The sequence below is a fragment of the Ictidomys tridecemlineatus genome, chromosome 4, assembly GCF_052094955.1.
Source record: "Ictidomys tridecemlineatus isolate mIctTri1 chromosome 4, mIctTri1.hap1, whole genome shotgun sequence".
Classification (NCBI taxonomy): Eukaryota; Metazoa; Chordata; class Mammalia; order Rodentia; family Sciuridae; genus Ictidomys; species Ictidomys tridecemlineatus.
This window is the reverse complement of record NC_135480.1, coordinates 36,025,302-36,169,480: the sequence shown is the minus strand read 5'-3', so window position 1 is coordinate 36,169,480 and position 144,179 is coordinate 36,025,302. Positions and strand designations below refer to the sequence as shown.

The following is a 144,179-nucleotide window of genomic DNA, read 5'->3' as shown; positions in this document are numbered from 1 at the left end:
AGAATTTGGACTTTGGACTGAGACTTGTTTCCCTTGCAAAGTAGCACCTGATAAATACATTTTGGAGGAGAAAACCTACAAACAACCATCTGTAACTATTATAGATAGTTACTATCTACCCACTATCTGTAAAAACAGAAACCTCATAATACTAACAAAAATCCTTAGAAAAGCTAATGACTTAGATTTATTTATCACTAGTAGACTTTACTATTCCATTTTGAAAAAAGGATACTAATAAGGTTTAGAAATATTAAGGTAGAAATACAATCTTCTTCATATGATTAATCATTATTCAAACAAATTTAATAAGTAGTTCAATAACTACATTCTATCACTTTGATCCAAAATTTTTATTAAAGGTATTTGGGGATGGGATGGGGTCCCACATAATGTTAATTTCATCCTCCTAACTAGTGTGAGTGGGGGCCTATGGTTAGGAATCTGTAGTGGAAGAGATTCTTTACCTACTCTTCCTCTTATGAGGTTCTAACCTGAGACAGCCCAAGCCTTTCTTCTTATAAGCCTATTTACCATTTAATCAAGTTGCCAACTTTGGGGGCATGAGGCACCCTTTCTAAGCTAGAATCTGCTTTACCTTCTCTTTCTGGTTTATTCCCTATCCACTGCACATCTCCTGTGGGGCCTAGTAAACCAAATCGAATTACCAGCATGTTTTAGTCAGCTTTTTCGTGGCTGCGACTGAAAGACCCGACCAGAACAACTGTAGAGGAGAAAAGGTTTATTTAAGGGCTCACAGTTTCAGAGGTCTCAGTCCAAAAGTTGCTGGCTCCATTCCTTGGGGCTCAAGGTGAGGTAGATCATGGCAGAAGAGTGTGCCAAAAGGAAGCAGCTCACATGATGATTAGAAAGCAGAGACTACATTGCCTGATGCAAAATATATACCCCAAAGTTGCACCCTCAATTCCCCACCTCCTCCAGCCACACCCTACCTGCCTTCAATTACCACTCAGTTAATCCCTATCAGGGGATTAATTCATTGATTGGGTTAAGACTCTCACAAGCCCAATCATTTCTCCTCTGATCCTTCTTGAACTGTTTCACATGCGACCTTTTGGGAGCCATCTCACACCAAAACCATAGCACAGGAGTAAGGAATTTCAGTGCCAGATTATTTTGTTGATTCTGGCCTCAAGGAATTTGAAAATTCACTTTATTAATGGAATCAAGTTTGAAATTTATGATAGATGATTCATGCATTGAGAATATATTTAATTCATGCATTGAAAATATATAAAATTATTTTCAAACTTTAAGGTTTTAGAAGTCTCCACAAACCTAGTCTTTCATATTGTTGAAATAGAAATCTATGTTTTTTCATGTTTAAATCTTTGATCCATGTGGAATTAATTCAGATATATTAAGGGTGTGGTTGATGTCCTGATTTATTTTGTCTGGAGTCATTCAGTTAACACAATATTGTTGACTAGTTCACAGAATTTAAGTTTTAGAATGCAAACACTTAATATGTGTTAACACAAACATTAATAAGACATAGTCCTGCCTTGCAATATCTTATAGTCTAATTGATGAATTACCCTGGTTTTTACCACTTTGTCAGTGGGTACTGGATGTGTACCAGTACTAGATGGGTACTGGTACTTGTATTACCAGGGCTATTTGTGCTAGAAGTACCTCCATCTCTTTCTATCTCAAAATATTTACAGGAATACTGATACTGCAAGGAGTATAATAGAGAATTTGTTGACATTTTAAATTTTTATTGTTGTGTTACTATATATATGCATAGTAGATGTGTTTGAGAAAAGCTGTATTAAATTTAAATCATGTGTTTAGTTCCCTTGGTGAGTTTAAAGGGATTTTACTTTGAATTATTTTTGAAAATCATTTTGAAAATTAAATAGCAATTTCCTACTTTTCCTATGATGCAAACAGGCATTTTTATTACTAGATTTCTTAATGTAAGATATCCTTGCATAATTCAGATTTTTTTAATAGAGGAAAAATATAGAGACTAGAATTTCAAAAGCAAATCAATGTGTATTTTTAAAAATGCAATTGTTGGAATACAGACGTAAAGACATTTCTTAAGGATCATTTACATGAATCCAATTTGCTTGCCTGTACACGAGAGGCAACATTTTGGGTGATTTTTTTCCCAAAAGCTAATTTTTAAGCTTTGTAGAGTAGGTGCCAAATGGTATTTTAAAAACACACATTTAAAAAAAGAAGAACGTGCAGCTTTGCCTGGAGTACAGATGGAGCCTGTGTCAATTGAAGGCATTTTGCCTAAGGACACAGAGAAAATCACTTTTTCATAAAGACCATAAACTCCACTCTTATGTTTCTGTTCATCTTAATTTGTGGAAGATGGGAAGGAATCAGTAAATGGGCCAAGCCATTCTGTTGTTCAAACAATCTCCTTGCTCAAATTTTACCTCAATTATACTATAAAAAATATTTGATTCTCAGATTAGCAATATTTTTTAGTAATATAATATTTCTGAAGTAATATGATAATTTCTGGTTACTTATTGCTAGGTTTATTGACTTTTTTCTATTGTGCAGATACTAATTCTATTCTTTATCTATATCTAATATATGTCTTCTCACTTTGGCCCCCTGTAATATACATAAATAATGTTTAAAATGATGATAATAATGTTCATTATCTATGCTAAGGACTGTAGAGACATCTTTTCATTTAAACCAAAAAAAAAAAGGAAAGGAGGAACCAGGGACTATTTGAGAGGTTAGGGTCAGAACCAAAGTCTGAGGATATACTTTGGCTCTAAACCATTACTCCTTACCACCTACAGGTATTCTTTATAAAAATATTTTTGTGAAACTGCTAGGAAAAGTATAATACAAAAAAAGAAAAAGAAGAAAAAGAATGCAAATCTTCACTTATTGACATGGGAATATGTCTGTTACATATTATTATGTGTTAAACTCAAGCTGTAATATAGTTTATGCATCAGAGTCCCAACTCAAAAAATAGACCACTTTATGTCAAGTGCAGCTACTGGTGATTCTCAATGTTTTAAATTTCATTGTATAGGGAACACTTTGGTCATGTTTCTCTAGTGCAAGCAACAATTCTGGAACAAAAATGAACAGAAGCACATGGTTATAAGAGGGAGTTTTAGAGTCAGGCATGGTGGTGCATGCCTGTCCCCAGCAGCTCAGGAGGCTGAGGCAGGAGGATCATGAGCTAAAAATCCAGCCTCAGCAAAAGTGAGGTGCTAAGCAACTCAGTGAGACCCTGAGTTGAAATAAAATACCAAATAGGGCTGGGGATGTGGCTCAGTGGTCCAGTATCCCCCTAAAAGAGGGATCTTTGGTTTTAATACAATGACTTGCTGTACCCCATATAAATTAGAATCCCTTTTCCCCTTCATTTTCTTCCCTATACTTTTTATTCAAAAGCCAATTTTGGTATTATCAAATAGTTGAGATAAGATTAATCCTGCCTGGCAAGGAGTTCTCATGAGTTTTCTGTTTTTAAAGATTAATTCCTTTTTGTCGTCTTCCCTGTATCATCAAGGGACATTATGGTGGTGTGAAGCTACAGAGATCCCTTACAAACCGACCTACACAAATAGAAGAAGTTTACTGGTCACACCACTGGGCTGCAGAGATTGAGCCAGAGGTCCTACGAGGTCATCAGGGGTCTGGAAGAGTTTCTCTGTGATCATTTGACTCTGCTCTGGCCCCTGTGAAAGGCTGGTCCACATCCTGGTTCCTGATCCTTGCATAAAAATACTGCAGCTGTTCCAGCTCCACAGTCTCAGCTTACTGTCCTCAGTAAGGAGAAAGACCACCCACCACTTCTGAGCACTCCTGGAAAAACACCAAGGAACTTCTTTCCCAGAGAAGTCCCAGCAAATGGCTCCTGTTTCTTATTGGCCCAAATAGAATCATCTGTATATCCCCGAACTAATTACTAACTACTTAATTACCAAATACCATGACACTGAGGTGGGGGGTTTCCAAAGGAAAGTTTGGATGCTGGTAGTGGGAGAAGAAGAAAATAGAGGCCAGGAGGATCCCATCCCACTGGCTTTTAGAGTCTGACTCTTCAAATCCACAAACCCCCCAATACCATCTTCCCTCCCACATACACTGAACTATTTTTCTCACTGAAGTTTTTATGTTCACCTTAAGAATCTAGAATAATTTGCTTTGGGCCACAACAGCAAATCCAAACTCTCATATTTATTTAATTTTTTTTCCCTTCTCCAACCATTCACCACCACTTGATCAATCATCCTAAATGAAGTTCTCATTTCCCTGTTGAAAAATTGTCAGTTTTCCTACTGCAAAACAGGTTTAGTTCATTCACCTTATCCTGTCATTTAAAAATTTGAACAATCTGGCCTCATCTCTGATGTAGCTTTTCCTCTTGTCCTTTCCCTCACTATTTCTAGAAAACACCATATTTTTTCTTACCTCTACAACTTTGAAAACACTGTTTCCTTCCATCTGGAAATCCTTCTTTTCATAGATCTGGATAACTAAGTAACACTCTATATCGTGCACTTTTGCAGACTTTTGTGCTTTTTTCTGTGAATTTTAGCTGTTCATTGAAACATAAGCTAGCAATATTTACATAGATGCATGTTTCATTTATTTATTCACTGACCCTGCTGTATAGGGTTCTGATGAGTAGGTGCCACCTAAATCCCCAGTCTCGTGTCACACTCTTCTTTTTCTTGCTGTGCTCTGCCACACAGCAAATGCTACATGCTGTTTCCTGTTTTAGGGATTACATGCACATATCCTCCATGCAAAAAAAAAAAAAAAGAAAAAAGAAAACCTTCTCTCCACTTCTCTGGAATGAACTCTGCTCATCTTTTAGGTGTCTCAATGAAGATAATTTCTTTAGGGAAACTTTCCCTACCTCTCAAAAGTTTCATCCTCTAATTATATTCTTTTATAGGACCTTTTATTTTTCCTATAAAATATTTATTTTAGTCATAGTTATCCATTTGATTATCTCTTTAATGTCTATTTCTCCCAACAAACTCTGAGGACCTGAGACAAGACTGGTGCTAGTGGGTACTCCTTTCTGTTGTGAATAAATAATGGTGGATCCTCTTCACACACAGTGGTAACATTCCTCTTCACTAATCCTTACCTGTAACGGGCACTGCTTAATCTACCATTTGGTTTTATCTTTGGATAAAGTAATACACCCAAATAATGTCATTGAGATTTACAAGTCTTCCTAGAAATAAACTAACAACTCTATATAGAGTTTTGAAAGTAACTTCACTTCCAACCCTCTTGCCATCTTCTCCACCTGTCCTTGACCATCTCACCTAACAAGTGAGTTTTCCATGTCAGAGAATCCCATTTGCTACTTTGTATCTTATTCTGTGGCTCTCTTGTTCACTTCTTCTCACAGTTTGCATAAGAGAAAAAAATTAGTATTTCATGCAGGTCTTCATCATGTTTGAGATTTCCCAGTCAGTATTCCAAACATATACAGTTGTGCACCACAAAATGACATTTAATTTGATAATGGATTGCATATGGGACAGTGGTCTGATAAGATTTTACTGCCTAGTGACACTGTAGCCATTCTATTTTGTATAAACACATGCTCTGCTCTTCCCACAATGATGAAATCACCTTGTGAATCACTCTTCAGAATGTATTGCTACTTATATGTAAATATATTAACCGGGCCATTCCCTTACTTCAAATGAGATCTGATAAACTGCTATATTGTATCAAAGGTCAAAAATTCACTTAGCTCTTCTAATAGACTCCAAAATTCTTGATATTTTTTCCTGAATATTTTGAGACCTAATTATTCAATATCTTATGTTATTTAAACTAAAGATACAGTTTCAGAATAAATTTTAGCAAAATTAATTCCAGGTATATTCTTAGGGACCCTATGATATCTTTTTATGAGGGCTTTTGAGATAAATATTACTCTTCTGACTTGAAAAAATGGGAGGTGGGAATTACTCAATAAGCTCACTCTGAAATGATGACAATTTTTTAAATCTTGACTTCAATATGGGAGCACTAACCAGGTGTGGCTATGGAGCATTAGGAATGTTACTAGTGCAACTGAGAAATTGAATTTTAAATTTTATTGAATTTAAATTAATTTAAACTTACACGTGTGGTTAGTGTTGCTGTATTTCACAGCACAGCCTTATATGTACTCAAAATGATGGAAAAATGGGTTTCTGGCTTTGTAAACAAAGAATCATGAAGTGGCTGTTAATTCTGGTCTTCTCTCTCCTTGTTTCTCATTTAGGTGAGGAAATAATTCAAAAGCAATTACTTATTTCTAATAGGGTGCCCTGACTATGGGACTATCCATACCCTAAGAACTACCATCACCTCATCTGAAACACTGAAAGACAAATTTCTACAAAAATAATTTGTTCAACATGTTTAAACAGATATGCTTGTTTCTTCTCTCATACAACTCAGATGCAGGAATGTTTAAAAGGTTCCAAATCATACCAATAACATGAGTGCATATTGTGGCTGAGTGTTTGTGGAAATATTGCACGTCTACCCAACTCATCACCTGTTAAGTCACATCTTTGTTTAATTTTCAAGAATGAAATGATTCATAGTCATTTCATTCACGGGAATTGGTGCCAGTTTATTTCTGGGAGTTCAATCGCCAGCTTCTGGAATTGAGACACAAAATATCTTATTATAAGCAGGCTATATGCAGGAGCTTTCAATCTTGTTTCTCCTTGGAGAAGTAGCAGTAATTTCATATTTGGTTTCATAAATCAATTTCCGGGAGAATATTTGTTGGCATCATTTTTTATATTTCCCACAGGTTTGATATGAAAAAAAAGTAGCTTGGTCATGTTCAAAGAGTCAGATTAGCCCTGGTAGTGTCTTTCCTGACTCCTCTACGGGGTCTACCTGATCACAAGGGGTACTTGGAGGTAGGCTGGACAGTGGAGTTGAAGAGTGATCTCCATAAAGCCCTAGTTTCATCATGTCCGTTTTGAGGTGCTGATGTTTGCTGCAAAGGTCATTGTCAGCCTGTATTCATAGATCTCCACACCCAGTCCAGCCAAACATATAAGGTGAATCCCACTGCAGAGGTAACATTTTTTTAAGGATGGAAATTAATATTAATGGCAGATTTGAAGGTTAAGAGAGAAGGAGAATATTCATTTTAAAAATTGCAGCATGTAGTTTGAGCACTCTCAAAAACGAAAGAGGCTTCCTGCCTGGAGTTCACATTGCTGAGATTGTATGGTTAGGAGCACAGAGGCACTTTCCATTCATGCTGTGGCTGCTTTCCATACTCCAATTCTGCAGACTCACCATGCACTTATTAAGCATCAGCTATGTACAAGGAACTGGGCTCAGGGTCATGGGAAGATTCATTTTCAGCCTACTTCACATTTTAAATGATTTTGAAAATGAAATTTTATTTAAAAAATTTAGATACACAGAAAAATCGAGAGACTAATACAGTAATCTTCTATGTCTCCATCACCCAACTTTAAAAATCAGCAAGTACTTGCTGTACTTTCATACTTTATCCTTTCCTAATTATTGTTGCTAAATGTTTGAAGCCAATTCCAAACTTCATATCATTTCCTAACACATTCATCCATATCTCAAAAAAAAAAAAAATCAGCGTTTTGTTGCAAAACCATAGTGCCATAATCACACCAAGAAAACTAAGGATGTTTTCTTGGTATCCTCCAATAATCAGTCCACATAAAATTTTTCTGCTTATTAAAAAATTGCTTTAAAAATTGATTTGTTCAAATCATGAACAAAGGAGAGTCCAAACATTAACCCAAACCAAACCTATTTTCTATTGTATCAAAATATGTCTGTGTGTGTGTGTGTGTGTGCGCGCATGCACGCGTGTGTATGATATATTGAAGAAATTGAATCAGTTGTTCTCTAGTCCCTATACTGCCAAATTTTAAATGTTTTATTTATCTTGATCATTTACCTTGATCTTTTTTTTCTTCTATTTTCAATGATTTAGATCTAAAAGTTAACCAGATTCATATTCAACTTTTTTTGGCAAGCATGTGTCCTAAGTTGTGCTGTGCGCTACATGTTGTATCAAGTTAGGAGGCACACAATATTGATCATACCATTCTGTAAACACCTTCCCTCTCCCCCCAAAAGAGTTAAGGGTGACCTCAGGGAAACCATTTAACCCTAAAGAACCTCAGTTTTCTCATATAGATAATGTGGATAACAGTAGAACATACTTGCAGAGTTTGTTGTAAATGTTACATTATATAATCTTTATAAAGAACATAACACAGTGCCTGGTACCTTGAAACACTGAAAAGTCATTAACTATTATTACAACTAAGGCACATAAAGTGCTTGGTATAATACACTAATCTAGGAGACTCTTAATACTGTTATCTATTATTAATATCTTTCTAAATTATTTTAGCTGAATGACTAGGTATATTTCATTAGGGAAACATTATTTAAAGAATGAAATCCAAGAGATCCAGGCCAGAACACACTGAGGCCCTGAGAAATTTCTCTGGTAAATGTATTTTTAGGACTAGATTAGAAACTTCAAAGTGGCAGAGATTTATTAGTTCCTCTTTCCATAGTATGTAGCTCTGTGCATGGACCTCAATAATGGGTGAGTTGAATACACAAAACTCAACTTCAGATTGGCTGGTCCCTTATTGCAGTCTCCTATCCCCACATATGATATCCATGTAACAGTCCCTTATGGCCATCTTGGACACCTGCCCCTGCCATTTCCACTGCTCAGATGACTTAGGCCCTTTGCTTACATGGGTGTAAGTTGAATGAATCCTACTAGGGTTTTGTCTCCCCTGTCTCTTCTGGGGGAACCTTTCTGAGACCATTCCACCCTATGTTGCTCTTTTCCTCTTTTCAACACCTGTGTCTCTTACTGGTTGCCCACACAATTTGATGCTTACTTACACTTTACAAAATTTTAGGTTGTTTTGATTAGTTATAATTTCTTACACTTTATTTCCTCCAGTTGAATTGTAAACTTCTTGAGAACCGACTGAAATAGTGTTTTCTTCCTTTCCAACTTCTACTCACCTCTTCCCAACAAACACCTGGCACAGAAGTAGACACATATTAGAACTTTCTACAAATACTACTTGCTAATTTAACAGTTCTTTATAGCATGTTTTTCATTGTACTTTAAAACTCAAGGACATAGTCCTCAGTACACTGCCACAATAGGTTCACTGTGACTCTGTGCTCAAAAGCACTCTATGCATATCATGACCACTTATCACACTGCATTGAGATTGTCTGGTTATAGTCCCGTGTCCCCATTATATAGACAGAATGCTAGAAACAGAAATTATGGATCTTCAGCTCTACTAACCTAGGAAAAGGAGTGTTGGTTTGGCACATAACAGATATCAATCAAAGATCAATTTAAGAAATAGTGGATCCATCAGTTTGATGAAATTCATTTGTGCCCCCCAAAATAATTTTGACTGAATTTTTGGACTGGTGTAGTCAACAAATGAAGATGTTGGAACCATTTACATATGTAGGTCCAGTCCCCATGAAAATATAAAACATATTTTGAGGGAGCAGATGAAATTAGACCTGAAATTGAAACGGAAAATGACTAAAGAGAGCCATTGGCTACTAATGGCTTTATTGTTCTACTCAGGAACATTATACAGCTTTCAAGATTTTAAACCAACCTAAAGAAAAGTTCTAACAGTAGAATTCCAGGCAGGAGGTCAGTTATTTTGAGGCATCTTAGTGCTGCTTAATTCCCACTCAAGAGGCAGTTCTCCATCTCTTCTGGAATGCCATTCTTGCTTCCACTTCTCCATCCAACAGCAAAAACAAGGCAGCTTCAAGCCCTAGGAATACAGAAGACAAATCCCCTCTGCTGGTGTTTTAGACGAGTTTCTTCCACTGTTTGGGGTGGAGCTCAGCAACCAGGTTGAGACCATATTCCACATATCTTCCCCTGAATCCTGAGTCCAGGAGTCAAACAGAGTTGGCTTCAAGAGAAGAGTCAACTTTTCAGTATTTTGTTCTGATGTCTTCTGGTCCAATGGCCTGGCCAAAAGTAAGGAAAACGTGTTACCCAATTATCCCCCAAAGGGTGACTGTCTTCCTATTTTACTCTGGCCTGGCTTATTTAAAAAAAAAAAAAAAGAGGAGGAGGAGGAGGAGGAAGAGGAGGAGGAGGAGGAAGAGGAGGAGGAGGAGGAGGTGGAGGAGGAGAAAGAGAAGGAGAAGAAGAATTATTTTGACTGACTTTTGGTATTGGTTTAGTCATCAAATTAAGATTTTTGAACCATTTATATAGGCCCATACTTATGCAAATATAAAACATATTTTAAGGGAGCAGATAGACTAGCTGTCTTTAAGAGCTGGGAAATTGGTATGGGTGACTTAACATAATTTAGCTAAAAGTTAATTCTTCCCTGCCAGGAGCCACAGCTGATTTACTTAGGGAATTATTGCTATTCATTGTTCATTGAGTTTTATTTTTATGAATTTCCACTGATGTAGTATGATGTGTTACTAGGAAAAAAATATTATGATTTTAATTACATTTTGGCATCTTAAAAGAATATTGCACACTGTTTAACATCTGCAATCAACAGATGTTTAAACACAGATTCCTCAATGACTAAAATTTGACAAAATGTGTCATTGTTGGAACAGCTTAAAATTCTAAATATACTTCTAGGAACATGATACAGGCAGATGAATTACTACTTGTATGTGTTTTATATTAAATATTAAAACTTTATATATCCCATCTGTCTTGGAGATGACAGGTTTCAGGGAAAGAACAAGTACAGCCAAGAGACATTTCAATCCTACCACACCAGAGATATCCTGCAAGTGGGGTTGTGTCTACGGTCACTGTCAACTGCAGTGGGGACCCATTTTGAAGTGTTACTATTTATTATGGTTAACTCCAGAGGCTAGCAGAAGCACAGCTGTGAGGCAGACAAGCTGTCCCTTCTGCTTCTCCTTTGAGGACCCTGCTTGTCTCTTGACTCAGATCCCCAGCAGCCTTGATGAGAATCTGTGTTTAATACCTTAGGTTTATCTTCAAAGTAATTAATCTACCTTCAGTTAATTCAGGCAAAGATCCACTCACATCATTTTGTGTGTGTGTGTGTGTGTGTGTCTGTCTGTCTGTCTGTCTATCTGTCTGTCTATCTGTCTGTTTTAGCAGGCATAGGGATGAAGAGGGGACAGGATGGCTCCATTAGTGTTTCATCAATCATCTGTAACGGTTAGTGGCTTAAAGAAATCCAGAGCTAAACATAAATTTTATTTCAATCACAACTTTCAATAACTCACCCCCATTGACCCCTTATGTCAGTTGATAACTGAGGGCTTAATGGAGAATTGCTTTCTGTCATCTTGTCAGACAAATGCCAATGGAAATCCTATATCCATGTCAGTCGTTCAGGAGGCTGTAGCAGAAGAAATGAGAAGCCCACATTTTCTGTCCCTGGATGATGAAGTGTTCATAGTTACAGGAACCGTAAGGACTTTGGGATTCTGATTACTATCCAAGGCTTTCAATAGACACATTTCAGCCTGAGCTCACGGTATCATTCTGTTCCATGTCCTCCAATAGCTTAAAATTCTATTAGAAGAGAAGATTCAAATATATCAAATAATAAAATAATTTGACTAATAGGGATGATTAATTTGATGTGTCAACTTGGATAAGGTATGGTGCACAGATGTTTGGTCAAATACCAGTCTAAATGATGCTATGAAGGAATTTATAGGATGTAATTAATATTTAAATCAGCAGATTTTGAGTGGAGTCTACAGTATGGATGGGCTTCATTGAACCAGTTGAAGGCCTTGAGAATAAAGACTAGTGTTTCCCAAAGAAGAATGAATGGGGCCTCAAAACTATAGTAAAGAAATCCTGTATAGAAAGCCTAAATTTCAACCTGGCCTGCCCTGTGAATTTTAGATTCAAGACTATAACATCAATTATCTGAATTTGAAGCCTGCCAGCTTGCCCTACAGAGTTGGACTTGCTGGCTCCCACAACCGCATAGGGCAACTTCTTGAAACTTTTCTCTCTGTATGCACACATATAGAAATACACAGGTATTTCTGTTTTTCTAGAAAACCCTGACTAATACTGACATGTGTAAGTAACATCTGGGTTCAGAGCAGGAGACTATGGCCAGAAGCAGGGAGGGCAAGCTTCATGGACAGATAGTCTGAGTTAGGCTAGGGGAAGTGCAGTGCAATGGTCCATTAAGAAGTACAAAGACTAAGGAGATTGGGCTTGTGCCTTGGAGGAGTCAATGGAAAGTTGGGAGGTTACGTGTTGGAAAACAACAAGAAATAAAGTGGAAGGATCTTTGAAACCCCAAAACTGATAAATAGAAATGGCTTATGTATTATTCTTCCATGCAGGAGGTTTAGACAAATTTATTGTATATTTTGTAACAACAAAGCCTACTATTATGGGTGATTATAAAGCACTAATAAAAATTCTCCAGAAGAGAATTACTGTACTTTTCATAAAGGAGTCATCTATTCTGTAGCACTCTGACAGCAAAGTCCAGGTGGTCTTCAGCTATCCCTGTCCATGACCATGTCCTCTATCCTTCCTGTTCATCCCTAGAGGCATTTTCTCTTCCTGCCAAAGAAGAGGGATGCCTGCCAAAGAAATGGAGCAAGAATTTCATCAAGGAGACCCAGAGAATGGATGAGCATGAGAAGACTGACGACATTGAGGGGAATAGAAAGAAGCCTCTCTTCTGAGAGAACCGAGAGTGTCAGAAAGTCCAGGAGAACCAGAAGTTCAGGGTGCAGAAGGGCGAGTGAGCATTCTTGTTTCTGCAACCACCATAGATCACTGGCTCTTTCCAGAGGTGAGTCAGTGAATGAGCTGTGTCCATGATCCCCTGGTGAGAAATGGGACTTTTGTAGATGACCCTGTCTCCTGAGAGGGTGAGATAGATTAATGAACATTAAAGCCCATGTGATTAGAAAAATAAGAGAGGGAAAAACAAAGAAAAAAGAAAAATCAAAACTGTCCATTCACCACTTGAGAATTACATACGGTAAGAAGTGGCATTCCCCCCTTCTAAATCTCCAATTCTAGTGCTTACAGTGATTATGAATTTCTTTTTTTTCTTTTTTTGGTTCCAAGGGTGTATCCAAAGGGTGCTTAACCACTGAGCCACATCCCCAGCCCTTTTTGCTATTAACTTTGAGATAGGGTCTCACTAAGTTGCTTAGGGTCTCGCTAAATTGCTGAGGCTGCTCTTGAACTTGTGATCCTCCTGCCTCAGGCTCCCAAATGGCTGGAATTATGGGCCTGTGCCATGGCACCCAGCTGTGAAAATGAATCTTATTCCAGAAACTCAGAAGCATAAAAATACAGCATTTTATTTTTTATATAAAAATCAACTCAATTCTGGGCCTATAGCTTCTCTTATGAATTCCATCTTAGCCATTATGACCACCCCCAGGATGACCAAGGTCCCAGGATTTTATGTAACATCAAACCCAAGGGACTTCTCTTCACCCATTGCACTTAATCAACTATACTCACTATTTAGATGTCCATGGTCTCAGATGGCATGGCCTCTTGTGGTGCTGGTTCTGCAGCTGCTTCTCTGAAAGCAAGATGTAAGGGTTTGGAATCCCTAGGTGGGTCTGAGGTCTTCCTCCTCTTGAGAGTGCTCTGAGACTCAGACTTCTATCCCATTTCAAACACCTTCTCTTCTCTCTCCAGCATCTCGGGCAGCAGGTGTCATCCCCTTGATGGGTTTAGGTCTTTCAAAATTCAGCACCAGAATCGGAAGTGTCTTGCAGACAACTCTGGCTTCTGGCCCTAAGATAAACATCTTCCTTATGGCAAGAGGCCACAAAAAGCCTGACCATCTGCTTACAATGGTCAGAGGAAAGAAACGCAGGGAGGCCAAATGCAAGCTAATACCCTAAAAATTATGCTACCACATACAGTTCCAGTATCTTTCTAGAATTTTCTTGTACTTACAAACCAAAATATCTACATATAAGCTTTCCTTTTAAAAAAGGGGAGGGGCATCATAAGATATATACAATTTGCAAATTGCTTTTTTCACTTAACAAGGATATCTTTCTAGACTCTCCTTATTTTATGCAATAACATTGGGTATTACTCCATTGGTGGGTATTCTGGTGATTTCTGTTCTTTTGCTGTTACAGATAAGGCTATATTGTGCTCATAGAAGCATGTCTTTGTGTAATTTTCTACCATTACCTCCTAGAAATGAAATGAATAATTAGCAAGTGGCTGGTAGATATTAAACACTACGTTGAAAACTGATGCATGGTTCTCCATTTCTCAGACTGTGGGTCCTAGCCAGTTCTGGTGGGTTAGTTAGCACATGCTAATTTTCAAGAAAAACAGAGCCCTAAAATGAGTTTTTCAAGATCCTAATCTTCATGAGTTTAATAAAGGTGGAAGAAGTGGTGTAGAGACTATTACAAACATCTCCTTAGAGTGCTTCAGTAAGTAGGACTCTTACTATGAGCACTTAGGCATTAAGAACCTGGGCTTTATAACTAAGCATCAAAGGGACCTTTGTGAAGTAATTTTTCACTTTAGATCTCGGGTGGATAATTTGTAAAATGGGACAGACAAATGATCTCGTAGGAACTTTCTGAAGTGATAGTGCATATATACATATATTATATATTCTCTGAGTCCATAAATATACAATGTCTTGGTCTAGTAACTACCATCTGTCTATCGGTACATTGCAGACTTTGGGCTGCATTGACCCTGCCATCCCTCTTCAGTCTCCTATTCTACACTTTAGCAATACTAAATTTGTGTTAGCTTGTGTTCCCCTGGAAGCAGACCTTGGGATAAGGATTCAAGTTGAAGAGGTTTATATTTGGGAAGTGAAAGCAAGACCAGTAAGGAATAAGGAGTGTGATGCTACAAAGGGATGTGGTCTATCTGAGGTGTGTTATCAAGCCAGCTGTCAACAAGCTTAATCCCTAAGGGCAATGCCAAGAAACACATGCTCCAACCTGAAGAACAAGGGAGCTGGGATGTTTATACACCAACTCCCATCAGCACACCCTGATGTGCTAATGTGCTAATTGCCAGCACATCTAGCCCACCATACAAAGTCAGAGCTGCTCCCTTGGCTTAGAGAAATGCCTTCAGGTCAACAGTGCAAGAATAGCTCTCCAGAACACAGAGAGCACATATGGGCACAGTATGCCCTATATCTGCTGTATAACTACCATGATTTCCCTTCACACCCATGGTGGCTTATTCCTCTGTGCCTTTCTCACATTGTCCTTTCTTCCTCTTTCTGATTTATTTATGATTCTTAGACTTTCTAGACTTGTGTCCTACCTTTGTTACCTGATAGCTGACTGAGTTTGAACACATTACTTAAGCTCTCTGTGTCTTTATTTCCTGATTTGTACCAGAGACATAGTGATCATTCTTATCTCATAAAACAGCTGTTAGGATTAAATATCAATGGTGGAAAGCACTTATCACAGTGACCATCACTTGTTGAGAGCCACAGCCGAAGGGGCCCCAGCAAACTTCTAGCTGCCAGCAAACTTCCAGCTGCCACGACTTGCTCTTGTTCATTAATGTCTCTACATAATTTAATATATGTGTTTAAATCTTCATGTTTCCATGGTCTAATGACTTCTCTGCACCAACGATTCGCTTGCTCATAAGCCAGTTGTTTTATTAATGACATTGCTTGTTCTGTATTCCCAAAAACTCTGGTAGCTGTTTGAATAAGCCTATCTACAAATTCAGCGTAAGATTCATTAGCTCCTTGTATTACCTTAGATAATTGACCTTGTAAACCTCCATGTCCTTGTAAAGTCTTCCATGCCCTAACCGCATCTGCAGCAATTTGTGCATATACGCCAGGATCATATGCAATTTGTGGCTGCTGATCCTCAGAAGGTAAGCAATCACTTAATATGTCTTCAATAAATAAGTAAATGTCCATTATTATATTTATTATGAACAGCCTCTTCAAATGATAGTACCTTGAAAAAACATACCTGAGACACCAGGACAAGTTAAGAGGTTTGGCCTCTTAATATATTGCCAAAGGCCAATGTCTCGGCTTGGCACCAGAATCACGAGGCACTCACAGCTTTGTAGGTTCAAACAGCAATTCTTTATTCCAGCTCTCACACCGCCTCCACACAGGTCCAGGGGCAAACACGTTCTGCCATCTACCCGCACAATTCACCTACTCCACGAGGCTATCTCCAAATCCCATTTTAATCTCACGAGAACTCAATGGGAACAAGCAGCAGGAACACCCTAATCCCAGCAATAATCTTCAACTTCCAACTTCCCTAAAACCCATTATCTTAAACTGGCAACGCCTTAAACTCAAGGAGCCGGTTACTTCCTAAAACCTGATCAGCTCTAAACCCGGATCCGCCTTGGTCCTTGAGCAAGGTCACCTTATTAAAGCATGCATGCAATGTCCCATCGAATGTCCTCTAAGCAGCATGGGGTACGCTTGGCAAGGAAATTTCGATGCGTCATTCCTACTTGGTAATGGCCCTCAGCAATATATTAAGGTCATATTTTCCATGTACAAGTCTGTCTTCTATAAAAAGTGAATACTCCAGGAAGACATCACTATGCTTGCCCAGGTAGCATTCCTTGGCCTAGCCTGCCATTCTTAATGGGCAATAACAGAAACTTTAATTTCACACATTAAACCTCACCTTAAGTATAACGTAAATTTCACCAAATGGTAATAATAAATAACAAACATTCCTTAGTCTAATACACACTGACCTTTTTGAAGTATGCACCCCACTTTTTAAAGTTTCTGCGATCAGGTTGTGTCACTTATTTCAGTTACTTATTTCACATAGGTAAGAGTCCAGTACAGAGGTGCAGAACCAGCCAGGACCAGCCAGGACTCAGTGGTACTGGACAACAGCTGTGTGGTGAGCCAGTGAGTTGGCTGGGAAAGGATGCCCCAGTGTCCCAAGATCCAGGGCAGAGGGGAATCTGAGAGCAGAGGGTGTCAGATGCAGTGGTGGAGAAGGCATTGATGGTGACCCAAGGGCTTTTGGAGGATGTAGTCAGGTTTGAAATACTTACTGCCTGATTGAATTTTGGTGAAAGAGAAAAAAAAAACTGGTTAGAAAACTTTAGAACACTGTCTTGCTGATATCACTAATTGGGGGAGGGGAGAAGAGGCAATGTCAAAGTCAACTCCAGATTTGAATCAAGGCTCTTTGACTTACTAACTGGAAAAAGTTGGACTGCCAGACTCAGTGGCACACACCTATAATCCCAGCGGCTCCAGAAGCTGAGGCAGGAGGATCATGAGTTCAAAGCCAGCCTCAGCAATTTAGCGAGGCCCTAAGCAACTCTAAATAAAATACACAAAAAAAGGTGGGGGGGGAGTGCTGGAGAAGTGGCTTAGTGGTTAAGTGTCCCTGGGTTCAATCCCTGGTATCCAAAAAAAAAAAAAAAAAAAGAAGAAGACAACGACTTTGGACTGTTGGACAAGTAACCCCTCTGCACTAAAGTTTTCAAAGTTTTCATCATGCAGTACAAATAATATCCTTGGTTTGATATGAAGACTTATTGAGGCAATAAGATAAATATAGCAATGGCCTATTGCATACTTAATATGTACCAGGCACCATCCTAGGGCCTTTCACATATTTAGTCTTATTTCCTATAATTAGCCTACAAGATAAGGTTTATTGCTCTTATTTCACAGATGTAAACTGAGTCTCAGTGTGATTAAGTAAATTGTGCCATGTTTCATAGTTTCGGAAAAGACATTAAGACATGCATGGAATCCAGGGGATGTTTAACACATGCGAGTTCTCACCTTTCACTCTTCCTGCAATATTATCCATGGATGATTTTAAAATTGTCTGTTATTGAAGATAAAACCCTTGGAAGAGTGTTCGCTCTCTGCTGGGCTAGGATTCATTTAACTATCATCATGGTCTTTGAGAATTTGATAGCCTCTTAATCCACAGAGGCCATGACCTTGTTGTAATGTGTTGACTTCCTCTGCCGCCAGTGTTTCTCAAGGGACCTCCATCTGCATTTGTTTATGGCTGTCTCTCAGTGACATTTCCTCCTTTACCTGATCCTTGGAGATAATTTGCTTCTCATTTGAGCTTGAGCAGCCAGAGAGATAATGTCAAAATCAATCAATCCCCTGACATGCTTTGTAAATACAATCCTCAGCTTTGCATAAAGGATTTCTGTACCGTCCAGTTCTCACAGAAGTGGAGGGGTTACCAAGAAGAGGACCAGGAGGTTAGAACACTTGGCTAGAACATGAAATTTCAGGCACGGGGAGGCTTCAGTCTCATTGCATCTAAGCTCCAATGTGGGAAGATGGGAGTGGAGAGAGGTCATCCCATAGGACTTTTGGGAGCTGCAGGTGGGACATAGGAGCCCTTGATCCTGGATAACCAGGTGCCAGGTTACATAGCAGGTAGAGAAGCAGTCTGCATCTTGTCTTCCCTTTCCTTCATGGCTTTCCAAGTCGGGCAGCCAGTGAAGTGGTGGAAAGTTTGAACTAGTTTCTAACCTTCTGAGGTTAGTTTCTGAACTAGTTCTGAGGAGAAGTTTGGGCTAGTTATCTCCCCCGTCAAAGCACAGCCAGAAGATGCAAACCAGCAGCCACAGGTTGATTGCAACCTGCTGTGGATGTGCCTTATAATGTGGTTATTAAAAAATTGAATCAGGGCTGGGGCTGTAGCTCAGTAGTAGAGCGCTTGCCTCACATGCATGAGACACTGGGTTCAATCCTCAGCACCACATTAAAAATAAATAAAATACAGATATTGTGTCCATCTACAACTAAAAACAATATTTTAAAAAATTGAATCAGTTGCAATGTTTAAAATTAGAAACTTTACATGAAACTCCAGATTTCTGGCTTCTCTTGAAAAATTATGTATTATAGTCCTGGCCTGGCATTTCCATGAGGTAAGAATAGACTGGATTTGAGGAAGCATTATCAGATGGGGCAGGTGCTCTCCTGCATGCCCTGGTCCCCGACTTGACCTCACGTTCACTTAAGATACATGTCTAGTCCCCTGGGTATTTGAGTTTTGAAAGAAGAAATGCAAAGAGATTTAAAAGCTTATAACCTAATCTAGTTTACAACAGGAAAAGTAAATGACACTTTATATAATGATTGCCTTTTAATATTATTATTCCAGTTTTTGTAGACAGAGAAAGTAGAGACCAGAGAAGTTAATTAACATGCTTAAAGTCACATCATTGATAACCTGTAGGACCACAATTTGAGGTTGGGTCTCACGGGCTCCAACTTGTATGATCAGAAAATCCCACTCTGTCTTTCTACACAGTGGCCTCCTACAGGATCTGCTTGTTAGATGGAGGCTTCCCACATGTTCTTGCATCCTCAGGGGCACCTGAAGACCTGTCAGGCATCTCAGAGTTCGTATTGTATCAATTACATTTGTGACATTAGAAAAATCCAAGTGGAGTCTTGCTTTTCTCCTGTGCTGGCTGGGATTCTCTCTGCTCTCTGAGTCCCTAATGAGAAAGTATGCAATGATATTCAAATAGCATGGGAGAAACTTCTTTGTATATCACTGAGGTTACCATTTGCATTAAGGGAAAAGAGGCTGGATGACTCTCAGTACAGCAATTCAGCAGCCATCTGCACTTCACATCACTGGCCTGAATTTTCAGCTTCATTAAATTCTTTCAGGTCATCTGGTCCCAATCTTTGTGGTTGCCTGAGTGCATATTTATGTCCCATGAGTTATTACCATTTCTAACCTGTGCTTGACTGCTCCCACCTCCTCCTTACCCTTAATTGTTCTTGCAGTACTTCCCTTATTATTTTAAAAGTCTTTCCTCTCCGGATTATTTCTGAGAGCCCACAGGGGTTGCTGATTGTGTATCAGACAGACACTTTGTCCTTTGGATTTCTTATACATGGCATCTACCTTGTTCTACCAAATATCCCTGGTGGTTCACTTTTGCTGGGCACTACAGTCTCCCACTTGAACACCACCAAAAGGGCTCCATGCAGTGAAAGAGAGAGTGAATGCTTCTCTCTCATGTTCTGTGTTTCAGCATGGGTAGAACTGCTTGGAAGACTAATGTCTTGGAGAATCTTACCTTGGTTGGCTTTTCTCACATTGCTCTTTTGCATCTATACATAGCTTAATTGCACCATAGGATTTGAGGAGATGCGATAGGGAAATGGGCTGGGAGATATAATACTCCCCCAAAGTTTGTTCCTGTCCTTTGATGACAAAGGATTTATCACTGAACATCTTGATGCCATTTTCCATAGATTGATTTTTCCCCCCTCAGGTAGCTCTTTGCTCCCCTGTGCAAACCCTTGCAACATGTCTGTGCTGGGGCCTGACTAGATCTCAGTGACAGATGTGGCTCAGAGTCAAGTTGGAACCCCTGAAATCCAAGGTGGCAGTATTTTATATAACTGTGTGTCCTTGAAGCCCAAATCGTCTTAAATAAGTTTATCATGCAGCCTCAATCCAGACACAAGATGCCTTAAGTGTTCCTCTGGGTGCTTGGCATGCAGCTTCAGTGTCCTCTTTCCTATAGAAGCAAATCTTGTGACTCAAAGGAGATTGGGGCTTGGGACTTCAGCATGATGTGAGCTCAGTAAATAAGGGATACAGGACCATAGTACGGTCTATGGTCTTGGCTCAAGGTGGGATTCCTGGAGCCAGTTTAAGCAACAAAGAGGAATGAGAAGTAGAATCCAAGGACAGGGTTATAGCTGGGTCTTAGAAAGGGACCAAGGCAATAAAATAATGTAGGACATGCATTTTTAAGACAGGGTCTTGGAGGTGTCTCTAACTTAGGAAATTAGAAAAAAAAATTCAAAGAGATGGAAGTGGAGTTGAGTCTTATATAGAAGCAAGCTCAAGAGAGGACAAACCCAGGGCCAAATGAAAGATAGGAAAGGCAAGGTGATGAGGGGAAATAGAGTAGTTAGTTCAGTACCCCAGGGCCTTGGGATACGTGCAGGAGAGCAGGGAGGAGAAGTCTGAAACCCTAGCTGAAGCCAGATTAGAAGGGACTTTGAGCATTAACACTGAGGAGCATGCATCTCAAAGAGAAAATCCTTTAAACAGTTATTTAAAATACCAAGTGGAAAAGAACTGTAATAAAAAATAAGACCTAAGACTTTCAGACATGGTGACTATCAGGAAGAATTGGCCAAATATGGCCTTATTTACCTTGTTAGTTCTTGTCTCAAAAAAAAGCCACATCAATTTACAGAAAAGGGTATATTTTCTAAACCCACAAAGGAAATGGATTTTGCAAACAACTGCCTGTTCATTTGAAAAGTTCAAGCACACTTTCTAAAATGTGATATAATTTCCATATTTAAATTCAAAGGCACTTATAGACATTTTCTCTTGATTGGATTAAAGAGATTCAAAATTTAAATCTTATTTGTGGATTAGTTTCCTCTTTCCTCTTTCTCTTCTCTTCTTCCTTGATCCTTCTTGTATTTGAGCTGGGTTCACTACTCTGTCCTAGACAACAGGTGTTTTCTTGTTCTTTAATTCTGATCTCTTCTTCTTGTTTTGAATGTTGTCATAAGTTGAGATTTCATATTCATTGTGACATGAGCCCTCAGCCATTTGGGAACCTAATATCCCTAAGCAGAGTTGAAAGGAGCAATAGAGATGACTCCCAGCTGAGAAGACTAAGGCTTAGAGAGGGAATGTGACTTTTTTTTTAAGAATATAGAGCCAATTTTTTAAGAATATAGAGCCAAAGCAGGATGAAGTCTGAGCTTATTCTCTCTTAACTTGTGCTCATTTCAATGCACTATCTGAGCACATGTGCATTCAGGGGCTTTGGGGAAGAATTAGCATCTTAGAAATGGTTCAGAGACTCAGAAGGTTCCTCATGTACTATTTCAAGACTTTATTGAGTATTTAGAAATGAGGGGAACCTGAAGATCGTCAAGTTCGTCAAGCACTTTGCTATGGCTTGAATGTATCACCCCAATTAATTAATTAGTTAATTACATAACTGGTACTAGGGATTGAGTCCAGGGACACTTAACCACTGAGCTACATCCCTAGTCCTTTTTAAATTTTATTGTAAGATAGAGTCTCACTAAGTTACTGAGGATCTTGCTAAGTTGCTGAGGCCGGCCTGGAATTTGCAATCTTCCTGCCTCAAGCTCCTAAGACATTGGGATTACAGCTATGCACCATTGTTTTAGTCAGCTTTTATGTTATGGTGACTAAACTACCTGACAAGAACAACTTAGAGAGGGAAAAGTTTACCCGGGGCTAACAGTTTCAGAGGTCTCTTTCCAAAGTTGGCCAACACCATTGTTTTGGTCCCATCAAGTCAACATGGAACATCATGGCGGGAGGGGCAATGGAGGAAAGCTGCTCAGTTCATGGCAAGGTCAGAAGGGGAAGGAGCCACAGGAAAGGTTAACCCTTCCAGAGGAGGCCCCAGTGACCTACCTTCTCAGTCATGGCCCACCTGCCTACATTTACCACCCAGGCCATTCAAACTAGGATACACCTTGCACAATTCAGTCATTTTCCTACAGAAACACAGAGCCTTGGGGGAGAGACCTTATATCCATACCATAAGAGCCACCATGACTGACTGTCCCCCCAAATTCATGTAATCCCCAATACCAGTGTTTGCAGGTGGGGCCTTTTGGGAGGTGTTTAAGTCATGAGGACTCTGCCTTCATAAATAGATTAGCACCATTATAAAAGGACTTGACAGAGAGAGCTTGGCCCCTTTTCATCCTCTGTCCCTTTTACCACTTTAAGACACAATGTTCCTTCGCTCCAGAGGATGCAGCATCAAAGTACCATCTTGGAAGCAGAAAACAGCCCTCACTAGAGAGCTGAACCTGCTGACTCCATGATCTTGAACTCCCCAGCCTGCAGAACTGTGAAAAATACATGTCTGTTAAATGGCCCAGTCTTAGACACTCTGTTATCATAACACACACACACATACGTACACACAGAGACTAAAATACTCCTCTTGCAGAGGAAAAGATCAAGGCTGAAAGAAATGAGGAGAACTTGCCCAGCTTCCATGGCTGGAGAAGGTGCAGAGCAAGGTCAAGGATTCCAATCTGCTGACTCCCAGGAGCACATATTCCTTCTGTATATGCTCATCCTAATTTTTCAAAGTCTCCATTTCAAGAATCCATCTCTTTACAGTCACATATACTAAAAGGAATTCCACTTCACAATGCCTGGAAGAACATCAAGTGGAAAGTGTCCAAACCAGGGAGAAACCATTCCCTTCATTTTCCTCTGCATGGTCGGTTCAGACTGGTGTGTGGCAGGAGAGGAGGTGTGGAAGGCTGGATAATTTGGTATCGGCGAGTTCTTTATCTTTGTATATTAAGGAAGTACCACGGTTACTGACTTTTTGGTAAAACCAGAACCCAAAGCCATTAAAGTGGAGCTGTGATTCTGGAGAAGAAATAACTTGATCCAGCAACTGCAAATTTATTTGTGCAGTGCTTCTGGAGGCGTCTTGTTCTTCATGGTCATAAATTGAACACATTACTGAAGCTCAATGGCCCGACTATGTAGCAAGTAAGAGATGTGCACAAGAGTGCACATGTGTGTAAAAGCACTGTGCAAACACTAAAACATGCACAAAAGGAAAAATAAAACAAAAATCCATGGCTTTAGACACAGAGAAAAATATGGGTCCAAATCTTCAGATTTGAAGTTTTCAACCTTGCCTGTCTGGTAAAATTACCTGGAGTTTTGAAAATAATATTGATGCCTGAACTTTACCTTCAGAGATTCTGTTTCACTTGATCTGGATGAGGCCTAGATATATGATTTTTTAAAACTCCCCAGGTAGCTAACCTACATCTAGGGTAGAAAATTACTTACATATACTTTGTTGTTATTGTTGTTGGTACCAGGGATTGAACTCAGGGGCACTCAACCACTGAATCACATCCCCAGCCCTATTTTGTATTTTATTTAGAGACTGGGATTCGCTGAGTTGTTTAGCACTTCACCATTGCTGAGGCTGGCTTTGAACTCGTGATGCTCCTGACTCAGCCTCCCGAGCCTGGGATTACAGGCATGTGCCATTGCACCTATCTTACATATACTTTTAAGTAGATTTTCCTAACTACTGAGATCCATTCTTGTGTTATGATTATTTTGTAACCATTTATGGCCAAATACACTTAAAATATAGACTTCCACTGCATTCATTTAATTTAATAAAAACTTGTTGAATGCCTTCTGGCCTACAGCCAGATGGACTGCAATAGGTGCGTGTGAATGGAAATGTCCTCTGCCCTAGAAGAGCATAGGGCAAAATAAAGGGCTCGGTCACTTACACAAATAACTACTGACTAGTTACTAAAGACAGCAATTACTTTCTGCTAGAAAAATTCTCAGGGCCTCATGGAATAGAACCTTAAACATTCTGTAGTGTGTAGGAATATTTTTAATCATTTTAGGAAAAGATTCCTTTGTAAAAGGAAACCCACTTGATTGAAAAGTTGCTTTGGTAAGTCCACCATGGTTTATCAATAAGTCTTAGACTAGCAATTGGGTTTGGAAGATAGAAACTTCTCTACATAAGAGAGTGGGAAGAGGGGATCAGGGATGAATGCCCTGTGGGGAAGTGGTCACAAGAACACTCAGTGAGTTTCTGACCAAGAACAAGGGTTCATAGGTCATTTTTAATAAGAATTTTAAAGACAAAATATTATGGAATATAAGCACCATTTTCCGTATTTACTAAGAAATCCACATTGCTCATTAATGATTTGATGAGAGTGGATTCTGAGTGAAAAGTACAAAGAAGTGCCGAATGCCATTTTGAGATGGGTAGAGTAAAACCAGAGACCGCACAAGGGTAAGTTTGCCAGTCATTGGAATTCAAATTTCAAGGCATCCAGTAAAATTGAACTTTTAGTAGGAACATAACTTAAAGTCACATCCTAGAAGAATTTCAATGGCAATCTGACTTATCTGTGCCCTGACAGCAATAAAGAGAATGAGATGGACATCATGGTACTTGTGTGAGTGTGCATATGGTGTGAGGCTACATTGTGTACAACCAGAGAAATAAAAAGTTGCGCTGCAATTGTGTACAATGAATCAAAATGCCTTCTACTGTCATATATACCTAATTAGAATAAATAAATAAATAATTTTTTTTAGAAAAAAGAGCCTTTCCATGTGTCAAAGGGAGAAAAATCATATCATCCATCTATCCATCCATTCATCCATCCACCCACCCATCCATATCAATGTATCTGTATTAATATGGCACATTGGAAAGTAATGTCCTCTGAGTTTATATTATAATTAGGCCACTACTTACTCATAGCCTTCAGTCTTAGTTCCCTGAGAAATGGTCACAATTAGAGCTACACTCTATACTTCACAAGTATATACAGTCATTAAACAGAAAGGACTACCCTGGATGCTTTTTGGGTCAGTAATTTGAGGGTTCCAAAACTGTGTGCACCAACATAGACCCTTGGGGCTTTAGAACATTCTTCTCAATCTATTTTATCCCTTACAGAAACACTAGACCTTATCCCTGTGTAGTCCCAGTAAGGACTGCATCCTCATCTCACCAAATCGGTGCATTTGTGTGTAGGTGGGTGTGGTGACTTGCATGATGTGATACTTGTGTCTTCACCTTCACCTTCATGATTGCCACTGAACCTTCCAAAAGATCGTTCAGCTCTCAAGGAGGATCAGCTGGAAGGGGACAAGAACAATGGATAGGAGATAGTGAGTCCACTGGAAAGTTCCTAGAATATTTCAGGTGAGACAATGAACACCTGAGCTGGAGTAGTGGAAAGGTGAGCCAAAAGTGGAAGGAAAAACTGAAAGAGCAGAGAAACAAAAACAACAGGACATTCTGACACCTGCATTTTGGTCTCCTTGACATTGCTTCCATTTCCTCTAGGGACTTGTCCTGGATAAGGGTGAAACTGGATGCTCCTTGGCAGTTTCAGATGACACCACCCCTAACTTTCCATTGGATAAGAGAAGGCCCAAAATAGCCTCTGGTCCCACAGGCTGGTGATTACTGGGACTCAGATTCCTATTCCAAAAACATGGGGAAGAGGCCAGACACTTGCCTACTTACCCTCTCACCAGCTGACCTGGGGCATTAGCACCCTGGTGCCTGCTGACGCAGAGCATCTGCCAAATTCGATTAGCCCCGTGGCCTGGCTAAGCTGGGCATGTCCTGCATTGTTGCTAAAAGAAACTCTCCAGGAAGGGGCTGTGAGATTCAGAGATTTTCTTTTTCCTACTAAGTGTCAATTACTACTGACTGCTTGGCGGTTTGAGACAGGGAGGGGAATAAATAAAAAGATCAGAAGGAGCAGAAGACAAAGCCAAATGTTAACTTAATGGTCACTTCTGGAAACAGAGAAAACACTTCAAAAAAATCAACTTAGATTGGCTTTTTCTCTTCTCCTTGCTTGAACTTTTTAAAGTCCTTCGGAGTCCAGCAGAATAAAACAAGCATTAGTGAAATGACAAGTAGGGGCGTGTTGCTGGCTTGGCGCAGGTTGTTTGGGGGGGGGGGGCAGGTAATGACCTGCCTGTGAGAAGTTCACAGAGCTCTGTCTTCCACCCTTAGCATGACAGACAGGACCCTAGTTGTAGAGAAAACTGAATACAAGTAAGAGCTTGGCCAACTAGGGTCCAGTCATTAGAATCTCATGACCAAGTCCTAGCCCCCAGGTTAGGGCCCAGTTTCGGACCCAGCTTTGGTAGGCAGAATTCTCTGCTATCTCTGACTCCTGTTTTCTCAGCAGACGAGGAATCTAGGGCAGCAGTTTGACCCTGGGTGGTCAATAGAACCAAAGAGAAGTTTTTGAAAATATTTTCTGGGGCTGTAGTCCCAGAAATTCTGATTTAACTCACCTGGAGTGGGACCTGCTGGGTACAGATTTTTTTTTTTTTAAGGTTTTCTAAATGATTCAAATGTACATGTCAGAATTGAGAGTAATTTGGTCTGGCTGTTAAGACTGGGGCTCTGGGGTAATAGTGATGTGGCTTGCAATCTAACTATCTTTATTAACTGTCTGACCTTAAGCAAGTTGTTTAGCTCCTGTGTTGTCCGTTTCCTTGTCTCTAAAATTACACCTGCCTCGTGGTCGATGAGTATTTTACATAGCATGCAAAGCATTTAGCATGACATCTGGTACAAACTAGGGATTATTGTCCCTTGCCAAGGTCTTGTCCATGTGTTCAACTAATTCCTACAGTAATCACCCTTTACTGGGCTTCTCAAATGTGAACTGTCTATCTGAAGCCCATGGAGATCACTCTCAAGATACATGTCTACAGACATGTTTCGCCTGTTTACCCTTAACTTCTGCTCAACCTCAGGGGACATCCAGTCCTCAGCACCTTGATTTTGCTTCTTGATCTACTCCACCTCCTTCAGGATTTGTTCTTAAAACCCGGGGAAGCTAGGAAAGCAAGCTAAGTTCATTTTGGGAGGGGTCAATTCTATTCAACTGTCAGTTATTACATAGAGCTTGGCCTGGAGAAGGATTCCGAGGCTGAATCTGAGCTCAGGTAGGACTTAGGTGTGATGTCTGCCATATATGGAAAAATGGAGGAGAGAAGGCCTGTGCTAGTATCTGAGACCAATGCAGACCCATAGGGCTCTGATTATTGTTCCCTCTCTTCTCTACAAATCCCAAATACAAAATAACTTTGCAAACTACTGACCTGGGAGAATTGGGCATCCCTGAGTTTAGCAAGTGGTTTCAGAATACTCTGCCTGTCTACTCAATCCCAGGGACCAACAGGAAGCCTTTTGGATTTACTGTGAGGTTGAGGATGACAGCTGCCCCACTCTTAGGTTTTGGAAACAGTTGGCACAAAGTTATAGAAACTCTGCCCCCAGGTTGCTCTGCACAGAGCAGTGTGGTGTCCACTTTGGGAGGGGCCTTCATGCAATGTGTGCCTGTTTGCGTGTTAACCCTTGAAAGAGCCAGTCAGTGCTCCCTCAAAAGCTAAAAATAAGGACCCCCATTTTCTTCCCTTTCGATGGAAGCCCAAGTCCTCTTCAATATGACACTAACTTCTTTCCGTTCTTTTTGCTTCTGTATCTCCCCAACCATCTGCACAGTCTTTTGATTGTGCAAGGGTCGGGAGAGTGGCTCCAGATCTAAATTGCATAGATCCAAGCCTCTGCTCCACTACTAATTAGTATTGCAACCTCTGGCAACTTGATCAATTTCTCTGTGCCCTAGTTTCTACGTCTCTAGAGGAAGAGCACTAAAACTCCCACCAAGTTTATAGATTGTTAGTGGGTAAATCTGCACAAGGTGCTTAGCACTGCCTATCTGAAGCACACTCTGGTCACTGTCACTGTGTGATGGGCAGGAGGCTCATCTATGGTGGGGGAAGAAGGCTGATGCCAAGGCTATTTTCAGAAATGTGACTGTGGCCCTGATTCTCTCTCATACTATGTGAGTTCATCCATTCCACCCTGGCTTCAGACATCAGCATTCGACTGGGATGATACTCAGAGGCAATAGGCTTCATTTGGAATATACATATCATCTAGAAAAGCACCTCTAGTGTAGTATATCTTCTCCATTTGTCTTATGTAAGAAGGCTACTACTTAACTACTGAGCAGTATTACTGATGTCTTCCAAAAGACAAGTAACCCTGGATACTGACATAAACAATATGAGATACTCCCAGGAGTGAAAGAATATTAGAAAAGAATCTCTGAAGTCTGCTGTAGGTGAGCCCAGTTTATCGTGTTTGTAAATACTTTTTGAGGCTTTTGTGTATACTCCTCACTTTTCCAAGTGCTTTATGTGCATTGCCTCTTTCGGTTCTCACAAAATCCTGAGGAGAGTGGTAATATTTTTACATGTTTTTCTTTTTTTAACATGAGGAAATGGAGGCACAGAGAAGGTAAGTGACTTTCTCACAGTCACAGAGCTAGAGTAGCAGAGCTAGGATTCAGATCCAGGGGTCTGGCTCCAAAATCTAATCTTAACTACCATACTATATGCATTCTGAGTGGGGAAAAGTTGGATCCCAGAGGAAACAGAGCCCGGTGGGCATGAAATGGGAGCAGAAGTGGATTGACCTAGAAAGAAAACAGGAGTTTCTGAGTCTCAGAACCAAAGGACTCTGGGCCAGGAATGAGCCAAAGTCAGATGGCTGGAATGAGGAATGCCAGACCCTGGCATGGCAATGAGGCTTGTCTCCTAAGCTGGCCAAGGCTACACTCAGAATGATTTCCTAATGGTTTATCATGAGACACTCTTGTTCTTAAGGGTATCCTCTCAAGATGAGCATCTCTCTGGAGTGGCTAGAGGTGGAATGAAGCAAGCTGAGAGCTGCACATCCTTGGTGAAGGTATAAAGCTCAGAGGAATTAGGATGAAAGCCCATTTTGTCTCAAAGTTCTATCAACAGTGACGCTAAAGGATGCAGATCCAGCAGTTTAATCTAGCGTTTCCTGAATCTGCAACTCAGCCAAACACACTAGATCTCTCTTTGCCAGGCATCATGGAATATGGCACATATATAGGTAAGTATCCTTGCCTGGCTTTGAAGAAGGTTTGGAACCAAGCAGAAAGAGTCTACATCTTGAAGATCAGTGTTTTCTGCCTGGTTACGACAGAGCTGGGGACATTTTTATAGTTGCATATGAAAACCTTCCTTGGGGCACATTCCCCCCTCTTCAACCCCCATCCTGCCCCAGGGTGCTCTCTGATTTCAATCTTGTGGCAATTGCCAAGTAATAAGGTCACCAACAGTACAAGGATACAGGAGATGGACAGTGAATTATCTAAGAATGTTCCTCCAGCCTTTCTGGGCTTCTGAAATCTCTTTCATCTCTTTTTTACTGCAGATGATGAAGTAGGAAGAATGGAATTGTAGTGTCTTAAGGCTTGAATTTACCTCCAAGACAGTATTGTTCAGCCTCTTCCTGTGACAAACAAGGACTTAAAGGCTTAGGGAGAAGAAATGGGCTGGCCAGCCTAGTTAATGACTGAACTAACAGGACTCCTGGCTCCTAAGCCAGGGTTGTTGTAATTCAGTTTTCCATATTACCTAATGGTTGGGAAATAAATTCGGATACCTTCTTCTTCATCCCACAATCAGAAAATCTTCGGATGCAGTTTGAAATTTTAAAAGGGAAGGAGTATGCACACATAGAGACATACACATATACACAGAGATGGTACAGGGAATGGGAATAGGTTATCATTTCCAGAAATTAATTCCTACAATCAGGAAAAAGTATGCCACAAAGACTGGGGGTGCTCTTTTTATTTTCAAAGGGATCATTCTGCAGAGGTGAACCTAGGACTCCTCAGCTAGATGTTAACAGCTGATTAATTCAGAATGCTTATTTAATTTATGACCAATATGGCTTTATTTTACCGAGAGAGGGCCACGTTGGCATGGGCAAAGCCCGGCTCCCCAGATGGAATAATCTTTTCCTCATTAATTTGCTGAATGTTGCTTCTCATTTCTTGCAGTTGTTCCAAATGTGTTACAAATGACTACCTGCTCTGGATCCTGAATCTGCTATTGCTTTGAAATGAAAGGAAAAAACAAAAATGGTTGGCTATAAATGGCAGTGAACTTTTACCATACACATTTCCATGCTTGCTTTTAAATCACCAGTGTACCCTCAGTACCCATTGCTCTTATGTTTTAGGAAATAGAAATATAGAAGGTTTGAATTTTGTTTGCCAGGTCACGGAAAGAGGTGGGTGCCTGACTAGGATCAGAACTCACAGTTACAAATTCTTGGGCCGTTCCATATTCCATTTGTGTAGAACATATGGAAGGCTGATTGTTGAATCCCCTCTGTCCAGTGATTTTCAAATTTGTGTGGACACAGAATCACCCGGAGGTTGTTAAAACAGATTGCTGGGCCCTATCCTGAGCATTTAATTCAGTAAAGCGAGGGTGGAGCCTGATAATATGGTTTTCTAACATGTTCCCAGAGATTCTGCTACTGCTGCTGGTTGGACACCATGCTCTGAAAATCACTGTGTTAGTCCACTGGCAGAAGACATAGGCACTGTGTGTACTGTTTAAAAGTTTGTACTTTATTTCTTTTTCCCCTCTGACATGCACCAAATTTCAGTTTAGAAACTATTTTTTAAATATTGTGGCTCAGTAGAGTGTACAGCCTGACTAAACAAATTTGTGCACTGCAGTACTTGATATGGATTTTTCCAAAATGTGAGCACTTATGCTAGACAAAAATATTTCCCCTGGGTTCAGCCATTCTACGCAAACCAGCTCCTGGTTTCTAAGGAACCATTTGAAATAGAATACAGTACCAAAGTGCAGAGCTGTGGAAGGATCCTTATGTGCTTTCTAAATGTGGAGTGTACACCTCAAACTCAGTATTTCAACTAACCCTTTTTGGTCCTTTACAAACTTAAGACATACCCTACCATTAATTAAAGCATTTTCTGTGAGATTTTTTTTTTCAGGATAGATGGCACATTTTTCCAAAGGAAAGTACTTTTGTTTTGCCAGATTAAAAAAAAATAGCAAGTCACACTTGAATATATAATGAGTGCAAAGGCCTTGTTTAGTGTGTGTGTGGTAGCATTTATTAATTGAAATATTAGCTTTTACAATTCCATGCTACTGACATTATCAAGTACACACAGGATTTATTTTATTCAGAAAAGCAAATGGTGGGGTGGTGGTGGGGATTTTCTGCTATGGTGATTGGTACCCACCAAATTATAGAAGGAGTTGAGGTAAAGGCCTATAGAAATCCTATAGTGTATCACATCAATAGCTCTTTTTGTTAATGAGGAATATAAGGTGTAAAAGACCACATTATGTTTCTGTTAATATTTAAATATTTTCTTCAGGAAATTTACTGCATCTAATCACACTTCAAAAAGCAAGGAGTTTGCATTCATTTCCCCCCCTACAGAGAACAGTGGCAAGAATTGAAAGAAAAGATGAAGATGCTTAGAAGATTGGAGGCAGAGGTACAGGCAGGGTGCTTACTAGCTGGAATGGCCATACATTGTAGTGGATTGGTGTGGCTGCATCCACTCTAGTCACTATACCTGGCTCTTAGGTAGTGAGTTCACCAGCCCCAGTTAGTTCAATGTAACCAACAAGAATCAAGAGTCCTAGCCACTCCCCCTACCCCTTCTACCCCAAATCAAAAACCACTCTTAAAACAACAGTTAACCCACAGCTAAAAGAATGGCCCAGGTTTCATCAAACACTTATTTTGCTTTGAGGTTGGATTACATTATGCATAGATCTTTCTATGCTCAATACTTATCTACCTGTACTTATGAACATGCATTGTTTCTCATCACTCTTTACCAACAATGGCTTACCAAAAATGTAGCTATTTCACTAAAATTGACCGACAGAGTAAGCTCAATGCTAGAACACAAGAGACAGGAATGTTTTCCTTTAGGCGTAAGTCCTGATGCTGCTGGAGTGCTGGCTGAGCAAGGACTGACAGTTTTTGGTGGTTCAAGAGGTGTTTGACACATATTAAAAAAAAAAAAGACATTTTACCTAGAGTCTAGTAACCAGTTAAATGAATGAGGGACAATTCATTTAATTCCTTCTAAGGTTTAACTAATTCCTTCTAAGGTTTAGTTCAAATTCTTACTCAGAATTGTGATATTATTCATAGAACTAGTATAGGGAATAAAAAGACTTCATAGACACAGCATGACCACAGAGGCTTACTAATATGGCAAAAAAAAAAAACAATAGATGAAAGCAATGATCTGAGTCATTTCCAAGATTCTTAATGATTAAGCAGGTTTACCTTCTTACCTAAAGAATGCAGTACAAATTGATTATTCCAAGTTAGTTAATGGATATCTCCTTTTCATTGTTGTTTCTCTGACCTCATCCCCTATTGAAAACTTTGTCATGTTTACCAAACTCCATTAACTTCAAGTAATTTGAATGACACATTTGATTTTCGCTTATTCCTCAACCCTTCATATAAGTTAGTCTTTTTCAACTAGGATAATTGGTTAAGTCGGAAGTATAACAAAGTTCTAATTCCCTGGCTGGGCTGTCATGACTGGCAAGTCAAGGTCTTCTCTTCCAGTGCAAGTAAATTCACTGGACAGATTATAATACAGCAGTTCATCTCATTCGATCTGTTCTTCCATATACATAACACAAGTCAATGTTTGTTATGACTTTCCTGATCCTTATTTATAAGACAATACAAGAGGAAACCATGTGTGTATGTTTGAAATAGAAATGATACATTGCACAGATATAGTTCACCACGTTCTGGGATGGGTTGGTTCAGTGTTCAAATGGGGAGTCTGAAGAGTAGGAACAGATGCTTTTTTTCCTTAATGGCCCTTTCTCTAATTTAAAATCCTTCCATTTATTTCCCTAAGATTTAGTGATAACTTTAAACACTTTAACTAAATTACCCAGCGGCTTGGCAGCCATCACGGAGACAAATCTTTTTAGAAATCCTAGCAATCTGTTAGATCATGGGTACTATGATATAAAATCTTCGTGTTCCATGTACAAAAATTAAATCGATGCAATAGATACAAATACGTGCTGCAAATGGCATTGTTTCCAAACCAAGGGGACATGACCTGTCTCCAAATATTGAATATCTACATTTTTTTTTCCAGTAGTTGACTTTCTAAATTTGGGCCAATTTATTCTCATTATCCCTAAATAGACCTACTTTGATTTTTTTTTAACAGTTATTTTATAGTCAAATAGAGCCAGCCAGCCCTGATTCATGGATCTGGATGTTGCTAGGATACATGGTTTGGTATTTGATGAAAGTATATCACTTCAAAGGGAAAAACTTTCAAGTGTCCTAGAAAATGACATTCTGTTTTCCACCCTGGAAGACAGAATCAATCCTAGAGCTTCTCAGAAGCTCACAGACTGCAGGATTGGCCTTCCAGTGCTTTGAAATTAGCATCCTCTCTGGAGGGCTATTCAATTGCTGCTACTAGTCAGGTTGATCTTAAAGCAAGGAACACACGTATTTATAATAAAACACGTTTTCATGTTTGTTTTACAGTGAAGAGAAAAAAACCCAGAACCCCCAGATTTTATGTACTTTGAAAATATATTTAAAAACATTAAAAATTCTATATTTAAAACATATATTATATGTTAATTGGTACACTTAAATAGAACTTGTATTTACAATAGGCTTCTGATGCGGTTAAGTTTTAATGCCAAATTTTTTCAATAACATAATTATATAAATATACTAAAATACAATAAATATTTTTTTCTTGTTTTACATGGTGAATAATATCTTTACCATAGAGAGAACAAGGCCACAGACATTTACTTACATTTTCAATGAGAATCACCATAAAAAAGCAACAGGCCTGCTGCCATGCATGAAACACTTCTGCCACAAAGAGACCACAGCAAGACTTTAAAAACAGAACAGAACAGAACAGAACAAGAACGAACAGCAACAGAGAGAGAGAGAGTTTAACAAAATAAATCTTAGTTCAACATAAACCACCAAGCATGTGACTGTGATGTATCTCATTGGGTAAGAGAGAGCCACTGACCACACAATTGCTGAAATGTCTCCTGCGAAACTTAACAGATCTGGCCCCTGCAGTACCTTAAGATTGTGGATAGGGACTTGTTTGTTTTTTAAATGTTGTCCCTCAAAAGGAAGCTGCGAAAAGTTAGCATACAGCAGACATTCCAAAAGCATTCCTTACAGATGAAAAATAATTACAAAGATAATATTGTTGAACAGCACAACAAAACAAACCTATACTACATAAAGTCTTTCTTCATTTAAAGATAGGTATTCAGATTGTACTCTAGAAGACAGGCTACCTCTAAACGAAAGACAGAAATTTGCTGACAGCATCTTCACTCCCTGGGTCACAATGGACATCCTTGTTTGCTTATTCCTCACCCTGCAACAATTGCTTGCAGCTTTTTCTGATACTCTAGGACACTGTTCCAGGTGGTAAACACTATCATTTCCAGGTGTGGAAGTGAGCTGAATGGGTAAATAGGCTTAGCACTAATTTTCACTGGGATCCACTTTTCCCAGGAACACTATTTCAGATTCCTAATTTGACCTCTCCTAACCCGAAATGGTAGAGGTGAAGCAGTGACCCTCTCCTTGAACAGACAGAATGGGCAGGAGGTTGCTGTGACCTTCACTTGGGGAGCAAAGCTTTGTCAGCTCTGTTCTGGCCTCTTCTATGGAGCCAGGCACCTTCCCAAGTCTTGTCTCTGGACAAGATTTCTATCTTTTTTTCAGGCCTTCATCATTCAGCCTGAGTTTGGGGGCCTTTTCCTGTTCTCTCCTTTGACCAAAAGTTCTCAAAATATAAAACCCTGGTTTCCTCAAGTGTAGTTTCAAAGCAAGTATGTGTTCTTGTAGCAGACATCTTCTATTTCATTGCATCAATCTCATGATAGCAAATGCCACATTTGACTCCAAATCTGCTCCAGGCTAGTCCAACTTTATGCACAATTATCCAGGAGAGGAATGGAGGGCATAAGTCAGCTTGGGTATGGTCCTCCAGTGGAGAACCTCTTGAGCACAGTTAGATAATGTAGGCACTTAAAGCATGAGGTCCAAGCAACTTAACACATGTCATTCCAGAGCCACCTCTGAAGGGTGCTTCTGAGGCTTTCCTCTTGGAAAGTCTTAAGTGCCATTCCCCACCTCTACCTAGGCCTTGGGATGGCCACTCAAAAATTCCTCCTGCATTGCCCGGAAATGGTACATTCTACCCAGCCTCCACAGGGCTGTTTAGACTCATTTCACTGGCTCTGATCTAGGTGTTTCTGAGTTCATACAGAACTCTACCTTTCACTTGCAAGACACCGTGAAGTCTTACCGTATTTTTTTAAAGCATTACCATGATTTACCCAAATGTTTACTCCTCATAAAAAAGAATCTTGATTTCTGGGTTACTTCCTGATGTTCTTTTTTCTCTTCTTTAAAAAAATAAAAATCACTGTTTCCACAAGTGCCACAATGTGACACAATTTATTCACTTGTTCACCACAGTGGTAAAATATTTTTAGGGCACGAGATTCATTTTTCTTCCTTAAGACAAAGCAAAACAACGAGGGAATCAAAGGGGAGGGAGGGAAAGAATGTGCTTTGAGCAAATGTAGGTTCTTCCAATAAAAGATGCTTTCCCTAACCCACATCCAATGGGTTGGGGGAGGGGGATCTGGGAGGTGCATCATGGGAAGTGGAGTGTGAGCATTTTATGCAGTTGCCTTAATTTTTATTCACTTTCCGGTCATCTGATTGATATTGCAAACAACTTTACAACATATAAATGTATCTTTTATAAACCAGAATAGACACTGAAGAAGTTCTTTGCCCATCCCTACTCCCTGTGGGAACTAAAAAAAAAAAAAAAGAAACAAAACAAACAAACAAACAAAAGAAAACACAAAACAAACAAAAATATACCCCTCCCATCCCCCATCCCCCTAAGCCAGTAAAGCAATGACAACAGCACCTTGACATTGTTTTAATTCCAACGCTATCAGAAGTTAAAAGCAGTAAAACAGATATAGTACTAACAAGAACGAAGATACTTACTGTCTAAAATGTAAACGGAATGTTTTGGTTCAAATTTTTGTTTTTTTGTTTTTTGTGTTTTTGTCTGTTTTCTGAAAGAGGACAGTTTATTATCAATTCACAATTAAAGCAGCATGCAATTTATTATTATTTTTTTTTAAACTTTTTATGTTTTCAATTCTTGGCAACGGCAACAAACCACAACATTATCGAGGAATGTAATGCAGACTTTTTAAAGTTGTGCGCAAATGACTGTTTCCCTTCTGGTCATGGATATGTCCAATAAATAGATTGTAGAACCACTGTACTGTATAAACTTCATTTATACATGCAGTTCATAAAATTATTTTTTTTTCCTTAACTGAATAATTTACCCTGTTATGTATATATACAAATAGAATAATTTTTGTCTCAATATAATCTATACAACATAAATCCACTATCTTCCCCTCTTAATGGTCAATGTACATACACAGGAAGTGTCTATCCTTATGAACCGCCAGCCAATGCGCTTTTTGCTATCCATGGTGAGGGCCCGCACGTACGACTGGGTAGTTCGGCACTGGGAGTTCCAGTGCCTTTTGTCTATGCCCCTGCAGCCTTCTTTCGTGTAGCCCATGGGATTGCACTTGGTCTCGTAGAAGTATTGCTTCAGTTGGCCTTTCGACACAGGGACTTTTTCCAGGACGGTGACGGTGCCACCCGACATGTCCACTGCAGTCTTTTTATCTGCCGCTGTTACCCACTCACTAATACTGTCACACACACTGAGCTCCCCGCGGCGGGCAGGGTCGGAGTGGCGCCGGACCCTCATAGACATGTTTGCAGCATCCAGGTAATTTTTGTATTCCTCAAGCAGAAAGAGAAGAGGAGGCTCCAAAGGCACTTGACTACTGAGCATCACCCTGGAAGTGTACAAGTCCGCGTCCTTATTGTTTTCTTCATGGGGCCGAACTTTCTGGTCCTCATCCAACAGCTCTTCAATCACGTGTTCAAAAGTGTCAGCCAATGAGGTGAGGCCTCGTGAACCTGCCTTGGGCCCATTCACGCTCTCCAGAGTCCCATGGGTCCGCACACCTGGGTAGGCCAAGCTGCCTTGTCCTCGGACGTTGGCTTCTTTCATGGGGGCAGCCTTCATGCAACCAAAGTATGAAATAACCATAGTAAGGAAAAGGATGGTCATCACTCTTCTCACCTGGTGGAACTAAAGGAGAAAGCAGAAAAAAAAATACAAAGAAACTGGTTAGGTCTTTTCTCTCTCTCTCTCTCTCTCTCTCTCTCTCTTTTTTCTTTTCCTCACAGGGATACCATGTGGCCCATCTGATTGTAATTCCAGACTATTCTGCGGGGTCAAGGTTTTTTACGTCTTGGTGATCAACTCCAGCTGCACTAGACACAAATCAATGTCAGTAGTGTGCAATATGTGGTTTAATATAAACCAGAGACATGCAGTGTTCTCCCCAGGACTTAGCATATAAACCTGAGATTAAATGGCTTCTAAGCAAGTGAAAAAATTGTGGCTTCATTTCTCCTCTTTCCTCCCACTTTAGCAGCTTCATAAGTTTAATTTTTAATGATCTATGCTCATGCTGTCACAAGAAACACAAAATCAGAAATGTTACTAAGCAACAATTGCAAGCGAAGTGTTTTTTTCAAGTTAGCAATGCTGTCCCTTTGTAGGAATGTGTGACAAAAACAGCAGTGGCCTGAGGGATCCGATGGATCTCTCTGGCTATGTGATGCCTAGTCATGAACAGCCATCAAAGAGCTATAAGGAGCCTTTACATTATTTTTCTTCTCTCACAGAGATAATCTATTATAGTGAAGATGATAGATATTTCTACTGGATTTTACAGACAGGGAAAACAAAGACCATACAGGACTGGCCTTGTGTCATTTAAAAAAAAAAAAGTTTATATTAGAAATCGGGGTTCTCAAATCCAGTGTTCTTTCCACTACACCTGGGTGGTCATCACTAAAAATGTTTTGCTTATTCCCAAACAGAAATCATTTTCTCTACATTCATTCTAATGATGTTTCTATGCCTGAGGCTGATGTCATGAAAACAATGTGTCAACTTAGAAAAAACTGGAAAAGTCAGCATTAACAAGGAATTTAAGTCAATTTCAAATGCCTCCCATATGCAGACTCCGTGTTTATCTCCACAAATTCTCTGAAGCCCTCACCCTTTGACTTTTCTGCCTAGTATACTGATCTAGCTAGAAAGTTCAACTTCTCTTTTTATTGGTCCTGTGTGTGTGTGTAAACTCTTGAGTTTATCATGACTTTAAAAAAATCTGAGTTGTATTTTACACACTTTGGAATAGGCAGTTAGTGCTTCTTTCTGTGCGTTTGAAGTTTCCTGGGAAGTCCCTTAATGGCACACCACAAAATTAATCTCTTCCTGTTTGCCAGAAGGTTTCTCTACTAAATTTGGCTCTACATCTGCAAGCATTCTCTAGGAAGCCAATTAGGATAAACGAATAAGTAAAATGAAAACATACCTATGGACCAACCCAAGGTCACCATCAGGTGTTGAAGGACTTAAGAATCACTTACCTGCAGTACTGTGTCCCTTAGTAGTAAAGAGTAGCATTCCCCAGCCCTGACACTCTAACTTTATTTATTCCAACTTATCAGTTCCAGAGCATAGACTTATAAAAAGACAGACATACTCTCATGTGCACACGTGCGCATGTGCACACACACACACACAAACACAAACACACACACACACACACACACACACAAAGTGTCATCATGCTGTGAAAGTCCCTAGGAAAAGAGATTATTTCTGCCCATTAAGTGTTACTAAACACAAAGCCAACCTACCTCCAGTCACTAAGCCATAGTGCAGAAATGGCTGAAGATCGCCTTCCATTTCCATGCGAGGCGATCTTCAGCCATACAGCAATCTGTATACGGGGTAAAGTTGGGAGTTCATAACCCGCTTGAATCAAACTGTGAAATATGATGTATTAAGAACTATGTAATGTTTTGAACGACCAACAATAAAAAATAAAATAAAATAAAATAAAAAAAAGCTAGTATATCTGGAAGAGAGAAAAAAAAAAGAAATGGCTGAAGACTTTTGTATTGAAAAATCAAATGTTTCTGTGCTCCACTTTTGAAAGAGAGAACATTTTCTACCACCAAGAAACTATATCATCCCTAAATACCAATTTCCTCGTAGATTCACTCTCAATTTGCACATAAGCAAGCAAACTCATAAGTGTATGGACAGCACAGTGATCTGAGATTAGGAAGGGCAAGTTGGTTTGTATTAAATATGGTTGTTCATTCTGCTAATATTTAAAGTTTTGTAAATATTCTGGATTCTGCATCATCAAAGAAATGGATCCTCCAAGGAGGTTTCTATTCTGGGCAGGCGGTATTTCCATCATTGAATGAAAGAAAACCCTTTCTCCTAATAATCCCAGTCCAAATTAAAATAACCCCAGGGCATCCTCATATTTAGGTCAATTAAAGAATGCAAATTTAGGAGACTTTACTATAGTCGCCTATATCATATTGGTGGAAATCTGCTGTTATCAATAATTTTTAATACCATTACTTACAAATCTATGATACCATCAATTTAAAGCCCACCATTTTATGTAATGCCAAAAAAGAAAACTGCAAACTATTGCTTTGTGTTTAGAACTTTTATTCCGTATTTACAGAAAGAGTTATTTTTGACTTATCTGGAAGCATTTTTTTCCTATATAATTTTGTGCATACTTTTTAAATAAAGCAAAATAAATTTCTTAAGGCAGTGGCAACTATGCAGTGACTAGATAACCAGCAATAACGAGATAATGTCAAGATAATGGAAGATGCAAGCCCACTGGACAAATGTTTTTTAAGAAGTGAATTTTAGAATGAATGACATGTTAATTTAATAAGTGTTTACTCATACTAACTGTGTATAATGGTGTGAGGTACTGAGGCATCTTACTTTACTTTATTATCACTACACTAATGAGTCTTTTAATGATACCTTTTTCTATCCTTGACATGAGGTTTACTCTGCCTTTCACTGGTCTCATTTACCTTTTTATTAATAGCTTTATTAGAAAAGTAATTAGTGCTTTACGGATGATTTTCTCATCAGTGCCACAAGCAAATACTCTGAAGAAACAACTGGCATCTGAATAAATATCACTTGGCTTTCATTGTAAGTCCAAACATGGCAGCATCCAAAGCTGAACATCAGCAGAGATTCAGTTATTAACTACATGCTGATAAAGTCAAACCCCACACCACCAGCCCTGCCCTCTGAGCGGCACTTCTGCAAGTCTGTCTACCTATACTAAGGACCTCAAGTAAATGAATGCAACAACAAACTCAATACTTTCTGTCAGAACAAATGGTACTTGCCACCTTTTCTTTTTTTAACAACATTTTCTGATATTTTGGGAAATCCAAGTGGAGGCTAGAAATTCTGGAATGAAGTTTGAACATGAATTGCCTAGTCATGTTTTCCTTCAAAATATTTCTACTATCAATCCCTTTTTTTCCTACCCCACTTCTCCACCTTGGCTCAGCCCTCACCATCTCATTTTGTGACTCTAATGTCCCTTTACTGTATTGGACATCCTTATAGCTCCATTCAACTCTGATGAACATTTCCTGATGGACCACTCTCATGTTATTGTCTTACACAAAAATTTGCAATGATTTTTTTGTTCCATCAGACCAAATCTAGCCTCATATTCAACACTGTCCAAGATCTGGCCTCACTCTACTTAGCTAACTTTCCCATATTACTCAATGCTTCACTTTCTTATTATTGTGGTTCATCACTGCTGATCTGATCAGGCCAGAGCGCTTTGTTGTTTGGAAGTGACTTGTTTTGCTTATTTTGACAAGTCAATTGATTGATCAATCAATCAATCTCTCCCTCCCTGCTTCCTTCCCTTTCTTTCCCTAACTCTACCTAAATCTTGCTTACTCTTCATTGACCTGGTTCAAGCATCGTAGCATACCTGCCACCTTCTCTAATGAATCTAGTACACACTGCCTTCTTCTTTAAAATTCCCCATTATTACTTTATTTAGAACTTCATTCCCTACTCACTCATTAATGGCATTTGCTAATTAAAACTAGTCTTCAGTTGGAAGATAAACTCTCTGAGGGACTGGATCATGTTTGATCTCCCATAATGCTAACACAGAAAATTTAGTAGTAAGAATTAGTAAAAACTTACTAATAGGTTTATTAAACCAGGAGAAAAAGACAGTTCTGACATAATTTTCATAAAAGCCTTTTTCTTTGGAAAGAAACAGTGAACACAGTGAAAGTTTCAGGTAAATTATGGGCTGTACTAACCTAAATTATAAGCTCTAAGGAATTTGACAATTGGCAATTATGAGCCACAATTTCTTGAGTTCTCTGAATGGGGTAAAACTTTGAATAAGTAAAAAGCAAACAATGCTACTATATATTAACTGCTCTGCTATATCCTGTGTCGCTCTGTTTCTAATGGATCTATGGGAGACTTGGAAAGTGATCAGTATTAGTAGTAATAAGAGCAGAACTTAGAAATTTCAATCTTTTAGCTTCCCTTTTCTTGTTCTTCAGTGCTCTTCAGTGAGTATCTTATATACCATACTTAGAAATTACAAAAGATTAAGAGTTTTCTGCCCCTTGAGATGAGTCTTGATCAATCAAAAGATACAGAGCCAGTGTAATATTGCTGAGTAGATCATTAGTCTATATATCTATTTTCAGTTAATAAATGCATTGGCACTATCTAATTTTTTAAAAAAAAATTAAAAATACCTTTGATTTATTTATTTTTATATGGTGCTGAGGATTAAACCCAGGGCTCACACATGCTAGGCGAGTGCTCTACCACTGAGCCACAACCCCAGCCCCGTACTATCTAATTTTGTTCCAAGGCTCACAACAACCAACTCAACTACATTAATAAAATGCTAGGAAGATTTTCTGAGCCCCACTCTCAGGAAATTCAATATAATATAAAGGGCTAAAAAGAAATCAACAAAGTAGAAAAGAAGTTTAGCTTGAAGCATGACTCACAGGTCTTAAACCTTCAACAGGAAGAATATCCATCACAGCATGCTTTCCTGCTGTATAGTATGACAATAATTCACATTTTTCCAAAAGACTACAGAATATTCATAAATACCATCTAATTTCACTGTTATAAGGAGACAGTCGTTGTTATTCCCATTATACAGATGAGACAATTATACTTTAGAGAGGTTAAGTAATCTGTCACATGTCACTTAGCTAATAGGTCAGTCACCCATCTCTTAAGTCAAGCTTTACCATGCAGTCATGTTGCCAGTTTTAGAATACTAGGCTCAGGGAAGAGAGATGCTATAACAAAGAAGGAGCTTGTAAAGTATGGACACAGTTTTCTGTGGTTGTCTATAACCTTGTGTCCAACTTTCTAAAGGCAGCACCATTAAGACACTACTTTGAAGGACTGGATTAAGCATGATCCCTGGGATCCTTCAACTTGTTAAGGCCTGATTACTCTAGAGAATGGAATTTCAGATAATTCTTTCTCGTCAAAGAAAAAGCTTTCCAAAAAAATTTAGGCATGTTAGAACCTAGTTTCCAAGGCCAAAATAAAAAGGGGAACCAAACAACAATACAGGTAATTCAGGTATATAGAAAAAAAGAAAATTAAAAAAAAAAATAAAGGTTTTATTTGTTCCCCTGTCCTCCTTGGTTTTGTCTGTGAGCATGTAATCAAAGAAAACATGGTTTAATGATATGGTGGCTCATTTTGGACAGCTCCACAAATGAAAAGAATGATTATAATGTTAAAGAAATGATAGATAAATATTTAATTCCTAACATACATGATACAAACCTACTAAGGAAACACTTTAATAAAATCTTGCATTAATATTAAAAAAGTATTTCATTTGCATCTAGTTTCACCACAGCCATGTATCCACTTTCCTTTTGTCTGTTCAATTATCATACATGGAGTCTATTTTGCAGTCTTACAGCCTAGGAAAGAGACAGGACAGAATTGTAACTAAAATATAAAGATAGAAACGTCCCAGGTAAAATTCTGGAGTGAGAGAAGTTACTTCCAGGAAATGAAGAAATGCTTTGTGAAGAGAGGGTTATGAAAAATTTGAATATATCCAAAAGACTCCAACGGAGGAATGGCAACTTGATGAATGGTGTGGAGTTTGGAAGACATGGACTAAGCATTTGCAGAGGAAAGTTCTGGACTAGGAAAAGTAAGAAATAAGATGGAACAACTGTCAGGTTTTAGAAGGTTCTGAGGACAATAAAGAGATTGGACATGCCTTATGGATACTGAAGAGTCATTGAGAGTTTCTGAGCAGAGGGATATTTCAAGAAGACCAGTTTATTACTACATGCAAGACTGATAAACTGGAAGAAACAAATTATTTTACTGATTTCATTCTTAGTGACTATAAAGCCTTAAAAATAAATACTAAGCAGATACTCAAGTATGGAGCTATAAGTCTGGAGCTATCTATTGGCTAAAGTGGATTTCAAAAAGAAAAGTGGGTACAAAGAAGTATACAGTCTTAACCATGTCTGGGTTGGTAGAAAGAACAGAATGAGGAGAGGTGGAGGTAGGTGAAACTCATTCCATTTATAATTGACTGGTTCCATGGCTCAGCACTTTTAATTCAAAGATCTCTAAACACTTTGCAAATATTAAGTAATTAAGACTCATAGGACCCTGGAGGTGCAGGTAACTATAATTATCCCTGTTTTGTACAGGACGAAAGAGGATCAGAGTTTTTAATCAACTCATCCACTTTCTGTGGTTCCCCTGATAGAACAAGATCAGAATTCAGACTCTAAAGAAAACTAGGCCTTCACATAGAGGCACTAGATTGTCTCGTCCCTGTACATTATTTCTACATGATTTTCTCTTTGACTATGTATTGTTTAGCCCAGATTACACAGATAAAAAGACTCCCACATGCTCCTCAAAGAAAATAAAAATTTAATTCTGCAAATAAAATGGAAAAAATTATATACATATGCTTACCTATTTATTTGGATAACTATTTGATTGAACTAATAAATATTTTAGAAAATGATATCAGATAATGCGGATGTTCCAAAACTTTGAAGGAAGTACCTTAAAAATGTACTTTCTAACCATAATGTAATTTATACACAAGGATATCCAAATTGTTTCTATGATGGTTAATTTTAGGTGTCAGATTGACTGGATTAAGGAATGCCTAGAAAACTAGTAAAACATTGTTTTGGGGTGTGTCTATGAGGATGTTTCCAGAGGAGATTGGCACATGACTCAGCGAACTGAGAAGTCCACCCTCATTTTGGGTGGGTACCATCCAATTGGCTGGGGACCCAGATAGAACAAAAACCAGAAAACAATTTGGTATCTCTTTCCTAGAGCTGGGAATACACTCTTCTTTTCCTTCCCTTGGACATCAAAACTCCAGGTTCTCTGGACTTTCACCAGTAACCCCTCAGGTTCTCAGGTCTTTGAATCTAGACCAAGTTCTACTACCACATCCAAGGAGGCCTTAGCTTGCAAAGAACCTGACATAAAACCTCATCCTTCATAATTATGGGAGCCAACTTACCTAATAAGTCCCCTTCCATATATTGATATCTAGCTCCTAGGTGCTATTGCTCTGGAAAACTCTAATATAACTTCCTACAAAACATAGTCTTTCATATCAGTGTACTCTCAGATCCTCTGATTTGCCACAGTATTGAGTGACACTTGCAAACATTACTTAACCTTCCTAAGAGTGCCAGGGAAATTGCTGGTTCTCAGTTCACACCTGGAGTTATAATGACATATAACTACCATGAGATAAAACAACATATCTTTTCCTGAATCATTAATTTCATAAATAAATTTACATGTATCTTTGATAGCTTCATAGCTGTAGTTCTGTGACCTGCCTCTACTCTCCTACTCTATCCTGAAAAAAAAAAAAAAGAAGAATTTTTCTCTTGGTAGGAGACCTACCCTTCTTCAAGAGTAAAACTAGACTTCATACCCCATAACAACAGAGGTCAGGCATTCTCCCCTGAATTACTATCTAAAGCAATTTATACAGCATCTTGCATATACTAAGTTCCCCAGACACAGAAAGGCTTAATTCTCTTTGTGCTGGTATTACCTGCATAGTATTTAGAGAGGTGCAGTTAAAAGTTAGGTGGAGGTTCTTTGTCAGTGAATATTATGTCTCTTGCCACCTGACATCCCAACCTTAGACAAGGCTGTCACCATACAGAGGGGCCCAAGTGCTTCCATTAATGAAGCACTTGAAGGTTCTCTGAATGCCAAAGCCACCAGAGCTTGTAGTCCCATCTATGCCTTACACTTTTCTTTCTGTCACAAGCAACATTGTTCAAGTAGTACATACTTCTAGCCTATAATAGAGAAGTCTTAGCACCAAGCCTAACCAAGTCACATATCAAATGAACAGGCTGTCAGAAAATGCTTTTCTAGGTATTCTTTTTTTAATATTTATTTTTTAGTTTTAGGTGGACACATTATCTTTATTTTACATTTATGTGGTGCTAAGGATGGAATCCAGTGCATCGTGCATGCTAGGCGAGCACTCTACCACTGAGCCACAACCCCAGCCCCTCTAGGTATTCTTTAGAATTACCATTTTTCTAGTTTACAGGATACAAATGGTAGTTGACACTCAATTAAAAAGTGTAAACTCCTAAATTAGGATTCCCCTTTCTTTGGAATTTCAGGTGGGATTTGCTACAATAATTAAAGTAAAGTGAGATTTAATACTAATTTCTACACTTGGTAGAAGGTGACATTAATTTGCAAGATAGTCCCATTAGTTCCATGAAGTTTTAGTGACTGACTCTGTAAAAATTATTAAATAAACACCATGTCTAACTGAATGTGTCCAACACTGTGAAGTCATGGGAGAGGGGATTTTCTGTAAACAGACAGTGACTCTAGAAGTGGTAAGCAGGGAAATTTAAAAAAAAAAATGTTATTGTCACACAGACATTTAAATTGTACTTAAATATATACTTTTGAGTTTATAGAAAAATTTCAAGAATGAAATTAGTTTTTTGTAGCCTAAAGTCTCAAACTTTGGACCATTTTATTTGAATGTTACATTTATAAATTAATATGAATGTAGTTCAAACATGTTACTAAAAGTGCTCCAACAAAATGAAGTTTATAGGGGTGAAGTTGGAGTTTTAGATAACAAAGGTATGAGATAAAATACCGTGGGCTGATATTAAATGAAACCTTACTTCTTAAAGTGTGATGAGTGAACCAGCAGCATTAGCATTGCCTAGAAGCTTATAAGAAATGTAGACTCTCAGCTTCCCCTCCCTCATCCCATCCACTCCACCCACCCAGAACCTGCATTTCAACTAGATTCACATACTTATGGTGATTCATATACTCATTAAAGTTGAGAAGCCAAATAATAAAGAGAAAAGCAGCCACTTAAGATAAGGAAATAAAGGGGTTAAAGTCAACTTAAGCATTATAGTACTTTTTCTGCATGCTGTGGAGTTAGTTACCTATCATCTTTCCTCTTTGGTTCAACTTGTTTTATTGGGACACTCATTATGTGGGAAAGCATATTTGCTTTTGTTATGGTATTAAGTAAAATCTGAGTTCTCCTTAAGTCAACTGGCTTTTCCACTATTGTATCTATGCCATAAAAGTACAGGATACCTATAAACATGATTGGCTAAATAAGAATTTATAGAGTACTACTGATCTAAATCTGGACTTCTACTCAATCATTAATTTTTGCCTAAGTGCTACAAGGCAAGTGCACGCACACATGGCCTCCCTGATCACTTAACACAGCCTAGCAGTACTCATTCAATCAGAATCATACTGGCAGTGATGTGACCATCTACACATCTACAGTAAGTGAGAGATTTCTAGGTGCTTTACTTCAGCCAGATGTCAAATTACTTTCAGCCACATGTCTCTGGATCTTGCAAGTTCTTTAGAAACAGAACTCACCCACTCAATGGCAGATTTCCTATTTCTAGACTTTTCCTGAAACCAACAGATCCCACTCTGACATACCAAGTATTATGAAATTCAAAATAAAGCAAAAACAACAACAAAAACAAATCATTAACTAAAACAGCAGAAGAAACAACACCAAAACCCTAAAATACATTACCATACACACCAAGCATCAATTCCCGGCCCCTAAAACTGAAATCTCTCTCTACAACAAAATGCCCAACAGATAACCCAATTGCTGTCTAATATTTAGGATCATTTGCTTCAAGACTAAAGTATCTCAAATGGATAAAAAAAAAATTGAAAAACCCAAGGAAATGACTGAGATTTTGGAGTTGAAAAAAAAAATATGAGGGTAAATGTTGATGGGGCAATTCTGTGAACAGAACTGGACACGTGGGTCCAACATTCAGGCTTTTTACAAATGACAGCAGTGATAGCTAGATTCCAAAACCTAGAAGCAAATTCACCAGTCCAAATGCAGGTGACTTGCACTGGCAGCCCTGGTGGTGTGGCAAATCATTTTCAAACAGATGGGGCTGAGGTGACACGGAACCTTATTTTCCCTGGTGGCATCTTGAGTATTGTTGGGTTCCACCTTAACTGCATGTTGACAAGTACAGATGTCAACACACCCAAGGGACTGACTGCCTGCTCCAAATTATATACAAGGCACACCTACTAGGAGGGGGTGTTGGGACAGCAAATCAGGACACTATCTGACTGCCTCCAAGAATAAGCGTGCTCTGTACCAAAAACTAATGCAAGGATGATGCAACTACTTTCTTTGTCCCTGAGGGGAGAACATGTGGTGACTCTCAAAATGAGGATAAAGGGAATCCCCCTTTTAGAAAAGAAGTTTGCCATTATGAGCAGATTGGAAGGTGCCAAAACAATCACCATTTAAAACAAGAGAGAAAAAGAAAGTTAAGGCTCGCCTGTCTTGTATCCGTCTCTTTCTTCAGAACTGGTAACTTTAATCAACAGGTTACTTACAGAGCATGGCCGGACACCCGGAGTCCCTGCCATGAGATGCCATGGAAATTCTGACAGCTGGAAGCCCACAGCCCACTAGATTCGGTGGCACATAACCACACTCCTAATGGACCTCAGAACTGTGGAAAAGGCATGCCCTTCCTGGTTTTTCCTCAGATGGTGTTCCTGAAATTTTCCATAGTCACTGTATTCCTGTGGTTAATTAGTTATCAGAGCAATTTCCATTATAGCAAAATACCTGCACATAATTAGACCCACCTTAATACCAAGCCGGCAGGCTTCAATGTCATTAATTCAAAAGGGTTAAAATGAGAAAGGAATGGGTGAGTTTTGTCTAATGAAGTGACCTCTCTAGATTAGACCCTTATCTTCTAAAGTACACAAAAGGTTAAACTTTAAAAAAGCAAGAGAGGTAAAAGTCAGTGGGGGAAGATGAACCATTCCTAGAGACCCAAAATAAATAAATAAGTAACATTTCTTTTCAAACTACTAATGCCAAGTCCTAGAGGGAAGATAAAATTAGCAAGAGAAGGCTATTAGCTCCCTGTTGCTCACCTTTATGAGACCATTTTCAGTAATCAGTCTATTCCATTCCACTGAAGCTCAGCACACACCACAGCCCTTCTTCTGGGATGCATAGTCATGCCATACAGAAGTGTGTGGGTAGATGCCAAAACATGTGTGGACATGCAATCCTTTCTGTAGAAACTCAGTGTTCTGAGTGTTAACAAGGATTAACCTGCACACATGGAGAAAACTGGTGGTTCCACACATCCAGTTGTCCTTCAGGTTATTTCTGCATCCTACTCTGTAATTTCTTTTAATTACTTACTGTAAAGCACAGGAAAGTGCTCATTATTTGTAGCTTAATGCAAGAGGGGAAATAATTGAATATGTTCCCCTGCCCATTGCCCTACTCCAGCTCCCAACTCTTCTAAGTAGCACTCTTCATCTGAGTAGTACAAAGAAGGGAGTTTCTAAGCTCTGTGCATAATGAGCCATGTGGACCCTATTCAAGAAACTGGCTGTGCTCCCAGCTACTATAAAATATAAGGAAAATATTAACATCTCAGATGACAAAAGATCCATATGGTTGGTCAGAAAATATTCACATCATTTAAGCCATTGGAATGCACCTACACGGAAACATTCAATTCTGTAGTACCCTGAGTGTCAGGAAGCAAAAACTGTTTGTCTCTACCTCTTTCCACTAAAATTGGATAGCTACAGATGACATGCAAACTTAAATGCCTATGTATTTAATTTAAATATTAAATAGGGCAATGAAATGAGGCAGAATATCTACATAGTATCTACAAATTAGAACAGTATCATTGACTGTGGTGGTATATATGGGAGAGATTTTTGGTGCTCTGGGTATCAGGATAAATGAGAAGTAATACCAAATTTCTTTTTATATTAAAAATGACCCCCCAAAAAGCTAATGTTCATTAACTATGAGGTAGATAATCTGATTACCCACAGTTTACAGATAAGGAAACTGAGACTCAGAGGGGTTCAGTAAATTGCCTAAGACCATGCTCCCACTATAACAGAGACAGAATTTAAATCTGGACTGCAGTGTCTCCTTCCATATAGGGTCAGATGTAGATATGTTTTCTATTTCAAGGGAGGTCTACTTGGCAAAGATATCCTGCAGCCCTTGTGTACCAGACTCTTACTAATGTAAGCAAAGCCCCATATGATAATTTCTAATATGTAGTTTGTTTACAAACTAATTCCATGGAGGTTGGATATAACTCTAACATTTGTTACTGCTGTCTTCCCAACATGGAATTCTTCCCTCCAGGAACCAACCATGCATGCATACTTAATAGGGCAGAGTGTGTCAGAACAATACATGAAGGTAATTTGTTGGAGATGTCTGAACATTTACTCCAGAGATACCTTTGGGCATTGGAACAAAACCACATGCTTTTTAAACCACGGACTCCAGCTACCAAATACTCCTCTGTCAACTCCGCTTAAATAAGAATGATTTCAATCAAGACTCAAAACCCAAGTGCCTTTTGAAAACAAGACTGTGACATAAACTCTTTCTTGTTAACACCTGACCCTAATCCCCTCTGTGTCTAGAGGTCTGGTACCCCCTGCCACCCTACTTGTGATCTTTGTCCTGTTCTTTATAGCCAAGGCACTGAGATGTGAGTAAAAAGAAAGGCATCGCAAGATAACCTTAAATGTATTCTCAAGTAATGGGAAAACTATTGAAGACCACACAGACAGCAGAAGGGATGGTCCAGCCAGGAGAGAGCAGCAGACTCACAGACGTTAGTAATCAAGTCAAAAACCACTCAAGGAATAAGCATCCCAGAACAGTTCATCTCCCATCAAACTGACATCTAGAGGCCCTTGGCATGACTGACAAAGGATCCCATACCCATGCAGAACTGATGTAAAACACACACTTGGGCTGACATCCTGAATGTGGTGGCAGGTTAAATACTGATACACCTTGCTCCTGGCCATGGTCAGCACTTGGAAAAGTGCAGACAGAGAAGCAGCTGCCAGGAGCAGGAGCATGAAATGTTTGTCGTGAAAGCCTTCCCAGGCATTATTAACAAAAGATAATGTGTGTTTGTCGGGGGTGTGCCAGCTCACTTTTGGCAGCCCATCCTTATGTCCAGGAATGATCTCTGGTGTAGGCCAGATACGGTCATCACTGGGACTCTCCAAGTGCAGCTGTTATGTAGAGGGGAAAAGAAGTGGCTTTCCCCTTTGAAGGGACTTTGTCAAAAATTCTATTTTAAAAAGTCCCCTTAGATTGAACAACCACTCTGCCAGGCTCTATTTGCCATACTTTTCTATGTGGTGGAACCAAAGAGAATTTTTTTTTTTTTCTAAACAGAGCACAGTGTCAGAGGGAACAAGAATGAAAATCAATCTTTCCAGAGACAGTGGTAAAGAACTACATGAGAATGTCCTGGAATATATGCTTTTCAAAACATGTTGAATATATGCCATTCGAAATGTTATCTAAGTCATAAATCATGGTGTTTTTCATATGATTCCCTATTTGCATAATGGAGGAAACTGCCTGGCAACTTTAAAAATGAATTCTAGCAATATTACTTCATAGCTCATTGTTTATATTGTACCCTGGCAGTTTTAATTTATCTTATAACACACTAATTATTTTAATTACAAATCTTGGGGAAAGTGTAGAATCATTCTTCAAAAGAATGTCCCTTGGGTATGAAAGGTCCAAGCTTAGTAAGACTTCCTCTGTGATTTGAGATATATATCTTGAACTCAGTCCTTGGAAATAATGTTACTAGGTGAGAAAAGAGGTTCAGAAGCCTGGTACACAGTGCCCTGGGATGGAACTATTTTCTTCTCTTTTCTGTTGTGCTCTTTAGAACCAGTGTTGCTAGTTAAGTGAATAATGAATGCATGCTCAACTTTCCAATACAAGAAATTCTGCAAGTGGCAACGTGGGTCCATTCCATGTGTGTCACTAGAGCTGGCGGAAGCCCACGTCCATGGTGATGCATTATTTCCACTGGAACTGATGCCCGCAGCTCTTGGAACTATACAATAACATCACTGCAAACTAGAGACAAGGTAAAAGACTTCACCTGGAAGTTCTCTTCCATTTCTCATCTCTTCTAATGCACTCTGTTAATGAGGCTATGGAGAAACAGGTATTCTCACACACTAATGGTGGGAATTATGAACAGTTCAAGTCTTTTGTAGGACAACTAGGGAGTACTTATCAAAATTAGAATTTTCCTGCTGACCCAGCAATTCCACTTTCTTCTGAGAACCAATGTACAGACACAGGTTCACATGTAAAAAACGATGCATAAACCAGAGTGTTGATTACAACAAGGTATATAATAAATAGCAAGAATACTAGAAATATCCCAGTTTTCAGGTACAGAAAGCAGAAAAACTATAGCACATGCTAAAAATAGAATTCATGCAATTGTAAAGAACATGTTCTTTCCCCATAAAATGAATTGGAAAGCTCTCCAGAATACATAAGCCATTGGTAAGGCATTAAAAAGAGAGAGAGAGAGAGGTGCAGAATAACATGCATATGGATTATTCTCTTTTGTTTAAAAAATGAGGGAAAATAATGATATTCATATTTATTTGCATTTCTGTAAAATACACCATAAAGATTCATGAGAAACTAATATTGTACTAGTAACAACTATATATGATATGTGCTAGGTAGGGAAACCAGATAGGGTAAGGCCCAAGTGGAGCAAGACTCCTCAGTGTCAACTTTCTTTTAATGATTTTAATTTTGAATCATGAAAACAATTAAATTAACTCTCAGAAATTTAACAATTTAAAAAAAGATCTTTAATCTAGTGGCTTCATTTTTGACACAAACCTCCCACATTGCCATGATCAATGATAACTACAAGTAAGAAAAAGTCTGGTGGGTACCATCTCAGTTCTTGATACATTTCCCTAGAAGAAACTAGTACATAGTGGGACAGCTGAATATAGATGACAGTCCCTGGGACTGGGACCTGGGGGCTGAATACTCAAGTCCTGATCTGCTTCTCCCACTTTGTAATGGCTTCTCCCCATAAAATGGCTAATGACCATATTTACCAGCCAACTGGACGAATTCATGGGTGGACAAATTTTAAGGACCTTGCTGCCTGATGTCTGTAATATGACAAGAATAAAAATATTCATCCTGCCTGGCTCATAGCATCACACCAAGAATAGCTGAAAAAGGAATATGGAAAAGGGTGTTGGAACCTATAAAGAGGAATTCATAACCAGCTTGTAATATGTGGAACATATTACAAGTCTGCAGAGGTGACCATGGCTGAACAAAGGACAGGGAGGGGACCCATTTCCAAGCGTCTGAGACACTGAAATAATGGGGAGGAAAGAACACTTCCAAAAGATAGAATCTAAACATAAACAGAAAACAAGAACACACTGACAGAGACTTGAAGAGGAAGACAGTGGTTAAATGACTTCATATGCAGTCATCTGTAGTTCAATATAGTGCAAATTCTACAAAGCCTAACAGGGAAATCAGGAGACAGGTAGGGAGTAAACTTCAAGGATACAGACTGGAAGGAACATAAATAATGAGATCAATGTTGAATGAAGGACCCTTACTCTTTAAGATCAGTGTAGTTGTCAGACACATGTGCCTGTCACACACAGGTAGGCCTCCCACCCACCACCAAAATCAGACGTAAACTTCAAACACTTCTGAAAATGCTCCCTAGAGGACCTGTGCTCTAAATTTAATGACTGAATGAAAAACCACTCAACCAAAAGCAGCCCCCCTCTACCCCCACCCCCAAAAAACCCTTCTTATATCCATATGTATAGTCATCTGGAGAACAGATCTTCCATTAATGGATGGTCAAAGCTGCCCCGCAATGTTAAACTAATCACAGAAATTCAACCATTGCTTTCTTCACCTTCCCAAAGTGAAACATTCCGATAGGCTAGAAATAACTGCATGAGGAAGTTCACTGATGGTGCCCTAACGTGGTACTGCTATCCAGACCCAGTTACTTAGAATCCACAAAAAGCAAGTAAAGCACTCCTTTCTGTTTTGATTAGGGCACGCCCCTGTGCAAGGGGCCTGGTTCCAACTGGGTCTAAGACATTTAACTGGGCAATACACTCTGGTACCTCCTGTTAATGAAATGAGAGACTTGAACTTCAGGCTATGCTGAGCAGCTCTGTGGCCACTTTGGGTCAAATACAGTGTCCTCTCAGCTCCAGTTTCATGTCTCCTAGCAGACCAAGTTTCTTTATAGAAATTTCTCTAGGAAGTTCACTGTCCTATGAAGTTAGGGCCTCCTCTTGCACAAAAGGTTTAACCAGCCTCTAATTAAGAATTGAGACTTTATATTTTAGTAAGTGATTCATTTATTCATTTTGTGAAGGGTACTAAAAACTTATTAGGCTTAAATATACTTAAGAAAATGATTTTAAGATTGCATCATATAAAGCAATAATTAATTTGGTAATTCTTAGCAAGATTCAATAAGTGATTATCTTTGAGTTTAAGTCATCACTGATTTTCACGCATAACAAGAAAATCAGAGATCCACAGAAGTGGGCACATTTCTACCTTGCAATAGCTTTTGATATAAGGGTTTCAGTATTACCCCAGATGGTCAGTTTTACATGGTTAGTCATTTAATTAGAGGTTCACAAGATCAAAGGCAATTTTTTAAAAAAATGGCTTATAAACACAGGACCACTGAATGAGCTGACACTCCAAGGTGTATGCCAGACAGGAGACATAAGCTCCTATTTTTTCAGCAGTGCTCTGTTTGTCAATTGGGTTAAAGGTCATAACCAGCTTTGTGTCACTATAGTGAAATATATGAGACAATTAAGAAAAGGGGAGACTGGGGGCGGGGGGTGATGGCTAAGTGAGAGAACACTTGGGCTTAATTCCCAGCTTGGTGCGGGGGGGTGGGGGGGGGTGGGGGGGTGGGGGAGAATGAATTAAAAAGGGGGTTATTTTGCCTCATGGTTTTAAAGTCCATGATTGGGTGACCCTCCCCCCCCCCAATGCTATTAGGTCTTTTGTGGAGGTGTTGGATGGCAATGAAGGAACAGAGCAACATTGCTCACCTCAAGACCAGAAAATGAAAAAGGAATAAGGGGCCAGGTCCCCTTTGAAGGCATGACCTTAAAGACCTGAGGACCTCCCTCTAGGCCCCACCTCCTAAAGGTTCCCCACCTCCCAAAGGTTCCCCACCTCCCAACAGCACCATCCTAGGGACCAAACATTTAACACATGAGCCTTTTTTTTTTTTTTAAAGAGAGAGTGAGAGAGGAGAGAGAGAGAATTTCCAACATTTATTTTTTAGTTCTTGGCGGACACAACATCTTTGTTGGTATGTGGTGCTGAGGATCGAACCCAAGCCGCACGCATGCCAGGCTAGCGTGCTACCGCTTGAGCCACATCCCCAGCCCCCACACATGAGCCTTTGGAGGGGCATTCAACATCCAAATCACAGCCTCTAATGTCAAAAGAACTTAGTTGTGCATGCCTGTAAAGGGGGAAAACCCACAATGTTTCTTTAACTCCATTTCTGCCTCTTCTCCTTCCCAAGTTACAAATTTCTATGGCTAGGTATCTGTGAATACCTTTCTTTTGGATATCAACTCAGCAAACTTGTAGCTTAGGATGACTGTAATTTATCCTTCTCCTAAATGTTGTTCATTTAGCAGATATTTTCTGAGCACAGGCACCAGGGACACCAAAATGAATGAGATAAAATTCATGTCTTTGGGGATTTCACTGTCGGAGGTATGCAAGTAGATTAGACACACTAACTGTGTGCTTTGGGGACTAAGACATGTAGGAGACATTTTTTGCTTCCAAAGCAAAAATTATAATGCTATCATTATTGTAATGCTAACATTTAAATGTAATGTAATTATAATGCTAACAATCTAATTGTAATGCTAACAATAAAATGAATAGGAGAAACAAAATAGCAAACATATAAGTTCTTCTCTGAGACAAGAACCTATGTAACTTTATTCAAATTTCTACTATTATATATTTGGAGTAACCATACGTCTTCCTCTTGGGATTTTGAATTGAGAACAGAATAGATGAAAGATGTCAAATGGAAATAAAAATACAGGGGCAATCCCATGCTAGCAAAGCTGTAACAGAAGGCACAGTGGGGCCTATTTCTTATGGTCTCAAATGAAGATCTGTGCTCACACTAAGGGAAGCAGAGGTATTGTTGGTCCTGCATTTATTGCTCACTATGTAATAGCTAGAATGTGAAGAAACTGTACATTTGGTTGCAGTATCCCACAGAGTAAGAGAGAAGTGAGCTCCATTTCAGCAGGGATCCATTGCTTTGGTTGACATGCTAGATAGTCCAGAAGATGACAGATCTAGTAGGTCCCATCAATCAGATTAATCTCTCCTCTTCTCACAGAAATGATCAAATAATGGGGACAAGAAAAGAGCTCGAAATATTTCTGATAATAATCCCTTTCAGGAGGCAGGTCCACTTGTGGAAATACAGGACAGAAGAAAAAGGATTTCCCTTAACATTGCTGTAGGCACAGAAAATTTTAGCAACTTTGCCAAGACCATAGAGCTAGTAAAAGATGTGCTGGAATCAAATTTAATCATCAGGCCCAGGAATGTACCAGGCTTGGACTATCTCATGAAGTTTCTATTTAGGAAATGTTTCTTTTGAAGTTGTTATGGTTTAGGTATAAGGAGTCCCCAAAAAGCTCATGTGTGAGACAAGGCAAGAAAGTTCAGAGGTTAAGTGCTTGGGTTATGAGAGCCTTAACCTAATCAGTGTGTTAATCTCCTGGTAGGGATTAATTGGGTGGTAACTGTAGGCAAGTGGGGTATGTCTGGAGGAGCTGGGTCCATGGGGGTGTGCTTTTGGGTTCTATATTTTGTTTGTGATGAAGGGTGCTCTATCTGCTTTCTGGTGTCATGTCCCCAACTGCTTTTCTCTGCCATACACTTCTGCCATGATGTTCCACCTCACCTCAGGTCCTGAGGAATGGAGTTGGCTGTCTATGGACTGATACTTTTGAAACTGTGGGCCCTCAAATAAACTTTTCCTACTTAAAATTGTTCTTGTCAGGTCTTTTAGTCACAGCACTAAAAAGCTGACTAAAATATAAATAAACAGATTATTCTAAGACATTCTAGAACAATTTTCTAGACTAGATCATCATATCTGAAGTTTTGTTGTCATAGAACCTGACATAGAAGATATACAATAATTATTTAATGGTTATATAGTAGTTTATACAATTAACTATTAAGTTGTGAGACAGAAAACATCTCATATAGGGTAGGTTTGTCTCTGGCAGGAGTCTTTCTGGAGGAAGTAGAATTCTATTTGGGCCTGGATGAAAGGAGGAAAAAATTATGAATAAACAAATTAGAGAATTACAGCAAAAGAGAGTGTGGGCCTTGTCAACTTTTACTATGAAGTGAAGTAAATTTAGGCATGAGGCATGCAGATAAAGTTTTTTATTATCTTAGTAATAAATGATTAAAAAGTGTTCTTTGGAGATTTGAAAGTGCTAATAATAAAAACAGTGGCAATGGAAAGCACTATTTTAAAAACTTTACATGTATTAACACATTTAATCCCTGCACTATTCTATTCACGAAGGGGTTGAGGCACATAATGTTTTAGTAACTTGCTCAAGGTCCTCCGATCTAGTAAATGCTGTGTCTGGAATGAAATTTCATCCCTGGATCAGGAACACTGTCCCAAGTCTTTTGCTCTCACATGGAAGTTTTTGATGAATAAATTTTTTTTTGCAATTCAGAAGAATCTTTAACAGGCCTCCCATCTCAAAGCCTCTGAATGTCTGATTATTTACACGGCTACAAATCCCTTCTAACCAGGCTCTAATCCAGCTATTTGGACAATGAAGTAAATGATAAGTCTCTCTAAATCATAGGATATTCAGTTTATTTGGCTTCTAGTTCAGCACTTCTCAAACTTTCCTGTGCATCTGAACCACCTGTGGAAGTTTCTAAACCTATTCCTAGACCCTATCTCAGGCACTAGGACCCCATATCTATGTATTTTTAAATCTTCAAAGGTAATTCTGATGACTACCATGTTTGGGAACCAGTGTTGCACATGTTCTTGTTTATAGTAGCACCTCCAATAGTTCATTTTTTAAGATCCTCGGCTTTAACCAGACATAATTAAGAAGCTCAAGGAACAATATATCAAAAATCCTATATTCATTTTCCCTCTATTCAAGAGTTTTTTCCCCTAAAAGAAAAAAGTGAAAAAAACTAAATTCAAACTCCTTAAAATAAACATCTTTTATCTTCTCATCACCACTTTCCTCCTTGCACAAAGAATGGTGCCAGTCTCTGTAGAGAGAAAGTGGACATTAGGCAAAGGTGACACTATCAGTCTACACCTGCTCCAGGCCCTTGCATTAATGCATCAAGGGCAAAAAGTGGCTTTTTTCTTGAATACTACAATTCATGGCTTTAGACAGAGTAATAGTAGGGTTAGGAGAAGTCACTGGACTATCTGTGCTCTAGTTCCATGGTTTTTTTTTTTTTTAGTTGTTGGTAGTGGTGATTGTACCCAGAGGTGCTCTTACACAGATATATCCTCAGTCATTTTTATTTTTATTTTGAGATGGTCTTGCTAAGTTATTGGCATGGAACTTACCATCATCCTGCCTCGCCTCCTAGGTGCTTTCCTTGCTCTACTTGTATAGCTGTGCATTTGAGACCATTATTTATCATCTCTGGACTTCAGTTTCTTTCTTTCTTATACAGGAATAACATCTGCTCAATCTTTTTCATGGGCTATTTATAATATCAAAAGGAATGAAACATGTGAATGCAGTTTCTAGTGTATGGAATACCATAAATTTGGACGAGATAATTGCTGAGACAGTGCAATCTTTTCTACAAGAGACATTAACCAGTAAAGTCATGTAAGAAATTAGTGACAACAACCCTTGAATTTTGGTCTTAGCATGCATGCCCATTGCAGGGACTGCACTAGGATTTCTTCACAACCCCTCATACTGCATGGAACAGTGATGGGGAGGATTTCCTGAGCTTTTTATGAGATTTGTCTTCAAAGAACAACCAAAGGCTCTGAAAAATAGATCTATCACATTTTAAGAAAGTCATTTGAGGTATGATAAGACCAGAAAAATAATCTAGTATAGGAAAGCATTTTAAAATAAGTGTTATTGATATTACAGTTTAATGATTAATAAAATGCTTATAATGTGGGGCTGGGGATGTGACTCAAGCGGTAGCGCGCTCGCCTCACATGCGTGCGGCCCAGGTTCGACCCTCAGCACCACATACCAACAAAGATGTTGTGTCCGCCGATAACTAAAAAATAAATATTAAAAAAAATTCTCTCGCTCACTCTCTCTCTCACTCTCTCTTTAAAAAAAATGCTTATAATGTCATCCCATATTGCTTCTCGTGTAAATTATTATTTTTGAGAATGATACAATGGGGAAAATTTCACATTTTTGGAGAAATGGCTACGGTATCAGGTTACCTTTTTGTGAATACTCTGAACAAGCAGGCAAGTGCAGCTCTCAGAGCAAAAGAGGGACCACAATAATGGGCAGGGGGACTGTCAGTTTCTTAAGAAAGAAGAGACTATAGGTTCTCTTTGCTTTGGATTTCTACCTGCTGACTTCTGATCTAGAACTATACTTTACCATTGGGGTCTTACAGAGCAGAGGCTCAAAGGATCTCTTGAAAAATACAATGTCCAGGTAAAGGAGAAGAGCCTAGAGGCTTCTACCAATAGTCTACTAGACCAGGAATGCTTATATTATTTTTATTTTATGTATTTGGATTCCATATTATGGGGAATAAAGCAGATATATGTTTATATATATATATAATATCACTAACTTAGAAGTTAGTAAACTTGTCTGTCCTTCTGATTTTGTCTCAAAGAGCAGAGAAAGAGTAATCTCTGCCATTGTTCATCTACTGCTTGTTTTGATAAGCCTGCTCAAGAGTGAGAAGACTACCAACGTGGCTAGAGGTTTGGTATCAGAAGGAAAGTTACCACCTCTAACCACCTACCGATCCTATAGGTTTTTGCTTATTTGCTGTAGATTCACAAAAGAACAAGGTGAAAGTTTGCTTCCCTGCATATAAGAAGTTAAACATTTCTCAGAAATTTTCACACAGAAGCTTACACCACATATTTGGGCAAAATCACCTCCTGACTTCACAGTTAAGTAGAAGAGAATTATTGGCTTCTTCAGTTGAGTATTATGCTTTTACTGGCACAGCCCAAAATTTCAATAGTTATGTTAACAGCACCTAGTCATAGCACTGGCTCACACTGAACCTGCAGTTATTTAAAGCATCCAGGTTTCCTTTCTAAAATATGCTGATAAGTCAGCCCCCAGAATCAGGCCCCCAGCTCCCCATTCTATCTATATTTATGCAATAGACTTTAAAAATTCAATCACAGTAGTTTACATTTAAGCAAATGTAAATGATCCAGCTTCTATCATTCAACAGAATGTCTGCAGTGCCTGCCGACTTCACGTTTCAATATGATAAGCATATCGTCTGTGCCTTCAGACACATCATCAGCCAACAGGCCAGTCTTGGGTCTACTTTCCCAATATTGCATAAGAGAGAACACCTTGAGAGTTTGGTCTAGGAATGTGGCCTGGGACTCTGCCAAGCGTCTCCCTCAAGCAGCATGACTGCAAATTTCTTGAACTTCAGATTCTACGTAATGTAAAAGAAATTTGCCTGTGTTTAAAAACACATTCAAGAAATAAGTGAACATGTGAAAAGACAGAGAAACGTGTTTCAATTTGGGCATACTTTCAGTTTCCAAAGGCAGAAGAAGGCAGTAGAAAATGCAACTGCTGATGGTAGCAGCTCCAAAACTAAGACTGATTAGACTAAATTCCATGTGGCAAAAAAATTTTATTGAATGAGTTTCTCTCTCTACACACACAGTCTTTTTTTTTTTCAGAATAAAAAAATTTTTTGCACCTGATTATGTCTATGGCTGACACAAAGTACCGACTAGTAAGATGACTTTCTTTGGTTTTCATGCTGTTGATTCTCTGCTTACCAGAAATTGGCTAAAATTTCAGATATACTACATTTTAGTCGCTAAAGCATAGAAACTGTCTATTGGCATCCAAAAATTCAAAGACATTTAAAAGACAACCTATCAGTAAGTTTATAGTTGCTATCTAAATAACTCTTAACATTTTAAATGTCCCAAATCTGATTTCATGAGTGAATCAAATTATGCATAAAAAAAGTTTAGAAACTAAGTTAAATAAATTATTTTTACAATAGGGACAGGAAAATATTAAAAACTATTTCCTCCAATTTCTACCTTCCTGCCAGCAAAACAAATAAACATTTTTCTAACATTATAAAGTTCTTTCATTGTCTACATAACTAGTCCCAATCTGAAGCAACTGAATCTATTTGTTCATTCAACAACATTTACCAAAGTGTATCCTTTGCCATCAGTACTGTTCCGGATGCTTCTGGGGTAGCATACACAAACTAACTGAATACAAATTTTGTCATAGATGAATTAAGCCAATTTATAATCATCATTCTATTAAAAAAAATTCATCACAATGTAACTTAATGTAATTCTTGTTCAAACAATTCCTGGTTCCGTCACTATTTTTTGATGCTGACTCAGATGTATCTTTATTCAAGGATGAAACAATCCTCATCATTTTCTTCCCTTCTCCTTTTTTTTTTCTTATTTATTGATCTGGTGTTTAAAATTCTCCTACATATATGACCCTTTATTCTTATGTTTTCTCAAATCATTAAAGTTAAAATTAGATCAGAGATCAAAGGCACTCTTAAAGGTCTTTCCACTCAATTTACTTGATGTTATTGTATATCACAAAGTGTAATGAATTGCCTTTGGCAAATGAATAAAATCAGAACTGTGGTACTCAGTGCTTCAGTACATACCCTTGAAAATAATAAATGTTAAAAAAGGAGGCCAAACCCTTGGTTCCTAGCAGTTTATTTTACATTTGGCTACTATATTAAAGTGCTAAAAGGACTTAAGTATTTACACTGAGCTGTGGATCTGCTTGTTTTAAGATCTCACCTCCAATCGTAAATGTACTCTTCCTCCACACACACACCCTCACAGCACACACACCAGGTCTGCATAGAGCAGCAAGGAAATCCTAGTAACTGTAGCCTTGGAAAATGGTTCCTATGGAAATAAGCCCTTTGGCTGTTAAGGCTGGTGATTTTGTTCTCTAGGTGGCACTATTACTTCAATTTTTGATGAGTTGCTTAAATTAATTTGAAACTTTATTTTCTTTGAATTTCTATTGTATAAATCTTAATTTCATGCATACCAGTTGTAATTTAACAACAGTTTGCCTCCTAAGTCTTATTTTAATAAGCCAACTTGAAGTACAGTCACTTTATCATATAATTTTACATTTCTTTATTATAGAATTAAAAAATCCTCCTTTGTCTGCCCTCCTCCCTCCAAAAAAGCAGAGGCATGTCAAAAACACAGAAGGTCGTCATAAAGCTTCAGTCAGACCAAAGGAACCAAGATGAAAGCACATTTAAAAGCTACTAGGTTCTGTAAGCTTTCAAAATCAGGACATTACTACCATGACAAGCAATGAAAAGTTCTTTCAAGTGAATCTTTGGAGAAAACTACATCATAACATTCTCTCTGGGCTCTGTGGAAATAAACTTTTACTTTATTATGGCTGTCACTAAAGCTTGTAAATTTCCATTGATTTCCCAATCATTCTCCCATCCCATATTCTGGCCCCCAACTCATCTAATGCAACCCATCCTCCAACTTCAGGCCATCTATAAATTAAACCTCAGAGCAATGAACCACTTCTTAGCATCCAGTATATTTGGTCAAAACTGTCTCATATAGTTCTCTCACTGTCTGCATTTGAACTTGAGTAATTACATGCAAATGAAAGCTTCCGTAATTCTTATCTGACCAGATACTCATGCTTTTCTACAGAAAAGGGGATATCTTCTGTCCCATTTAGAAAACATACCTATTTAACCTCTCTCTTGCAAAACAAATTATCAATGTCAATGCATTTGTGAGCTCCCTTATTTTTGCATCTGTCATCAATAATGATTTCATATATTCAATAATTGGGCCGAAGACTTTTCTAAGTCTTTAGTATAAAGTTCTGTAGAAATCCAGTGATGCATTTAAGCATAACATTATTCAAGATTAAATGATTCTATGCCTTAATAGGAAGTTTAAGGGGACTTTCAAGACACACATGCCTAAGCTTGAAAGTACCCAAACCTTTCTAAAGTTTCTTATGGTTAAATTGTACATGCAAATGACATACGGATTTCATTTGCCATCATCCTTTATTGCTTAACATTACTCCATAGTAAATAGAGTAAATGGAGGCAGAGTGTAACCAATAAGATTACTTACTCATTTTTGAAGCCCATCTGTGCATGTTATTCATCCTAATAAAGAAAATTTATCACAACATAACTTAATGTAATTCTTGTTCAAATAATTCCTTCCTCCATTGAACAACAGCCAGCCTTTTAAACCTAGAATTCCACAGAATTCTCTCCTCTATTCCTCTTTAAAATGCAATTCACAGCTTGAGATCACAGAGCCTGCCAGTGGCTGAATGGCTGCACTGGATGGCTGAGAGTCCTTCAATTAAGCAGCAATTTTGCAATTAGTGGAAACAGAGTGCTCCATAACAATTGTTTGAAAACAAGTTGAGACAAGTGAGCAATTATCCTATTAAAGGGATATATTCACTTGCATTGGGCTAGAAGAGCCCCCTTACACAAAACTGAAACCTTCCATGCTGGAAGACAGAAGTTGAAAATTACTCTTTAACCAGTAAAATAAAATCATGATTATGGATGTCTGAATGGGAGTTCCTTTCATAAAAGATACTCAGGGTTTAGCTATCATCTGCTCCCCACACTCTCTGTTTTCATTCAGGAAATCTGAAATTGTTCTTCTCTCAACTCTGGGACTAACTTCCTAAATCTTAAAATGTTAATGAACTACTTGTATATGACCTTTCCATTGTACATAACTTCAATTTTCTTGAGGTGTAGAAAATTATGTCTATGATTGAGCCACAAGATTGCTGGCTGTGTTACATTTCACTAGTTCACTATCTGGATATTGAGGGATGTGTGCACATGTGTTTGGGGGAGGGGGAGGGAGATTTACAGAAGGTTTTAAAAAATGAATGTAAAAAATGTAAACAAGCTCTTTGCTATACTATCAGATGGGCGTGTTCAGCTAGCTCTGTGTGCTGAGCTACAAACCAGAGCTATTTATATTTGAAAGAAATGAGATTATCAATCATCCACATTTTGACTATTAAAAAGCAGGGACTCTTAAAAAGATTCCAGGAAGAAGAGAATAGCTTACATTCTAATGGTGCCCCTTTTAAACAGGAAACCCAAGGATATGAGCCAAGATTTTAGAAATTTGCATTTATATTTACACAATTTTCCCTTCCTGGTCCATTAAAATGAATCAGCAATAGCCCACCATCATCTTCCACCCTACCCTTCTTTGGCCACTACGAGGTTTAACAATTAACTCACATAGTATAACTGAATGTTTTGAGGTGATTGGTGAGTACTGTATTCTAGGCAAATGATCATTTTCTTGGTTCATTTTGTTTGCAAGAAAAAGTTACTTGCTAGAAAGACATCCTAAAACAGATTTCCTAAATGCTTTATTTTCTGAATACACAAATGTTGGTGTAGTAACCTCTTAAATGGCCTTAAATATCACCTTAAAATAAACAAAATTTCTAGTTACTAACTCAGCTATGAATGGGTTGTGAAAGTCTCCAAAGGTATGTGAAAAATTACTGTTATTTTGCTTTAAAAAATGTGATGTCTAAGTGTGTCTGCAATGTTCTAATGCTTCAAAACATGTACATAAGTCTTGTTTATCTGGAAATCATTTCTTTCTGCTTATATCATTTATAAATAGAAAATGCTCTGTAATCTCTTAAAATAGTTCTATATACATAATGCTTTTCATGTCACAATACTTACTACTAGTCTATATTTACCAACGTTCATCACATTTTGCAAAATAAAGTAGAAGAAAAAAAGACAACAGCTTTATGGTCCTGGAATTTCAGTAATGGTAACCAACATGTTTCAAATTCCAGTAAAGGTTATGGTTATTTCAACAAGTGTCTCTCTCAGAGGTAAACTTTAAAAAGAAGTCTTAAGCAAAGAGCATTTGCAAAGTCAAAGAACAGGAGTGATAGTTTTCAAGGGGTGCTGTTTCAAGAGTCAAAACTTTGTAATTTCAACAGCTGTGGGATCTACTATGTATCATAGCTTCAAGCTCATGTCATAATCTCAGAAACCTCCAAGGCAGAAATGATAATGTTGCACAAAATAAACATTGAAGACTCACATGTTAAAAAATCTTAAGATGAAAAAAAAAAGTTAAGATAAATGAAACCCATAATTACCCATTAATAGATAAAAATATAAAAAATAACATTGAATTGTAAAACCAAAATGGCTTTTGACCTTATAACTAAACTATAAAAATCTAATTTGGACAAAAATAAAGGAAGAGGGAAATATTTCCCAAGAATTTGCCCAGTTTGGGGGTGGGGGGTTCTCATTTAATAGCAAGCACCTTTTATATGCAGCTAAAAAGAAATAAAAGTTTCCTAATTATATACTGCTTTGCTTTAAAAGATAACTGTACTGGAAGAATTGATAAACATTCAAAAATATGCTTTTCTTTGCTTCTGGCCAAGAACATTCCGGCATTCTTGTCAGAAAATGTTCACTGGTTGTTGCCCACTCAGTATTGCAAGATACCCAGGCGACCCTAAAATTAGATCCAGGAAGCCCTAGCACATCACCAACATTAGCGCTTATCAAAGCACCCTAAGGACAAGGAAATCTTTTTGCTTTGGAGCCAAACTTTCAAGTCAATCCACAACGACGAATCCCACGCCCCACAGAACTGGTCAGAAGCGTCATTCAACAAGTCCCTCCCACAAGCTCCCTAAGGGATTCCGCAAAAACCGTCCCTTCCAACTTCCCCACCCCCAGCCTCCCGCCCCCAGCAGCTGCTCTAGGCGGCGCGGCCGGCAGAGGGCACCCTCTACCTTCCCTAGCGCTGCTCTCGCGGTCCCTTCCTCCTCTTCCTCTTTCTCCTTAACGCCCCCCACCCCCGGGGTTCCTCATCCCTGCTCCAACCCCAACGCTGGAACTCTGCATCTTCCCACGGGCGACTCCAGTTCACCCCCGCAGCCTCTGGCTTTTCCCCCCTAGGGGCAGGGGGCCTAGTTTGCAATTTCCCTTTCTCCCTGACCATCGGGCACAAAGCCCCCAACCCTCAGCTCTTCCTTTCTAGGCGCAGCTTACCCATTTCTCTTTCTGGATTCACACCCTCAGAAATTATCCTCAGTCAGGACATCCCCTACAGACACCCTCCCACTCACCGAAAGTCAAAACTTTTACCTCCCTGGAGGGTGCGCCAGGAGAGGCTTGCAGAATGGGGAGAGGTGTGGGTACGGCCTGCCCCTCCCCAGTGGGAGTTTCTCAGACCCTTTCAGGTCCAAGAGGCAGGAAGGCCCCAAGTTTTCCAAGCCACATTAACCTTGGATCTGTGTAGGTCCGCTCTGGTCTCAGCTCCTGGGAGGCAGGTGCTTGGGGGCAGCTCGTCTTGAGTCCCAGGAAAAAAGATGCTAACAGAGGGCGCAAAGACCCCACTCCCCCACCCCCACCCCGGCCTCTGCCAAAATCCACCAGGAAAGAGGCCAGCCGGGAGTCAGGGTTCATACCCCAGCATCAACACTCTCCCCTCCTCTCTAAACCCCTCTCTCAGCCCCTCCTCGGCTGGGGATTAGTGCTGGGGTTCCCTGGGGCGCCGTCTTAGCTCCCGTAGCACAACTCGGAGACTCCTCTTGGCCTTTTCTCCCTCACTTCAGGGATTCCTGGGGTCCCTCTCCCGGAGGGTGCCGGCCGCCCCTCTGGGTCGTGGCATAGAAGAACGCGCCCCAGGAGTTAACTCCAGACCCTCTCTTCTCCTGAAGGGGAGGGAAAGGAGGAGTTGTCTTCCTACAACTTCGTAGTCCCCCAGCCAACTTTCCCCGGAGGAGGACCGGCAGCTCCCGCGCCAAGCCCCACGCCCGGCATTCGCCTACCTCGGGGTCCACACAAAGCTCTCGGGTCCCGGGCAGCGGAGTCACATCGTTGTCCCGCTCCTGGCCCCTGCGCCCAGCCCAGGTCCCCGTCGTGATGCTGCTCTCCACCGGCCCCACAGCAGCGGTGGAAGCTGCAGTTCAAGTGTCTCATCAAAGCTTCACCCAGAGGAGGTGAGGGGCGCGCCGGGCCGGCTTCTTCGCTGGGCCCCGGAGCCGGGGGCGCTACGGGATGCGCGGGACAGCCAGCGCACTGGTACGCCCCGGCGCGGCGGCAGCAGCGACCGGGACCTGGAGCTCCAGCCTGCGCCCAGCCCTCGGGTCAGACATTATTTAGCTCTTCGGTTGAGCTTCGATTGGTCAGACGGCGCCGCCCCCCGCCCCCTCCCACCCCCGCCCCCGGCTCGCCCGCGCTACCGATACCCGTTCGGGGCGGCAGCTTAAAGGGAACGCCGCGCCTTTTCCTTGCTGGGACTCAGCATGGGGAGGGGGGGCCGGGGAACCCCTATGTGCCTCGCTCCGCCTGTCCAGTATCCCGTTCCCCTGGGGTCTGCCTGGTAGACCAGAGAGTCCTGCGCCGCCCACCGGACCTGGGCAGGAGTCCGCGGCTTAGAGGAGTGGTCAGCTCGGGTTCCGGGGAACCCCGAGTCCCGCGCCCTCCGCGAAAACCCCGGCCAACGTGCTTGCTCCAGAACAGGAGGAAGTGAGTGCGAATCCTATGCGCCAAGGTCTGGCTCCCTTGGCTCAGGGGTCTCCCCTTCTTCCCTATCCCAGCACCCAAGTTCCGTGGGACAAGGGCGTGCGTTTCCCGGACCACAGACACACCTTCCCGCACCTTCCCGCACAACGAAGCTTGCAAACGCGAGCACACAATGAGATTGCACAGAGCATGGGGGGCTGTTGATTTACTCCGTTACCTTAAACACGCCGGCTTAAACAGAGGTCGCCCACTGACCTCTCCCGAGTTTGCCTAATAGGAATTCAATCAAGATAATAACAGCATTTTTTATTAATGAACGCCCCCAGATAACGTTACACCAAGTTACTTGCTCCAGCCAGGAAGCCGAGGCAATGACAGACCTCACTAAACCACACGCTTCTTAGCAGACCAGAGAAAAAATGGAAAGAGAAAGAAAAGAAACCCACCTTTTCAGTCACTACTTGTCAAAGTAAACATCAAGGCAGCTTCTCTGGGGGAAGACTTCGGCCCCAAAACTCCCAGACTCTTATTATTTTTTCACCTTCCTTTCGGTTAAAAAGAAGGTGGGGGGAGTCTTTAGTGCCCGCTAGGTACTCCTTCTGTTCTGCAGCAAAGAAGTTAAATTATTGATAGTGGAAATTGCATGGCGGAGGTAATACTCGCACCCCTTGAACGAGGAGCTCCATTTGATCTCGGCAGAGGCTGGGACATTTCATGCTAGCTCGCCGGGGGGAGCGGCAGCGCGAGCAGTCCTCTAGGCAGTGAATGGGAAAGTGGGTGGGAGTCCACGAGAGGGCTCCACGGTGCCTTGACGTGCGCTGTCATATGATACCTCCGCTGCCTCGAAATAGACACTCTAGTGCACGAATTACCAGAATCAAAATTCAGCGCATTTAAAATGATACATCTTTTATTAGAAGAGTTCCGTTCCAGGGCATTGCCTGCCTTTGCAGATGTTTTCACTTCCATCCCTAGCAAACTTACACACATAAGTCAACCCTTTAATAATGAACCTGGGCCGCAAAGATAAATTTAAAAACCTGCTTCAACTAGAGTTGGGGTCGGGGTGGGGTGGGGGCAAGTAGTATCAGTTAACCCACCCCACCCTACCCCACCCCCACCCGTCGCCGGATACGGAAGAGCAGTCAGTCTTTAGAGTTCCTTGCCGGTAGCCAAGACCCTTAGAGACAATATGCATGGCCAGCGGCCAGAGGACTATTTTCAATTAGCCATTTGACGAACTTTGTCAACTGTCTACCTGAGTTCCTGCTTTAAAGCTGAATGTCCGTCTCAATTAGTTCAAATAGTCTTTATGCATTAGGACTGATCTTAAAATTTAGAATAAAGAACGAGACGGCAGTACTTAACATAGAGTTCCCGGACCTCCTCAGAACATAAAAATCGCCTTAGAGTCCAAATGAAGTTCCCTCCTTCTGGACTTGTGCTTTAGTAGGGTTGAGGAAGGATTCGGGAATTAGCATTTTAATAAGCACCCAAGCAATTCGGTTGCAGACAATATTAATTTACACTTTGAGAACCACTCTCCAGGAATAAAAAAAAAATGGGTATCAGAGGAATCCACTCCCCAGGTTCTGCAGGCAGTTTTATGTATATGGACGTTTTTCTGTCAACTAAGAGGAACTTGTCCTAATAAATGCTAAGACTCATTGCTGTAAGAATTTCCCTAAATACTCCAATATTAATTTTGGTAAAGGGAAACATTTATAAACTGTTTCCTGCACCTTCTCATGGTTAGCACGAATGTGCTGTTGAACAGAATATATAACTTTACTGCATACTGGGTTCAATTAATCTAAGGTTGACTGTTAACAAAACTAATTCACTAACTAGCTATTTTAGAGGTTCTAAAGACTAGTCACAGAAATTATTCCTGTTTTTATGGAAAAATCAGATTTAGTGCCTCAAAATAATTTACCCACGTTTATACAGTTAAGTACTAGAGACAAAACTTCAATGAACTCAAAACCCCAGGTAGAAACACTCATTTCTACTATCTCCCCTTCAGTTGGCAAATTTATTTGTTCCTTGGAAGTGTTATCAGAAAGTGTGATCAGTCAGGGAACCTTTGCAAATTATTGGGCTAAATAGCCAAGTTATTCAAATATATGCATATTTTAGAGTATCACGAATTTAACTTTACACCTCTGTCAACTTGATGGACTACATGATCAATACAAACTACCCTACAGCAGCCATGGTGGAGTTTACTGTGAAATATTTAATGTATGGAAAATATGCTGTGTAACCAATGAGCAATAAGGAACAGAGGGCAGGAAGCTGGGCTTGGCCACCTCAAAGACCCTCAGTATTGATTCCTGAGATGTGGGCTGAATGTAGACACAATTTCTTTTCAGATTTCAATACAATTCAGGAGGCTATTATTATGAATTTAAAGAAATACTTGTGTTACTTTTTAAAGGACTGGAGGTCCAGAATCTTTGCTAGCATTCTCAATGCTGCTTAATTAGAAGTCATGGCAATTTTTTTTTTTACCTGCTAAATTCACATTGCCATGTCAGCATTTCTGCTGGAGGAAAAACTGTTCTCACAACTGAGGCTCTGATTGGGTGGATCTATGGCCAATCTTATTCCTACTCTCACTTGACATTATATAAATAAATGTTTGTATCTTCACTTTCCAGTGTGTGGTGCAGTTTTACTGAGGAAGACAGGGGAAAAAGAAAAGGCAGGAATATTCAGAAGAGAAGATCAAATACCAATTCAGATAAGCCTGATGAATCCAACCTCTTAACACTTCTGAGCATTTCCAAACTTCCCCAGTTGTAATTAAGGTATTACCAAAACAGTAAGAGACCAGATTTAAAATACCTATTTGCCTTAAAAGTACATGTTACACTCAAAAACAATAAAGTTGGGCTGGGGTTGTGGCTCAGAGGTAGAGTGTTTGCCTAGCATGTGTGAGGCACTGGGTTGGATTCTCGGCACCATATATAAATAAATAAAGTCCATTCAACTAAAAATATATTTAAAAAAAAAAAAAAACAACAAAGCCAAGATGAACCAAGTGCCGGTGACTTGCGTGGAATTCTGAATTTTTTATTTGCTTAATTCAGATAGTAATATACATATAGTTTTAGAGATTTAAGGTTAGACTTTTACAATTGTGTGTGCTCTCACATATTTGAGATCAAAGGCAACGCTGAAAACATAAAGCATGCTTTTCTGATTCTTCTAAAAGATTGAAGACACAATTGATCATTAAAGGAAGAACTTCACAGCTTAAAAAGAAAATGATACTAATTTTTTGTGGAGCTTAAAAATTTATTTTGAATTAGTCTAATCTTTATTTCTTTTTCAAAATGGTCTAATACTATCCTAACCCAATGTTCCAGGAGGACAAAGTCAGGGAGAAATGTGAATTCCCATCTATTCTTGTCAGGAAATAGAAAGTAATCCTCATTACCCAAGTGGGAACAGAGGCAGTAGGCTCAGATTTGACACTGACATGTTTTTTCTATTAATAATTTTAATTGGCTGAGGTCAATTCTACTATCACTGTAAGCATTTTATGTTTAATTATGTTTACTTAAGTTTCCTAGTTACTCCAGCCTTCATTCTTCCTTGCAAAAGAAAAAAAAAATTGTGTAGTATCAAATGAATTGACCTCAAACACTGCTGAAAACTAGAGTAAGTAATTAACATAAGGAAAATAATAAGTAAACAGAAAAACCCTGCTGAGCAGGGTGGCAAAGATGTTTTCAAATTCATGCTGCATGACTTCAAAGGCTCAATCTAATGTTGAACTCTGTCATCACAATCCTTGAGATTATTGAATAAGGCCTGTCCTGAGAAAAATCTTAAGAAGAGATAGTTTTCCTGTTCATTAGGTTGCACGTCTCTGTAAGTATTTTATGAACCATAAGAATTGTTTTATGCCCTACTTATGTGGCCAAATTGACCAACACCTATAGGCATTATGTAACCAGACAGGGCTATTAGTAGTAGATGAAAGCAAGGAACCACAAAAGAAAATTTTACCAGGACCCAAATTTGGAGTGCAGAGCAAGGGGTTTTGTAAAAAACTGATTCTACCAGGAGTAATAGGTAGAATAAATAAATAAATAAATAAAAATATTTGGTTAGATCAAGAAAAACATCACAAAATCCATGAAGTTGCTGAGACAAACCCCCAAACATATATGAATCATTAATTTGTAATCCTCCGAAATACCAGCTCTTCTCTGAGAAAAATTAATAGTACAGAATAAATTGATTTACTCATTGTGATATTTCTATCAGCACAGTCAATAGTAGTGTGAACTTATAGGCATGGGAAATAAGTTAGAGCTGACACTGAAATTGACTATGGTGTTTGTTGACTGTGCTGAGAGAAGAGCCTTGAGAAGAATTAACAAATTTCAACCAAAGGGTTTCAGGATATGGAATCATATGTAAGGAGCAGATCGCCTTATTTTTGAGACCCAACTCTTTTAGACTGTGCAAGGATGTGAATGAAAGATTTTCTACTGCTAAATGTTATGTTCTTTATGTAAAAATGGAGAAAGAAAGTGTAGAAAAAGTCAAAATAGAAACACACTAAGAATTTGTGTGATTTTGCCAAATGCAGTGGCACAGGCTTATAATCCCAGAGATTCTAGGGGCTGAGGCAGGAGGATCACAAGCTCCGGGATAACCTCCATAACTTAGAAAGACTGTCTCAAAATTTAAAATAAAAATTTTAAAAAGACTGGGGTGTAGCTCAGTGGTAGAGTAACCTGGGCTAAATCCCCAGTAATTAATAAATAAATGAATGAATCAATCAATAAGTAGATAAATAAATAGTTTGTGTGATCCTGATAAATTAGTCTATGCAATGCCCCCCTTAATGATTTTTTTGAAGAAGGACCTGGGCAGTCTATGCAACTGGCTTCCTTGTCCTCATCCTGCAGATAGCATTAGTACAGTGGGAATAAAATCCTCACTAGCATAGGTGTGCAGCAGGGGTTAGGTTTGGCTTTGTCTTGCATACAACATCATTTAACAACATCTGAAAATTTGTCTTCCATTTAGGTTTCCTCCAATTTTACTTCATAATTATGATTCATAATTACATTCATGCAGTTGATGAAAACTTGCTGTGCACCTTCTTACTACAAGTCAGGCACTATTCTATGGGCTATGATACAAGCAGATAAGTGAAACACATTTTCAGTCCTTTTAGGAGTTCATACCATAGGCCATGAATTGTGTTTTAATCCATTGGGGCACTTGTGAATTTGTCAGGGGAAAGAAATTGTTTCATTTTAAACCTTACCATAGGTTTGGTGTCCTATGTAGAATCATGACCATCAGCATGCTCTTGTGGCCAGGAACAATAGTGATGACAAGAAACTTGCTCCCAAAGCTGGAGATGCACCTAGAGGCTAGGGAGGGCCCACCATGGCTAATTAGGGTCCTGTTATTCTTGGTCAACAGTGTTTTCAAAAGGTAGGCAATGGATAGGGGGTGGTAAAAAGGAAATGAGGCAAACGATTTTTGTTTGAAACAAGTATTTTTTTCTAAACATGTTTAGATATACTTTTAGAAAGATAGGTCTGGAGGAATCTTAAGAGATTATCTCATCTTCTTTGTAACTTATAGGCCTATCACTGCAGATCGGGGAAGTAGACCTCATATCCTTCTTCTGAGGACTTTTCTAGAATCCAGAAATGCTAGTGCTTGGAAACTCATCCTTGTAACACATTTTTGTTCTTGTTGAAATTTATATCTTATTTCATCTCATCCAACCATAGTGAAGATGGAGAACAGCTGCTTACTAACCTCCTAGTGTTACTAAGTCACCCCTCAGACTTTTCTCATAGCAAAAGATCAGATCTCACAACCTCCTTCATAAAGTCCAACTTCTAATCCATTAATCATTTCCCTTGGTCTACCCTGGACCTCCTCCAGGGTCTCCATATTCTTCTGAAAATGTAGAGCCCCAAACCAAACCATGTGTGTGAGATTATCCAGGGCTCAGGAAACATGGGAGTCATGAATTATCTGAACACAGCTGCTGGGAAAAACTAAAGAGAAGATTCAATCAGATTGACAAATCCTCCCTTTGCAAGTTGGAGACAGAAGAGGTTGTTTAATAAAAAGATGAGTCTTTGTATCAAAGCTCTATTCTTAGCTTGTAGAGGAGTCTTCTCGCCCCTCCCCCCCCAAAAAAGAAAGATCTTGAATAGATTATTTTATTTTTACTCCCTTCAAACAAAATAGTCTAAAAACAAGTGATTTTTCTGAACTCCACCTCCATTTAATAGCTGAAATTATGAACCTCTAACTTTTAAATTGTAACTGTGCTTTCACATTCTGAAAGTATTTATTTTTTGCTATAATTTCTCTTAGGAGGTCAGGTCTATGAAACACTACTTTTTTTGAAGCTTTTGCTTCCTACTATATGGAATTCTTTTTTTGTTTTGTTTCATTTTGTCTGCACACAAAACCTAATTGGAATAAAGTGAGAGAAACAAAAGTTGAATTCCATAAATGAGAATCATGCTAACCTACATGGTGCCTGGAATTAAATTTACATGAATGTTTTCGTCATCAGGTAGGTCTCCTACCTGATGTCACAACCCAATGTGCCCAATACTTTGGGCCTTCCAGTTCTCTATAGCCAGCTAATGAGCACAGGATCCACAGATTTTGTTCCTACTATTCATGGTTGTCTGTTTAAGGCATGTTCAATGGTGGTCATAAAATCAATCCAATTTTCCCAAGAAGAAATTAGGCTAGATCTGGATTGAAGTTAGCATTCTAAAAAGAAACTGGGTAGGAGAGGAGAACATTTACTTCCTGTTCATATTATCACCTTGTGAGACTGTTGAGGGACTTGGTGGCCAGCAGGGGATTACTAACAATATTTGTTGCAAGTAGGCACTTCTGAAACCTTGGTCTGCCAGAGAAGGGCACCAAAAAGTAGGAAGTCTAGTTGGAGCAAGGGTGATGCCAATGAAGATGAACAAGAAAATAAAATGTTCATAAAAGTTAAGGACAGGGAGATGAGGTGGAATGAAGAATGAGTAGAGACGAGCAGAGCCATGCATTTAAATTCCAAGACTCCTCGATTCAGTTTTTTCTTGTAGTCACTGTTACATATGCACTCTGGAAAACTAATTTTTTGCTACTTTGACCATAGTCATGATCTGCAGTGGGGTTGGGTGGGGGTAGAGTTGTGTGCATGCATATGCGTGTGTGTGTGTGTGTGTGTGTGTGTGTGTGTGTGTATGTGTGTAGACGGGTAGTTTATACCAGATATCCAATTTTGGAAGTTAGATGTTGATGCTGTTATACAAATTAAATACATTTCTAGGACACAAACTCACACTATAGTTATCCTTCCTCAAGATAGCCTCTGTGCTGAATAAGAAAACACAAAGACCCAAACATTTCCTTTACTCCCAAATTTTATGCCTCTCCCAAATGCAGTAAAATCTGTAGCACTGAGGATCTTTTATTTCATAGGCATTTTTTTCCTGGGGGCCTTTGGAATAATGAACCAAACATATTATCATCCACTGACCTTTTAATAAAAAAAGAGAGAATGAGAGAGTTCCCAGTATAAATAATTGAAGCTAGCTTTGCATCGCATGTTGCTTTATGTCGATACTGAAGACTGACTTAAATTGCCATTCTCACATGATAAACATATTCCTATAGCATTACAACCAGATTGTGGATGTAGATCATGTTAGAACTACTTTGCAAGCCAAATTTGCATTGCCTTCCATTTTGTCTGCACACAAAAACTAATTAGAGTAAAGTGAATAAAAATAAGTTGAATTCCATAAGACAATCATGCTAAGCTACGTGATGCCAATTTTTATTTAAAAAATATGTAGAAGTTTGACATATTCTTGACTAGTTGCTAGACTAATCTTTTTCTAATATTTCTTTTTTATTATTGTAGTTTTGAAAATTGATATTGTTATTTATATGATTTTGGTCTCTATTCCTAGGAAGAATTTATATAACATCTAATTTATCTTTTAGTTAATTGATTTGTATAAGAGTACAACTCTAGTTTTCAATAGTGGAAGTTAATCACAAAGGCACAATTATATGGGTGGCTATCATATAAAGAACAAAAAAATCATAAAGAATATTTCCTGGGAAAATAGTATGTTAAAATGTATAAACTTTAAATTAGTAAACAATTTTCAACATGTTTAAGACTTGGGATCTTAATAAATACAATTAATCTTAGAATCCTCTCTAATTTCTTGATCATTTTAAAGGACATAAATCATTTTTACCATTGTGTTCTTGTGGGGACAGAGTGCTAAAATAATTTTGTCACTGAAAACAACATAAAGCTGCTGTCAAATCTCAGATAACTGAATCAAATGAAGAAACTCTGAGACACAAGTTAATAATATGGAAGCCAACAAAAACTTGAGATTTCAATTCATCTTGTCTTAGCTAATTTCAATAATCATAAAGTAACTATGGGATGTTTAAGAAGTTCAGTGTTGTCCTACCAATTTAAAATTAACAATACCTTATTAACACACTATTACTGTTTTGTCAATTGTTATATGTGAATAATTAATCTAAATTATATACAAAACACTTCATTTTGAAAATCAAGTTAATTAAACTCTTACACCGATTGCTTGTTTTCTTTTAATTATTGGGAAATCAAAGAAATATTATTGTCATGTGATATGATTTTAAGGCCCAAACAGTAGTCAAAAGAACTTGGGTCCTAATTTTTAAAAAATCTTTCAGTTTCTGGCCATGTGACCCGGGCAAGTCCCTTTACTACCCTAAATTTGTCCACATAAGTACCACATAAATGTTAATGGAGCATATTGAGTAATCTTCAGGGCTCTGTACTCAGTTCCACAGTCAATAAAATAGGTCAGTAGGCTAACCTATGGCTGCCAAATCTGGCAACACCGTCAGACCTTAAATCCGAAAGAAGAAATGATCCAGGGGATCAATGCTCTTGAAGAACCAGAAAACTAGATCACCTTTCAGTCACTTTTTTTTCATGTAAATTTGGACTTTTCTTAGGAACTGTAAGTCATTTCATAAACTAAACTGTAACACTTGTAATTATTTCCCCTAAAGTCAGAGTCCTGAGCCAAGCTAAGGATTCATACTCTTCTGTTTATTCTATAATTTAGTTATCTCTGACAAAAGTTTCAGGTGGACTTTTTTCATACGTCAAAACATCCTTCAGATTCTCCCTTTCTGCTGGACTGGTTTCTGATCTCTGGGACATATTGAAATACATTAGGAGTTCACAGAGTCCTTCCTGGCATAAATCAGAGTGGAGGTGGGATGAGTTCTTTCCATCTTTAATTCCTCACATACTTTATTGGTTCTGAAACGACCACTGTCTTGTGCTATCCAAGATGTACCTATGTGCAGCCAATCTCATTTAAAACCAAATTTTTTTTTTTAGGAGTTTCTTTTTAGGAGGAAAATGGATGATGATCAGAAAGGTACCCAAGTAAATATATAACCCCCTTACCTGGATTATCCCCCACCTTTGCTGCTAAAGCTGATGTTTTGAATTCTGAGTTGATGCAAATATGCAGAGGACCCAAACACCAGTTCCTGGCATTCTCCCAAATGAGATATATTTCCAGAGAAGTTCCAAGTTTGGAGTGGAGCCTTTGGTGGAAGAATACTCAATTGCACAAGGAAAGCCAATAAACATTTTAGTCCCCATCAGGGACTATAAGCCTTGTAATTACATTTAAGACTATGCTTGTCCACTCTCTTCTCCATATGTGTAAACAACATGTTAGTTTTGGAGGTTTGTCATCCACTGTGTGTCTTTGGAGAGGGTGTTCCTCATCATAGCATCTGCAGTACTACAGCCAGTAACAGTTAGAAAAGGCAAACTTATGAAATGGCTTCCAAACATACTAAATCCTAATCCAAACAATTTATAGCGTTTCTTACTCAATAACTCTCAGAAGTCAACTGACTTGGAACTGCCCTAAACAAGTTAAGAAAGAATCAGACATTATCCATTGGGTAATAAACTAGAGTAAGTGGAAGCAAGAATGTGCAGGTGAAGAGTTCCAGATTCTAATCTTTCTTTTCAGTGATTAGACACTTATTCTGTGCAATTCTCTATCTTGGTAGTGTTTTAAGCATGACAAAGATTACAACAGCTAAGATTACATAGGGACTTACTAAATTAGTTTAATAAGTAAAAGCAAAAACTTAGTATTGGACAAACACAGGTTTGAGTTAACCTTTGCTATTTATTGGCTGTGCTAATTTAGAATAATTATGCCACAGTGCCCTCTCATCTTTTTTTTAATTTGATAATTTTAAAATTTGAGTTCATAACCCACTTCAATCTAATGTATGAAATATGATATGTCAAGAGCTTTGTAATGTTGTGAACAACCAATAAAAAATTAATTAATTAATTTAAAAAAATTTTAAAATTTGTTTTTTTTTAAACATACATGACAGTAGAGTATATTTTGACATGGAGTATAACTTATTCTAATTAGGACCCCATTTTTGTGGTTGAACATGATGTGAAGTTACTGGTCATGTATTCACATACGAACATGGGAAAGTTATGTCCGATTTCTTCTTATCTTTAAACTAAGAAGAAGACTTCTAGCCTACAGAGACTGTTGTGAGGATTCACTGAAGCATGGAAATGCAGACTGCTCATCATAGTGAGCTCAATAAAGTATGATTTTACTAGTCTTGTATTTGATCCTAACAAAGTACTTTAAGTACACTCTCCATTTTATGATTGTGAAAACTAGGCTTCAAAAAGGACAAGTAAGCTGGGTGTGGTGGTGCATGCCTATAATCCCAGAAGCTCAGGAAGCTGAGGCAGGAGGATCACAAGTTTAAAGCCAGCCTCAGCAATAGGGAGGCAATAAGCAATTTAGTGAGACCCTGTCTTTAAATAAAATCCAAAATAGAGCTGGGGATGTGGCTCAGTAGTTGAGTGCCCCTGAGTTCAATCTGTGGTAACCCCCTCCACCCCCCGCCCCCCAAAAAAGGACAGGTAACAATTAGCAATCTGAAAGTCTTTCATCAGTTAGAAAAATTTTGAAATGATTCTAAGGAAGCATTTGTGGCCAATTTTGAGACTCTCAGACATCTCAAAGGGTAGTGGTGACGATCTCTTAAGAAAATACATGGGCTAATCATCTGAAAAATGGTAGAACGGAATCAAACCTGGGTGGTAGCTAATACATAGGGAGGCAGGAGTTTGTAACAGACTCAGAAATCAGAAAACTTTAGGTTTGAAGTTCAGTTTCTCCACTTAAGATTTGCTGGGTTTGTTTGGACAACTTACTTAAACTCCCTGAGTTCTAGTTTCCTTGTTTATACAATTGGAATATAATCTATCTCCAAGACTTACTTTGAGGATTAAATAATATATATCAAATACAAAGCAAAGAACTCAGGACTAGATAAATGCAAAGTGGGTGTTTTCCCACCTCATCATAACTTGTATGTACTTTCCTATAGTGTGGTAATGACAAAAATAAAGTTTTAATAATCTGTTGAGGTAGTGAAGTCATACTAGATATTTAAAGCAATGCCTGGTGTTAGTGGTCAGAATCTGAACTTGGTATCTTTTTCAATGAAGTGATGGATTTCTAGGGCAGTGGAGTTGTACTGTTGATACTAAAGATAAACGTTAGGGTAATGGCAAGCTCAGTCAATGGAAACGTGCCTACCACACCTTAGCTATTATTTCATTATTTGGTCCATTCCCCACTTTGAAGCTTGTGTAATGGCAAAAGTGAACCTTAAAAGTTTTCTTCCAATGCTAATTTCCTCCACCAGGAAGGGAAACTAAATGGCTGATCTTGGCCTTGGCTAAATTAACATTTCTGAATCTGTACTGTTAATAAGTGCCCCCAACCCAGTGTTCTGTTTTCAAATATGTGTGGGAAATGTTATTCAGTAATTTTCACACTTTATTATCAATAGAAATCAGAGACCTGCATATCATGTCAATTCTTATAAATATTTCAAAATACATTGATGCTTGTCATTAATTCAAAATCATAGTATTAACCCTGTTACTAAATCTTATTAAATGCATAAGAAGTGCACTATACTATGCCATTATTATACTGTTTTTAAATATTTTAATATCAGTATATCAATGTAATTGGCTTCCTTTGTAATTTTTTTGGTACTGGGGGCCAGGGGGGTGGATTGAACTCAGGGGCACTTGACCACTGAGCCACATTCCCAGCCCTATTTTGTATTTTATTTAGAGACAGGGTCTCACTGAGTTACTTAGCACCTCACCATTGCTGAGGCTGGCTTTGAGCTTGCAATCCTCCTGTATAAGCCTCTGGAGCTGCTAGAATTATAGGTGTGCACCACTGCTCCCAGCTTCCTTTATAATCTTATAATTTTATTTCATTCATTTAGAAATATTATTCTGGGAAAAGTTTACATAGGTTTTACCAGACTGCCAAGACACACCCCAAGTTGGTTCAACATATGGTAAAGGACAATGATGATGGGAATAATTCTTAAATGTTGATTAGGGAAGTAGCTGAGGAGAAAGCTGCTGGAAGGATAAAGGTGAAAGCCAAGGAAATCATTATTTCCTTCTTAAGTAACCAGAACAGTAATGAGCATGGAAAGCAGAGATCAGTTTCAATGGACAAATGGCCTTGAGGAATATTCAGAGATCATGCAAAAACCCCTGTATAATGCTAAGCCTATCTTGACTTCCCTTTTATTTCTCTACTCGATTTTCTACACATTTCATCTCTCTCCTCCATTCACTCACCCTCAATGTCCTATCCCACAGGCTTTAGATGTCTGTGGAATCTTCATGCACTCACCAGTTTGGGTACTTCTTTCCCCACTGGACTTAATCTGAGAGACGGTACATAGTCAATATATTTTCTTGAAGCTGGAGATAAATCAATTCCAATTCCTCCTGGTACTGATGAATACAGGATTTAGCATATTCTGAAGTGATTTCTATATACCATAACACTACAACATGCACTCCGGGCAGATGGGATTTCTAGATATCATAATACTATAACATGCACTTTGGGCAGAAAGATCTTATTATTTCCTTTTGCTGTTTAGGGCAGCTGTTGGATCCCGCTTCCCATTATATGATGGTTTTGAAGTACATTTCATATTCACACAGAGATTAAAACATTGGAAAAGTAATTTCTACTTCCTGTAGTGATCCAGAATAATAACCACACCAGCTTAAAATGTCTCATATAAGCTATAGGTTTCTACCAGCTTCAGGCTGAATTGTTAAATTCAGAGGTCACATGTTGCTAAACTGCTAGTTTTTAGAATTGGACTTTAAAGTTTTTAAAATTAATACTTTGGAATATATTTTGCCACTTGTCTAAAAAAAGAATTCAAAATGATGTCTGTCATCCCTAGTGCATCAGAAGTTATTTTAAATATGGCATCTTTATAAAAGTCAATAGCTGCCTCATCAAAGGGCAATCATGTCCAGTGTGGGTGGCTGTGCCAATTGTTTTTGAACTACTGCAGCAATCTAACCAATCCCAAGGAATGGCTTGCAGTCTTTCTACACCCACATTTTTTCTTAATTATCTCCACCAGGCTGAGTTAGCTAAGGACAGATCTATAGCATTTCCTGGATGTCAAAATGCCCACACACCTTCTGCAATTCTTGGGTTACCCGCCCCCTTTCATATTTGTACTGGTTGGTCCACCTAATTATCTATTACTGTATGTATATAATGCATTATTCATGAGACCTAGACAATTTCAGCCTGTAACATCTTTGATTTTAAAAAAAGAACCGACCTGAAAAATTAGAACATCTGCCTGCACACACACACACACACACACACACACACACACACACACACAAATGGCATAAAATCTGATAGGGGGTCTTCCACCACACTACTCCCTTTAAAAATGCATCTGCAGAAGTTTGAGATCATTGTTCAGGTTGAACTTTCATAGACATCATTCCAAAAAATGATAGGTTCAACACTCAGATTTCTTCTGTGTAGGGTTCAAACATGTTGCTTTGATCTGTCATAATGTACTTTTTAACAAGTAAAAAATGAATGGTGTTTAAAATTGTAAAGCATCAAAGGTTAGAGTAACCTAGGCCCTACTTCCCACCAAGAAATAGTTACAGGTCATATCTTTTGTATCACTCAAACTTGCAGGTAAAATGGAATTTAGAGTTTATCCCAAGAACATCCTCCTTGTTTATATGTGAGGAATAGAGATGAGGTGACTGATTGACTTTTCTAGCTGTTGACAGCTAGTTGGGAGTAAAGCATGAACTCAGGCTTTTAATCTGGTTCACTAAGTTCTTTTGAAAAAGGTTAAAAATCCAGAAACTGCTCTCTCTCTCTCTCTCTCTCTCTCTCTCTCTCTCTCTCTCTCTCTCTCCCTCTGGTGGTGCTAGGGATTGAAACCAGGGGCTTGTGCAGGTGAGGCAAACACTCTACCAACTGAGCTACATCCCCAGCCCTAAACTGGTCTCTTTTTAAGAATCAGAGCAAATAAAGGGACCAGTCCTTGCGTGTAAATCTATAAACTCCACCAAGAAAGAGACTTTTCAGTTTTGCTCAGGACTGAATCTCCAGATTCTAACACAATTCTTGACACACAAAAGATTGTCAATTAATACTTAAAAAAATAAAATTATGAGTGTTGAGAATCTTTCTAGAAGGTATACTTTTAGGGTAAAGTGGGAAATGGCCAGTCAAGCTCATGATCCACATAAGATATTCACAGGATATCTACTCAGATAAATGAGTACCCAGGCATCCAAGAGTAGGATGAAATTCCAGAGGGTTGAAAGAAAATAAGCCAGCATGAATTCATGCATCAGATATGGGCTGGGCTAGGTGACCTCTGAGAACCTTCCTAGCCCTCAGATTCTATGACTCAGAAGTAAAAGTAATGTACTTCTTGACTTTGGCCTATTTTCTGTGTTTGTTTTTTGAGGAAATTACTGACTGTGACTTAGTGTGTCAGCTTCAGGAAGATTCCTACTTTCTTTGAGCCTCCAACTATGGGAAGGGGAAAAAATGGCTTCTGAAGAGAAGGTCACATCCTGGTTAAAACTTTCCATTCATCCTTCAGAATTTTGGAAATTACTTATAGACAATTTTTAATTAAATAAATCAAAACAGAAGGAAATAATGCCTACAATTCCCTTAGATGACTGAGTTGGGTTTGAGGCAGCATGGTCTAAAGATGAATACGCACAGTCCTTGAATTTAAAGAAACACTCTCCCTCAACACTAGTGGGATCTTGATCAATTCTGCACTATAGTTTCATCTGTAAAATGTAATGAATGATTCTTACTCTGTACAATTGACAAGGAAATTCAATGAAAAAACATGTAAAGAGTTTTCATAGTACTATATGAATATGAATGAAATATTGTTACTAGGAAATACAAGAAAGTCTACAGTATAGCAGAAAAAAAATCCTTATAGGACTCTCAGTTAGAAAGAGAGAAAAAAAAATCTACCTAAAACTTTTAATATGCAGAATGAACACCTCAACAATTACAAATGAGAGTCGAGACAAGGATAAAGAATGCAATATTTTAAACTCCACACCATGGTGTTTGAATGTTACTATTTTTTATGAAACACGTGTCTCTGTAGCAAGAGACCCTTGTTAAAGCAACAGCACTGCATTCCAAAGTAAAAGATGAAAGATTTCATTTTTCTTTCCTGAAACTATGATTACTCAGAAACCAAAAGAGGGAGAAATTTTTCTTTTAATTGTTTAATTATTTATTCTTTTTTCTCTTAAGTCATCTCCTCACTTCCATAGCACTCAATAATGGTAAGCTTTCACTAAATGCAAATGGTTACTTTTTATTATTAAGTACTACACACTGCTCTTTATATGTGTTATGGCATGTAAATTTAATGGATTCATTGCTTGTTAAATTTCCCCTAGAAAATACACACACACACACACACACACACACACACACACACACACACACAGCAGGAGCAGATCAGCAAAGACACCAGCAAAAGAAAGATAATTTGAGATACTTCTAGGTAGCAGTTGTAAAATTAAAATAAGCAACTCATTAAATTATCCATAGAGTGAAAAGAAAGCTGTAAAAATAGATATTTTTTTGGCAAGTCACTGCTGTTCAGAACAAATTTAGTCTTAAGCTGAGTTTTTAAATCAAATGATATCAATTCATATTCATTAGAATCACTTAAACAGTAGCCTCGTTTGTTCTAATTAAAAGCAAAAATTATCTTTACTGGCCTTTGGTAGAAGTATATTTATTTAAAAACAAATTCAGTTACACATAATTTTAGTAGACAGATTGTAAGCAATATGATCAAGTCAATGTTATCTGAGCAAGTTGGAGCTTGGTCCCAAGATCACAGAATTAAAAAACAAAAGCCCTTTGTAAGGCAGATTCTCATATTGATTGATTTTCCCCTTATTTTTATATGTTAGTTTTTGTGGCTGGTCATCTATTTTGTGGTCATCCAGTTCCTTGCCTTCTCACACTGCTTGCTTCTAGTATGCTGTTTCTTACTAAAGCTTCCCCTAGAGGACAGGCCAGGAAAAGGAAAGAAACTGAATTCACCAGCTTCTTTTCTTATTAAGAATTTAGATCCGAGATTTGATAAGGAAAGAGCCTGGCAAATGAAAAATAAAGCTTATGTATGCTTATTTAAGATCTTCTCAAAGCCTTCTTTCCAATTTATACTGATAAACAACTGACAAATAGCATTTTGTAAGCCAACTAATCACTTGCTTTTAAAGTCCGCATTTATTGCCCTGACCATACAAATTAGATGATGTTTTTAATTAACTAGTACTCTGGTTCAATCAAATAAAAGTGCAATTTGCAAAGAAAATGTCATAATTATATCTTCCATTTATAGAATGCCTGCTTTCCAGTTTGCAAAGCCCTTTCAGATATTCTCTTCTATAAAATTGCTGTGTTGTAAGGTCTTTACTATCAATGACACTGAAAAAGCTACCGGCAGGACGCATTTTTTTTTCTCATCTGAATCAATATTCCCTTTTGGGGTGGCTAAACCAAGCTAAAATCTCTCATACAGAAATATTAATATGCAAGACCAGGGAGTACAGAAGTAGGCTAGGTTACTGCTAAATTTTTAAGGTTAGAATCCCCACCCTCCCCCATCATCTCTCATCTGCCTGATTCCAAACAGGGAAATTGAAATTTCTTGCCTTCATGATGAAGAGCTCTATGTAAATATACATCAACAGTGAACATCAGGTGCACCATTCTTAAAGTGACATTCATTTCCACAACACTTTTAGGTGAAGCCATTTCATCTTACAAATCGAGGATGAGAGTGTGTGTAAGAGGATGACGTGACACTTTTGAGGTTTATTTAAGTTGTTAAAAATCTCGAGGTTACAAGAATTTCCCTCCTTGTCTCCCGCAGATACGAAGTCTACAATTTTCTCAGTTCAACTGTCAGATAAATTGGCAAGTCGACTAAAAGGATAATATTCCCTTAACGATGCATTCATTTGAAGCCTTAGCAACTGTATTAGGCAGCAGCGAGTATTCGCTAGCAAGGCATGGTGCGGGGAGAGGGAACTCTGCAATTTAGAGTGACAGATGATTTTTTTCCCATCCATCAAGCCGCCTCAAAATGTCACAATATTTACACCTCTTCCTTGGTGAATTAGAATCCAGAGACAAGCAGACAGAGAAAAGAAAAAAAAAAAAAGAAAGAAAGAAAGAAAAAAAAAATCCGACCCGTTGCCTCTTTGCCTCTTGCCTGGGGAAAAGCAGGCGTTGCACCTTTAAATTCTGCCCCTCCATTCCCTGTTTCCCCCCCCCCCCTTCCCGGGATTTTGCAATAAATCTCCCAGTTCTGCGTTCAGCCCTGCAGATCCGTATTTAAAACAGCACCATCTGGGAAGGGTGGGTGGCAATGGTGATGCGGGCGCCTTGGAGTTCCTTTGCAGCACGCTTGGAATTGCATCAGACTGATCAGAAATCCCCCCGCCCCCAAACCCAGCCCCTCCCGCCACGCTCCCCTTCCAGCCCCTCCCCTCCGCTCCCTTCACGTAGATCTCACTGAGAAAACGACTGGATCTCGGAACAATCTGTGCCCCATTCGCTGCAGGCTTCTCCGTAAACCCTGCCCTACGCTCCCTTTGTGTTCCGAGCAGCCTATCACCGTCATCTGATCCAAGTGCCTGTTTTTTTTATTTTTTCCTTCTAAATTTCCACAATATCCTCGCGTTGCCTATGAATCCGTCATTTCCACCTGCGCAGAGTTGGTATTCTTTATTTCCTTCGCTAAAATAATCTTTTGAGTCTTGAGTTTCGGAAATGGGTTTTTCCCTAACTCCCCTCACTGCCACCCAATCCCTAGCCTCTTAATTAAGAAGAGCTGATCCGGGGAGGAGTCCAGAACCACCAAGCCCTAAGGCGAAAACTGCCACTGGGCAAGGCTCAGTGGCCGGAACAAAGGGCCCAAGAAGTGGGTGGGGGTGAGGGTTGTAGAAGTGTGGAGAGGTTGGTGGCCCCCGCCCAGGGGCGCACAAGTCCCTGGGCTCCCAGAGGAGAGGCGGGACGACAACGCAGTCGCACGCTCCAGCCGCTCAGGGTCCCTCGGGGGGCGCCGGCGGGGCGGAGGAAGTGGAAGGGAAGGCTGGGCAGCTCCGAGTCCGCTCCATCTCCAAGTCCCCCATCTCCACCCACTACCAGCCTCGCAGCCCACCAAGGTGGCTAGAGCAGATCCGAGGCTAGCCGGCCGCCCTCCACCCGCGCCTCCGGACGCAACCTCGCCCTGGCTGGGCGGTCTGCGCGCCTAGCTGATTGGTGGCTCTGTCCAGCCGCCGCACACGGAGCTACGAGTGTTCTTCTCCACCGCCTCCAGCCGCCCAGGCCCCCACCCCCGGCCCTTTCCCTGGCTCTTTGGTCCAGAAAAGACCTTCTACTCCCAAGCGGAGGCCCCCCTTTTCCCTGAGTTACCCTGACTGACTCGGACCTGGGCTCAATGAGGCATCCGGCCCGGCGGGGGAGCGGAGCGCGGTCTCGGCGGCTCCCCTTCCCTTGAGAAAGCCGGAGCCTTCCAAGCCAGCGCCCGAAACTCGCGGGGAGGGAGGACAGAAAGAAGAAGGGGGGAAAAACACCCAGAAAGAAATATCCAGCGAGGAACAGGGCGACGGAGAGGAAGAGATAGAATGAGGGAGGGATGGAGGCAGGAGGAGGGGGCGGGGTGGAAGAAGGGGGGCGGGAAGGAGAGAGGGAGGGGGAAAGAGGGGAGGGAGGGAAACAGGGAGAATGAATCCTCACTAGAAGAGCTGAAATTACCTTGATTCATTTCGTGTTGGAGATTTAGCGTTACCTCCTTCCCTCTCCTCAACCTCCACCTCCCCTTTCCCCATGGCACACTACCTCCACCGCCAGATTCTAAATGATACAAAGTCAAATTTTTGGAAATCGAATATTGTGCAAAAGCTTCATAATTAGTAATGAATTTACTGTACGCGCGCGCACACACATACACACACACACACACACACACACACACACACACACCAGCAAAAAGAACGGGAAAGAGGGAGGGGAAGGGGAGAAAAAGAAAGAAATCTTACATTCGAATCAGACATTTGCAGGTCCAAGTTAACTAAACTCATTATATCCGCAGGAAGACTGAGCTCCCCACCTCCCCACGCTTTGCCCCAGGGCTCTCACCTAGGGCAATTTAAACTGGGCAAATACCAAGAAACAACCTCCTCTCCTGCCCTCCCTCTACTTCCTCCCCTCCAGCACGCGTCCTTTCCTGAAGATCGAGTATCAAAATAGCTCAAGAATTGGGGATGCAGGGGTCCCCGCCCCGGTGCTTACCTCCTCTGCGGCTTACACCACCCCGGTGGCTAGATCCTGGAGATAAACACTTGCATTTCCCAAAGTTAACCCAGTATACCAACCCGGAGCTTGCCAAGAGTCTATTCCAGCCTACACCGCTAGGAAGCCAACTTCAGCGAGCTCAATGAGGGGACCAAACTGGGGCTCGCTTTCCAAACGCTCCGCTCCAAAATCTGACTCTCTCTCCAGCCCCAATCTCTGTGTGAGTCGAACCTCAGAAAAGACGCTTTTTAAGGGCGACACAGGGTTGGCTTGACAGCGGGGGAAAGGAGGCTACCTGGAGTACCACCACCTCGGACAAATCCGTTGGCTCTGTCCAAGGTGCTGAATAGACTCCGTTCGCCGGGATCACACACCCGGCGCAGCAGGAGGAAAAGGCTAAAAAAATCTCTAATTAAGTAACACTTGATATTGCTCTAGACGGTTTTTCTTCCACTTCCTTACGTTTTGTCACGTGCGGATGGCTTTGCCAAAGCCATCCTGTTAATAGTTGATCACATGTTGATGAGACCCTTTTCTTCTATGAGATTACCCATTTCATTACCGGAGATAAGCATTCCTGACTGATTTCTCTCCCCCCAACCCCACCCCCATCCTCACCTAAACTCTCAGTCTCTATCCCACTCTTACCCCACTCCACCCCCTAGCCCCAATCCCTAACAGCATTATTGTTTTTAGATGGAAATTAACCCCCTGGCGATGTCAATTACATGCCCACATATAAATCATAGAATATGCTCATACACCATACACATAAAGGCAAAGAATGGAATACAAGACGGCTGGGAGACAAGCATCAGCCTTGAACAACCAACATAACACACACACACCCCCTCCAGTTCCAAGTTTGTTCCACGCAGTTCCACATTGCTGTGTTAAACCTCAAATGATTCCAATTAAAGTTGCACTGTGTAAAAACCCGATTCCCCTGGCCTGAGTAAGCTGCTGTTCTTTGGCGTGTGAAATGCTAGGAAGAGCCGTGATATGCCCGTTGTTAAGCAACATGTCAAGATTTTCAATTATAATGCAGGGTTTATTGCTACTCACCATTGTGCCTTTGCTGTCCTGGAGACTCAAGTGTCTTAAAATCTCGTCTCCCCAACAGATGCTGGAAGGTAATGTGTCTTGTTTGAAGTCATCATGTGAGAAGTTCGGCTTTGCTCAGTGGATCGCCCACCACTTGGTGTGACTTATGAATCTAATAACCCTTTGCAATATCCGCAAGCTTAAACTCTCAACCACCTTGGCGACTACAGAAGACAAAGCAACTGGCATCGATGTTGAAAAACCTATAGATTTACGCAAACGCCCTCACTCCGAGAGATACGTTTCCCTTAGAGTTCTTACGTGATTCTAATGAATGAGCTAGGTTACCAATGACTGCCCAACTGCCCTGCTATATAGCGGGTGCTTCCTGAGGCTGCCTCCTCACCGCCAGTCACTGGGTCCTGGCACACAAAGTTCCCAGAGAAAGTGAGGAGTTTCAGGGTACCCCCATAAAAATAACCCAGCCTGCACACCCCACTCTTGCCCTCTGCTCAGGTCACACCTGGGGCTCTGGCAAAGCTGAGCTCGGCTCGGGAGATTTCCCTGTCGTCAGGTAAGAAAACCTTCGCCTTTTCAGGCTAGGGCGGGAAGACCGCTGGGGAACTTGTTGCTTATCAGCGCCAGCGGGCTACCGCTTTAATAAGAATACCAGAAAAGCGCAGCGGGGAGGGGGCGAAGTTGGGTGGGAACGACGACGACTATCCGTGTTGTTTACGTGACCAACTCCTTGTGACTCCCTCGGTAAAAAGGAAACTTCTTAGAAAAGTTCCTGCCCCTCCCCCTCCCCCACCATGACTAAGGGTCTCCAGCTGATGAGGTCGTGAGTGATGATCAAATGGGGAATGGGGGATGGGCGGAAGGGGGGAGTAAGTGACTTGTCCTTGGGAACAACAGCATGCGTCGAAGCGCGCATCAGCCCCGCAACTTTCCCTTTTCCTCTTAGGGACTGATGACTAGGCGAGAGGCACCGGGGCGAGCCACTAGTTGCCCACAGGAACCTGTGTAAATCGAGCTCTCGAGCGGCTGAGTTGAATGAAGTTATGATTGCGTTTGCTCTAATGGGTTATGGCTTCTCAAATGTGAATTAACAGCCCCTGTGCGCAGCTAGGTCGGTAAGGCAAGCCACGGAGAACTGAGCCGCGGGCAAAGGCGGGGAGGAGAGGAACCGCGGCAGGCTCCAGGTTCCTCGCTCTCCTTTCGCTCAAGGCTTCTTGCCCGAAGTCGCTTCCGCATCATCCCGGGGCTCCCCAGCTGCCAGGGTACCCGGGTGAGCGCTGGCTGGGAGCGCCAGGAGCTGCGGCTGCGTTTGCGAACATCGGGAGGGGGCTCTCCCAGGAAACCCCGCGGTTAGCACCCGCGCTTCCCTACCACTGGCTGCTAAGTGGAGAGGTCACGTGTTGGCGGAAAGTAAGTTGGAAGGGAAAGGATGAACTTCGAGAAGAAAAAGAAGAAAAACCACACAATAAAACAAATCCCCCCACACACACACCCCGAGTGTAAAATCAAGAGGAAGGCAGTCAGGGTGGGGGAAGGGCGCCACTCTCTGCTGGAGACCTGGGAGAACTCCGGAAATCTCAGGAAATAAGCAATAACTCGAGCGCTGGCAACATCCCCCAGCGTAGGGAGGCGCTAGCCCAAGGTATCTTTCCACTGAAGCTATCCTTTGCCTACCCCCCCCCCCCCCCCAGCCATCGCCTGCAAGGCCGAGCCGAGGAACTGAGGACGAATGTAAACCAGTTGTTATGGAGATGCCGGTAGCTCTGAGGAGCACGATTGCCCTGGGAAGTCCCCAGACGCTTTTCAGGTTTAGCCGTTTTGGCATCGACACCACGATTTTACTCTCCATCCAGAGTTCCCACCAAGGGGAGTCCACCAACGGCGTCACAGGCCCTGGCCGTGGCGCTATTGACTGCAGGGATAAGGCTGAGAGATACTGCAGAAGATGGTGGATAGCCCTTAAGTTTCAGACCACCCAGCCCTTGCCAATTTTTAGTTTCTTTATTCCAATCAGAAGTACTGTATTTTATTTTCATTCGTACTTCCTGGGGTAATAAAACCAGAGTTTCACTGTAGGACGACTTATATGCAACAGAACATTAATATACAGTAACTGCTACAAGGTCCTGCTCCCCTCCCCCTCCCTCCCATCCTAGAAATGCCTTCCTTCTGAAAAAAAAAAAAAAAAAAAAAAAGCTTTACTTCCTAATTCTATACATGGGCTCTGTTCCTTGGAGATTTTATTGGTATTGTATTATTAATATTCACAGTAAATCCAGTGTTGAGTTCATACATACCTTAATAGAGATGTTTCCAGTTAACCCAGCTTATGCTAGGCTCCAGCCAACGTGCACATACAAATGCTTCCTGGACCTCAGTAGGGTCAGTTCCATACATGCCTGGTTCCTTGAGACCTGAGGTGGATCATGATAAAAGAATGCCCGACACCCTCAGAGTCACCAAGGCAACAGTTCCCTCCAACTGAAAGGACTCTTCATATTGTCCACAAATGGCTACTTTTTGTCCATCCATGAATTAGCCAGCAGATGCTGCCCTAAGACTAGGACAGCTGGCATAAACCATCTTCTGAGATCTTGGGGTTCAGGCTTTGTGGGCTAAATTTGTTTCCTGAGAATGCAATTAATAATGCTGTTATTAAGTTCTTTTGCTTATTGACAAATTCAGTGATTTGAGTACAGATCTGATATCTTGAAACAACAGAAATGATCATTATGAACATACTCATTCCCTATTGTCATCCATGTGATACATTTGTCTGACTTTGTCAACCACTTGTAGACTATATAGGGACTATTCTCTGATGGCTCCTTATTCTGAAAATTAGTGCCATTTTTTAATCTTATACGGGGATACCCTTAATTATTGGCTCAGGCATCTGAGGATTCAGGACATGAATGGTTGATTATATTTGAATTATCTAGACAACACGATTGTACTGAGTATATTTTCCAAGGAATACTTTTGAACATTGCCCTGATTTCTTAAAGCCATTATTGAAACATATAACTTATGAACCAAGATGGGTAATGGGAGTTGCTCTATAATGAGATTTGCTATAGTGAGTTGTGGAGAAGGGTGAAAAGATGGTAAGTGCCACATATATATTTGTTTTCCCCTCTTAATTTCATAGTGATGTGAAAGAGAATTCTCTTGGTACATTATCAGTTCTCCAGACTTTTATCTCTCTCTATTCACATATTTCCTTTTTTTTTTCCACATCTGCAGAAATCTAGTGCCAAACATCAGCAAAGGTTGCAGTCATTTCTTTTGTTACGATAGATGACAAGCAGCGTACCTGCTGCAATTTTAATCTTGGGAGCATTTATTCCTGAGGTCATATCATTTTTTCCTCACACAACCCTCATCAGCTGTGATATGAATATCACACCTCTCTAGGTTCATCTGACCCTATTCATTTTTAGCAGTGGTAAGAACATTTCAAACTGAATGGTAAACAAGTCTTGTGTCTTGAAGATCACTACCTAATAATGTAGCCAAACTTAAAGCAAGATGTAGTAACACAACCTAAAAGGATTTTTGCTTTATTTGATGTTCACGAATGGTTTCCTACCAATGCTACAGTTAAAAAGTTGTTCTCTGCCTGTATTTTTATAAAGATAGGTTAAAAAAAATTAATGAGAAAGATCTTATTGAGAGTGGGAGGCAAAGGACATGCATAAATAAGATGTGTAGCACATCTCAGAATTAGTGGGAGAGGGGTAATGAAACAGAAATCTACAAAATCAGAAATGAGAGAACTTTTTCTTAGAGAATTAAGGATGCTTGGAATATCTCTTTGAGACAAAATCTACTCTCTTGATTTTTTAAAGGGAAATTTAGCATATTTATTTTTTAAAGGATGGTTTGGGGATTTTTTTCCTACATAGCAAGCATATGTGAATGAAATAGTATACCTGTTCTCCCCTCCCCACTACTCTTATCAAATCTATTTGGTTATAGTTAATTGCCAAGTTCTCCATTTCACTGTGGGTTTGATACATTATTTTCTTCCTTCTTTCCTACTACTACATCCTTTCCTGCTTCCTCAGTATCTATTCTGTGCTACAGATTTGATAAAGGATAGTGATCCATATACTAATAATTCCCTAAAGCATCCCAGAATCTCAGAGTACAGTACTTGGTTAATTGTTGCCAACTGTTAATAGTGCCCCCCCACACCTTCCCTGCCCCTAGTTATTACCTCAGGATGACTTGCCCTAATCCACAAAGAACAGTATTTGAAGAGATGCTTCAAATAGTGGCATAATTGCTGTCTTGGAGCCTTAAAAAACAGGTAACAAAAGATTTCTGTTTATGATATAAGAAGTGATTCCGACCAGGTAGGAAGAAAGATTGGCTCTCTTAGTCACTTCCTGATCTCTAATGGTTCTCCACAGGCAATAGGAGAAGAGGCAAAGAATCACGATGCACAATTTGGAAAGCTTTCTGAAAACAAGCATAGGCAATGAATGCCAAGAACCTAGTGTCGAGCTCATGTTTAAAAAGAACTCAAGGAATCTTCCATGTATCAAACCTAGTTTAGTTAGAAAGGAAACAATCAAAGTAATAAAAAAAAAAAAAAAAGCAAGCAAGATAAACTTGCTGGGGGAACTTGGGATTTAGTTTACAATAACCTATCTGCATTCTTGAGTCTGAGAGGTAAGCATGAAATAGAAGATCTGGATATGAATTAACTCAGTTTCAGAAAACCAGATAACTCCATAATGAGGCTAAAGCAAGATCACATGGAATATTGAGGGGAGAACGGCATGACTCTAAAGAGACTTACAGATAAAAGATTAAAAAGAGGCAGTATGGGTGGCAAGTTGAGGAGAAGTGACATTGTTAGTATGAAAAGATGATAAGTGATTGAGACAGGCCAAGAATATATCAGGTCAGGACTTGCAAAATGTACTTTACTAAATGTAAGCTCACTTTCGGGTTTGGATAAAATGAGAATACAAATCTCTGAGGAGTCACCAAACTGTGGAACATGGAAAAAGGCAAGTGAAAACGAGTGAGAGTAACAGACAGTCTACATTGTGTATGCTATCATACATGGCCTAGCAAGGTATGCTGAAGATCTACTCTTCCTACAACATCTGGAGGGGAACTTTCACAGGCGCTAAACTATGGTTCTCTTAATTTAATGTGCGCATGAATCTCTTTGGCAGCTTGTTAATAAGCAGATTGCGTCTGGGGTGGGAACGAAGAGATGGCATTTTCAACAAATTCCCAGGTGATGGGATTGCACTACACTTCACACAGCAAAGTTCTAAATCATGCTGATCCAGGCTATAGTTTTATTTGCATTATGGTTTCATTGACAACTAGCTAATTTCTTCAGTTACAGAAGCAAATGTCACATACCAAAAAAGCAATTCAAGGAAAAGACTAGTTCTTTTAACCCTCATGTTACACAAACCAGAAACTCTACCTTGCTCCTAAACCTATTAATTCTAGAAAGTTCCTGAACACAGTGAACCCACCAACCTCTGATTATTAGTAACATTGGCAATAGTTTGACTATTTGTCATTTCATATGTATTAGAATAAGAGAAAAATCAGCTAGGGATATATTGAGCACATTGCAAAATGGAAGTGAAAGTCAGGGAAATTATTCTAGTCATGTAAAGAAGATTGGTTAGGTCATATTATGAGTCCTGAGCTCATTCTGGGTTTCTTTCTATAAATAGGATATTTTGGAACTAGAGAAGGCATAGCAGAAGGCAACCAGAATGACAGAGGGATTTGGGGAATTTGCTTCTGCTGAAAGGTTAAAGAAACTAGGTCTGTTTTCTTTTGTAAGGAGAGAAAAGATGGTACCTCACTGAGGTGATATCATTCTAAAAGTAGTGGAAGTAATAGGATGAGACAAGATTGCCTTATGGAAACGAGTAGAAGGATTCTGGCAAGGAATGGAGGCCAGAAGAAAGACTGTAGCTTTTCTAAAGGCCTCAGTTAACAGTGTTCCTATTGGCAAAACTCCACAGTTCCAAAAAGGAGGGGTAAACACTGGGTTGAAATCAGAAAATGAGTGAGAGAGAGAAATTTGGGAAGTATCTCTTCATTCATTGAGAATATTTTCAAATGGGCATTTATTAATTTTGTAGAAACCCTGAACTCAGAGCATATGGTGAACTTTACCGACATTCCCCAGGCTCAAAGGCTCTGTCTCTGTAGCACATCACGTTTTTGCCACTTCTTCAACCCCAAATGGCAGGCATCCTTTTATCAATTCAGCAAAGAAATGTAAATAGTTACAATATGCAGGGTTATTCCTCTAAGTTACTTTTTTTCCTTCCACATCAGTCCTGGAAAACATTCTCTTTTTTTAGTTCATAGGAAATTATTATTCATGACTTTGCATATGAGGTACCAACATCTTCATTTGATGTGTGCAGTTCAGAGACAGGAGAACTTGCAGGCTACCCTAGCTAACCCCATCATTGTCCAGGAGGGGAACATAGAGCTTTTAGAATTGATAATCATACATTTTCATCTCTATGGTAGTAGAATGTACAGGCTTTTTCAGAAACTGAAAATTCTCCAATGAGCTCTCTGGAAAATAGCAATCATACCATGAGGTAGCTCAGGACTCTAGTCCTCCATTAAAATTCGTTTTCAAATCATCTTTTTGATGGGACAACCTGTGGGGGAGGTTGCCCTAAATCCACTGCAGTAGATGGTGTCAGGCTGCTGTTAATGGTTGGTAAAGGAAGCAGTGGGAGAAAGAGGCATCTCTCTCCAATGTCCTAGAAATACATGATGCTCAAGTGCATGCTATTGCCTCTAACTGCCTCTCCCTCCATCAAGACAACATGAGACCGTGCATCGCCACTTTTGTACAATTCTGCCTTTCTCTGCTTCTGAATACGTGTTGGCCTGAGGAAATAAGGAGGAAAAAGTTTTTTAGGAGGACAAAAACAGCCTAGGTGAAGCTCCTGAGGTGGTGTTTTAGTTAGTTACTGCTGTGTAAGGAATTACTCCCAAACTTAGTAGCTTAAATAAAAATACACATTTATTATACAAGCTAGTAATTCTGAATCAGCTTACCTTGAGAGTTCTGGCTTGGGCAGGAGGAGGATTATTATCTTATGATGTTGAAGTCAAGATTTAGCCAGGGTTGTAAAATCATCTGCAAACTTGAGTTGCTGTCCTGTGACAGCAGAGATTAGAAGAGTCTAGGTTTGGCATCTAGGTAAGAATGACAGATATGAGATGGCAGAAGCTTAGATTTAGAAAAATGGATGAATGTCAGGTAAGTCTGAAGGTAAATCAAAGATCTTGTTGGTCTATTACTTTATGGAGAATGAGGAGGAGGAAAGGGTTCTGGAATGACCACTGCTTGTCTGAATAAAATCACTTACTGAGTGGAAAGTATAGAAAAATCAGATTTACAGGGTAGGTGAGGGGTGGGAGAGATTAAGCATATAGATCATTCAATTTTTACAGAAATCTTTGGAGACAGCTAAAATGATAGCCACCATGTATTGGGCACTAACTCTGTGCCATATAGGCACTATGTTTAGGACATTACCTATATTTTTCTGTTTAAACCTCTTAGTCATATAACTTTTGTAACTAAGTCATGACAAGTTTAACTAAATTTGCCAGGATCATACCGCTTATTCTAGAGTAAGAATCAAAGCTCAGTATTTTCATATTCCTTAGTTTTGGCTTTTGAGCTCTAATCCTTTCTTTCCTTTTCCCTCACTTAATACATTTTTGCTTTCATTGTAGTTTATTTTGCCTTAGAGTATTGCAGCAAGCCTGTCTAACTTAACTATACTGCTTCCTCCCCTTTACCCCAACATCATGATTGGTATATAATAGAAGCTTAATATAATTGTATTAGATGAGTTGAAATTAAACTGCTTCTTTTATTTCTGGGAAGATTTGCCTTCTAATCTCACGCAACATAGAAACAGATTGATAGATTGGAATGCAAGGAGAGACTGGAGGAAGAGCATTGAATACCAACTGCACCACATTCTGGGAGGCTTAAACCACTGTTGGGGTCTCTCCTTCCCCCACCTGCATCCTAGAAGATAGCAGATGCATCCCAGAAGAAGCCTAGCCAGAGCACAAACCAATTCCTTTCCAAGATGTGGGTTATTCTTGAAATCCAAGAGCTGCAAATCAAAGATGGGGTATACACTGCAAATTAGGGGGCACTAATGTGATGACTCATAGTCCCAAAATGGGTCTGAGTTTGCAAATTACTGTGGAGATGTTCCCAAAGTCTTGACAGATCTATGTTAAGGCAGAAACAAGGACATCATATTCTCCAATATTACTGTGATTCAGAATCTAAATAGTGACCCGAACGCTAGAAATGTCAGCCAAGAAATGGGAAAAGGAACAAGCAAGCAGAGAGATCTGGGTTTGCTGAGAGGTCCATGAACCTAATAACCTCTAGTAAAGACAATTATTGAAAGCCCGAAATTTCAAAACAAAAGCGGAAATCTCTGGTCCTAACACTGGGCTGGTGTCTGTTTCCTGTCTCTGTTAGGACAGGGTATGTGTCTTGGAATCATTGTCTGATAAGTTTGAAAGGGGCTGCACTGAGATGAGTTCTCACTTCGGACTATTACATACTGGTGTGTATGACCTTGGCAAACTATTTTCTATCTCTGGCCCTCAGTTTCTCCATCTTTATAATGCCATTAAATTCGACATTTATTGTGGGGTGAAATATGTCCCCCAAATTTCATATGTTGATGTCCCAATCTGCAAAAACCTCAGAATATAACCATATTTAGAACTGAGGTTTTAAAGAGTTGATTGATTTAAAGTGATGATGTTAGTGTGATGATGTTAGTGTTGATACAATATGACTGGCTTCTTATAAGAAGAGAGAAACTCCAGGAATGTGCACCTGTGAAGGAAAGGTCACATGAAGCATAGCAAGAAGCTAGCCATCTGCAAACCCTGGAGAGGAGTCTTCAAGAAAACCACAGCTGCAAACATCTATATCTTGATTTCTATTCTTCAGATTGTGAGAAAATAAATTTTTGATGTTGAAGACACCCAGAGTGTGGTCTTTATTTTGGCAGCTCTAGCAAACTGGTATGGATTTCAAATGGCCAAATTATCTGCTTTCCTATTTCTGTGAAATTTCTTTCAATTGGTTTAGTGTTGGGATGATTTAACTGCAAATTCTTCGACAGTTCTTCCATTATGAGGTGGGATTTACATGCTTCTTTTTCAAATGTGTTGATTACTTCAATCAACAGAATATAACAAAAGTATCATTGTGCCAGTTTCCAGGTCCCAGGCCCTAAGAAACTCTTAGTGTTCTCTCTCTTTCTCATGGAACTCTTGCTTTTGGGATGCTAAGCATCCCAAAGTAGTTGTAAGAAGTCCAACTACCCTCTTGGAGATACCTTGTGAAGAGGCTATAAGAGTACACAGAGAAGGATAAGAACCACCAGAGCCTGGCCTTCTGTTTTGCCCTGCTGAAAGCCTATGTGTTTGAGTAAAACAATCTTTACCTTCGAGACCAGACCAGCCACCAGTCAATGCCACCCTGAGTGAAAGAATTGCCTAGCCAAGACCTGTGTGAATTCTGAACTCGCAAAAGCACCAGATATATGGCTGTGAAGGTAAGCCACTAAGTTTTGGAGTACCTTGTTTCAATGATGCAATAAGTATATATTAGTTGATTTACAGGATGCATATGAAGGTGCATTTTTTTTTAACCAGGTCTTGTTTTGTGCCCTGTGAGGAAGCAAGGTGTAATTATTAAGGGACTGGTTTTGGGATTGAAATTTGGATTCTGGTAAGTTCTGCCATTAGGAAGTCACTTATTCTGCTTCAGATAAGCCACTTGAATTTCTGTTTCTTCATTGGTATGAAAGAAATCATCACACTGCTACGTGGCGTTTTGTGAGGATTTAGTGTGTAAATTAAATACTATATTGCAAGGCAAATAGTGAGTGTCCAAGAAAGGGTTGCCACTATTACTACAAAGGTAGTGCCACTGCTGCTGCTGATTATAATGATGAGACCATTTCATCTTCCCTATGTCTACCAGTGGAATTGAATGAAATGCCCCTTCCAAACAAGCAACTCTGTGAGATTAATATTATTAACTCCATCCAAGATCTCACCATTGGCTCCTTTGAGTGGTGGCATTTCAGTTTAAGGACTCAAGATTAATGCATGCAGAGATATTACAAACTGGAAGCAGTATAGCACAGTGAAAAGAGCATAGGATTTAATGAAGAGGCTCAAGAGAGAAAATAACTGGGCTGGAAATATAGCTCAGTGGTTATAGCACTTGCCTAGTATGTATGAGGCCCTTGGAGAAGAAGGAAGGAAGGAAGGAAGGAAGGAAGGAAGGAAGGAAGGAAGGAAGGAAGGAAGGAAGGAAGGAAGGAAGGGGAAAGGAAGGAAAAGTAAGAAAAATCAGGGCTTGATTTAGGACCTGCATGTGCGTAGCTAAATGTTGCAAATTCTATTGCCAAGGAAGAATATTATAGGGGAACACCAAGTAGTCTTTGTGACTGGTAACTTGAGTACTATTTCAATAGTAGGCAACTTGGATACATGCCAGCCTGGTGAGATTAATATTATTAATCCCATCTAAGAGAGAGAAAATGAAATTGAGAACTGACTTGCACAGAGTCACACAGCTAGTTTAAATTCTGTACTCATTCCATTCAGACAATCCTACTTGACCAGTGTATGCACTATATGACTTTGAACCAGTCATCTTCACAAGCAAAGGTAGATTTGCTATGAAAGAAATGAAGCACATCAATTGCACAGACCCCTGGAGAAATGAGTTTGAAGGAACTGCAGATTGTTGGGGGTGAAAAACCAGATAGGAATCAGTTAAGAATTTTTATGTAAGCATTTCTTGCAAAGTAACAGAGACTAAAGAAAGAAAGGGACCTCACCTTCAAGATGTCACAGTTTGTTGTGATTCCTTATTCTAAATAAATATTTGCTTTTGGATATAAGGTCGTATTTGTAACATTTTATTCTTTTCATAAAGAGGATCCACCAAATTGTGTGGGTATACTTCAGGCCTCATAAAACCTGGACTCTCCCTTATCTCCAAGAAAAACATTTTGCAAAGGTCAAAAGAAAGAATAAGTTGGAAAGGTTTGGAATGGACATTTAGGTCCAAGAAATGGCAGAACAAGGACCCAGACCAGGAGGGCAAACCCAGTGGAAAGCTGGAAACCCCAGGAAGGCAGACCTCAGCCAGGGTTCTCTCCCAGGTTCCTCCACTCCTTCCCTCTGACATATTCCCATGACCTTGTATTTGTTCTTTACTCCAGCCCCCAGCACTGCCATAGTTTAGATCTGGAACCTCCCCAAGGCCCATGTGTTAAAGACATAGTCCCCAACTTGGCACTATCAGGATGTGGTAGAACTGTGAAGAGGTGCTAGCGGGAGGTCTTTGGTCATTGAGGATGTACCTTTGAGAAAGATTGTGAGACCCCATGTGTTCCTCTCTCTTTCACTCCCAGGCCCTGAGGTGAGTAGTTTTGCTCTGCTACACACTTCCACCCTGATGAGCCACCAAAGGCCCAAAGTAATGGGACCAACCAATCATGGATTGGAACCCCTAAGTCTGTGAACCAAAAGAAACATTTTCTCTTTATAAGTTGACCATTTCAGGTATTTGTCATAGTGATGGAAAGCTAGTTAACACATACACTCTGCCTCCTGATAGAATTACTTGTGTTTCCCTATCAGTGCCTCCCGTCAAAGTAGCAGTTTTTAGAAAGCAGAAACTGGCATCCTTCATCTCTGTAAATTCCCAGGACTCCAGCAAAGGGTCTGGCACAGAATAGGACCTAATAAATAGTTGGCGAATTAGGTTGAATTGAGGAAGCTGCAGACTCAGGAACACAAAAGGGAGCACAAAAAAGCACAGTTACTAACTTGTTCCCTTTTTTTGTGTGATGTTTTTCAGGCCTCAGTTTCCTTCTGTGAAATGAAAGTTAAATCTATTGATCTCTAGGAAGGCAATTCCGAACCTTATAGTAGTGAACTAATTAACATCTCTGCACTTTGTACTCTCAGAGTGCAGGTTTTATACCTTGAATTGAGGTGAAATCCAATCTGGAGGCTTCATGTTCATTAAAAAGGCCCACAGCATTGCTTGGAAGTGTCAGATGCTGGCCTGACCAAATCCCAGCAGGGATAATTGCATTCTGACAACTTCGAGTTCCCCTGCACTCTTCAATTGGATAAGGTAAGCTTCACTTCCCATCCCAAATTATTTTGAACTGCTGGTCCTTGGCTGTTAAAAGAGATGGCACCTCATTTGTAAGCCATTTTGTTCTTTCTTTTAAAAGGCTATGTACTTTTTCTAAGGCTTAATAATTTTGACCAGTTAAAGACTGGTATAGGATTTCAGGTAACTCCCATGGAAGAAAGGCTGTTCCTATATGGCCTACCAAAACTGTTTTAGAACTTATTATTCACTGTCTAGTACTAAAGGCAGTCACTTTGAATGATATGAAAATGTTGTTGCAGTGATTGATCCCCATATTTATGGGAAGAGAATGAAATGAGATAAGAATTCAAATTCCCTTTTATATAGATGCGGTCTTGGTTCTGGAAATTGCCAGGGACCACATGTATTACCTAGTCAGTAAAATAAATGTAGTTTCCAGTGGGTTATACATTTGAGACTCAAACATCCCAAACCTAACTTGATATACCTTTCAATCTAATAACAGAATGAAACCATGTGGGAAAGGTATTGGAGAGTAAGGCAGCTCCATAAATATTGGTGTGATCATGATTACATTTGTCTATTTTCTTTGTCATGGAATGCAGTAACTGGAGTGCTAATGTACCATGACTTGCCCTCATATTCAGTTCCTGCAAGATACCTCTATAAAAGCATTTGTTTAATATGAAGGAGGTAATTTAACTCACTTTACGAGCCTTTATTTTATTAGAAGCTGCTATAATAGGCTTGCATCTAATCATCTTTCTTTGGTTATAATAATAACATCCTTATCCTCGTTGTGATGAAATTTTCTCCACTCCTTTGATGTCTGTGCTAATTGATACCTATTGTAATATTTAAATTCAGAATTAGAATGAGTTCCTTCCTTCATCTGTACCTTATTAAAGAGTCAAGTTGTGAACACAATGACACCAAGTCAAATCCAAACTTGAGGCCTATAATAATCTTGCTTAACAGCTTAATGACGCCACTGGTATTAATAGATAGTTCATTCCTTCTGTCACCAAGTGTTTATTGAGCACTTTCATTGGCTAAGTGCAGTTGCAAAAAAAAATTGCTAGGCCAGATATGACCCTCTTACCTTGCTTCTCCTTGACATGGAGAGGATAGTCTTTGGAAATAGGATATTCCTTAGAAAGAGCAATTTCCTAAATTGGATTTGGATTTAAGATAGATGAAGAAGGGACATGGAAGACAGAAAAAGGGGTAGTGGTCATGAATTACAAGGTAAAGGATTTGTAGGGAGGCCTTCTGCATTATTTTTGGATTATTTATACAATATCTTCTCAGAAAAATGTACCCACTTTCCAAATTTGACTTCTCATTTTAGAGTATTTAGGGATTTACAGAAATTCCTCCATGTAACTCAGTTTCCTAACAGGATGTTTGGGTAAAATTGAGAAAGTATTCCAGTTGCTACATGGGAAGTGCTGCCTGTAGGATTTCCCATGGGATCTATGGCCTAGCTCCAGAGTTGTTTGCATTGCTCAGTCATGTCACCTAAGACAGGGAGCTTAATGATAAAAGGTCAGAGTGTCTGTGATCTAACGTTTATCATCATTAATTTAGTTAGTCAGAATTTTCGTCGTTTTGTGACCATTTTCTTGATGGTTAAAAGCCTTTGGGTTATATTCTTTTTCAGTGACTATAACCTAATTTAATTAAAGGATTATCAACATTTGCCATGTATAAATACATGGCTTTTATACAACTTCCAAGATGGCCCTATTTACTGTTGTTTTCTTTCCCTACTATGCCTCTGGAAAAGAGAGACTCTAGCACAGCAGAAATACCCATGAATGGCCATGAACTTAGGGTAGGTAACTGTGGGCAGAGGCTTAGAGGCACACAGGTAAATTTACAAGCAAACCAAGTCAAAACCCAAATTCCTGTTTTCATGGGTTTATGAACAAGGGAGGTGTGTGTGTATGAGTTTGTGTGTGTGTGTGTGTGTGTGTGTGAGAGAGAGAGAGAGAGAGAGAGAGAGAGAGAGAGAGAGAGAGTTTTTTTTTCTAGAAGGAAGGGAGGGAATTTGACAATTCATTTATGGAGGAACTTCCCTGAACTAGTAGAAGCTCAATAAATGTGTTGGTTGATTTCTTTTGAGGGAATTAGGGCTTATGTATAATATGTGTATAAGGAATCCACCTAGTTTATTGCAAATAATCTTGAAAATTACCATCCTTCCCTTTGAGTGAATTCAATGAATATACAATGTTTACATATGCATAAGTTGCTCTGTGCTCTCTGATTCGAAGATGTATGCTATCTTCCCTGAAGATATTTACCACTAGAGCAATTATCAAGCACATGGGAAGACACTCTCCTTTCTTGCTCCCACATCAGACATTTCTAATCTATCATGGTGCTCTTTTTGTATGAACTTGGATTCAGTCTCAAAGTCTTTTTAAACTCAATGTTGTGGACAGTACTTTCCAATTAATCTGAGTTGGAACAAGAAGTAAAATCCATTTGCCATCCTGACTCGAAGGGAAGGACAGATAGATACAAATACCTATGGTATAAAGAAGATCATAATCATGGATAAAAATAGATATTCTTTAAGTATTTACTATATGCTGAATCAAGTTCTCAATAATATATTGTAGTAGAAGTGTCCTGCAGATGAAAACCATTTAAAGAAATCCTATTGGGACCTCCCTTTGAAAAGCAAAGAGTCATTTTGAAAACAAATCATCATCCTTTGATTGATCTATTTGATAAGATCCACTGTGTATTGAATTTTCCACACACCTAAGAAGGAAAATAGGGCTCCATAACAATTGTCTTCATCAGAGTATAAGATGAGGGAGAACAATTAGAAAGGAGTGGTTTTACAAGGAAAAATAATTCAAAATGGAAAAGCAAAATTAAAGCACTTGATGGGAATGGATGAAAAGAATATAGAAACTTCTCCCCTCCACTTGACATAGAAAAAAAAATACTTACTTCCCTGTTCTTTGTTAACAGAATTACATATCCCATGCCTGTTAGTTCAGTTTTCTTGAGAATATCTAATCGTTAATATGTTAACAAAGCACAGAAGAGTATTTTTTAAAGTTAGGCATTTCAACTTAATAAGGACTTTTCTTAGAACCAAAAATGATCTTAAAACATAATGGATAAAGGGGAGGGGAGGGGAGGGGAGGGGGGATAGTAGAGAATAGGACTGACAGCAGAATACATCAGACACTAGAATGGCAATATGTCAATTAATGGAAGGGTAACTGATGTGATACAGCAATCTGTATACGGGGTAAAGTTGGGAGTTCATAACCCACTTGAATCAAACTGTGAAATATGATGTATTAAGAATTGTGTAAGGTTTTGAACGACCAACAATAAAAAAAAAACATAATGGATATTTATATACACACTATTGCATCAGCAAAAGAGCTTTAGGAATATCATTGGTTAAAAAAAAAAAGGATTAGACTTTCATACCGCTAAGCAGACAATTCTGAATCCCATTAAAATGGCCCCCCAAAAGTTGTTTTGTAGCTCATTCTTTCTTTTGAGGGAATTCTGGACATAAAACAATTTAAAATCAGTTGTTGATCACCTATCATGTGCTGCTGCGACATTACCATCACCATCATCATCATCATCACCATCTCAATCTTTCTGAATGCTAGGAACTGTCCTGAGAGTGAGTTTATGTGTCTAAACATTCAATCTTTTCGAGAGTACTATGAAGTAGATACTATTATACACATTTTTTTCAGATGATAAGATGGAGGCAGAGAAAGCCTTAACTTGGTTGAAGTCATTTAGTTAGTACAAGAGTTCTAATGAGAATTTTCATCGGTCCCAGTGCTTGGTCTTGCTTAGTCTCAGTGGGAAATTGAAACCCAGAATAGGTACTTTGGGTTTCTTGAGATAGTCCCACTTGATACATTACTAGCAGTACTACAGTACTGTTGGTCTTCATGATTAGATTTATCCTTATCCTTTTTTGGGGGGGGGATACTAGGGATTAAACTCAGGGGCATTTGACCACTGAGCCACATTATTTGTATTTTAGTTAGAGACAGGGTCTCACTGAGTTACTTAGCGCCTAGCTTTTGCTAAGGCTGGCTTTGAACTCTGGATCCTCCTGCCTCAGCCTCCTGAGCTGGTGGGATTACAAGCATGTGCCACCACACCTGGCTCCTTATCCTTTTTTTATTTTTTTATTTTTTGGTACTAGGGATTGAACCCAGTGAAACTGAACCACTGAGCCACTTCTCCAGTCCTTTTTATTTTTTATTTTGAGACAGAGTTTCACTAAGTTGCTTAGGGCCTCGCTATATTGCTGAATCTGGTCTCAAACTTGCAGTCCTCCTGACTCACCTCCTGAGCCACTGGGATTACAGGCATGCACCACTGCACCTAGTATATTTCTCCTTCTAAGATTATTTGTTAGTAGGAATACAAGGATGATCACATTTTTTTTTCAGAAACTGTATCCCATTTATTCACTCATTTGTTAATTTTCAATAAATATTCATTATTGGAATCCATTTTTTTTTAATTTCACTGGCTACTCCTTCTCGGTCTCAGTTTGCTGATTGTTTCTAAATCCCCAGAATTCTTAAATCATGGTGTTCAGTTCTCAGATTCAGTTCTATTTACAATCATTTTCTAGTCGAGTTACTAAGTCTTGTGATGTAAAATACCATTTATTTGATGTTGACTCCAAAATTGATACTTCCATCTCAGACCTCTCCCTTCAGTATTAGACTCCCATATCTTACTGCTTACTCCATAGACCTAATGTCCAAGTAGCCACTCCCATTTAACATGTCCCAACCCGAACCAAGGATTCCTGCCCCCACCTCCAAAGCTTCTGTTTGTCTACTCAAGATCAAGTTTTGGTGTCTTCTGTGTCTCCTCTTTCTCTCTTACACCCCATTCTCAATTTGTTATCAAATCCTGTTATCCTTCTGTCTTTGAAATAAAACCAAATCCTAACAACTTCCTTCCACTCTCCCCTATTCCCACCTGTGTTCTTACATCAGCCCACCTGCTCCCTGCCATCCAACTGACTGAGTGAATACATGAATAGAGATTAACTACCAACCAGACATGAGGCTTGGCACCATGGGTTTAGGAGCAAACCAGAAAGACTTGGCTATGGCTTTCATGATGTGCACACTCTTGGTTACCAGCATTCTTATTTTCTGTAAAATGTAACTCAAATTTCTTTCATGGTCTGTTGAAAGTAAAATGAAAAAAAAATAAGTGGGGAAAGATACAGTGGTATGGTATGATAATAGCTAAGGAGAGGGAAAGGGAAAGATAATGAGAGTACAAGGTGCTACAAGAGATCTAATATTCTCTGTATTACATTAGTGCCTTCAATTATGCAGTTGGATTAGGAAGACTGCAGATACCATCTATTTCAAAATTTGCCTTGTGGATTGTCTGTTTGTTTTTTTTTTTTTTTGTTTTGTTTTGTTTTGTTTTTGTACCAGGGATTGAACCCAGAGGCACTTAATTAGAGCCACATCCCTAGCCCTTTTAATTTTTTAAAATTTATTTTTATTTTTTTAGTTTTGAGACAGAATCTCACTAAGTTGCTTAGGGTCTCACTAAATTGATGAAGCTGACTTTGAACTTGTCATACTCATGCCTCTGCCTCTTGAGCTCCTGGGATTACAGGTGTGCTATCTTTATAATGTCTCCCTGAGGGAAAGAAGATCAAGTCAAACTGTAGGGACAGTTGTTTACCTCACAGGTCCTGTTCACAAATATATTCTTTACCCAACATTGTTGTTGGAGCACATCCTACAGGGAAACTTTAGATCTTATTGCTTGCCCTGTTTTATTGACTATCTACCCTACTTTTTTGACTTGTTCACATTTCCAACATTTCATGTACAGAAAACCCCAAATGCACCACATACTACCTGCCTTCTTAGGGATAAGTTGAAAATTATTTTCCTCATCCCTATAGAAAATTATTGGGCTCTCCCCTGTACCTCTCTTGCCCATCTGTTTTTTTTTTTTTTTTTTGGTGGGGGGGGCGGTACTGGGGATTGAACTCAGGGACACTCAACCACTAAGCCACATACCCAGTCCTGAATTATTTTTTGATTACTCTATAGAGTTCTCCAGCTGTTTTGAGCTATGAAGAGGTAGGATCCATTGCAAGTAGAATAGCTAGGGGCAGCCTTTAGGATTATCTGAAGGCTCATTGACATGTCAGGCATGACTTAGGACAGCTATTGGTTACTTTGCTGCAATGGAAACGGATCATTTTGCTTCCAGCTGTGTGATTTAAGGAGTCAGATCATGGAACCACATTTTTTTTTTTTTAAAGCAAGTGGGAGTTCCCTACAGTCACAGAATACTGAGTATTTATTTTGTTTCTTGAGAATAAATTAGTGACAGAGGATGGTCAGAATTTGCCTGGGGATTTTAGGGATAGAAATTGAAATAACAATGGGTATTGTAACAGGAAATGCAGGTGTGTTCGCCACATTGTTCTGGCTCAGTGGGAGTTTCATACCTGGTTCTATCATTACCTAAGTTGCCTAGATAGTAAGTGTCAGTCAGCTTTTCCTTTTTATGATCAAATTACTTGACAAGAACAGCTCAGAGGAGGAAAAGTTTATTTTGGCTCAAGGTTTCAGAGGTCTCAGTCCAGGGTTGGTCTACTCCATGGCTCTAGGCAGGAACTGAGGCAGAGAATATAATGGTGAAAGATTGAAGGGAGGAATGTTGCTCAGCTCTCGGCAGTCAGCAGGGAGAGAGAGAGAGAGAGAGAGAGAGAGAACATGCAAGGGAGGAGCCAGGAGTAGGATATAGTCTCCAAGGTCTTACTTCCTCTAGCCATACCCCACCTGCCTACCATTACCACCCAATAATCCATTCAAATTATTAATCTATCAAACGGATTAATCCACTTATGTGGTTAGAGCCCTCATGATTCAATCATTTCCTAAAAGCCTTACCTCCAGATACTGCCACATTGGCTTTAATACATGAGCCTTTGGGAGACATTCCAGAGGCAAGCCATAACAGTTAAGTGTTCTGCTTTCTCAAGACGAGTTGCACAAAGGGTTAAATGGGTCTGAATAAAGTCTTAGGGAAAAATGAAAATCACTTTAGACCATCATTGATTGATGATTGGGTGATGTGTTGGATACCATCATAGGGTGATTCTCATCAGGGTGATGAGAAGAAAATGAACATAGCTACTCAAGTCAGGTGGTGCACAGCGATCACAGGAATGGAAAAGGAAATACATACGGGCACTGAGCCAGTTGTTTTCTTGTGGCTCCTTTGGGCTGATGGCTGAGAGTACTATAACCAACTTCAGCAATCTCTCCCTATTCTAATCTAACCTGTTCTCTCCCGATAATTCCTCTCTCTTCTCAGTCCTGATAGCTTAACTTAATGTGGAGAAAGAAAATAAACCTTAATCATTTATTTTTACAAATCTTTTCTGAATTACTCTTAGACGGCCATTCTTCTTGAAATTCAAGACTCAATGGCTTTCATGCCTTTCTTCCCTGATTCTCTCTGCTGATGCCCTCCTTTGAGGCACAGTGATCTCTTTGCACTGCAGGGCTGGGGTCACAGGGCTCATGTGAAGAAACTAAGTGAGGAGTGAGGAGGAAGCAGAGGGAAGAAGGCAGTGGATCAGAGTTCCAAATGTTCTCTTGCTCTACAGCGGTTTCATTTGCTGGTTAAGATGCTCTGCACAGAACACTGCCAAACCCTTTACAAGGCATCTTATTTAACTTTCATAAACACCTTGTGGAAAAGTTACTATTTTCTGATTTATTAGATGAAGCAAAGGAGGCCCAAAGGGTTAAGTAACATTTACAATCACCTGAGCTGGTAAGTGGTAGTATTGGCATTCAAACTCAGGACTCTCTTAACTTCCAGACCCGTTTGCTTAACCACTCAGTCACTACCCCTATTGTCAGCCCAGAGAGATGCCTTTTGAGCAAACAATGCAGTGCCTCCTGCCTTCCTTCATTTCTGTATTTCCAACACCAGGTTAAATGGAGTGCACATACAAATTGGTGTTGTGAGGTGAACATTCCTTTTGACTTAGACCTGGACTGTGTGCTAAGGGTGCATGAACTGCTGGAATGTTAAGAGGTCAGGCTTCTTTTTGCTGTCTGAGCCAATACAGAGGCGTCAGCTTTTATTTTATCTACTAGGGGTGTCTCCTACAGAAGCCCCAGGGACCTGCAGGCGCCCAGCCTGCATCTGGCACTGTCCTTCCTTCGGAGGCTGTGCAAAACAGCAAGCAATTGTTTTCTTTCCTTTCACTCACGACTCTCTCTGCTTTCACCTGGGCCTCCTTCTAGTAAATCCTATTCTTCCATTTTCCTCTGGATGGCTACTCTGGCCCAATGCCATCTCCACAGGAAAACAAGAAGCCTTCCTTTCTGGGATAAGAGATTTCTCATTCCCCACTGTAGCTCCCTCAGTAGATAAAGATTTTTGGCATATTTTCAAGGATGTTGCAGCTAAATTATCCACCTCTGTGCTTTCTTCCATTCGCTTTTATGTCATTTCTTCCATTCTTCATTGTTCCTGGTGACTTTGTTGGTGACAAAAGATACCCTCCATTTACATTTGAAAAAAGGTAGCAGGCTGCTGTTACAAAGCCAGAACAATAACCACTGAAGCTCAGCTTCAGTCCCACTTACTCAGTTGAATAGTCGTTTAATATTTTAATAAAATAAAGACCTCTTTTAGTACCTGCTGCTGGGTCTGTGAAGTTTATGATACATCTTTTACATTCATTTCCATGTTTAAATTCTAATATTTTCCTTCTCACCCAGAGCAGCTTAATACACTGTAGGGAACACTTTCCCTTGATGATGAAAACAATGTTTTTAAGGTAAGTGGGACTTTTAGTTTAAATATAACCAAGGGACTTGTTAAGGAACGTGCTCAGTGTCCTAGTACCTGATTTCTAACTTTTAAACCACTATTGCATGTCCCTGAGACTAAAATGTTGTTCTTTGATCATTTCTGGGGACCAGGAAGGGGAAGTAAACCATTTATATAAGGTTAATAAAAATCAGTGACACCTGCTATCTAACCCCCTCACCCCCACAGTCTTCTGTGAAGATACTACCTTGGTGAAGTTATATGCTATAGAATCTCACCTTCAAGGCTTAGTATCTGAAGCCCGATTCATCCTTCTTTGGACAGAAGCATTACGTCTCAAAGACAAATTTATACTAACTTAGGCGAATTAAGATTGCTTCATAAATTCCCAGAGTCAGTTTATCAATTCAGAAAAAGAATTGTAATTATTATTTCCCCTAGAATACTTACATGGCAAGAACCAGCATACACATTCTCTGAAAGAAGACCTGTACATGAAACTAAATTTTAACCAGAAAATTGTATGTTGACCGTGGAATCCATCTAAAGGGGATTAAATGGATTTGAACATTAGGCTAAGATTATCCAACACGGGTGTCCTTTCACCCTGGCTATGTTTCTGGGATCATTATGGTTTACAAAGTTTTCAGAGGATTAGGAGACATCTCATACCTAAGATTAGGGCCAGCTATTTGGATTCTTTAATTTTTTAGTTGTTGATAGACCCATATTTTATTTATTTACATGCAGTGGTGAGAATTAAACCCAGTGCCTCACACATGCTAGGCAAGTGCTCTACTAAGCCCCAGCCCCAGTCCCAGCCCCAGCTATTTGGATTTCATTTTTTAAAAACTTTCTGTGTGCTGGGCATGGTGGTGCATGCCTGTCATCCCAGCAACATGGGAGGCTGAGGCAGGAGGATCATGCATTCAAAGCCAGCCTCAGCAATTTAGTTAGGCTTTAACTAATTTAGTGAGACCTTGTCTCAAAATACAATATAAAAAGGGATGGGGATTCGGCTCAGTGATTAAGCACCCTTGGGTTCAAATGCTCTTACAGAAAACAAGCAAATAAAAAACGTTTCTATGGGATTCCTTGTTTGGCCAGGGTTGAGACCATGGACCTGGCACATTTGTCTTCACAATAGCAATGATTTTACAATGGTTCTGTATTTCTCAAGTCCAATGGGCAAGACTCTACTGGGTGGTGCTTAGAAATACAACAGGACTTACATTGTTTACTTTCCATCATCTGGCATTATAAGGACATTCAATTCTCTTTTCAGATTGGCTTTGGCATCTGGACAAATACTTGCTGTCACTCATCCTTTTAATTTCAGATAACTTCACCCACCTCTACCCTTATCTAGATTACTGATCAAACAATGGAATCTTCTAAGCATATGCAGCCTTGATTTTTTTCTTTGCAAGTTCTGAGATACCCCTATTATTTTAATTCCATATTCTACTTTTTTCATCCAAGATAAACAAAATAAATTAGTGGGTAAAGGGAGACTTATCTTCCTCCATCATATACATTTATGCAGCGTAAAGCTATTTCATGGAAATATGGAAATATGTATTTGTTGCCATCAGGACCACAACCAGAGGCGAGGGACCGTTTCCCCAAACTGTAACCAAATGATTTTTCTTAAGCATAAATTTGGTCATGTCAGTCCCCTTCAAAGAATTCCTGAAGCTATTGTGCATAAGTCTAAACTCTGAAACCTGTTTCCAAGACAGCAGGGGTATTATCTATGTTTGTTACTTGCTTCTCCTGTCTCAATGCTCTATCACCTCCGTGGTCATGCTTCAGCCATTTCTGAACTTGTTTCAGTTTCTTGAATGTGTGGCTCTTACATTTTTCTCTGCCTAGGACCTTCATCATCTTCTTCTTCACCAATTAGCTTGTCCTTTCTGGTTCAGTGCTTCTCTTGTGAATATTCCCTAATATCCTCATTTGGTTTGGAAATGTAAAACTTTGAGTTCCATAGTTCCCTCAGTTTCCATGATCACAACTCATATCATGTTTTTAAGCATGGCGACTTGCCATTGCTTTTGGGGATAAAGTCCAAATTTAGCTCAGTACTTCATCAACCACTTGGGATCTCCTTCTTCTACTTTTTGGACTGTTCTTTCTCAATACCTTTGTTTCAGCTACTCTTGGTTCCCTCTTAGCCATCTATAACTGCCTTCATTTTAAAATCAACACATTAGGAACGTATCTTGGCCTTTTACATTGAATTTGTATTATGATTAAGATTAAATGTCCGATTTTTACTAATTGCTACAGAAAAAAAAATAGAGGTATGATATTTTTAAGGTGGATCTAGTTTGAAAATTTTAAGATATCCTCTTTTAATACAGCTGAGTTTAATTCCTACAGGCAGCCACTCTTGTTAATCACAGAAGGCTACCCCCAACTGTGTCTTTGGTAAACTCAATAAAGGGGAAAGAACCCTTTTGAAAACCCAAGGTCTCAAATGATCACATTTCCCAGGCTTAATTGGAAGGAGAGAGATGCACATGCTTTTCTTCTTAGTATGATAGATGAATAGAAGCAAATATCCGTTCAATCAACCTTGGTTATTTTCATGTTCCTTTATATGGTGACAACAACTGTGTTTTCTTATGGTGAGATATCTCTCTCTGTGCATGGGATTCTGAGGGTTCTAAACTCATTCCCTCAGCTCAGATGAGTAAGCAGTCCAGATTTGGTCACTCAATGTATCCTATTCCCTGTCCATTGTGATAATGTACTTGAAGGGTGAGCACATGACTTAATGTGGCCCAATGAGAGACTTTTGTTAGAACTCCCAGAAAACCACATAGTATTTGCCCTAGAGTTGCTAATTTATGCAGATATAAACCTAAAGCTGCTGGTGGCCATCTTTACTGCTTAGGTAGGGGAAATCCGCCTGAGAGCAAAGCCAACACAGAGCAAAGCACAGACAAAAGTCAGAGACAGATGTTGGATGATATCTCCTGAGTCCTTGATTGAGCTAGGCCTGAATTTGAACCTTTCACTTCAGTGTTTAACTAAAAAATGTGGCCCTGGAAACCCTGAGAATCTCCCTACTCTTTGCAGGTTTCTGCAAAGTTAAAATTATTTTCACAATAACAAAATGTTATTTGTCTTTTTCACTGTCATTATCTCAAGAGGATACGGCAAAATTGCAGGGGCTAACTTTGTATGATATTGCAGTAGATTGAATGTAAAAGCAGATATGAGGACACAACTATCTTCTATTAGTCCAGGCATTAAGGAGATTTATAAAAATTTAAAATGATAGCACACTTCTGACTTTTTTCTTTTGAGGATAGTGTTAATTTTAAATAAAAATAAGCTAATATCTAAGCATGTAATGAGTTTATAATTGTTATCTTAAAATGAATACATGGTGGTGTTTAAGAGCACAGGCTGTGAATTACAGAGGTTTGAATTAGCATCCTAGAAGCTGTAAGCTTCCTGGGTGATCAGGAACATTGTTTCACTTCTTCCTGGGTTCCTCATTTGCACATGGAGATAATAATAGTACTAAAACCATGGGATTGCTGGGAGGATTAAATTAGATAATTTACCAAAAGCACCTGGGATCGTGTCTGACAAATAATAAACACCAATAAATATTGGCTATTATGAAGTAGAGCGGTATCTAAAGGGGGTGCTTCATGAAACACACATAGCTTGATCTGTTAATATTTAATGAGTGAAAAACTGTTAATGGGAGTTGGTAAGTTCAGGTCTGCAGCAGGAGCATCTGGGAAAATCCAGAGAAGAGAGGAGTGGGGAACTGATGTAGACATCCATGAGGACCTTGGACATCCAAGAGTAAATTTAAAAAAGCAGGCACAGGAAGCAAAGTGGGCCGGGAGGCTGATGGTGACAAGCTTCGCCTTCTTCCTAATTTTGGTGTGTGAACAACACAAACTGAATCTCCCCAGCTATAAACAATGAGAATAAACTTCTTAAAAAATACAACTGAATTTTATGAGTCATATGTCTCTCTTGATGATATTTGGAGAGATCTAGGGTCCAGACGTGATTGCTCCCACAGAATGCATGCATCTCTATCTTTGCTGGTGTAGCAAGCAGCAAGCCTGCTGGTCTCACTCAGGGAGGGGGTGGGCATCCAGGCTGGCTGTCCCTGACTAGCTTACAAATCACAAGCACTCTAACACCACCCCCACAATAAAGGGTGCAAGTGACCCAAAATCCTCGAGCAAAGAGTTAGACAAATACCAACAAAAATAATATTAATTTATATTAATTTTTATATTAACATTTAATATTAATATTGATTTTAATATTAATATTGATCACTGATGACAAGATAACTCTTTTTTTTTTGGTATAAGCTCATACTCCAAAGGTGATTCCCTGAGTTATAAAATATTCCCAAATGAATGACACATGCTTAGCCCTGGCATAGTAGCTCTCACCCTAGAGACAACTTAGTCAACTGGAGTTTTATTTGGTTGCAGAAAGTTGGGACAAAAATCTAAGGACAGACAGTATTGACAACGATTTAAAAGTGTTGAAAGTCAGAACTTCCCCAAAGGAATCTTTTTACAACTCTATTCGTATCACAGTCTATATAATAGTGCCCTAGAGTTACGCAATACATGCGCTGTGTGATCTTTTTTGGCAGCATTTGAAATTCCAAACTGAAAACATCACAAATCCAATTGAACCCTTGTTATGTGCCAATTACTTTAATATAGACAGTCTAAATTTATTAAGTCTGACTCTTTTTTTTTTTTAGTACTGGGGATTGAACCCTGGAGTGCTCTATCACCAAGCCACATCCCCAGCCTTTAAAATTTTTTATTTTTTATTTTGAGAAAGGGTCTCGGTAAGTTGTTTAGGGCCTTGCTAAGTTGCCGAGGCTGGCTTTGAACTTAAAATCCTCTCGTCTCAGCCTCCCAAGTTGCTGGGATTTTAGGCTTGTGCCACTGTACCCAGCTCAAGACTCATTCTTGATTCTCTCTTTCCTTTATCTTATCTCCAACTCAATAGCTAGTGCTGTCAGCTTAACTTTTAAAGTATAATTTGAGTAGCCCTAATCCAAAAATCCAAAATGCAAAACTTTTTGAACACTGACATGAGGCCACAATTAGAAAATTACTCACTTGACCTCAAGTGGAGGGTTGCAATCAAAACAGAGGTGCACTAAAAATATTACCTAAATTACCCCAGGCTATGTGTATAAGAAGTATATAAAACATAAATGAATTTCTAATTTATACTTGTGTCCCATCTCTAAGACAGCTCATTATGCATATGCAAATATTCTAAAGTCTGAAAAAAAATCTGGTCTGAAGCACTTCTGGTCTCAAGCATTTCAGATAAAGAATTCTCAATGTGTTTAACGTGAGTCTGATCACAGCTTAGCACCTGCTCTGCTACCACCTTAGGCCAAAGCCCCATCATCCCTCACCCAGAGGATCTTACCAGACTCCTAACTCAACCACCTGCTTCTACCACCTGCCAGAGTGCTGTTTGAAAAATGTAAGTCAGATTATGTCACTTGCCTGCTTAGGATCCTCCAGGGGCTTTCCATCACTTCAAATAAGATGCAACCTGCTTAAGATGGCCTGTGAGGCCCTATGCCATGTGGTTTCCACTGCCTCTCTTTCAGATACCAGCTTCTCATTCTCCCTCTACTTCCTGTACTCTGGCCATACGAGGCATTTGGCTGTCTCCGAAAACCTTCATATTTCTTTCTTTCTTGGGATCTTTGCACTTGCTGCTATCTCCTGCTGGAATGTTCTTCCCCCAGATTAAATATCTTCCTCTCTTTTATCATTTTTTAAAATTAAATATCAGTTTCTCAGAAATGCTTGCCCCAATGCCTATATCTGCAATATCTTGAGCAATGAAATGCAATCTCATTCACTATTCCCTCAATACACTTCGTTGAAGTACTTACCATAATCTGAAATGTTTTTATTTATTTATGGGTTTACTTATTGTTTATTGCCCCCACTATGATACAAGCCTCTTCAAGGAAGGGATTTTGACTTGTTCACTGCTTTTCCTTTCCTACTTAGTAGTTCTTAGCACACAGTAGGCACTCAGTAAATGTTCATTGAATAAATGCTCAATAAATTTCATCCTGAGAGTAGGGTTCTCTGGGGTTTAATCCCTGGAACAGGAACACTTAGCATCAGAAACAACTGGGAAACTGTTAGAAATGCAAATTCTTGATTTCTAACTCAAACCTACTTAATCAAAAACACACAAAGCGGGCCCCAGCAGTCAGTGTTCTAAGAAGTTCTTCTAGGAATTCTGATACATGCTCAAATTCGAGAACCACTGCCTTAAAACCAACATGGATGTGTTAGTCAGATTTATGTCACTGTGACCAAAATGCCTCACAAGAACAACTTAGAGGAAGAAAGATTTACTTTGGATCATGATTTCAGAGGTCTCAATTCATGGTCAGCCAACTCCATAGTGAAAGGGCATGGTGAAGGAAAATTGCTCTGCTCATGACAGTTGAGAAGGCAAAGAGAAAAAGGGGAGAGGGCTGGGGAAACCCTTTAGGGGCACACCCCCAGTGACCTACTTCCTCCAATTAGATCCCACCTCCCAATAGTCCATTCAGCTATTTTGTCAGAGCCCTCATTGCCGAAAACCCCCACCTCTGAACCTTGCTGAATTGGGGACCAAATCCAAACCATAACAGTATAAAACATCAGGTTTGTTGTACAGATAAGAATGTTCCATTTTAGAAAGGTAATGTAGTTTGCACAACTTAGAAAGAACTAGTATTTATTACCTATTGTCCCCCTCATGAAGCACTCATTAAACAGTATCAGTAACATTCGCAATTGCACTGTTATGCATCATGTACTAGGTGCTACGTTTAATCTTTACCATCATTCTGCGCAGTGGGTATTAATGCTTCTGTGGTTTATGTAAATTTATTAAGGCTTAGACAGTTAAGTAATTCATCAAAGATCATTCAGCAGGCAAGAGACAGAAAGATCTGCTTTCCTGCTTGTTTCCTTCCCTTTTTTTCAAGGAGATCTAACTAAGGACAGATCACTGATGTGGCAGAAGATATGTAAGGAAAACACATTTGGCATTTTCTGAAACAAATGCCAAGTTTCCACATTTGGAAATGATGACTAGTGGGTCTTGACATCAAGGGAACCCTCAAAAGGGGAAGAAGATGCTCTTTCAGCTTGGTGTCTTCAACTTAGAGATACTGGCCCAAACTGACCTTGATGAGTCTTACCTTCTTCCACCTTGGAAACAAGGGCTATGTAGACTTCTGGGTGTGAGCTGGCACAGCCTGGCTTGAGCACCAGGAAGTATGAATAATTGTGGGCTCAGCAATCACATGGGACCCACAGACCTCATGGAAGAGAACTGACATTTGATGGAGATGGAGAAGATGATGATGGAGATATATAAATATATATACTTCTGAAGTCAAGTCACAGTTGTTCTTAGAACTGCACACCCTGAACACACAGAGACAAAACCCCAAACAGCAAACTCCTAAAATTATGCTCCAGCAATCTGGTCAATTTCACCATGAATATTGATGGGAAGATTACGTCAACTGGCCTTTCAATTCCTTGCTCTGTTTTAGTTTTTTATAATAACATCAATCCTTTTTCCCATTTTTCAGTTATTTTATAGTGTAAAGGCAAGAATTCATGGAACAAATACACTCTTAAGTCTCTAATGTGGCCTGAAAGATTGTTGTATTAGTTTCCACTTCAAGTTGATATCTTCATAGATGTGTACTTAAGCTGAAAGGATTTTCAAAATATCCAAGATATTGCTGTTGATGTTTTGCTTTGAGGTGGCTGTTGGTTTAGAATCTAAGGGTTAAAGACAAGTGGACTTCAGGAAAGCAAAGCCAATGTGCTTTGTGTTATCAGATAAAAGGGATACCATCTGAATCATGTGTGTTACCTGTCCTAATTCAACACCTGGCATGTAGGAGATCTCTAATAAATCTGTATGAAATAAGTGTTTAGATAATAGAATACAATAGGAAATTAACCAACATTTTTGATTGGATCACAGAAGGAAGATAAGAAAGACTCTCAGTGTATCTGTCATATGACAGGCACTAAATAAACATTTCTTGATTTAGAAAGTAATACCAAGAGCCACAGTGAATGTCAGAAAAGGTTTGAACAGATGCTTGGCACTTAGTAGGCAGCCAAAGAATGATACCAGAACAAACAAGGAGTCATACTTTCTGCCACACAAATGATATCTGCAGAATATACTAGAAAGACCCTGGGCTGTGTTTACAGCAGCACAATCAACAACAGCCAAACTATGGAACCAGTCTAGGTGTCCATTAATGGATGAATGGGTGACGGAAATAGGTACATATACACAAAAGAGTTTTACTCAGCCATAAATAAGAATGAAATCATGTCATGTGCAGGAAAATGGATGGAACTTGAGAGATTTAGATCTAAAGTGTCCCCCAAAAGCTCATGTGTGAGATAATACAAGAATGTTTAGAGATGAAATGATCAGATTATGAGAGTTATAATCTAATCAATAGATTAATTCACTAATATAGATTAATAGGGTAGTAACTGTAGGCCAGCAGGGTATGCATGGTAGGAGGAGGTAGGTCACTGGGGATGTGACTTTGGGGTTTATATTTTGCCCCTGGTAAGAAGAGCTCTCCCTCTACTTCCTGTTTGCTAGGTCCTGTGCTGCTTCCCTTTGTCCTGCCCTTCCACCATGATGTTCTGACTCATCTCAGATCCAGAGCAATGGAGTTAGTCGACCATGAACTCAACCTCTGAAACCATGAGTCAAAATAAACTTTTCCTTCTCTAATTATTCCTGTCAGGTCTTTGGGTCACAGTGATGCAAAAACTTAACTAAAACATACTACATTAAGCCAAATAAGCGGAACTTGGTAAGTCTAGGATTGTATGTCTTCTTGCATATGTGGAAATTAGAAAGGAAAAAGGAAAAGAAAAGGAGGGGCTGTGAAGGGGACCAAGGACTCTCATGAAAATCAGAAAGATGACGAAAGTAGAGGAAAGGGACTGGGGAAGGGAGGAGGGGAAGGAAAGGGGAATTAGGGAATCCTATGGGCCAAATTATACTCTGTGTGTGTGTGTGTGTGTGTGTGTGTGTGTGAATATATAATGACGAATCCCTCCATTATGGATAATTATGATGTGGCAATGAAAATATAGAAAAAATATTCAAGATAAAAGAAATAGAAGCAAAGACCCTGGGCTCCTTTTTGAGAGCAGGATCCTTGTGTTTGGATCATGCCTTTTTAAGGATGTCTCCGGGTCTTCCATAGCATTAACAGAAACTTGGGCTGTTCATTTGTGCAGTAACAGCTTCGTTTCTTTTCTCACCACTTCTCAGAGGCACACAGACACTCATTTGTCCAAAGTCACACATTAAGACAAGGGTACAGTCCAGGCTTCTGAGACGTCCACACTCATTAGAGCCAAATGAAAAGTCATCCCCCCCCCCCGCCCCCAATGTCTAAAGCACGGCTCTCTTTGCACACGTAGGTTCACGGCGTCAGCCCACACACTGGAGTTCTGACACATTTAGTGTCATGAATCTATGACATCATGAATTTTTCTAGACATCTCTCTTCACGACCCAGACACCAAGTCCATCTGACAGCAACTTTGCTTGGAGGGCTATTGTGAAGAACCTTTTCTGGGAAAGAATGTCATTTCACCTGTACCTGGTGTTTTCCTTTAACACCAAGGTGCCATTGAGCTTTCTTTGTTTCTCAGTTTCTTTTTCTGTAGGACACCATTAATAAGAATAGCTATTCTGTAGGACTGTTGTAGGTAAAAAGTATTATGGTACAGAGCCAGTGGTGCATGCCTGTAATCCCAGCTACTCAGGAGCCTGAGGTAGGAGGATGGCAAGTTCAAGGCCAGCCTGGACAACTTAACTAGACCCTGTCTCAAAATAAGAAATGAAAAGGACTGGGGATGTAGCACAGTAGGAGAGCATCCCTGGTTTCATTATCCAGTACTAGAGGGGATGGAGGAGTTATGGTACAGAAAGCACTTAAAACCACTCATTGGAAGCTCTCAGGAAATCTATCTTTTCTTAGCACAGAAGTCAAGCTTGGGACCTCTCAAAGATCCTGGCGTCCCCTATCCTGCAAAGTGGCCTGGATTGGAGAGAAGGAATGTCAATAAGGGAATGTCCTGCAGGGGAGCTCTGTATGCCTGTGCTTCTTCAAACTGGGTGCACCACACTTCCCAAATAGTTCTAGGGCTCCGCATCAGACTTCAGGTTAGCAAAACCTTTCTGATGCTGCTTACGAACAGCAAAAGAAAACCATGGATCAGTAAAATCTTCCATTTTTCAACACAGTGGTTGTGTTTGTCTTTTTTTTTTTTTTTTTTTTTAGATTTAGACTTAGGCCCTGAGGCGAGAAGGGCAGGTGACATTGCTTCCATTGTTCAGACATGAAAACGGAGTTTCAGGGAGTTCAGTAACTCGCCCTAGGTCATGTGGCTTGTGGTCTCTGATCCAGGATACAAACCCGGGTTTCCTTGACTCCCTTGGCTGCCTCATGGAGAAACCTTCATCTAACCTCTCCCAGCACAGAGAGTTGTATTTTTACATAAGCCAATTTTAGTCACCAATCCATGGGTGGTAAAAATACTAGTGAGGGAGGTCATCCACCTTGGTGACTGCTTCGAAGGCCTGGAAATGTGTGGGAGGCAGAGGGAGAGGGTGGAATGACATTTGGCACCCCCTCATATTGAGAGTGGAGGAGGTGGGAGCCATTGGGACAAGTCAAGCGTAAAGGAAGAACGAGACTTTCAAGCAGGGCCTCTCTAAACACAGCCCTGGCAGAGGGAAGGTTGCCTACAAGGGCATACTGAGGGTTCCTTGAATTTTCGAGGGTGAGGACTGAGTCACCACAGAAACACCATCACTTTCCCTCCCCCAGGGTCATGTGAACTGAAGTGTGACTCTAAAATAACGTGACTGATGCTTTACATTCCTGAGCTACTCACCCAGCCCCAGGAGGATTGCCAAATTCGGAGATCCATTTGCTCACACCTTCTTCATTTTGGCTTTTGAGTTTTCAAACTACTATTTTAATCTCAACTTGCAAGTCCAGTGTTCTTCCAACCTGGAAGCAGATAACTTGATCTTTAACTTACAGACAACTCATCTCTTCCCTACTGGGAAATTCATATGTAAAATTCTAACTGCTTTGAGGCACGGTGGCACACACGGCATGTCACCTCACCGACTTGGGAGGCTGAGGCAGGAGGGTTGCAAGTTCAAAGCCAGTCTCAGTAACTTAGTAAGGCCCTAAGTAATTTGGCGGGATTCTAACTCAAAATAAAAAGAAAAAGAAAAAGGAAAAGAAAAAAAGGGCAGGTGATGTAGTTCAGTGGTTAAGCAACCCTGGGTTCAATCCCTGGCACAAAACAAACAAACAAACAACAACAAAAACACCTGCCATTTACTGAGGATCCAACATAAAAGCGGCTTAAATGTCTTTAAAAAATAACTTAAATAAGAAGATAGGGAATGGAATATTGGTTAACTCATAGTCTTCAGTCATCGGCTTCCCTTTCTCTATTGTTGTCTTTAGAGGGTTGGTTTCATCTTTCGACTCCTGTGTTTATGGTCCCAAGAAAGCCACCATAGTCCCAGGCTTCAAGCTCTTAAATGCACCAAAGGCTAAAAGAGAGATCTTTCTCTTTGTGAGGTTTTTATATTTTTAATCAGAGAATAAAAGCCTTTCTACCAGTCTTCTGGCAGATATCCAGGGAAGGATTCCTTTTTTTTTTTTTTTTTTTGTTCAAATTCTGTCTTGCCTTTAGCTCAATGTATGTTGACAGGAATGGAATTACTATCACCAGCTTAGACTAATGAAGACTCATCCTCTGAGTTGATAGCGGGGAACGGGATCCACCAGCACTGTTCTGTCCAGTGGGAATACCCAAAACTAAATCAGAGATCAATGGCAAGAAGGGACGAAGGGAAAAGGCTGTTAGGTAAGAGACCAGGAATGTCTTCTATAATTACTATCTGTGACTACTATGAAAATAAAATGAAATACATGTAATACTGTGCCTATGTCCTACAGGTAGTAAGTCTCAATAAGTGTTAACTTTGAATCTTCCCTGATTCCTCACCCTGACCTTCCATACATGGATGAAACCCAGTGATGCTTTACCCCTGAGTTATACCCCTTACTCTTATTAAATTTTTATTTTGAGACAGGGTCTTGCTAAGTTGCTGAATCTGACCTTAAACTTGAGCTCCTCCTGCCTTAGCCTCCCAAAGATCTGGTAGTATAGGTACATGTCATGGTTTCCAGCCTCTGCCATGATTTTTATTTCCTTTCTCCACTTGGTACTTCTCAGACTGGCTCACAGCCTTAACCCTTGTCCCCTCTGTTCAGAATTCAACACTCCCCACAGACTAGGGCCCTTCTCAGAAGTCAAGTTTATAATGAAGTCTCCCCTGAGTTCTGGGTCTTTCAGGATATCTGCTTCTTATTTATGGTTTTATCACATTTGGTCTCGTACTTGTGTGCTGCCTGAGATCTTTCTAGATTGTCAGACCAAGTCTCATTAATCCCTAAATCCTCTGCATGATCCTCTAGCAGGCATGACATATAAGAGGCACACAGGAAATAGCTGTGGAATTAAATTGAATGTAGTTTGTCCAAAACTGCTACCCAGGAATTCCAGTATAGGACAGAGCTTACCACACACTCATTTTCTTGTTTTAGATTTCATTTTAAAAATTTGTTCTAATTAGTTATACATGAAAATAGAATGCATTTCGACACTTCATAAATAAACGGAGTGTAACTTTTCATTCTGATTGTACATGTTATAGAATCACACAGGTCATGCAATCATATATGTACACAGGGTAACAATGTCCAATTCATTCTATATCCTTCCTACGCCCATACTCCCTCCCCTCCCTTCACTCTCCTCTGCCTAATCTGAAGTACTTTTCCCTAGTGTCCCCCTACCCTTATTGTGAATTAGCATTCACCTATCAGAGAAAACATTTGGTCTTTGGTTTGGGGGGATTGGCTTATTTCACTTAGCATGTAATTCTCCAGCCCCATCCATTTACCTGCAAATGCCATCATTTCATTCTTCATTTAAGGCTGAGAAATATTCTAGTGTGTATATAAACCACATTTTCCTTATTCATTCATTTGTTGAAGGGCATCTATCATAATATAGTGATGTGGCCACATACTATGTAGCATACTATAGTGACATGGCCGTATCAATTTTTATAGCAGTTTAACTCACAACACATCCATTTTTAAATGTGGTGAAATAGTATAACATGACATTTACCATTTGAACCTTTGTGCGTGTGCGCACAGTTCATTTGCTTTAAGTACATTCTCATTGTCATACAAGCATTAAAACCATACATCTCCAGAACTTTAAAAATTTCTCAAACTGAGCAATAACTTTCTTTTTCCTCCTTCGTCAAGCCCAACAACCACCTTTCCATTTCCTGTGTCTTTGCATTTGACTCCTTCTCATATCTCATGTAAGAGGAATCCCAATATTTGTTTTTTAATGTCTAGGTTATTTCACTTGGCCTAATGTCCTCAAGGTTTATCTACTTTGTAGTATGTGTCAGAATTTGATTTCTTTTTAAGTCTCATATTCCATTTTATGCATATGCCACATTTTACTCACTCATTCATTCATTCATTGATGGACCATTGGGTCGTTTCTACTTCTTGACAATTATGGATAATATTGCTATGAATTTTGATATACAGATACCTATTTAAGTCTCTGCTTTCAATTTTTTTTGTGTGTGTGTATATGCCCAGTGTGGAATTGCTGGATTATACAGTCCTATGTTTAATTTTTTGAGGAAATGTCATACTGTTTGCCAAAGTGGCTACACCATCGGCACATTTTTTGACTTGCATGATGGTAGCAAATCTCAGACCTTGGAGGATGTCTGTAATTTTTAACATCAACCAGATGTCATGGCAGTCCTTGTTTGTCATAATCAATCCAACCTACAATGAGAGAGATTTCAAGGAAAAGATGTGAGGCAGATCAGAATCACTTAAAATCAGGGTTCATTGATTTTAAGTCACACAGATCCACTTTCTCAGTGCTATCACCACTGCTTACTGTGAGACCTTCAGCAAATTACATCATTAAATCTCAGATTGGTCATCTATAAAAAGGGGATACTAATAGGACCTACCTCATTGTTGTGATAATTAATACCATAATTCAGGTAAATGCGGTCACTGCAGGGTCTGAAGTATAAACATATAATAAATGTAGTGATTAAATTATATGATAATGAGAATGAGCAAAAGATAGGCTCAAATACTGATTTTGAAAAGTATATTTAGAAAGAAGTTTTGAACTGGCTTGATCAACAGTGATACCTGATCAAGTGTTCAGCCACTAAAAGTACTTGCCTTGATACACAGGTTCATTTGGATCTCCAGTTTTGTCACATGTTGCCTAAGTTAAGACTCTTACTTTCTACTAAAAGAAACCCACTCAAACTGTGGTAAGCAAATAGGGATTGCTTTTCGGAATACAGAAGACCTTAATGAACCCAAGAGCAAAGATACAGAAAGGCAGTGCGTGTCTGTCGTATCTCACAACCGTTTCTCTCTGGAAATCTGCTCTGCATTGATCTCTTCTGAAGAACTAGCTTCCTATACACGATGTGCCCGCTGCTCCTGGACCTTGAGCTTGTTATCCCTACTCTGAAAAACGACATTGTTGAATCTGAATCCCACTCACAGTTCTCAGGAAAATCTGATTGGCCCTGGTGGGTCAGGTGCTCATCCCAGCATGGGAAAGTTGTTGAAGATATTATAGAACAACATCTTGGTGACTCTAGGAGAAAGGGGATGAATGTGTTTTCTGTAGACCCACCAGCAGATACTCACTCTGAAAGACTTGAAAACCCTCAGTGTGGCTACTTTAAATCAATCCCATTTTAACCCATGATCACTTCTTGTCTGCCCAAGATGGGGGTCTCCATTTCTTCAGTCAAAAATTCTGCTAGAAAATTATGTTAAGGGAAACCTCAGATCAAGTGCCGTGCCCCCCACCCCCCTGTATTTCTTAGTCAAAAAATACTTCATACGTTCCAGCTGCCATTCTTTTGAGGAGGACCCAGAGTGCGCCCTGGACAGGAGGACTGGTCCTTGGCAGTACACTCAGCAGCGTGGCAGACTCATGACGGATGACCCATTATTACAATTCAGTAGACGTGTTTTGCCAGCACAAAAGAGGAAAAAAACCCGCAAAAGGAGAAGAAGAAGGAAAGGTCTTTAACATTTTGGCCACTGAAGTCTTGTCATCCATCAGGTCCTGGAACTCTGCCACCCACCCACTTGGCCACTGCTGGACCAGAAATGATGAACATAAGTCATTGTGGGTTTTTTGGTTTTACAAAAATAGAAGAAAAGAGATGTGGCTAGAATGTGGCCTCTCTGGGTTTCCAGATACATCTACTAATTCAGGGAGATAAAGGTCCCAGGGTATGCCATTATAAGTGTCAACAGGGGTCCCCCAAATCTCTAGGCTACCAGTCCCCAGAGAACAAAGGAAGATAATTGTGCTTACCTTTATCCTTTTTTATTTTTATAATTTAAAAAACTTTACCAAAATGAATGACTTCATAATCCTCACAGATATAATCACTGAAAATCATTAGGTTCATTTCTCATTTTTTTTCCATAAGTGTATATAAATATAAGTAAAAGCACACTTTTTTTCACATAATTATTTCTACCTAAGTGGTTTAATATAGCAATGCAATGCAATCTTTTTTCCTTTTTCCATAACTATATTTAAAGAATTTTCTCCTTTTAGTACCTAGAAGTCTTATCCTTTACAGATCTCACAATTTCCCATTGTTTGGATAAACTTTATTAAATAACATCTACCTAGGAAGCAAGGGAAGTGTTTAATATTCATATTTTTGTCATTACCTCTTCTTCTTGTGTTCCTCACCAATGCTATTTTATGGGGAACAGATAATTTTTGGATCAAAAACCTACCCCAGTGGCTGCATGGTTATTTCAGAATTAGTATCTTTCTTAGGGATTCACTATAATGTTCAATTATTTGATTATTTCAACTTAAAGAAATCACCTTCCATCTGTAAATTAAATAACAGAATGCTCACAGACCTGCGGAAATCTGAGAAGTACCTTCGAGCTGTAGATCTGTGGAGAATCAGGGAACAGAGAGCTCTTCTGTAGTTTCTGCACTGCCTTTCGATTTTTCCCTCTTGTTTGGTTTCCATGGGAATTGGTGGTGTGCACAGTGTGCATGCCTGAATGTGTGGGGTATGCATGAATGTATGCATGAGAATAAAGGTCCAGGCAAGCACGGACTCCCTAGAGAATATGCTGACCTGTGCAAAGCCCAAGGAGGTGGCCAGGTGGAATTTTGGGGTCACCAGGCAGAAGGACTAGAAATTACCCTCAGAACAAAGCTTGAATGCTATTTCTGTGGCTTTTCTGAATTTGGGAAATTGATTCCTTTGCCAACACAATGATGCTTTGGGTCTCTCTGATTAATTAAATGCCTCTGGGTCCTTCTGTGACAAATGTTGTGACTTCTGCAGAATAAACCATCAAAGAAATCAGGAGATCCTGAAAAATCTCTAATTGTCTCTATTATTCATACATTGTTGGGCCACAAATGTTGGAAAAGAGCTTTAATTTAAGATGGATGCTGGTTGCTAGGGGTGTAGGGTTGGGAGGTGTGATTGGAGAGGAGTGGGTGAGGCTTTAGGATGAAGCCAAGGCTTCTTGTTACTGATTTCAGAATACTGTTGTCTGTAGCGATAGAAATGTTAGTCTGTGTTGCTTAGAAGGGCAGCCTATCTTGGAGAAGCTTTTATTCTTCAAGTGCTAATTTAAGCACAGCGTGGTTTCCCGAGTATAAATACAGATTTAGTGTGTACTCTACCCTACTCAATATACGATCACGCATCTGCAAAAGCCACCTTGTTCTCGGTCTCACATGGCTGAGTGCAGACAAGAATGGAGCACATTATGATTTGGATCCCGCCTCCACCCCGGACAAGGATTGTTTTGTAGAAACCAACAGACCTGTACTATCTTTATGATAATAAGAAAAATTCTTTACCTTAAATTGTCCTTTTAATGTATAAAGCCCCTTCAATTCATGATTTTATATGTTCATCTCTGGAATTTTCTGGAGGTGGATAGAAATGAATTATATTGTTATAGATTTTTTTTTTTCTGATGAGGAAAATGAGCTCAGGAATAGGAAGCAGCAGTCAAGTATCATAATGATTAGTAGCCTGGTGTCTGCGGTCAAGCAGAAATAGGTTCAAATTCAAGATTCACCCTTGATGGCCTAGATGACCTTGGGCAAGTTGTCGAATTTTTCTGCCCTTTTGTTCTCTTTTGTATAATGCAAGAAGAGTCATTTCTACCCTGTAGAGATTATCAGAAGGCCTAGTCATCGCTCAGTACAGTGCTTAGCACATAGGATGCCCTTGGTAGATGTGAAAACCAAATAACACATTCAAGAACACAAGATGGTAAGTTACAAAACAGGCCTAGGGTTTGAATCTGACTCTTAAGCTGAGTGTATCTTTACTACCCCACACAGCACGTCCCAAAGGCTTTCTTGGGGAATTGAATTATTTTTCATCAGAACAAACCAGAATCACCCCTTTGTGGAAGCTGCACATTTGAAATAAACTGATTCTGCCAACTTGGAGCTATTATAGGAAAGAAAAAACATGCTCAAGGTGCTAACACGTTCTGGATCCCTACTATGTGTCAGGTGGTTTTTACAGTCGTACCTCATTTTATGGCTACACGCTTTCTCATAATAAAGACAAGGATCCAAGGCTCGGAAAGTACATCACCGGCCCAGGGTCATGTGACAGATGATAGGTCTTGAAACTGACTAGCATCAAAGCCATCTTCCTGCTGCTCTAATTAAGGGCCACAAAAAAGGCCCAAGAGACAAATTTGGGCCGAGAAGATGTGGGCTGTATTTGGTTTGCCTGCCTGCTCAAGACTCCTTCTTCAGTCTGACTCCCTGGACTATTTCAGGGCTGCCATGTCATTTCAGTCCCCCTCAAAGAGCTCCGAGGAATATGCAAAAGAAAAAAAGAAACCCAAGGAAATCTATTATTGGCACCAGCCCTTGGTTTGCTATCATGACGTCCATTCTGCAAAGAAGCGTTTATACCCTTATAAGGTTCCCGGCATCAATTTAACTGTGTTATCTCCCAGTAGATGATACAAAGTGCCATCTCAGTAGCATACGGCGGAGAGAAGTGGGGGAGTTTCTTGGCTGGGGAATGAGAGAGAAATTAAAAAGGGCCTACTATGCTGAGTCACTGAGGAGAAGCAGCTTACGATGGACCACATTCAGGCCTGAGCCAAGACACAGCAGCCAGTCAGTTACTGGTTAGGGCTGCTGCGATGTTCCTCATTGGGAACGCATCAAACTGCTGCCAAAAAAAAAGGGGGGGGGGAAAGACGCCAACATCCTGAACATTTTAAGTTCATCAGTTATATTTTTGTACAGTTAAATCAAGTACAAAAACAGAAAAAAAAAGAAAGTCATGTTTCCACCAGCTTTCCTCGAGCCTCCCCCAACACAGGCTCACCAGCCGGATGCCTGACTTCTCCTCGCTTTGTCCCCATAATAATTCATCTAGAATTCGTGAGTGTCGATCACGGGGCCAGGCACTGGGCTCAGAGCACCAAATGCCACATCCCGCTGAACCTTTGCAAAGACCCTACGGGACAGTTCTTGTAACATCCCTATTTTTGATGCTTAGAAATGCCAGGTCTTTTCAGAGCTAGAGAGTTAACAGAACCAAAATCAGAATGAGATGCTCTCTGACCCCAGAAATGGAATCCTTCACTGCTTTGCACGTGTACTGCACTAGGAAAGCTAACAGGGACAAGAAATGTCCCAGTTCAGGCTGACCAAACCTGGCTTCTTATCAGAGTAACCTGGCGAACTCACAACAGAAAAATGAAAATGGCAAACCTCCACAGATTCTGGACTCTTCTGAAAGAGCTTATCCAGAAGGTTTGTGGAGGGCCATGGAAATTTAATTTTTTGACTCCCACCCCACCCCAGGTGACTCTAATCAACCCAAGTTGGAAACCACAGATCTCATCTAACCTATTTATTAAAAAGCAACAGCTTAGAGAAATAGAAGTGTTTGTTCATAACACGTTTATCAATTGGGTAATACACTAGAAACTGATTTCCTGGACCTCTGCCCGCATTCCCATGTCCATCAATTAATTAACAAACCAACAATGTGGTGTTCCAGTCATTCACTCTGAAAACTAGATGATATGCTTTGGTCTGGGCCAGGATAGGGGTGGAGATGGGGAACAGAGACCTCGGGGTCTGGGTTGTTGTCAGTGAGATCCAGAATCATCAGTTTCTTGGAAGGGGTAGAATGACATTCAACAGTGTTCAATAAACACACCAGATTCTTCGTTCTCAACAAGTAGGATTTGGACAGTTGGGGAATCACGAATCAAATCCAGGGTATTTTCAGAAAGAGACAGAATTGCTAAAAGCATGAGAAAGGGATTGCTGTGTCAGGACATGAAAATATTCCAGTCGGAGGAGTCCACCAGTTAAAGATGAGAAAGTGTAAGATGAGCTCCACAGGAAAATGAATCAGATGAAGGGAACATATAATTTAAACAGACAACCTGCAGGGAGCATCTACCATTTCATTTGCTGCCCAGAATCTGAAGTTCCTTCCTGTAATTGGGGAATTCTATGTCAGTCTATGGAATTGGAAGACGCTGGATAATTGCTCTCCTCCCTTCAGGAAACAGCACAGATGTGATGGGCAATGAGATACTCCTAACCAGAGTGTACAAGGAACCAACTGACATCTAGAACTCACCTGGGTGATCAAGTAGGGTGTCCCAGGTTCAGCAGCGCAGAGGTCGCTGAACAGGGGCTGTGTTCAGCCCAATCCAACTGTTCCTGAGACGAGCCCTCGGATGTGAGCATGGCCACTCAGATTCCCTAAGCTCCTGCCCCTTGTCCAAACCAAGTTCTCCATCCTTCCCACTGAGTCTGAGAGCCATTCAAGGCCTGGCCAGAAGTTTTCTTTGCTGCTTCACTTAGCTAGAATCAGTTTACACTTTTTTTTTTGCAAGAATGTTAGCTGAGATGCCTTCTAAGCCTTCCAACACCATAGCCTACTGCTCCCCTGCAGGAATTTCTCAGCCATTTCTCTATTATCTGTTCCAGTCTTTTTCCTAACAAGAGGCCACTTTTAAATGCTTCATTTTATTTAGTCTTCATGTGTAATGTGGTTATCACCTCCAGTTTTTCAACATAAGAAAACTGAAACAAAAACAACAAAACAAAACAAAACAAAAAAGGAAGTAAGGATGCCTGGGTCAAGATCCTCACTGTAATTCTCTTTTCTTGGGGAGTGGGTTCCAGAGACTGAATTCGGGGACACTTGACTACTGAGTCACATCCCCAGCCCTATTTTGTGTTTTATTTAGAGACAGGGTCTCACTGAGTCGCTTAGCACCTCACTTTCGCTGAGGCTGGCTTTAAATTTGCATCCTCCTGCCTCAGCCTCCTGAACCGCTGGGATTTACAGGCATGCGCCACCACACCTGGCTTCTCACTGTAATTCTTAGCTGTGTGACTTTGGGTGCATTTTATTACTTCTCTGGGTCATTGCTTGGTTGACTTTGAAAGAGAGACAGTGACCCTTTATTTCCCAGGATTGTTGGGAGGATGGAAACATTTGGCCAAATAATCTAGATGTTATGAAACATGCACTGTAATTTGAAGGAATAAAATTTTAGCCAAAGAAACAAACAACAAACAAAAATTCTTAAAGGACATCTAGGCCAACATATAAAAATTGTATTGTTTTCAACAATATTGGTTTTCAACAACGTTGGTTTTCAACTGCATTTTGATTCCAATTCTGTCAATGGATCCTAATACTGAGGGGGTATTTTGCCTGAGTCATGGCTATTTTATTGGAGCACTGGGCTGAAGGCATCTTACCTGAGGAAGAAGGTCTGGTACTATCTTGGGCAGGTTGGGCATGTTCCCTAAACATGTCTAGGAATGGACAGAAAAATTATGTCTTTTAATTAGAACCTCCTGAGACCTCGCCTACTGGAAAAAGTAAGGCCATCACCGAGGACCCTTGCTGGAGGTGGTGTCAGGAGCTGTACCTGGATGAGAGGCCACGGTTCAGTGGGCAGAAGAGTATTATATAATATTCATGGCTTCAAGTTACACTGTCCCCCAATAACATCTCTATGTCCAGCTTGCCAACATCTGCAAGAAGCAATGTATTGAGCATTTACTACGCGCCAGCCTCCTGATGCTGAATGACAGCAAATGCTGTCCTGGGGTCAGAGGTCTCTTCTGCAGAAATGATTGTGCCGCATGCCTGTCTGGGGCCATGGTGCCCATCTGCATTTAGAACCTAAGGGACTAATATTAAACTTGCGCAGAAAGATGGGGGAATTGGCCTTTTCCTTCCCCCTCTCCACGTCTGGATTAGGAAACTGGATATTCTAAGGGGAATGGTTTATGGAAAGCTCTTTGTCAGCAACACTTCCTCCCTGTTTCCTTCCCAAGGCTCCTCATGCTGCAAGGCCCTCTGGGCCCCTTCCATGAGCCTAAGATACAGATTCATCTTCCTTCTACGTTCTGTCTTTATCCCTTTCTTTCTCTCTTTCCTACTCTGCAATATCTTCCTTTATCTTCACTTTCCATCCACAGACTCTCAGAGCACCTGCGAGTTTCTTCTTTCTTTTTCTTTTTTTTTTTTTAAATTCTTCCCTTGATGCTGCATTCCTTTCTACCAGCCTTTCTTTAATCTTCCTTTTAAAGTCCTGCTGCTAGAAAGTGTAATCTCCACCCTCTATTGTCTTCCCTTCCTCCTCTCAGCTTCTTTTAACCCTGCCTTCTGGCTCCTGCTCCCACCACCCAACTGACATATCTCTGCCTCAGTTTATCAGTAGAAATTCAGGGAGATCCCGTCAGCTCTGACCAACCTGCAGGCTCAAGCATCCAACGGTCTCCATAGTATCACCTTCCTTTCCTTCTGGAAGCTTGCTCCTTCTTTTGTTTCCTTGGCCCTTTCTCTCATTTTCCTCCAGCTTGGTGGTATTCCTTCTTGATATCTGTCTAATTTACTTCTCCTAACCTCTTAAATGTTGATGTTGCCTAAATGTGACAAATGATAGTGACTCAGCAGTCATTAACCCTAAATTTTGCACAACTCTTAGAGATGTATTGTTTTTTTTTTTTTTTTTTTTTTAAAAGACAGTCTTCCATCTTAGATCTGGGCTATACATTATGGTGGGTCTAAACAGGAATATAACCTCATTGTCCTTCATTGGTGATTGGCTTACAAGCCACGTATAGTCAATAGGACATAAGGACAAATCTGCTACAGGGCTTAGAAGAAGATTTTTTTTTTTTCCATGTGGAAAGACAGAATCTCACAAACTGAAAAACCATCTGTCCTAAATTTATATTCCTGCTTTGAGCATGGTTAGTTGACGGCATGGTGTGTAGGCTTGGCAGCCATTTTGAGATGATGAGGCAAAAAGCTGGGGATAAAAAGTCAATGTGCAAAGAGTAACAGAATAGAAAATAGATCCTGAGTCTTTGATGACAACACTGAACTCTGAACTTGCTTTAGGAACACCTACCTTCATGAATTTTATTATGTAAGATTGTAAAATGGCTTATTAATGAATTAAGCCCCAGTTAGTTGAATTTGGAACTACTTTTTGGCTATATACATTCAAAATAATAAGCAAGGTATACTTTTCTTTGATTCTCTTTCTTCTTTCTGTATGTTCTTTCTTTGAACAGTATTATAATATTCATGGCTTCAAGTTATGCTGTTCCCCAATAACATCTATATGTATAGCTTGTCAACATCTGCATGAAGTAACGTATTGAGCATTTACTATGTGCCAGGCACCGCCTAGGCACTTCACACATTTTAGTTCACCTTACAATCCTGTGAGGAGTGTCTCACTATTATCTTCACTTCATGGTGAGGAAACGGAGCCAAAGAGGGTGAACTTGCTCAAAATTCATGGAGCTATTTCAGGTCAAAGTCATAATTTGACCCCTCCCGCTCCCGCACTAATTTGACTCCAAAGTCCAAATTCTTAACCATGGTAATCTGCTTCCTATGGCTAGAGTTCAAATGTTAAAAATGTTTCTTTCTATGGCATTTTCATCTTTATTTATTCCGACTTGGTTGGTCATATCTGTTTATTCAGGGTGTTTCTTCTATCTCTCTCCTGTAAGCTCCTCAGATTTTGAAAAAAATCTTGGGTGTTTTCTTCTCCCTAGTAGAAAGACCCTCTCCGAAATAGTTATTTCTCACAGAATAGTATTTTTAGACCTCTAACCAACCTGTCCATCATCCAGTAGTGTAGACACACTCCAGTTTGATTGCGTCCTTCTTAAAAAGGAGGGTCTCACTGGACCTAACCCTACACACGTGTATGGCCTGACCAGGGGCCAAAGGGATGATGATATTCCAGAAATTCCAAATAGTGGCGTTTACTAGTTATCGACTAATTACCACCCATGGGCTAGACTCCATGCTAGGTATTTTATGTGCACGAAAGCTTCCCCAATTTTCTGCCAATGTACCCTGAAGACAGAGAGTGTGAATATATATTTCCAAGAAACTAGGGGTATAGACCACGCAGAAGCTGTCTGCTATCTTGGAAGTTCTTTACCATTTCGAGCTTTAAAAAATGGCAGCAGATTTTTCTTTCTACTCAATAATAGCTCCCTGTTTGGCTTAATGTAAAAATAGGTTGCAAGTGATTTGCCATTGAGTAAAATAGAAACACTGGGAACATGCCCTGTGTTTATGCCATGGCCTCCCATACTCCCAAGCAGACTGCCAAATACTCCTAAGAATTTGCCAGCCTAATCTGAGAAGTGTGGCCATACATTATCTTTATTACTTACAACAACCAGGCAAGGGAAGCATATTTTGGGACAGCTTAAAAAGCAGAGGCTCAGAGGTAACTTGCCCGAATTCTTCAAGATAGTAAGTTGAACTTGGCTTTGAGTCTAGATCTGTCCGGGTCCTTTCCATTACACTCCGGACTCCCATTGGAGATGGCATGTAAGAGTACATAGCTAACGTGGGGTCGGAAGCAGAGGTTTTCATCCCTGAACGCTCCTGAGCCAGCCTGATTCGCATATGCAGACATTTTTCTATGAGCTCAGCCCCAGCTGCTCTGTGGCTCTGCTGGATATTGTACGCCTTGGAACCTGCTGCAAAGACTCTGTGTGGTGGGAAATTTAATGTTTGGACCCCCCCCCATGCTAAACTTGATGTTTACCTCTGCTGTTTCTCCTTCCTGCCATCTTTTATAGCTTGTGCAGGTGGGTTTGAATCCTAATTTAGTGAACAAGCCTGCTTCTTTATTCTTGACAGGAAATTAGGATCCTAGTTGTTTCAAGGTGTTTTCTAGATGCTTTCTTAGTCTACAGCGCTTTGGGGTAATATTCCTGTTCAAGCATCATTAATGACATTGTGTGTGTGTGTGTGTGTGTGTGTGTGTGTACATGTACCTGCGTGTGTGTTCAGAATTCAAGACTACCAATCTCTAGCTAAATAGACTTTGATATTCACTGCTTATTATTCTCAGTGGAGAAATGTTCCTAGTGGTTCTGAGACTATAAGATGTCAGGGAATGAAGGGTCTGAAAAAATCCAAGCTCTCCAGCCCTAGCTGCTCAGCAAAGAGAAAGTGTCTCATGACAAAATGTGCCCCAGGTATAGTCAATAGGACACAAGGACAAATCTGCTACAGGGTTTAGGAGAAGATTTTTCCGGCCTTCTAGCACTGACTTATCTCCAGCTCCTTTCCTGAGGGCTGCTGCCTGCTTCTCCTTCTCTCCTCTAGTTCTTCCCTTACCGCCAACCAGCGTGGTGCCTGGGTCCCTGCCTCCATTTTGTGATTACAGCTCCTACCCTGTCATCAAAACCCAGAACTGGAGGAGTGTCCAACCGGACAGGTGGGCATTTCTATCCTGGATGCCCTGGAGCTCACACTTTGAGAAGGTGGTGCTCAGAAAAATTGATAGGATAGAAAGAGGAGGAGAGCCCGGGCTCTCTGAGGAGTAGCTCAGCTACCTAAACAAGCAAAACCGGTCTGCACTGTCAAGACCATGTCAGGACTCAGGAGTCTTCCTGCATGTATTTATCCAGTCAACCTCCCTTCTTTCTAATGTAAGCAGGAAAAATGGTTTGAAAAGAGGATGAGGTCCATTGGCAGGGTGCAGAGAAGGTGCTTGAAGGGATAAACTGTGGCTTTCTCTGGAGAGACTCTACAGAAACAAAGAAGACAGATGCTTTAGCATCTTGGGAATACAGTTTTAATATCCCTGAGCACAGATGTAGAGGCTCCCCTGGTTGACAAAGAAAACCCTAGAGCTGAACTAGTGCTGTGGCTTGTAGTTAGCTGTCCACTCTTGTGTGTCAGACCATGGGACAAGCGCAGGGTGATGCTAGAGGCCTTGCCTTCCCACTGCTCCCAGTGCTGAGAGTCCTGAGCCCAAGGGTCCATTGCCTCCCTGCATCCCTTGACTGCACAACTGCACTGACTTAGCATGGTCACTGGCCTTGACCTCCAGCACAGTATGTTTTCCATCTACCAATTTGCTCCCTGCTAGATATCTGCAGGCTCTGAAGGGCAAACCACTAAGAAAGACCTCCTAGACAGGAAATAGGACCAAGTAGTAGGTCGGCACTAGGCCTCTCAAGTTGAACTTTCTGGGCTCAACCCCACTTTGCCTCTCGACTGCAGTTATCCACTCTAGGTGAGTGATGTACCGGCTCTAGTCTTTAGCTCTCTTATCCACAAAATGGAGATAATAACCAGGCTTCCTGGGGCTCTGGTAAGAATCAAATAGCATAATGCATATAAAACAACAGCGGCCCTAGGGAGGGCTCAGTAAATGTTAGCCATTGGTAATGTGTGATTGACAAGTCACTTGCCTTTCCCAACTAGTGCAATGTGGAAATGAAAAACATACTTAAGGCCCATGGAATCATGCATATGGTGTAATAGAAAAGAAATGAACTAGAAAGCTCCTCTGTTATTGCCTTCCTGTCTCATCTTGGAAAACCCTTTTTCATCTCTGGCCTCAGTATTCTCATCTGTGAAGCGAGGGCTCGCCGAGGTCCTTCTGTAACTTACATCATGCCCCCGGGTTTTCAGTAACACTGCAAGCCATTGGGAATGATATTGAGAGCATCCAAGCCAGCTCATGTGCTTCTCAGTGTTAAAAGTTTCTTATTTTATGAACAAATCTCATGATGGTGGGTGCTAGAGAGGGTCTGTGTTTGAGGCATGAAAGATCTAAAAACATTCAATCCAAGAACAGATATTTTTGGGGGGAAAATGTGCATGCATGTGGGTTTTTTTTTTTAATTAGAAGTCCAGCAGAGAGATGGGAAATGGAAATGGCTTTATTCTTATGATCAGAAAGTTAAGTGTGACAGAGTTATGACTAATTCACAGGTAATGTAAGCTCCAGAGGTGAGATTTCAGGAAATGGATTGGCATGTGTGTGCTATTTTTACTGTCTCCCTTCCTGCTTGGCTGTACAGAGCCTCAGGTGAGTCTTGCTCATGGGCAGGTGGGGAATTTCCTTGAGGTATTCAATGGGCTGAGTTGCTCAGTAGCCTATTGACTCTATAAAAAAGAGGGGCTACCGGAAATTCAGATAAGCGTAGTCCTTCATTGCTAAAGCCTGACCCTGAAAGTCTAGGCTCCAGATTGTCTTTGGGGTTCATGTTGGGCATCCTTTTAGTTGGGAATATGCCCAGCTTGTTGCTTTTCTCTGTCACTAGAGGTGTTGCAGTCACCCCCACATGAGGTAAGGGAGATATCAAGTGCTCCTCTAGCTAATGAGAAGGGAGGGGACCCAAGATCTATTGGAAGCCAGAGAAGAGCCACACTCTAAGCTTGTGAATTTGCATACTTTCATCAATCTTCACAGCATCCTCTTGGATGGGTGTTGTAGTCCCCAATCAGTTAAGGAAACAAAGGTCCAGAGAGAGCTAAGGTGGTTGGTTGCTAGAGCTTAGGCAGCTAAGAAGTGGCAAACCTGGTGTTTGGAAGGAGATGTATTTGATTTCAAAGTCTTGACTCCTTTCTAGCAAACTACACTTCTAGACCAGCATCATTCTTCAGATCAGGGGATGAGTTACCATTCATTTGATTCTTTATAACTCTTCCCTCATTCCCTGTTTCCCAGCTCCATTGGGTCCTTCATTCTATAACTGTAAGTTATTTTTAAAAACTAAATTGAAAAAGAATACATTTAGCATGCCTTATATGACATGTGTTATGTCAACCCAGAGCAGACTAAACTTAAGTCTATGACAACTCAGTGGTAGGAGTTGTGGTGGACATGTTAGCTATTCTTGTTCTAAGAATTTGCATTATAACATATAATACCTCCTTTTCAGCATGCTTCTTTTATGCTTTGGATAATTGTTTATTGATTCACGTTCAGTAGACTAGGGAGGTCACTCGGGTAGAGCGTTGCGTTAAAGTAGTAGATTGGGTTAAAGCATAGAGGGTCTTGAAGAATCCTGTTAAGATGTTTGGACCTTCTTTCAGAAGTCATGAGGTATTGTGTTCAGGTGTTGTTGTTGTTGTTGTTTGTTTATTTACATATTTTTGCAGTTCTGAGGATCAAACCCAGGGGTTTGTGTGTGTTAGGCAAGTATTCTGTCACTGAGCTAAATCCCTAGTCCATCAGGAATGTTTTAGAATAATGATGCTGGCGATGGGAAACAGAAAATGTAAGAGGGACAAGGAAACTGGAGGGAGAGGGTCCTAGGAGGTGTTAAAATTTTAAAACTTCTAGATGATAGACACATCAAAACAGTGGCATTAGGGGGGAAGGGAAGGAAGCAACAGAGAGAGGGCATGGCATTGAACTAGCTTCTGGGACATAGTAGTAAGCCTATCAGATTTAAAAAAAAATCTCTAGCCTTCATGTAGTTTACATATCATGCAGGATAATATAAAAAATAAACAAGTAAATATCAATAGCAAAGGATTAAGATTAGGGTAAGGGAGGAAGATTGGGAATGAGAAAATAGTAGGGAACAGTATTGGCCAAATTGTATGGCTATGTTGTGTGCCTATGCAAATATGGAACAACCGGCCCCACCCCTGTGCATAATCATAATGCAATCATAAAAATACGGGGGAAAAGATTAGGATTAATTCAGACAAAGATACAATGTAGAAAATGAAGCAGGGTCAAGTGATGAAGTAACCTGGAGACTAGATTGGACAGCCAGGGAAGATTGGCTGTGGAGAGGATATTCGGGCTGAGATGTAAAGAACATGAAGGAAATAGCCACGTAAAGATCTGGGGAATACAAGGCCCTGAGGTGGGAAAACACTTCCAGTGCTTCAAGAGCAGAAGGAAGGACGGCCAAAGCCTTGCCAGGGAGAGGGAGATACCAGGATGAGGCTGGAGAAGGAAGAAGAGTTACTCTGACTGCTCCTGCAGTTAACTCTGTGCTATTCAAGATGCCTTCATTGCTTTGTGTTTTGAAGAGATCATTTTGGCTGCTAGCCGCTAGAGCTGAAGGTAGCTTGACTTAACGTGGTAGCCAAGAAGATGATAAGCAGCTGGTAGATTCAGGTTGCATGTTGGAAGTAGAAGTGATTGGAACAGATTCAACATTAAATATGGGGTGGTAAGGAAAAGAGAGGAATCAAAGATGATTTGTCAGTTGTGGGGCTCAGAAACTGGGTAGGTGAAAAGTAAGGTCAAACAGAAAGCGAGACTACATATTGTGCTTTTCCTTAAAGTGTCCAACACTTACTCTAGCAGAAGTACCCTGTCACTACTGTGATTACAATGGGACTCTTTATGGTTTATCAGAGCTCAGTAAGGATGGTACCAACGGGCATAGAAAGAAATGTTTAGAAATTATGAGTGAACCTATTCTACTCTTTTGCACTACTAGAAGAGGGAACATGGTTATAGTATTTCTGCAGAGCTCCTTGGCAAACTGTATCAAGAGCCATAAAATTGTTCACACCCCATTGACTAAGAAATTCCAATTCTAGGAATAGATCCTAAGGCAACACTTAGAGAAAAGCATAATGACTATGAACATATGTTAATGTCAACATTACTTACAATATGATAACAAATGGAAGCATCCTAAATGCCTGACGATAGATGATTACTTAAAAATTATGATGCATTCATATAATATTATATTTGATAACCATTTACAGAAATAAGATTTTATTGGAATAATGAATAACCTGAGAAAAATGGAAAAGCATAGTATGAAACCATAAAATGATTATGATCTCAATTCTGTAAACAAGCATACAAGTGATAATGGGGGGGGAATGTATCATCCTGGCAGCTATATTGAAATTTCTCTGGGTTAAAGTTATTGTCAAGATTTGGAAGCTGTGGTTTGATAAATTGCTGAGATGGGCATAAGACCCTCAAGGGTATACTCAAGAGAAACAATAATCCCTAAACTTTCCTGCTTTGTAAATAGGTGCATCCTATTGATTGTAGGATTTGCTGAGCAGAAGATGAAGAAATATTCATGTCTGCCTTGTTTTGCTTAAGTGAGAAAGTGAGGGTACTGAGTGAGGTGGGAGACAGAGAGGAGAGAGGAAGAACTCAAGGAGGTGGGGTCAGGAGTCAGCATGGTAAGAAGGGGGCTTTGGTGGAGGGTTATAAATGGTGTTGCCAGGTTGTTTGCTCTAGGGTTTTTGTTGTACATTCTCTCCCAGGTCTCTCAAGGTATCTTCAGTAAAATTTTCTATTTTTCACTAATTAAAGTGGACCTCTGTTGTTTATGCTTATCCAAAGTCTATTTCATCTTCTGCTGACACCTTGATTTTTTTTTTCTGGGGGCCCTCCCCTCCCTCCCTTCCAGTCATGCGGTTTGGGAGTCACTGACCCACCTGCCCACCCCACTTGCTCACCCCTCCTATCCACCCCAAATGGGCACAGGACTCAAACCAGGCTAATGGGAGCACAGCACATCCCCCTCCCTCAAGGAAACTGATTCAGGGGAGGACCTGATGCTGTGAGATCACCAACATAATCAAAGCATCCTTACTTCTTCTTGATCCCTGTCCCACCCCCTTTAACTTGGAGTTTATTTCTTCCAATCCTCCCTTTCCCTTTTTTGATACATATATGTACTTGTGAACTCTGTGTATATGCACCCTTCAAAAATTCTACATACAATGATGTTAGCAAATGCATCCTTTTCACAACTACTCAGTTTCAATGTTATGTTTGTGAAAATTATTTTCCAAAGTGTGGTTTTAGTTTATCTTCTCTGCTGTGTAGTATTTCATTAAATCATGTCTACACCATCGTGTATTTGTGTCATCTCCTGTGGGTGAGTATTTAGGTTGTTATATTAAACCTTTCTATGATCCAATAAATTCTTCTTTTGCCTAAGCCAGTTTGAGATTTTTTTAATCCTATTTGAAAAAATTCTGATGAATACATAAAGAGATTTTGTGTCCCTGTGATTACAAGCTCACATACACAAAAATTAAAACAAAAAAAAGAAAGAACAGGTGATGTTTTATATCTGTGTAGATTGAAAACAATACTTGGTGGTAGCACGGTGGGTGATTTTAAAAATTTTGTTTCAGACTTTGTTCTGTGTTAAGTGTGTATAATTATAATCAGAAAAAAAAACCTATTATAAATAAAGATTAGGAGACAGTCACTGCAAAATGACTCCTCCAGGGTAAAATGGCATCGATTCATTAGCAGGGTGCAAGGAAGAGAGGATTCACAACATGCGCCCAACATGAAAATGCCATTTACATATTTCTCTGAAGAACCCTCTTCCACTGTGCCTCTCGACTCCCTGGGGGTAAAAGTCTTTATTTATCAGGAAGGTCTAGGGCCTTGGAGATGGGGCATGCTTTACTCTGAGAATCTTTCCATCTTTTCATGGTTGCATGTTTAATTGGGATCTGGAGAGGAAGCAACCAGTGGGGAGTGGCAAACTCACGATCGTTGTTTTTAATTCTTCCTTCGCAGTCTCAGAGCTACCCCACTTCCCCTTAGAAATGGATAGCTCCTGAGCCCCCAGCTGGAACCTAGCCCTGTGAGTCACCCCACTTAAAAGTGCTAAAGCAAGAAACAAATAACAACCCAATACTATCAGTCTTTATATAGGGTGCCTTGGAAGATGGTGCTGGAATGGAAGAGGCAATGAGAAATTGTTCCCCAAATTAGGGCTGAGGCAGTTCCGATTTAGAATCTGCTAACAAGAAAGGTCCTTAAAACAATATAATTCAACCCTCTCATTTCACAGATGTACGAAGTGACTCAAGGAGAATCAAAGTGACTGCCCAAGGTCACACACCTAGTTCATGGCAGACTTGGATTTGACTGCACATGCTGGACATGTTTTTCTCTGTTATCTTAGGTGAAGAACAGCAGTGACTTATTGCTTTTACCATCAGCTATGCTGAAATCACCAGATTTTACATCAAATGATTCCAGATTACCTTCCTTCCTCTTTTTTTAAAAAAATGTATTTTGTTGTAGATGGATGCAATAGCTTTATTTTATGCATTTATTTTATGTGGTGCTGAATCCAGGGCCTCACATGTGTTAGGCAACTGAGCCACAACCCAGCCCCTTCCTTCCACTTCCCCTTTAAAAAAAATGTAGCAGGACAACCTTGTAGTCAGCAAACATACATGAATGTCTCTATTCATAACGAGAACAACATATGCCAATCAGGACCTCTGCAAGGATTGGTAGATAGTAAAAAACAAACAACAACAACAACAAAAAAAAAAAACACTGTGATTTTTAGGATAAGAGTGAGTGAGAGTCCATTACACTGATGTTTAGTAACTCCAATATGAAACTCCTTCATGCAACAATGAACACAAAACTTTAAAGAGGACTCTAGAAATTTCAAATTGTGGGAAATTTTTTTCTAAGTGTCAATTTTTTTCCCTAGGTATCAACAAATTAGCCAGAAATCAGGGAATAAATGAAAAATATTGTTAATAATGAAAAACATGTCTAAATGAGGTTTTAGGGCCAATATATATGTAGCTCATCTATTAAATTGCTGCATCTTTGAGTAAGAGCCATTAACGCACAAAACAATAACTTGTAATTCTGGGAAATGTTCAATCATCTGAGCTTCTAAGACTCAACTACAGCAACTATTTATTATTCTTAAGGCATAAAATAAGACTTTAGCATTTTTTTTTACTTTAGCATTATTTTAAGTTTAAAAATTTTTAAACAAAAATGCACTTGGAATTTCCCTTAAGATAACTAGAGTATCAAATTAATTAGACACCCCATTCCTATCCCTGAGCCTTTTAGGTAATTTGTGTCCTCCTGTACACAAAATGGTAGAAATAAAAAATTGTTCAAAAGGTTGAAGAAAGGAGAGGGCAGCTTTAGATGTTATTGCTGCAAGATTTAGAAAAATGGGTCTGTATACATAGAAATTTTCTAATGAGCAAATGCACTCACCATCCTACGCCATTTTCTCCGAAGCATAAATGTTCATTTATCCATTTAGGCAAAATTTTAAATGAGTCACTGAGAACATAAACTAGGGAGAAAGAATGGCTAGGAGTGTAATGCAGGAGCAAGAGCAAATATTTAAACTGTGAAATGGAGCTGGGTTACTTTACAAGTGTATTCAAAAGGAACAGGAGGACAATCCAAAGGAGAGCAGGTGGCTGGAGCATCAATGGGCTCGGGGAGAGAATAAGTCAGTCGTGATGCTGTGATAAAGGGCACAGAATGAGGACAAAGGAGGAGTGATTTAGGAAATACTTGATTTTTATTGAAGTGATTCCAAAAGGCTAATGTATACTCTTCAAGGAGATGTTTGCTGTTCGTTGTCAATGGTTTTGAACTCTGCATCTGTTTAACATTTACTGAGCACCTACCAGATTCTAAGAACTCAGAGGTGGCAAAGATGTTTCATCTATACTCAAAGATATTGCTTCCCACTAGTGTCCTTTTCTCTACATGAAACCACCCTCCGCATGGACTGTCTCACCACCATGAACATTTTGCTCATCTTACATTAATCATCTACTGAGCCAGCTTCTTGGTGAAGCCCTCCTGATCATTCCAGCCAGCTCTGTTCCCCTGTCTCTTGAGGTCTCGTAGCACTGAGGGATGACTAGTGACATGGACTTGTTATTTGAGTTCTAGTTCAATGGTCATTTTCAGACATCTTTGGCACCTCTACCTCCAAATGCCACTGATTATAACTTCCAAGAAGACAGAAAATGTCTTGAAACAAATGAAGTATGAAGTATGTTGGGGGGGAAGAACACCTTGAAATTTGTAATCAGGAGGTCTGAATTTATAATCTGAAGTAGGTTATTCTTAACTGTGATTCTATCCCAGTCACTTAACTTTCTTGAGCCTCATTTTTCTTACCTGAATTGCTACTGTGAGGATAGACGCAGTCCCTCGTGTAACTCACTAATCTCTGTCGAATTGGCTCACCTCTCAGTGTCTGCCGTGTCATCGATGGGTACCCCATTCAGTCACTGATGATCAAACCCAGAAGACATTTTTGACAACAGCCTCTTCCCCGTTTCCACTTCTAATCAGTCTCAACGTGATTTTATCTCCTGAACAATTTTCCAAGCCAGTTGTTTACCTTCAGGTCTTAACGTGGAATATTAACGAGTCATCCCCTTTTGCCCACTTATGATCCAAGCAACATTCAGAGTGATCTGTCTAAAACACAAAACTGATCCAGTCATTGGTTTTCCAAACTCTCACACACGCTGTCAGCCTCGTATGCTCCATCCCCCTGTCTTTTCAGTGCTCTTCCCTTTTAGGCCTTATTAGTTCTTGGGGAAACTTACAAACCAGTTGAAGATCCCTGGAATCTGTTTTCTTTGCACCTGTATCTCCCTTCCTGAAACTGTATGTGAAATCAAATGAACTTCACTGGAGCAATTATATGCTCATATCTCTCTTCCCCACTATACTGTAAACACAAGACAAACCTTTGTCTTGTTCATTTGTATATCTTCAACTATTAGCAGAGGGTCTGGGATATATAAGAGGTTCCTGTAAGGTAGCTGTT

General features: G+C 39.8%; 1 protein-coding gene across 5 annotated transcripts; it reads right to left on the bottom strand.

The window, feature by feature from the left end:
- Nucleotides 1–34,033: 34,033 nt before the first annotated feature.
- On the bottom strand, nucleotides 34,034–89,486 carry Bdnf (brain derived neurotrophic factor). 5 transcript variants are annotated; one of them, XM_005328049.4, is made up of 2 exons: nucleotides 88,899–89,486; nucleotides 34,034–37,787 (listed from the first exon to the last, which is right to left on the bottom strand). In XM_005328049.4, exons 1-2 carry the CDS (start codon nucleotides 88,899–88,901, stop codon nucleotides 37,023–37,025), a joined length of 768 nt encoding a protein of 255 aa, XP_005328106.1. In that variant the 5' UTR covers nucleotides 88,902–89,486; the 3' UTR covers nucleotides 34,034–37,022. The 5 variants fall into 5 exon arrangements, with proteins under 5 accessions (XP_005328106.1, XP_040140517.1, XP_005328107.1 ...); XM_040284583.2 differs by lacking the exon at nucleotides 88,899–89,486 and adding an exon at nucleotides 87,914–88,200; XM_005328050.3 differs by lacking the exon at nucleotides 88,899–89,486 and adding an exon at nucleotides 87,831–87,921.
- Nucleotides 89,487–144,179: the final 54,693 nt, after the last annotated feature.